The 144179-nt window shown below is 38.6% G+C and overlaps 2 protein-coding genes across 5 annotated transcripts; one reads left to right on the top strand and one right to left on the bottom strand.

The window, feature by feature from the left end:
- Positions 1 to 76276: 76276 nt before the first annotated feature.
- LOC127423391 (nucleoside diphosphate kinase A-like) lies at positions 76277 to 79396 on the top strand. The gene is made up of 5 exons (XM_051667647.1): positions 76277 to 76377; positions 77078 to 77210; positions 78373 to 78474; positions 78625 to 78737; positions 79128 to 79396. Exons 2-5 carry the CDS (start codon positions 77082 to 77084, stop codon positions 79243 to 79245), a joined length of 462 nt encoding a protein of 153 aa, XP_051523607.1. The 5' UTR covers positions 76277 to 76377; positions 77078 to 77081; the 3' UTR covers positions 79246 to 79396.
- A 97-nt stretch (positions 79397 to 79493) lies between these two features.
- Positions 79494 to 141102, bottom strand: LOC127423390 (caskin-2-like). Of its 4 annotated transcripts, none has more exons than XM_051667643.1 (22): positions 140982 to 141102; positions 139900 to 140272; positions 128284 to 128335; positions 120535 to 120632; positions 119193 to 119338; positions 116940 to 117035; positions 114689 to 114801; positions 110945 to 111053; positions 110636 to 110744; positions 109726 to 109820; positions 100754 to 100871; positions 99249 to 99419; positions 96355 to 96444; positions 95308 to 95423; positions 94762 to 94840; positions 91324 to 91406; positions 90201 to 90311; positions 89924 to 90025; positions 89578 to 89716; positions 85881 to 87554; positions 82433 to 82673; positions 79494 to 81697 (listed from the first exon to the last, which is right to left on the bottom strand). In XM_051667643.1, exons 2-22 carry the CDS (start codon positions 139991 to 139993, stop codon positions 81601 to 81603), a joined length of 3933 nt encoding a protein of 1310 aa, XP_051523603.1. In that variant the 5' UTR covers positions 139994 to 140272; positions 140982 to 141102; the 3' UTR covers positions 79494 to 81600. The 4 variants fall into 4 exon arrangements, with proteins under 4 accessions (XP_051523603.1, XP_051523604.1, XP_051523606.1 ...); XM_051667644.1 differs by having other exon boundaries at positions 139903 to 140272; XM_051667646.1 differs by lacking the exon at positions 96355 to 96444.
- Positions 141103 to 144179: the final 3077 nt, after the last annotated feature.

Genomic DNA, 144179 nt, shown 5'->3' with positions numbered 1-144179 from the left:
GCCACACAACTAAGCATCCCACAACACCACAACTGTGGTGTGTTATATTGCTTTGGCTCAGTGCATCTCCTAGGCAGCGCAAATGTACTGTCTAGGTGCCGCAACTGTGGCATGTCTTTTGGGCCATGCTTCTAAGTGTCCAACAACACCGCAAATGCGATTTATAAAGAAAGCATTAATTTCCCTTTACATGGTAAAACCCCATCATGGGTCTCAAACACAAAATGTGTTTTATGTGAAAAGGTATTGCACAGACAATGTTGCCCTCATCAGGGCTCAAATGCAAACTACTTTTGTCCTCCTGCAGGGATATTACACAAACCACATAGCACCTATCGTGGTGCTTAAATGTAAACAGCGTTTGTCCTTTTGCAGGAGTATTGCTCAGAAGACATCTCTCTTATCAAGGGCTCAAGTACAAAACAATGTTTTGCATTTTTTTGCAGGGGTACTGCACAACTAAAGTATGCCCACCTTTTAGTAAGGACTCAATCACAAGCATTGTTTACCCCTCTGCAAAGCTATTTCACAACAAGGCTCACCCATCTGCAAGGGCTCTACAATTCTAATAAGCTTGCCTACCCTTCTGCAGGGTCTAGCACAATAGTAGCATGTCGCACAGTCATTCAGGCTTATGTTTGCATTATTCATTGATATTTCCTCTTCTTTCAGATTTGTCTCTCACCTTCTGAAGACCTGGGTGTTGTCCTGAGTCTAATTATTTGGTTTTGTATTTTCTTTTGGGGGCATAGGTTAAATTAGGCTCTTATTCCTTTTGGGGTAAGCTCCACTCCCCTGCGTTCAGCGCCTCTGCCAGGATCTGATAATTCAAGCAAGTATCTGAGCCAAATATCATATGTTTCTCTACATAATAAATAATTCCAATCATCCAGAGTCTTTTCTGATAGAAATGGAAGCGTAAGCGGTACAGTAGTTCTAGCAGGAAGACTCTGGAACCTTACGCTTTCATTCAGTCAGGCATCTCATCCAATCACAATACAGCCTCCACTTTATAAGCCTGCACACCTTTCACTATTGTTCGCTTCCATTGTTTTCACCCCCTCCACCCCATGTCCACCAGTTTAGGTCTCGTCTTGTGTCTCCTGTGACCACATGTGTTCAAATTTTGAGGGGAGATTCTCTCTTTCATGACACATCAATCACTATGTTAATGTGTTACTGCATGATAATAAAGTGCAACAAAGTCAAAGAATTATGTGATTAAAATTTAATCTAAGCACAAATGCAGCATGTCAAGCAGAATTAACCATTATTTTAGTGTATTACCTGTATTAAAGGAGCTTCAGGTGTTTGTGCTTGTCATCTGTGTTGATATCAGACACACTAAAGAAGATCCGTGAAGCTCTCATGATTTTGTATGTATTCACTTTTTTAAATTTTACAGATTGGCTGGTTATTTCCTTTTAAAGCCAGCAAAGTTTAAACACTTGTTTTAGTGCAGCAGTTAATTGACAGGTGAGGGGTGGCACTTCATTGCTGCTGGGACACATACAGGACAGATTAGTGTTTACACCTCAAATGCAATGTGGTCATATGCATTTTTGACCAAATTCGTATGTGGTTTTTGTGATCCGATCATAAAACGTTTTAGACCCCATTTAGACCTGTATTTAGGGCTGACCACATGTGATCTGATCACCTGAAACGTATCTTAATATCAGTTGGAAACAGGGTCTGACAGTACTGCTAAACTGTCAAATGACCAATGAGAAAATGGGGGTAGGCTGGCTTTCCCAGGAATCCAAAATGTGCAGTGGTGTGGGTCCCCATTTATGGAACTGAAAATCAATGGCCTAATGCACAGATTGATGAGAATGCAAGTTCCTTAACACAATGATCACTACCACAGTCACAGTGGTAAAAGTGCATTTGGTATATTTTATGAGTGTACAAGACCAGGAAATTTCAATATTTCCACAGCCTCCCCATCATGCTCTATCGAACAACTACTCACCACATTATGTCACAATATTTGAGAGAGAGATGCAATTGAAGGAATATTGACCAGCAGGAAGAATCTGATAAAGTGAAAATTATGCGTGAACTCTAAAAGATGGGAATTGATTTATATGTAGAGACAGCACCCTACTGTCTTGCAGCCCAAAAACCTTACGTGGAGTGCCAGCAATCTTCTGGATCACTGACGGTGAGCAGAATGAAGGATTCTGCCAAGTACAGAGAAGCAGGGAGAGTTCTCCCTCTTGCTACAAATATTGTCTGATGGCAAATAGATGACACCATTTCTATTCTGAATGTGTTCTCTCAGTTTCTTAATGAAGACTTCTGGGATAGTGGGGTGGAAGAAAGAAAAAGCATCTAAAAAATAAGAGCCTTGAACTTAATTGGTATAGATTTTAAAGTGGATTGGAGTGGGATAGAAGCAGCTTGCTTCTCTGGGCCATTTGAATCTGTGCCTGTGCTGTCAAGACTATGAAATATTAATTGGTTGTGGGTGAGCGGGAGAAAATGGCAGCACTGAAGGCGGGTACCAGCGTAAGGGAAAATCACATGCTTGAAAAGATACACCATCCTGCACTGCAGACATGATCATGGACTGGTCAGCTTCATATGGACCGTAATCCACCCAGTGATTCGAATGTACAGCGAGGTGTTACTGTGAAGCAGACAGTACATTTCCGCTCATCTGAATGGTTTGCCCATTCAGTAATTTCAATAATACTGTTCTACATTAGGCTCCTGGCATAATTTAAACAGGACAAGGGGAGTGTAACAAAACTTTATACAACTGTAAAAATATATTTCTGAATAAATGAAGTGAACTGCTTTGATTGCATACATAAAAATGTAAGTGCTTTATTTACATTGAAGGCTGGTGTTGCCCTATATAACACACAGGTCAAGAGAATAAAAGTAAATGTAAATATGACATGGCCTCACTATGGAAGAGATAAACAAGGACAATTCATATCAGTGTTTAACCTCAGCATCTGTCTGAACAATGTTAATCCACAGTGTTTGAAAAAAATCCCAAGGGTCAAAATACTGCTGTCGGCATGTTGTGGCATTATTAGGCTTATACAAACCAAGACTTCAATAACACTTCACCTTCCTAAAATCCCTTTGTGTGTTTTTATGCATGCAGAAATGAATCCTCTAATCTCAGCATACATTTTTATTCTGCCTGTCACTTCTGCCAAACCACATCAAAGACTTCTTTCCATTAGTCTAAACAGTAGCCTTTCTTCATGGTACAGAAGTTAAAAGTAATGGTTCATGCAGGGCAATGAAAGTGATGAATTCATTATTTGAAAAACTTAGGAAAACAACACAAGACATTTGTGTTATTTGCTCATTATGGTAATGAGCAAATTGAAAAATTGACTTCCTCTGTGTTTTCATTTGAAATGGCATGCAAACACACATGCGCACGTGCACACACACAATTAAACTGCAGAACAGAAAGGACTACAATGGGTTACTCTATAATTGTTTGCGCTTATCTAGAAAGCATTATATAAAGTTTGTAATTCTCGTTTTATTATTTTATTTATTCATTTTATTTTGAACATTAACAAATTACTGCAGCACCAACAACGCAATCTAAGCAGTCACATTGCTTTATTGACCCTTGCTTTGCATAAATACGTTAATACTGTACCTCAAAGGCAGTACTAAAAGCAAATCTCTCGAGAAATGTAACCACGTTATCTTCAGTACATGAAAGATGTCTGTTCTTTTGAGTATATCTGAATATAATTAATCATTAAAGTAATATTCTGTGGATTAGTGGAATTTAAGGTCAGTCGACAGCATTTGTGGCATAACATTGATTACCACAAAAAATTATTTCGACTCGTCTCTCCATTTCTTAAAAAAAAAAAAAACTAAAAAAACATCTCAATTAAAATCTCAATGGAATTGAATGGGGCCAATTTTTGGAGTGGTCTGAAAGCAGAAATGTGAAGCTTATAATTTAGTAAAAACACACATTAATTCTTGTTAAAAGTTGTGTAATATTTGAGCTATAAAGTTTAAATCGTTGTTTTACGATCATTTTAGGGTTCTTTGGTTTACAGTGTTATGACGTAATGGCAACGAAGTTGTAAAACTGGATATAACTTTACACAGAAAAGATTAGTAAGTGATTTTATCATACGGGTATAAAAGGAGCTGGCTCACAACCACTCATTCAGGTTTTGTGCTGAGGAGCCGAGACAGGGTCCCGGCCATTTCAGTGGGTAGTACAGCGTTGTGGCAGGGGGGACACAAAGTCTCGTTCCCTCCATCATGGAACGGAGGTTATGACAGTAACCGAGACGTTCCCCTTCTGTCACTCACTCGACGTTGTGTCGATGTAGTGACACTAGGGGTCCCTATACGAAACACCACAACTAGCTGAACCATGTTACGTGGACTGCCGGTGCAGGTGCAAGCAAGCTGCTGCGTGTGTAGTCCAGCCGCGGCTTTTTCTCTCTATATTTTCTCTCCACAGAGTATTCAGTTATTCGGCTGGGGCCATTTTAATGCTCAATATATGTGCCGGGGAAGGTGCTCTTTTCCTATCCTATACTTTCAGTGGGAAAAAACCCTGCAGAGACCACATACTCCCCGGAGGGTAGATAACATGTGGCAAGCATGTCATGTGGGCTCAGAGCCGCACATGGAAGAGGCGCGGTGGTAGGTCGAAGGGAGACGCAGGTCTGCCGACAGGGAGACCGTACTGCGGAAAATACATCACAGGGGGTTACCGGAGTAACCGGCACCTGTGGAGCACCTACCTCAGTAAGGGCATATTAGAACACGTACTGGTTCCGGCTGTAAATTCCTCCACTGAATTCACGAGCCACAGGGCTAGGGAGGAAGGACATCCAGGGTTCACGGGTTCGTGAACTCGCATGGGAAAAGAAGCGCATATCTTTGCCTCTTTGGAGGGGAAAGGCGCTATACGCAAGCGATACACCCAGCCAGCTGTCCATATTCCTGAACTTACCTGTTCATACCTGACAGAACACGGGACAAAACCAGCTCAACCCAGAGATTGTAAAATCTCTCAAAGGTATTGGGTGTAGCCCAGCCCGCTGCCCTGCAGATGTCTGCTAGAGAGGTGCCATGGGCCAGTGCCCACGAGGATGCCAGACTCCTTGTGGATTGTGCTCGTATTCCCGAAGGGGCGGGCACGGCCTGGGCCTGGTATGCCATAGCGATGGCATCCACGATCCAGTGGGCAAGCCTCTGTTTGGAGACAGCTTTCCCTTTCTGCTCTCCGCCAAAGCAGACAAAGAGCTGCTCAGAGCGGCTAAAGCTCTCTGTGCGATCCAAGTAGATGCACAAAGTACGCACCGGACACAGCAATGACAGGGCTGAGTCTGCCTCCTCCTGGGGCAGCTCTTGCAGGTTCACCACCTGATCCCTGAAGGGGGTTGTGGGAACTTTGGGCACATAGCCTGGCCTGGGTCTCAGGATTACGTGAGAGTCACCCAGACCGAACTCCAGGCAGGTATCACTGACAGAGAACGCTTGCAGGTCCTCGACCCTCTTGATGGAGGTGAGTGCAATCAGGAGGGCCATCTTCAAGGAGAGGGCTTTCAACTCGACTGACTCTAGTGGCTCAAAGGGGGCTCCGCAAAGGCGAAGACAGCACGTCCGCTGTGGCATTGAGGTTGCCCGGGATGTGAGTGGCCTGCAGCGACCTTAGTCGCCGCTGACTTCTTAGGAGGAGACGGCAGGCGAGTTGCGACATGCGACATGAGCGTAAGCAGCGTTGGCATTTTATATACACTACTGTCGCTGTGTTGTCCGTCCGGACCAACACACACTTGCCCCAGATCAACGGCAAAAGCCTCCTCAGGGCGAGCAATACTGCCAGCAACTCAAGGCAGTTGATGTGCCAACACAGTCGCGGTCCTGTCCAGGAGCCAGCGGCTCTGTGCCCGTTGCACACGGCGCACCAGCCTGGAGGCGTATGTCGTAATGACGACGCGCCTGGAAACTTGCTGTAGGGGAACTCCTGCCCATAGAACTGCAAGGTCTGTCCAAGGGCTGTACAAGTGGCAGCAGATCGGCATGGTGGCCACGCGATGTGTGCCGCGGCGCCATGCCCATCTCAGGACTCGAGTCTGAAGCCAGTGCTGAAACAGTCTCATATGCATCAACCTTAGTGGCGTGACCAGCGCCGAGGATGACATATGCCCCAGGAGCCTCTGAAAGTGTTTCAGTGGAACCGCTGTTCTCTGCTTGAACGACTTCAGGCAGTTCAATACCGACTGTGCGCGCTCGCTCGTGAGGCGTGCTATCATCAAGACTGAGTCTAACTCCATGCCTAGAAAAGAGATGCTCTGAACCGGGGAGAGCTTGCTCTTTTCCCAGTTGACCCGAAGCCCTAGCCGGCTGAGGTGCCTGAGCACGAGGTCCCTGTGTGCGCATAGCAACTCTCGAGAGTGAGCTAGAATCAGCCAGTCGTTGAGGTAGTTGAGTATGCGGACACCCACTTCCCTAAACAGGGCAAGAGCAGCCTCTGCGACTTTCGTGAAGACACGAGGGGACAGGGACTGGCCAAAGGGGAGGACCTTGTACTGATATGCCCGGCCATCCAAAGCAAACCGTAGGAAGGGTCTGTGTCGAGGTAAAACTGAGACGTGAAAGTACGTGTCCTTCAGGTCTACCGGCGCGAACCAATCTTGATGCCGGACACATGCCAAAATGTGCTTTGGTGTCAGCATCTTGAACGGGAGTCTGTGCAAGGCCCGGTTCAGAACTCGCAGGTCCAAGATTGGCCGCATGTGCAAATTTCACTCGCCAATTCTCATTGGCCTTTTCTCAAAGATCTGAGGTGTTTGGGGCTCCCAAGGGTGACCCCTAGTGTCACTACATCGACACAACGTCAAGTGAGTGACAGAAGGGGAACTGAAAGTTCATTTAGGCCTATAAGTAGTACAATGGTAAAAGTTGATTATTTCAAATTTATTTTGTTTCAAATACAGCTGTAATGGGATTTTAAAATATCCTACAGCCTACTCTGTGAGATTATGAGATATAGCCCTGTGAGCGTTCTGTTGATCTGCTACAATTAACATTAGCATACCACAGCTAACATACAATTAACGCTCCCACTCTCAGGTCATGAGTGACTGCCATCTATGAGGCTAAATGCAGGTTCTAATAAAGTCAGCAAGCTATGATATCAAGAAATCCAGCCCACACACACATAAACCTATTTGCTACATCAGTTTTGCCCATCCATAAACACATTTCTGTCTCCTACCCTTGGCACAAATCTTCATTCAGATCTATTCACGATTTTGGATTCCGATCTCAGGGCTGGCAGGATGAGGGTGAGGCCACAGCCTTTATCAATATTACATTTGGGCAGGAGATTGCACTTCATTCAGTGAGAGAATAGATCTAAAAAGTCAATATAGCGAGCAACAGCTAACCACCTCTCCAAGTGACTCACAATACAGTGCCTAGTCAAGCGCTTCACTGCATTCTGCTGATGTTATATACGCTGGCTGTTAAAATATAAACAATATGCTAGACTGAGCTCATGTTGCTCTTCTGCTATCGGTAGCTTGTGTGTCTGTGTGTATGAGGTGCATTAGCCTAAATTTCTCCAGAGCTATATGGGCCAAATATACTGTAATTTCACAATGTGGCCCTTCAATAAGCAATTAGGATCCACAGTGTTCTGATAAAATTATACCTCAGGCTCCAAAAGTTAACTGCTGTCACGTTGCTAATGCACAAATCAATGCAGCTGCTTCTGTATCGAGTCGGCAGCACTTTGAAAGTTTGAGGGTAGCCCCGTCTATCAAAATTGTCTGTTTCATCACTTGAGCAATAGTTGACCACCACATTTAAAATGGATGAGAGACTCTTGTTACCGCCAGAAAAATGTTAATCTAAAATATGGTTGCATTTTGCTGTTTTGCCAAACCCCTGCAGTTTTGATTTAGACCTGACTCACACTATAAACAAATCCTGCAAATTGAAGTACTGAAAGTGAAAAATCTCCATCTACATATGTCAAGATGCAGCCCAAAGTATACTCTGGTCAGACACGAAAGGTAGGTGTCTGCATACAGAACGCGTTATGAAAATTTTGTCATCCGCAAAGTGTTCAAGTACTGTACGTGTGGCCCTGATTTTTCTAACCACCCGTACTCTGAATGTGCAGTATACAGGGGTGGGTTTACGATTTCTGGGGCCCCAAACAAAAGACCAATCTGGGGCCCCATTCTGAACATTTTTGCTTAAAAAAAAATAACATAAAATTGATTTTAAATCATCATTTTAAATTCATCCTATCAGCCATTGTAGCAAAGTACATTAAAAATGTTTACTGAAACAAAAATCTAGTTAAAGATAATTAATGCATGTTTTCCAGTTTTCCACAATCCAGTGATAAAAAAAAAAAAAAAAACGATATTTACTTACATATCTTCTTCTTTTGGCTGCTACCGTTGGGGGTCACCACAGCAGACAATTCGTGATACACATATTTGACTCGGCACAGGTTTTACACAATATGCCCTTCCTGACGCAACACCCAGTGGCTGGGGGACTCTCAGTATTTACCTACAGTACATATATTTTTAAAAACACTCTGGAATAATGTTAAACATTGTAACAGTCACCTCTTTGCAACCTAAACTTGTTCAGAACATTAAATCTTTATGACACCTGCACTAAAAACAATCTAGATGCAGCGCAATCTAGATGCTGCGCAACGAATGAAACAGAATGCAGGTGTCTCGACATGCATTTTTGAGACCTGAAGTTCTTTTTAGCTTGACACTGTGTCTAAAAATGTGCCGGTCCGAAACAGTGAAACGCGGTGCAGCAGGTATGGACATTCGTCCAGTGCATGTTTACAAAGGAAAACAATGGAAAAATAGAGCAGACGTGGTCAAAAACTCATCCGTTCACGCTTATCTGTTTTTTTCATGAATTGCAAACCTGAACAGAACAACATGTCACCCCTCAAGCGTTTTTTGCTGAGTTTTCCTACCAGAGAGGGGCCCCCCAGACATCCAGGGTCCCACGCAATTGCGTGGTTTGCGTGATGGTTAAAACCACTACTGGCAGTATACACATTCACCTGGAATTATTTGCACTAATTAGTGGCTCTACAAAGTGGCAACACTCACAGCTGAGTGAAAAAGGGCTAGAAGAACAAATCAAATCAAAATCAAATCCCTTTATTGTCACTCAACCATATACACAAGTGCAACAGTGGGCGAAAATCTTGGGTGCGGTTCCAAGCAACATAGCAGTATGACAATAAACATCTGATTTACACATAACACAGTTAACACATCTTGTTAAACAACACAATATACAATATACACTTAATAATATACAATATACAGTATACACAATATAAGAAGACTGTATACAAAAAAATTAAATAATATACAATATACAGTATACACAAAATAAGAAGACTGTATACAATTAAAATCAGTGAAAATAAATATGAAGTGTTGTGTTGACATTCAGCTGTCTGTTGATAGTCAGTTTGGAGCTATGTGTTGCCACACAGTCATGTGTGTACAGGGAATACAGGAGTGGGCTGAGAACACAGCCCTGTGGGGCTCCAGTGTTGAGGGACAGTGATGAGGAGATGTTGCAGCCCATTCTAACCACCTGGCGTCTGCTTGACAGGAAGTCCAGGATCCAGCTGCACAGCGAGCTGTTTAAGCCCAGAGCCCGGAGTTTCACATCAAGCTTGGAGGGCACTATGGTGAGCTGTAGTCTACAAACAGCATTCTCACATATGTGTTCCTTTTTTCCAGGTGGGAGAGAGCAGTGTGTAGTGTAGATGCAATGGCATCATCAGTGGAGCGGTTGTTGTGGTATGCAAAGTGCAGTGAGTCCAGTGAGACAGGCAGCACAGAGCAGATGTAATCTCTGATTAGTCTCTCAAAGCATTTGCTGATGATGGGGTCAGAGCAACAGGATGCCAGTCATTTAAGCAAGTGATTTTGGATTTGGATTTTGATTTTAAAGCATGTGGGGACCACAGACAAGGAGAGGGAAAGGTTGAAAATATCAGTAAAATCACCAGCCAGTTGGTTCACGCACGCACTGATGCTGCGGCCCGGAATGCCGTCTGGACCAGCAGCTTTATGGATATTCACCCGTCAGAAGGATCGGGTTACATCCGCTACAGAGACGGAGAGTGAACTAACCTCTGTAGTTCTACTGTGCGCAGACGGTAAGCGTTTGCGTCAAAACCGAAGTATTCTTTGGACTTTAATCTCAACTGAGGTGTGGAAAATTGCAAATATCTGCAGTGGAGGCATCTCAGATTTCACATGCAAGGGTGAGTTATACTAACTATATTAAGAAAACACAATAAATGCAGGCTAATATGTTTGTTTGTTTTTTGCAACATATTTTGCACTGCCTATAATCTGCTTTCTGTATATTTGTGAATATGGCCTAAAATATGGGCTATATGAGTTCAATTAAATGTATTAATTACAGTTTCATGTTATGATTATTATATAACATTTATAATAATAATTTGAATACTGTACAAAACAGCAGTGAGGTGTGGTGGACTTTTGAAATGAGGAGGCAGATTGCCATCTTAGGGTTTGTTTTTATTTATTTATTTATGTATTTATTTATTTTCTTATATATATATATATATATATATATATATATATATATATATATATATATATATATATATATATATATATATTCCTTTGTTTTTCAAAAAACATATTTCAGTTCCATTTGACAATTGCATTGCTTTCACGTTAAACCCATACAGAAACCTGATATATCACAATATATGATATAAAAAGTAGGCCTAGATAACAAATTGTAAGGTTTTGCCTATACTGTTATACAGTTTAAAATAAACAGATCTTATTTTTCATTATGCTGAGAAGAAATTCAGTTGAAAATGAACCTGTATCTCATTACATATCGTATCATGGCCTCTGTGTGGTGATTTCATATCATGAAGTTTTTAGTGATACAAAGCCCTAAGCTGGACCAATTATTATTTTTTATTATTTATTTTTTTTTACCAATATTTACACTTTTATAATTAATTGGTTATTTGTTCTTCAATATCAGGGGACATTTGAGGCTCTCAGAAAAATAGCACCTAACAATTCCATTATACCACTGTGGTATGTTCAACAGACCAAAACAATATTCACAGGTAAAGTAACTAACTTATGTAATGTATTGTTTGCATAGATAACTCAACTTTGTTCGTAACATCCTCAATTTTAAATGTGAGAAAAGCTTAACAGATTTGCATAAACTTTTAAATAAAACAAATTGCATAAAATGCGTAAATGTAATATCATAAATAATATAAATCATCATCATTATTATTAATTATTATTATTGATAAAATATTAATGCATATTTTTATTGTTGGAGTCTAATTATTATTTATCCATTACTTTGTCAAAAAGCAGAAATAAAACAATAATTAAAAATCAGTTCAGCGTACTGGTTATCAGACATTTACAGATAAAAATAATCAGTATCAGCTGTAAAAAAATAAAATAAAGAAATAAAAAAATAAATACATTTTTCAGTCTCTGCCCTAAATGCCCTTATACACCCTTCCTGTGGGGAAGAGCTGTGAAAGCAGAATTCAGACCCACTAATATGGAATAACTGGGGTATATATGTTCAACACGGACTCTGCCTGCCTGAGGTAAACTTATTTTCTCAAGAGTTCTTCTGAAACTACCTTTTATAAGAAGCACTCTCTTTTAATATATGTGCAAAAAAAATACGATCCATCCACAATTACACTGATCAAAGTCAAATAGTAAATATCATCTCAAAGAGCTGTGCTATAGGTCGGTGCGCTACTCTCTTACCCAGAATATATTTTTTCATGGGACTCATTCATCATCAAACTCTTTGAAGATCAGCAGGTGAGGAGGCTGCCAGGCTATTTAAAATGCAGCACATGCCTCCGGTTTGTCTGCGTGTCTGACGTCCTGTTTTCTTTTAACTCTGGCGTCAGCCTGAGGACGAAGTGTATACCTTCACATTTAAGAGAAATAATCCAATAAGATCAGCTTCACCAACACTAAAAATAGAGCCATGAGTATATCAATTTTCACACAGCCTGTTTATCTGTGTTTTACTTTTTAATGGCCATTTTTGTAGGACCTGGGGTCATTACATCATTTATAAAAATTTTAAAAATCAATAAAACATCTCAAAACAACTATTAAAAGCTTTGGTACACTGTCTAAACCTCAGGTTGTGGCAATGTTGTTACTAGAATGCCATCCTATGGTATCACACACCTTCCCTAATCTAGCAGAATGACACACGCAGCATACTAAATTGTCAGCTAACCTAGGCATGCACAAACCTGCTAGTAAAAGATGGAGATGGATCGTATGCATTCAGAAGACTTGAAATATGAAACACAAACTACATGGACAACTTTTAGGATACTTTTGGGCTCGTTTTCAGCTTAAAAGTGAGTCAGTGTCAAATGCCATTGTATTGAAAAGATGCACTGGGTTATTAATAAAAAAATTCTCCTTTGTGTTCTACATAAAGGTGCAGTCACATTCACACAGCAAAATTTAGCGGGCGAAATACAGTCATCTCAACTTGAATCTGCACAAACAAGTGTAGTGAATTTTGACAGGGGAATTTGCCACGTTGACCAATAGGAAGTTGCTTGGTTTGGCGGTGACCTCTGTGTGGGTGGTGCTTTGTACACAGCTACACTGAATAGTCACAATGGACAAAGATATTATTTTATTAACAAGAGTACAAAGTGCAGGATTAAAAAGAGGTTGCTTGGCAATTAGTTTTTTGCTGGTTTCACACATGCTCAACATTCGCCCATGCCTTCTATTCCCGTGGATTTTCGAAGTGTAAAAGTGAATGTGACCATGCTTTAAGAAAGAAAGTCATATGGGTTTGGAGTGATATCAAGGTGAGTACATTATGACAGAAGTTTAATTATTGGGTGAGCTATTTCTTTAAGGTTGCTAATCATGTGTCTATGTGCAACTTTTTAAACAGTCAATAATTGGTTGAAAAATGCAGAAGCCAGTTTAAGCAAAAAACTTTAATTTTACTGATTTGAAAAAACAAAATAAAAAAACATTACAAGCTATTCTGTGATGGAGAGCCTGTGAGTCGGTCTCCATCACAGGGTTTTAATGTGTCTAAAGGATTTATTTCTTGTTTTACTCACCATTTTTCAATATTTATTGGGGTTTCATTTTGGAATTGTTTTTATCCATCCTATTTATTGTATTTATTGGTTTTGTTCATAACTCACTTAGAATGGGGATGTGAGGGTTAATTTTATTTAAAAGGGTCATGACATGAGGAATCAAATTTCCTTGATCTTTTGACAGATAAGAGGTCATTGTACTATAAAAACATATAGTAAGTTCCCTATCTGTCACTCACTCGACGTTGGTGTCGATGTAGTGACACTAGGGGTCACTCTTGGGAGCCCGAGACACCTCTGGTCTTTGAAAAAAGGCCAATGAAAATTGGCGAGTGGTATTTGCATGCCACTCCCCCGAACATACGGGTATAAAAGGAGCTGGTATGCAACCACTCATTCAGATTTTCTCTTCGGAGCCGAACGGTCATGCTCGCTGAGCTGAATACTACTGTTCATTCACCTGCTGGATCTGATGGCGCATTTCAGCGGCTTCTCCCTCCTCTGCACTGGTGCACTGCAGAGAACGCCCCTGGGTGCTTCGGCAGAAAAACTAGAGAGTATATTTTCTGAAAGAGCATTTTTCCCCTCTAAAAGAGTATATATTTCTCTAAAAGAGCGCACACACAGAACGTCTTTTTAAAGACGCGTCTTTTTAAAGATGCTTTTCCGATTGTGTGTTATTCCTGGTTGTGCTCGTTATCTCTCGCCTTCTAACGGTCACGATCACTGTCTTTCGTGTCTGGGCACTGCTCACGTGGAAACAGCGTTCGTGGATGGTCACGTTCTCATTGCGAGAATATGTCCATGGCAACGTTGCGGTCGCGGCTCGCCTTTGTAAGAAAGCGAGCCACCACAGAGGCTCCCGCCTCGGTCCTTTTACCCACGGGTTTGAGGCCAGCGCGGCTAGCACTGGGGGCGATTTGGGGACCCCAATGGGACCGCCTCCGCCAGGTATCCCCCCTGCGGACCTCCCATTCCCCAGCACACTCGTCTGCCCCGATCGGGCTTCCGGGTGAGTCTGCCGGCTCGTCTCACGGCGAGTTCGACCTCTTATTCGGAGCCCGCGAAAGTGATGAGCTCTCAAGCGCAGCATCGGAGAGCGGGCTCGTCCAGTCGGAAGCCTCAGCTGGGCTCCTCCCTTTGAGGTCGATCACCCAGTCACAGGCTGACGCGGAGATGACGACATGCTTTCCCGGACAGCCGCGAGCGTCGGTTAGAGTGGATTTCACCGCTCTTCCCTGCACCCTCGCGGCTCTGTGATTGGTTCCTGGGCTCGCGGCGCCGCTCAAAGCCACGCCCCGCCCCGTTCCTTTCTTCCCGGAAGTGCATGAAGAGCTGACAAGGTCGCGGGAGGCACCTTTTACTGCCTGGTCCCGATCTTTTCAGCTTCCCCGCTCTCACTACCCTCGATGGTGGGGCGGCCAAGGGTTATTCAGCAATCCCCCAGTGGATAAAGGCGCTCGCGGTGCACCTATGCCTGCAGAGCGCCGCCACCTGGAGTGGGTGCCCAAAGCCCCCGTCCAAGGCCTGTAGGTTTACGTCGTCTCTGATGGTCAAAGCCTACGGCTCTGCTGGACAAGCCGCCTCCGCCCTGCACGCCATGGCTCTCCTGCAAGTCCGCCAAGGCGCTAAAGGAACTGCATGAGGGTAGTTCAGCCCCGGGATTGATGCAGGAACTGCGCTCGGCGACCGACCTCGCTCTCCGAGCGACGGAGGTCACGGCGTGGTCTCTCGGGCGGACGATGGCCACACTAGTGGTCCAGGAGCGCCACCTTTGGCTCAACCTGGTCGAGATGGTGAGGCCGACAGGACACGATTCCTTGCTGCCCCCATTTCCCAGGCGGGCCTATTCGGCGACACCGTCGAGGACTTTGCCCAGCAGTTCTCGACGGTAGAGCAGTAGATGGATGCTAGCCGGCTTATCCTGCCCCGGCGTGGCTCAAGATCCCACACCCCATCTACTCATCGCCGAGGGCGTCCCCCTGCGGTGACTGCACCGGCTCCGCCGCAGCCCGCCTCTCCGGCCCGGCCCCAGCGTGGAGCCCACCGCAGGAAGCCGACGCCACCCGTCTCAAAGCCGGCACCGAAGAACCCACGGAGGTCTTCGAAGCGCCCCTGAGACGGGCGACCCAGGGACAACGAAACCCGCTGCTCTGGAGCTGGTAAGCAGATCTTCATCTTTTGTTACTTTTTGCATTTAATTGCGCTGCATGCCTAAGTGGCTGCAGTACTCAAGAGCTCCGCAAGAGTGGTTTCCTTGTTCCCTGGGTCACAGATCCGGTGTGTACGGCTGGCATCACGACCACCGTCCACCACTCCATTTGGCAGGTTGGCGCTCCAGCGGCGGTCACCCGCCCTGAGCGCCCAGCTGTGGCACAAATCTGCCCCGATGTGACAGTCTCCATGGGTCATGAGGACAGGCCTCTTCCTCCCCCGTCCCAGGCTGTTCCGGGGGTGGTCACAAGGACTCAGCACGGCCACGATGTGGTGTGGCCCTGTCGTTGCTGTGTCCGGTGCGCGCTTTACGCATCTATTTGGATCGCACGCAGAGCTTTAGAATCTCTGAGCAGCTCTTTGTCTGCTTTGGTGCACAGTGGAAAGGAAGCGCTGTCTCCAAGCAGAGGATCGCCCACTGGCTCATTGACGCCATAACTATGGCATGTCTCGCCCAAAACATGCCGCCCCCGGTAGGGCTACGAGCCCATTCTACCCGTGGTGTAGCGGCTTCTTGGGCCCTGGCCAGAGGTGCCTCTCTAACAGACATTTGTAGAGCAGCGGGCTGGGCAACACCCAACACCTTTGCAAGGTTCTACAACCTCCGGGTGGAACCGGTTTCGTCCCAGGTAGTGGCACGCAACACAAGCGGATAAGCCCGGGATAGCCGGCCGGGTGTATCGCATGCACCTCCTTTTGAGCTGAAGACGTGCGCTGTTAATTCCCAGTAGTGTTCACAAAAGTTGTTCCCTGGTTGACTTCCTCCGAGCCCTGTGGCAGTCGAGTTTTCAGAGAGACTCGCTGCCAGCCCAGTACACGCGCTAACTAAGAGCCCGGTTCTGGGGTAGGTGCTCCGCATGTGGCGGTTCCCTGTAAGGCTAACCCCATGCGATCTATATCTTCCGCTAGTTCGTTTCCCTACTGGCAAACTGCGTCTTCCTTGGGCAGAGCCCCTCAGTCTCCATGTTGTAGTAACTCCTCCCCCATTGGGCAGGATCTACCTTGAAGGCTCTCCACATGGTTGGAAAGACCATGTGATGTATTCTTCCACTTAAATATCCCCCCCTCTCTTGGGGCGAGGTGTGGTCTCCGCGGTGTCCTCCCCTTGGGAAGGACACCCCCCGACTAGACCTGGCGGCCCAGTCAGATAATCCCCCTTCTTTTTTAGGGAGTGGAAAAAGAGAAGGGGAAAGAGGCCACGACTGCGTTAAGCCTGTCTCTATCTCTGGGTAGTCGACTTGTCCCCAAAAAGGGCCGTTCGACACTCATAACTGTGTTGGGGGAGGTTACGTGTTGACCTGGTGCACTGGCTATGAGGCACACAGCAAGTCTGCCCACCACACACCGCCAGTTCACGTAACACAGTTCAGCCTTGTGGCGTTTTGTATAGGGACCCCTAGTGTCACTACATCGACACCAACGTCGAGTGAGTGACAGATAGGGAACGTCATGGTTACTGGTGTAACCTCCGTTCCCTGATGGAGGGAATGAGACATTGGTCCCTCCTGCCACAACGCTGAACTACCCGCTGAAATGGCCGGACCTTATATTGGCTCCTCAGCGTAAAACCTGAATGAGTGGTTGCATACCAGCTCCTTTTATACCCGTATGTTCGGGGGAGTGGCATGCAAATACCACTCGCCAATTTTCATTGGCCTTTTATCAAAGACCAGAGGTGTCTCGGGCTCCCAAGAGTGACCTCTAGTGTCACTACATCGACACCAACGTCTCGTTCCCTCCATCAGGGAACGGAGGTTACACCAGTAACCATGATGTTTCAGAACTGAAAACTTCCTCCTTAATATAAAAAGAGCATTTATTTATGCCAAGCTGCAAAACGACTCATTTGGAATTTGTGGAACTTGTGATGTCACAAGGACCAAATGCATCTGCATATGTCTGCCTCTTCAGCAAGACATCAATGCCTATTTTTTCGTCATTGCACCCTTGGCCCGGCCCACTGGTGCTCAGTAAGTCACACAGGTGAAGAGAAGAGAAATGGGCCTGTCATGGGAGATTCATCCAAAGTCAACTTACACAGGACACCTTCATGTGCCTATCTAGATTTAAATGTTATTCTACATAAACGTGCATGGCTTTGACTGTTATGTACTGTCATACATCTCACGCCGCTTTTAAAATAAGCAACGTCAAGTTATAACTCTAAAAAGGACACCCACATTGTATTTCATTAAGCTGCGCTGTTGTGCTGTTTTGAAGGCGTCCTGGACTGTTTTTACAGCCATCTGTGATATTTATAAATGTTGGTTTTTTGTAAACATGACCTACACGACGTATTTGATCGTTTTGATGCATTTCTGGCAATGTGTGCCACATTCTAAGAGCGGTACAAGCTTTGCAAAGGAACTGTTATTGAAATATGGGGCAGTTAAAATTGGACTATTGGACGAAAAACCATAAGTAACCAGTTTCAATCATGAATATTTCATATGTCATGACTGTTTGATATTTTATGCTGTGCTTGAGTGAACAGGTTGATACATTCAGATGAAATGTGTCGGGGGTACATTATGTGATAACCCTGAAATGTAGTTTTATAATATTGTGTGAAGTTTGTTCATTTTCTTCGGATTGCATTTCAAAAATAGCTGTGTTGGAAGGCATGTATGATGTTAGCCAATCACAACAGTGGGCGATTACAGTGAAGTCTTAAAGGGCCAGACAAGTCAAGTCAAGTCAAAGCAGCTTTACAGAAGATCAGGCATTAACAGAAGATAAAACTGTAATATCTATAATGTCATAGAGTCATCATTGTGTAATTTGATAAAATACGATTGTGAATTGTTTAAAAATAAGTAAATAAATAATAATTGTATTTATAACCCTTGTGAGCAAGCCGAAGGCGACTGTGGCAGTTTAAAACTGAACGTTTCAGACAAGAGGGTCAGAGGCAGGATGGAAAATTATTATTTATGACTAAATTATGACTGTTTGGTGCAACAACAAAAAAAACTTTACTAAAATTTTAAGTGGACTTCAGGGAAAAAAATCAAAGGATAAAATAAGAGCATATCATGACCCCTTATAAATAATGGTATGTTCCAATTTGCAAAGGTGGGAAAATTTTGTATAAAAGCCAGCCACCACCAGGGGATGGGGAACAAGATGGAGGACCAGTGTTTGGAGCAAATGGGCAATGTTGTTAGCACTGCTCAAGCGCGAAGGAAACTCTGGCCTCCATTGTTCAGGGAGGGGAGTGGGTACTGCTCTAGTATTATAAACAGGTCTAGATTTTAGACAGTTTTTAGATGACCTTGATTTGTTTGCTCTTAAATCACTTAATTTGCACATTTTGCACTTTTCCAACAAAATAAACATCTTTTTGGAATGCCATTCCTTCTCTCCTGTGTAATTCCATATATTCCAAAGTTAAATTATGTCCCTCATGAGGAAGAAAGCACTCAAATCTATAAACAAAGTAAAAGAGAGAAAAGGTACTGCTAGTGGTGTACAAATTATGACATGCATTTGAGGGTTGCTGGTTGAGGGTCAAATTCTTTGAGGACTCCAATCTGCCAGGTCTCAATTCAGGCGGAACCAGTGTCCCTGCTGCAGAATTACCCTCCAGACCTGGGCTGCCAGCCACAGTACACTCAATTAATTCTAAACCATATGGAACCTCATTACAGCAGTGTGTTTTGGGAAGAACCTGAAGCCCTTCAGTGTACAGTACCACAAATGTCACTTACCTTTCTAAGGGATGTCAAATGAGTAAAAGTTGCAGGTGACATCTGTAATGTCCAATAATGCTGATAATGCCTACCTCAGATTCACTCAGATAATTGTTGGTACATATTTTCAGTTCTTGAGAGTTTCTGTGAAAGCCTCAGGAATCAATATAGCTTGTCTTTGTTTATTCACCACTGCAGTAAGTAAGTGTTCATTGAACACAATCTGTTTAAATTTTTTCCTTTTGAATTCTTTTTAGTGAGCAGTCTGGTGAGCAGGATTTGCTGATTCTGTACATAAAATAATAATAATAATAATAATTTGATGAAGAGATCAAGATTCATTTACTGTTTTTCTATTTCTTTCTTTCTTACATTTTTTTCTCTTCTCTCTGTATAACATGTTTGCTACTGTCATGGCCTTCAAAACATTTTGGTCACAGACAGTTGCCATGAAAAACAAATACGAAGACTAGAATTTAGTGATTTATACATTTTTACGAACTAACTTGTAAGGGAACATAAAGTTTATTTCACAGCATTGAAAATTAGGTGTAGAAATAATCTAATGAATACAGAAAGACTATAACAGCCTACACTAAAGTTAGACTGAAAATTCATGAAGACTGTATGCAGTGAAATAGTTCAAATCTGCCCAAAAGAATGACAATTACAGTACATTTCATAAAGTAGATTGTGAAGGACACAAACAGAAGAGAAGGAGGACACAGGGAAGTGGGTTTTTCCAGACTCAGGTAAGGCTTTTAATTGGCCACTTCAATGCTTTACAGCTTCACAAATTCAACAGTCTCAGAGGCACATAGGCACTCAAACTCATTAGCTTCACGAATGTAAACCCATTAGCTTCACAAATATAAACACATCAGCTTCCGCGAGCACTGTAGGCTCCCTTGTGCCAGACTCTCTCCGCCTCTCTGCTGGTGGCGTGGCCATTTATATGCCGCTCTCCCCATGCTCACTGGAATTAGAGACAGGTGTTAGACATAATCTAGCTCAGGTGTAAGCGCCCTTACCGCTTTCTCTCTCTCCGGACGAACGCTCGACCAAGCCCCCGCTGCCACATATCCCCACCACCCCAGAAGGTAGTAGCGGAGAGTGAGGACCGCCCACTTGATGGCCAGACACTCCTTTTCCATGGTGCTGTACTTTGTTTCCCTTAAGGAGAGCTTGCTCCTCCCCCTCCACCACCTGTGAGATTACGGCCCCCAGCCCTCTGTCTGAAGCGTCCGTCTGCAATACGAAAGGGAGAGAGAAATTAGGTGCATGTAAAAGCAGCCCCCCGCAAAGTACGGCTTTAATCTGCGTAAATGCCTGTTGGCACTGCTCCGTCCACTGGACCGGGTCTGGAGCCCCCTTTTTAGTGAGATCAGTCAGCAGGCTGGTGACGTCTGAATAATTAGGAACAAACCTCCTGTAATAGCCAGCCAGCCCCCAGGAACTGTCTCACCCCCTTTTTGGTCTTGTGTTTCGGGCAGGCCACAATCACCGCAGTCTTGTCAATTTGGGGACGCACCTGGTCGTGGCCCAAGTGGAACCCCAGATACCATACCACCACCCGCCCAACCACGCACTTCTTGAGGCAGCAACCTCAGAACCACCCTCAGATGCTGCATATGCCGCTGCCAGTCATTACTATAAATGATGATGTCATCTAAATAGTCAGCGGCGTAAGCCGAATGTGGTCTGAGGATTCAGTCCAAGATGCGCTGAAGTGTGGCTGGAGCCCCAAACAAACTGAACGGAAGCGTCACGAATTGATGTAATCCAAACGGCGTGGAGAAGGCTGTTTTTTCACGGGAAATTGGTGTCAAGGGGATCTGCCAAAAACCCTTTGTCAAATCCAATATTGAATAAAATCGAGCAGTGCCTAACCGATCAAGCAACTCATCAATGCGAGGCATTGGGTATCAAATTTAGATGCTGCGTTGACTTTTCTATAATCCACACAAAACCATACAGACCTGTCGCTCTTAGGAACTAGAACAACTGGGCTGGACCAATCGCTGTGGGATTCCTCTATTACCCCCATATCGAGCACTGCATGCAATTCTTCCCGAACTATTTTCTTTTTGTGCTCAGGTAAACGGAAGGGATGGCTACATATCACCACCCCTGGCTCGGTCTCGATGTGGTGCTGGATGAGGTTCGTACGACCCGGTAGAGGGGAAAACATGTCTGCAAATTCCTGTTGCAACTTGGCAACCTCTGCGACTTGATACGGTGAGAGGTGGTCTCCGCAAGTGACCGGGGTGATATGATTAGGTTTTGCATTCACCTCCGGCCCAAGCTCAGCCCTCTCCGGAACTACCGTAGCTAACGTCACAGGGACCGCCTCCCTCCACAATTTCAGGAGGTTGAGGTGATATATTTGACGTGCACCCCCTCTATCGGTTCGCTTTACCTCATAATTGGGATCCCCCACTCGTCATGTGACCTCAAAGGGTCCTTGCCACTTAGCGAGTAATTTGGAGCTCGATGTGGGGAGTAATACGAGTACCTTATCTCCCGGTGCAAATTCCCGCAGCGAGTTCCCCTGGTATACAGTCAGCAATGTCGTTCTTGAGCTTGGAGCAAATTCTCCTGTGTTAGTTGCCCCAAGGTGTGGAGTTTTGCTCCTAGATAAAGAATGTATTGAATTTCATTCTTACCGGCTGAAGGTCCCTCCTCCCAAGCTTCACGTATGATATCAAGCATGCCACATGGGTGCCGGCCATACAGAAGCTTGAATGGGGAAAACCCAATAGAGGCTTGTGGGACCTCTCGTACTGTGAATAACAGGGGATCGAGCCATTTGTCCCAATTTCTAGCATCCTCGTGCACGAACTTACGAATCATGTTCTTGAGGGTTTTATTAAATCGCTCCACCAGGCCATCTGTTTGTGGATGGTAAACGCTGGTGCGAATTGACTTAATGCCCAATAATTCGTAAAGCTCGCTTTGTGTCCGTGACATAAAGGTTGTGCCCTGATCGGTGAGGATTTCTTTCGAAATCCCCACCCGAGAGATTATTTTGAAGAGTGCCTCCGCAACATTACATGCCGAGATGCTGCGTAGAGGCACTGCTTCTGGATATTGCTCTGCATAGTCCACACGGACTAAAACAAAGCGATGTCCGCATACTGACCGCACTAATGGCCCGACGAGGTCCATGCCAATTCTCTCGAAGGGGACCTCGATCAGTGGAAGGGGGCGCAATGGCGCTTTTGGAGTGGCCAGTGGATTCATCAGCTGACATTCACGGCATGCTGCACACCACCTGCGAACATCGCCGCCAATGCCTGGCCAATAAAAATGGGCTATTAGTTGGTTCAGTGTTTTCCTCTCCCCTAAGTGACCCGCCATCGGATTATAATGAGCCGCCTGGAACACCATTTCCCGGTAGCTCCACGGTATTAAGAGCTGGGTTGTATCTTCCTTTGTTTGAGTGTCTTGCGTCACTCTATACAACCGCTAGTTTATAACTACGAAATAGGGATATGAAAGTGCGACACCCGGCTGGAGCTTTTGAACATCGATCACTCTCACTTGGTCGAAGGTGTGCTTGAGGGTTTTGTCTCATGACTGCTCCAAAGGGAAATTCCCTTAAGGAAATCCTCTGAGGTTGGGAGGGGCCACAGCCTCTCCTCCCCTTACATCATCCTGATGTGTAGCTGACGAAGATGGCCCCGGCTCCACCTCCCCTGCCAGAGCATCGCTCATTTCACATCTCGTTGCTTTCGTGCAGGACCCATCCGTGCATATTCCCTTTAATACATTTCTAAAATCATTGGTGAGGCAGGAACTAACCGCGGCCTCAACTCTATGTTTTGTTCCCTGGAATTTAATCACAAGGGTCACCACAGGGTAGTTGTGAATATCCCCATGCACACACTTCACCCTCACCGTTTTAGCTGTGCCCAAAGCCTCGTGTTGAACCAAGCGTTGGTGGATAGTGTTTTGATTACAACCCGTGTCCACCAATGCTTGGTGAGTACCCCCCTTGACACTTACTGGTATCCGGTATGCTCCAGATCGGTCGGGGGCAGCCTGCAGAGTGTCAGGGATCCGGACCACCGTCCCCAGCTCCATCAGAGGGGCATTGATCCCAGATGTGTCCCGGATCCCCGCAACTCCAGCAGGCTGGCCCAGGCACCATGCCCGGGGAACTGGCCTCGGTAGTGGGGCTCCTCACCTCCGCAGGGCAGGAACAGGGCTCTGGAGAGAGAGTGAGAGGGAAGAGGGGAGGGGGAAGAGAATAGGGAACACACAGGGGGAGGGGAGAGAGAGGAGGAGGGCTCTTCCACCCTCAGGTATACCGCCATATGGTCCTCTGCCAGGTGTAGGTGTAGGTCGGACTGGTGTAGGCCAGCGAGGGACTGGAGGATCTCTGCCAACTGTGAGGACTCCATGGGGCATACTTTCTCCAACTTCAAACCCGGGTTTTGGCACCAGTGTGAAGGACTCCACAAACAGAAGGGAAGGAGGACACAGGGAAGTGGGTTTTTCCAGACTCAGGTAAGGCTTTTAATCGACCACTACACTACATGACTCCAACTCGTCTCCTTTGATGCTTTGAGTTGGCGACTGATCTGTGATGAGAAGTTTCAGTTGTGTGCACACTCCTGTGAAAGGCCAAGACTTGTCCCAAATGCAACGACAGTTTTCAAAACAACTTGATATCTAGACATCTTGTCGTCAGGTGTGGGCATTGTTCTGACGAGTGAGAGACCAGACAATGAGCCACAGCCAATGAAATATAGAGAGAGCGCAAGAGGAAGAGAAGTTATTTGGAAGCAGAAGACAAAAAAATAATCCGGAAAAAAATAAAACTTTACCCACATCTCCCTACCTGCTGTCTTTATTAGTTTCAGCTGTCTTTTTTTTCCCTTTGTAAATATGTGCAAAAATGGAAATAAGCGTACGATAAGAAAATGTTATAAAGCAAATGCATGAACATGCACAATAGGGAGATATGACCAGCACACACATTAGAAGCTCAGTTACATATACTGCACTAAAATAACTCAATGTAAGTATAATTAATAAAACTGTGTGCCAGTTTTTAGTAAAACACAGACGTAATGATTGATGTAAGTCCTCATGAAATTGGAGACTCTCCCCTCGAAATCCGAACAAAAGTGGTCAAAAGATACAACCAGGTGTAATGGTGTCTCGCTTGTATATTTATAATCGGATCACCCAAAATCTCATCTTAATACCCGTGTACACAAGGCCTCAGTCTGGGACGAATGGTTGTGTAGTTGATACACTATAGTCCTGTAGTGTTTGCACCAGAACGACAAAAATCAAGATTGTGAGTTGCAGGGAGCCAACTGCAAGTCATGTAATGTACACTTGCCTTTACATGAAATTTGAATCACTGCCCCACAGTGGCCGAAGCTGAAAGTGTTGTTAAACCTGTGTACATGTGTGAGGAAAGCATATTTTATTAGCTCTACTGTGAAGAGGAGGAGGGCATGGCAGGGCCGTGATGGAGCACGGCCGGCACCGAATATAAGTGCGAGATAAGTGGCAGCTGGAGATGCCGGTTGGAGAGAGAGAGACGCACGTGTGTCTGTGTCCTTATGTTTTATGTTGTTTTCAATTAATTTATGCATTAAAAATTTATCTTTATTGTTCAGCTGGTTCCGGCATCTACATACTAACCTAAACCCCATTCCTAAACCTAATCGTTTGTGGAGTAAATCTGTAATTTAAGAGAAAAACTGCAACCTCTGAAAGTTTGTGAATGTGATTACTTCCTGATTCCCATAGGACGAGAACCCATGTTTCTGAGGTTGCTCGTGCAACACACTATCACAAGCGCTAGAGGGAAAGGTAACCAGTATTGGGTTTGATTTCAGGGTTTATAAACGTTCAGTAACAACTTGTTGATTTCCTCTGTGATCACATTGCTGGTTAATGGGATCTCAATATAGTCTAGGATCATCCTTGGTTTATTCTCTCAAATTCTGTAGGGGCCACAATTTTTACTTAGTGAAAAACATTTAGTCAGGGATCTGACTTAGATCTTGGCAACAGTTATCATGGAAAATGTGTGATATTTGAGACTCTGATTATGAAAAAAACCCAAGGGTTTTCAAAAAATATTTAATAAGGTTTGTTAAAAATCAAAACCTCATCTGCCTGAGACACAATGAATCTCACCGGCTGCATTCATATGCCAGCATAAAAGCCTTTTAAGTGCATCTCACCATTACAATATCAGATTTCCTGTAGTAATTTCTTAGATGCTTCTTGTGAAGCCACTATCTTTATATATTCAATTTATGGGTAACACTTCATTATAACAGTACATGAATAATCATGAATTAATACTTGAATTAATAGTTACTTCTGCATAAATTAATGATGAGTTAAGGAATGGACTAATCAGGAACTAATGAAGAGCTAACATTAACTACAACATGACTCATATGAATTCATGCTTTAATAACATCCACCTTAATTACATGTTAGTACATGTTTGATAGTTAATGCATTAATTAACATTAGAAAATAAACTAAATCAAACAGCCTTCATAAGAAAGAATGTGAAGTACTTCAACCTTGAATTAAACATTCATATTTAATATTGTCATAATTAAAATATGTTATACTTTTAGCTGTCTGCAGTTTCGCCACAATGGTCATTGAATGATGCAGCATCTGCACGGGCCTTAAAATGAAACCCGAAACCGACCCATACCCAAGACCGTGTGGCCTGACCCTACCAGGTCCGAAAGATACCATCCGATTTTAAGCCCGAACCTGACCTGAACTGGAAATTGCTTACGATCTAATTTCTTCTTCTTGCAAGTACTGTTGCAATAGGCTATATTTTATGTAAGCATATAGGCAACATTTGTAACAGTCCTGAAACAGTAAACATACACAGTTTTAGCAAGGCACGGCAGCCACTTAGTACACTAGAGCAGAAGAGAAAAAAGCATTGCCTTACTGTTTATGTGTTGAAACTTCACTTGGTGCAGAACAATATGGAATAACATGAAACAATGCAACAGTCGCCTCTATGCAGCCTGAACTTGTTTAGAATGTTGAATCTTTGTGACAACTGGCCTGAAAACAATCTAGACGCAGCGCAAAGAATGAAACAGTGCAGGTGTCTCTTCTTTTTAACTTGACATGGTGTTTAAAATATGCCGGTCCTGCGCAAGATGCTGAAGAAAAAGCGAGACGCGGTGCAAATGTCCAAGACATTCATCCAGCATGTGTTTAAACAATGGTAAAACAGAACAGATGCACGCAAAAACACATTCGGTGTGAACGGCCCCTAACTCGTCTGTTCGCAGTATGAAATAAAAGAGAAGGAGAATAACGTAAAATGGGTTGAGATCAAATTATTGTTGATCATTATTATTTTTGTGTTTTTCTTGTTTGAAAAACTGACCCGAACCTGGCCTGAAACCTGTTGGGATCTGGGGTCCCGTTGGGCCCAGGTCGGGTTGTAGACCTCTAACGCAGCATAATTCCGGCATTTTTTAAATGGACTTAAAAAAACAAGAAAAACACAAAAATAATAATGATCAACAATAATTTGATCTCAACCCATTTTACATTATTCTCCTTATCTTTTATTTCATACTCACCCTACAGATCTGCACGGGCCTTAAAATGAAAACCGAACCCGACACTACCCGGCCTGAACAATACCGTCAGATTTTAAGCCCGAACCCGACCCTAACTCGAAATTGCTTACGATCTGATTTCTTCTCCTAGCAAGCACTGTTGCAATAGGCTATATTTTATGTTAGCATATAGGCAACATTCGTAAGAGTACTGAAACATTAAATATGTACAGTTTTAACAAGGCACAGCAGCCCGTTAGTACACTAGAGCAGAAGAGCAAAAAAGCATTGCCTTACCGTCTATGCGCTGAAATTTCACTTCTGGAACAATATGCAACAGTCCCATCTATGTAGCCTGAACTTGTTTAGAATGTTGAATCTTTGTGACAACTGCCCTGAAAACAATCTAGACTCAGCACAAAGAATGTGTTTTTTTGTTTGTTTTTTTTTTGGCCTTTTTAATGACAGAATTAGTGGAGAGGGGACAGAAAATGACAGGGGAGAAGAGTGGGAATGGGACCAGGAAAGGACCTCATGAGCCAGGACTTGAACTTGGGTCACCGCATGCATCAGCACCACATGGCATGAGTGCAGCCTGCTAGGCTATGGCTTTGACTCAACATGTGTTTTTGACAATTTTAAGTTCTTTTTAACTTGACATGGTGTTTAAAATATGCTAGTTCTGCACGAGACACTGAAGAAAAAGCGAGACGCAGTGCAAATGTCAAAGACATTCGTCCAGCATGTGTTTAAACAATAGGAAAACAGAACAGACGTGCACAAAAATACATTAGGTGTGAACTGCCCCTAACTCGTCTGTTCGCACATGTCTGTGAGTGAGAGCGCATGTGCGAAACAAGTTCGGTAAGCCTGTTTATTTTTTCATTAATTCCAAACCCGATCTGAACCCGAAGTCTTACTTGAAAAACTGACCCGAACACAGCCCGAAACCCATCAGGTTCTTGGGTCCCATTGGGCACGGGTCGGGTTGCAGACCTCTAACTCACCCTTCCACTCAATCCGCTCGTCATCCGGACCATAGAAATAGGAAAGGTTGTCTTTATGTAGCAGGATCAATATTTGTTTTTGTATGTATATTTCTCAATATTTTTCTTGGTTACTTTATGAGTTTTATCAGAACTCATAATCAAAATTCAAAATGATGATAATGATTGGATCATAATCTTCTTCATCATCATTGTTGTTAATAATAATAATTAATTTTGTTCATTTTTTTTTTTTGTGGACATTTGTACATGTAAACATTCAATCATTTCTTGTGTGAACTTCATCCATTTCAAGTGCAGATAGTTCACTACATTTCTGCCCGGAACTACAGTGTGGAGTTTGTTTCTGATGGGGCACTTATAAGTGGTGCTCTCTTGGTGTTGGCAAGCTGCTTGCATCTATTTAAATCATGGAGCTATAAATTACCTGGAGAGAGCTTTCCTTTAGCATCCCCATTCATCTCTATGACTGTGCTCAGCTAGCGCAGGATTCCCAGGAAGCTAGCGAAATGGAGGCTGCCATCTTTGCTCATGGTCGCTTAGTTCCAGGATCGAGCGTCACGTGACTGATCACTCGTCAATGTGAATCGATAGAGAAAAGAGCCAATCAAAAACAATTAGTCAACGGATGACGATGTGCTATATTATTATTTATTATTTAAATGTAAATGTTTCTTGGAAAAAAAAAATTATTTCTTCATAAAACATGGCTACTTTTGAATGGCTGTCTATGGAGATACATGCTTTTTGCCATCAGGTATGTAGTTCCAGCATCTACCAGCAGGGTCTAACAGGGACCTGCTAACCAGCAAATTCCTGACCCCCTGATTTAAATGCTGACATTTTTAATCTAAAATTATTGTTTGCTTTGTTTGACTGAATTAGGATTGAAATCAGTGTTCATAATATCAATTTTGACGATGTTATTTGCAGTATTTGAATTAATTTTGTTATTTGAATTGAATGTATTAAGTGCTAACATTAGCATTTTTAGCATCTCAGATTTGACATCAGGAGATATAGAGAGAGACGAAACAACTTATAAATCATTTAAAAGTGTCTTGTTTGTCTTAACAGATATGTTTGGAATTTCTATATATCTATATATAGAGTCTATATATGTTTCAAAAGAGATTTCATTCATTTAAAGCAACTTGGTGGAAGATTGACACTTGACTTCCAGTATTGTTTTTTTTTTTTTTGTTTTTTTTTACATTAAAGGTGTTTTCCCCTTTAAATGTTGTGTTTTTTAAAGGAATAGTTCACCCAAAAATGAAAATTTGCTGATAATTTACTCACCCTCAGGCCATCCCAGATGTATCTGAGTTTCTTTCTTCATTAAAACAGAATTTAAGACTTTTAGGATTTCATTTCAGGCCTCCTCCCCTAAACAATGCAAGTGAATGTATTCCATTTTTTGATGGTCCAAAATGCATATTTAGGGTGCATCAAAATAATCCACACGACTCCAGTCAACAAATAAATTTCTTCTGAACCCAAACGATTTATTATTTTTAGAAACAAAACAATACTTATATACTTTTTAACTACAAATGTTCGCTTCCGTACATCTCTGTGACGAATGCTCATGAGAGGGATGACATAATCTCGTGGAGAAGTCAGGAAGCGCGTCATTGTTTACAATGTTATTTTTTATTATTATTATTTGGAAATGATTTTTTTATTTTATACTGTTTTAAAATTGTTTTGGACTGTTTTGGTTTATGAATGGGGCTTGGTCTGTGCTCTGTGCAAGTTTTTTTTTTTTTTTTTTTTTTTAATGCTTTATTTAGTAACAAATCACATAATAATCAAATACAAAATAACAATAACAATAATTGCAAGAAATTCAGTAAAAATAAAATAATAAAAATAAAAAAATAAAAATAAACATAAAATAATACAAAAATTAAGAACTATATACACAGGGGTAGCTCTGTGCAAGTTTCTATTGTAAACAATGACGCGCTTCCTGCCTCCTCCTCCTCCACGTGATGCAAGACCTTACCAACGAGCTTATGTCATCCTTCTCATGAGCGCGCGTCACAGAGATGTACGGAAGCGAACATTTGTAGTTAAAAAGTATACAAGTATTGTTTGTTTCTAAAAATAATCAATCGTTTGGGTTCAGAAGTACTTTATTTGTCGACTGGAGTCTTATGGATTATTTTGATGCACCCTAAATATGCATTTTGGACCATCAAAAAATGTAGTACATTCACTTGCATTGTTTAGAGGAGGAGGCCTGAAATGAAATCCTAAAAATCTTAAATTCTGTTTTAATGAAGAAAGAAACTCAGATACATCTTGGATGGCCTGAGGGTGAGTAAATTATCAGCAAAGTTTCATTTTTGGGTGAACTATTCCTTTAATGTCATATATGCTGGTGGATTTGTATTTTCAAATAAGCAGATCTTTAAAAAAAATCTTGGTCTTTATTTCACTGGTGCAAAAGGGTAAGGATCTCCTTAGTGCATGTGTATCATTACTAACTCATTATTAACTACCCATGACCCATGACTTGTTAATACATCATCATGTCATGACTATACTTGGAGGGGCACAAAAATCATCCCAGTTAAATAACATATTGTTTAGCATCATTTGGTTTGACTTCAGGTAAAAGCTGAGATGCGGACATGGCCTGCGTATGGATGACGAGTGAACTGAGTGGTTGGACTGACAGTGGTAGGGTGAGTATGAAGGAAAAGAATGGAGAATCAGAACACAGAACAGGTTGAGGTCAATTATTATTATTAAGAATAATTATTGGTGGCAATCATTAAAGGAAACGTTAACCCAAAATTTAAAATTCTCTCATCATTTACTCACCCTCATGCCATTCCAGATGTGTATGACTCTTTTCTTCTGCAGAACACAAACAAAGATTTTTAGAAGAATATCTCAGCTCTGTAAGTCCATTGAATGGTGACCAAAAGTTTTAAGCTCCAAAAATCACATATATGCAGCATAAAAGTAATCCATATGACTTCAGTGATTTCATCCATGTCTTTAAAGTTGTCCAACTGATGTTTGGTGAGATCAGACCAAAATATAACTCCTTTTTCACAATAAATTTCCTTGGCCATCATGATTTCAAACTCGATTACACTTCCTTGCACCATCTAGCACTCTGTGCATGCATCAAGCACTATAAAGTGTAATTGAGCTTGAAATCATGATTGTGTCTAGAGATTGCAATGGCAAGATGTACAGTTAAACATTGGTTACATTTTGGTTTATTCTCAACCAAAACCGATAGCATTACTTAAAAAGACATGTATTAAACCACTTGAGTCAAACAGATTACTTTTATGCTGTTTTATGTGCTTTTTGGAACTTCAAAAATGTGGTCCCCATTCATTTGCATCATGCATTGTATGGGCCTACAGAGCTGAGATGTTCTTCTAAAAATCTTCATTTGTGTTCTGCAGACAAAACAAAGTCGTACACATCTGGAATGGTGTGAGGGTGAGTAAAAGATGAGATAACTATTCCATTAATGTGTTCAACATTGATAAGGATAATCCATGTAAATTATGCAGAATAATCCTGCGTCATTCAGTGATGTTTGTGATGAACCTGAAGACATTTTAAAAGTTATAATTTTTTTTTTAATTATGACCATATTAAATTATGTAAAGACTAAAAGACATAAAGACTCTACAAGACCCCTGAAGGTGTCCTATGGTATCTGGCACCAAGACATTAGCAGCAGATCCTTCAAGTCCTGTAAGTTGCAAGGTGTCGCCACCATGGATCGGACTTGTTGGTCCAGCACATCCCTCAGATGCTCAATTGGATTGAGATCTGGGGAATTTGGAGGCCAGGGCAACACCTTGAACTCTTCATCATGTTCCTCAAACTATTCCCGGTGTGGCAGGGTGCATTATCCTGCTGAAAGAGGCCACTGCCATCAGGGAATACCATTGCCATGAAGGGTGTGCCTGGTCTGAAACGATGTTTAATTAGGTGGCACGTGTCAAATTGACCTCCACATGCATGGCTGAACCCAGGGTTTCCCAACAGAACATTGCCCAAAGCATCAGGTAAACAGTGCACACGTACACGGCCGCCCATGTGATGTAAAAGAAAATGGGATTCATTGGACTAGGCGACCTTCTTACACTGCTCCAAGGTCCAGTTCCGACACTCATGTGCCCATTGTCAGCGCTTTTGATGGTGGACAGGGGTCATCATGGGCAATCTGATCGGTCTGCAGCTACGCAGCCTCATACACAGCAGGGTGCGATGCACTATGTGTTGTAACACATTCCTCCCATAACCATCATTAACATTTTCTGTGACTTGTGCCACAGTAGACTTTCTATTGGTTCAGACCAGATGGGATAGCATTTGTTGCCCTTGTGCATCGATGGGCATTGGGCGCCTAACACCCTGTCGCCAGTTTGTGGTTTGTCCCTCCTCAGACCACTGTCAGTAGGTAGTCACCACTGCTGACCGGGAGCACCCCTCAAGCCTTGCCATTTCAGAGATGCTCTGAGCCAGGTGTAGGTGTCTACAATATCTTGAATTACCTTGTCAAGAATAAAAATCATTCCATTAAGGCTAATTACAGTCATATTATTAATTGGCTCTTCATAATCTTTTCTCAAAGACTGTTTCATTCTGTTGGTGCTGTTCCTTTCCATAATTTATGATGCTTTTAGTCTTATAAAAAAACACTAAAGACACTACAATTCATTTTAATATAAGTGGGGAGAGATACTGAAGTAAGCCCAAGCCCTAATAGAGACAAGAAGGTGTTTTATTTAAGAAATTCAGTGATACAAGAAGCTTTCTTCTAGCTTCTCCATCTCTGACACTTGCAATAGAGAGTCAGCTGTTATACATGTTTTTGTTTGCCTCTGCCCCCATTCCAACAAGATCAGAGTCCCAAGTAATGAGACGGATATCCCGTCCTACAGAGTTGACTTCAATTCAGCAGGGTGGGAACACCCCATAAGGTCTCTACAAACAACTCACTTCAATCTCCAGCAGCCATTTCCAACTTATCAGCAGTCATTACCTTCCTGGTACATTGAAGGGTCAAGGACAAGCAAAGGAACATTGCTTGTTTATTCTATAAGGACAACCAATGAAGCAGAGTTGAGTCAAGCTGTCCTCAAAGCTTGAGAAGCGAAAACCTGATGAAAATGCTTACTTTTTTTAAAGATTTAATTGTTTTGATAAGGACAATTGCCTGAAATTCCCACTTTTTTACTTATATAAAAATTGAGGATTTGACCATGTGTCCAGTAAAATTTAGCCAATTTCATGAAATGATCAAAAGAACACTTCTGTTGTCATGTCTAAGGAATGTAACTACCATGTTAGATATGTGTGTATTTTTAGGGGTATTTCAGTAAATAAAATTCCTGTTCTTTTTTAAATGGTCTAGAAACCACTGTTTATATACATACTGTATGTCACTACCAGATATTACGTTTTAATTCCAATTATCTTTTATGTAAATTTTTATATTCAGCCGATTTATGGAAAATTCTACCACCTGTGACATTTGGCAAGACACTTGAAAACTGGTGTCTCCAACACTTCAGACATTTGCAACAAGAATGTTGACATATCATCTACTAACATGGTTCAGCAAAGTTCTCCAAAAATTACCAAAGAAACACAAAAACTTTTTGAACACCAGAACTGTTTTGATGAGCAAAATTGTCTTGCAAGACAATCTGTCAGGCTCAAGGTTGTTGAACCAAATGTGAAAAAACCTTCAGAGATTTCAGTAGCATCCGAACACCTGCAAGCTAAGCAAAATAGAGTTCTACTCCTGTCTGCATGGGTTTCAGAAAATGCACATTAAGCTTCAAACACCAACACTAATGTAGGAATTATACTATATCAAGGACTTGTAAACGGACAAGTGGGTGAACAGGCATTTTAATCACATTAACTTACATGTAATAAGGATTCTGAATTACCCAAATGCACTATAAAGTCTGTACTAACAAGGTTTTATACTGTACAATAAACATGTGACTTGTAAATATTTTATTTAAATTGCTAAAACAGGGATTATGATTTATTTGTGAGAAGATGCTGTCCTTTTATTTATTCTTACCACCATCTTCTACAGCCTGAATTTGTTGACATGCCCTTTCTCAAGTTTTGTTTGCTTTTCATTGTGCCGCAGTAGCAGTGAATTCTCCTCCCAATATCCAGAGTGGCCGAGAGAAAGAGAGAGAGCAGTAGCTTTATGAAGGAGATGCCTGAGGGCTTTTCAGAGAAGTCCTCCAAACTTCAAAGTCTCTTTGCTTCCATAAAGGCCATTGGGGAGTTGGCATCAATTTTAAATGATAAAGAGAGAGGTTAGAGAGGGTAGTGAGCGAAAGCATAGCAGAATAAAAAGCAGGACTCTTGTCAGGATTAACATTAGTTGTATTTGTACTGAGAGCAAAAGACATGGGATGTGAAGGTTGTGTTAGTTCCTCTGCTCAAGCACAGCTGACCCCTTTGACGAGTACTTCAGTGCGTCAAGTAAGAAACATTAGGAATGCAATATTTTGCACATTGGTGTACTTGCAACCAGAGGTGGGTAGAGTAGCCAAAAACTGTACTCAAATAAAAGTAAAATTACTCAAGTAGAAGTAAAAGTTCTAACATAAATAATTACTAAGAGTAAGAGTAAGAAAGTATCCAATTAAAAGAGTACTCAAGTAGTGAGTAACTCGTTACTTTCACAAATGACATAATGGATGTTAACTCCCCTATATTCCATTACATAATACACATTTAATATGTATTACATAATTATTATTAATATTATTATTAATGGAAATTCTGTTATCATTCACCATCATGTTGTTCCAAACCCGTATGACTTTCTTTCTTCCATGCAACACAATTAGGAGATATTAGACAGAATGTTTGCCTGAGTCACTATTTACTTTCAGTGAATGTGTTATATATATATATATATATATATTGAAAGTGAATGGTGACTGAGACTGTCAGTCCCTAACATTCTTTCTAACATATTTTGTGTTCCACATAATACAAAGCGTCACACTGGTTTGGAACAACATAAGGGTAGAGACATGATGACAGAATATTAAATTATGGCTGAGCTATCACTTTAAAGAGATAGTTTACCCAAAAATGAAAATTCTTTCATCATTTACTCACCCTCATGCCATCCCAGATGTGTATGACTTCCTTTCTTCTGCAGAACACAAATTAATATTTTTAAAAGAATATTTTAGCTCTGTAGGCCAAAATGTTGATGCTCCAAAAGCACATAAAGGCAGCATAAAAGTAATCCACAAGACTCCAGTGGTTAAATCCATGTATTCAGAAGTGATATGATAGGTGTGGGTGAGAAACAGATCAATATTTGTCATTTTTTTGCTAGACAGCAGGGGGCGATGTATGCAGAGAAGAATGTGAATCACCAAAAACACAAGAAGAAGAATGTGAAAGTGATTTGTTTCTCTGTTTCTCATCCACACCTATCACATCGCTTCTGAAGATACTGATTTAACCACTGGAGTCATATGGATTACTTTTATGTTGACTTATGTTTGTTTGTTTAGCTTTAAAATGTTGCCAACCATTCACTTGCATTGTATGGACCTACAGAGCTGAGAAATTCTTCTAAAAATCTTCATTTGAGTTCAGCAGATGAAAGAAAGTCATACACATCTGGGATGGCAAGAGGGTGAGTAAATAATGTGAATTGTAATTTTTGGGTGAACTATCCCTTTAACCCTCTGGGGTCTGAGGGTGTTTTGGGCCCTGGAGAAGTTTTGACATGCCTTGACATTTGTGCTTTTTTCAGTTGCTTAAAAACCTATTAATGGCTAAAGTCTGATAACACTGTATTCAGCACAAACTGGGCTACAATAATATGTGAGCAACATGTATGTTCATGTTTGTGTTTTTGAGAAAATAACGTTTATGCATGGTTTTTGAAAAAAAAAAAATTTTTTAAGTCAATGAAATAAGGCCATATATCACATACTAAACATTTGTTCACAAGACTTTTGAGAACTGGATCTTGTAGCCTAGAGTTTTTGATGTACACTCGATAATGGTTAATTGCCCACAATCCACCACGGGGAAGATGGACAAGCTGGGAGTTTACTGCTTCCTTCACTCCTGCAATATTTTATTTCATGCTGAATGCAGTAAATTACTTTTTGACAAATCATTACTTGATTAAAATAACATAATAACATAAAGAGAGGCGGCAAAACATACAGATTCGTTTTAAAATGTACTCTTTATTTGGTAAAATGTGCTTACTCTTTATATTAACACACAGTATATATTAAAAATGACAAACAGAATGAAGATTTATTGTATAAATATATTATTTAACAAGAATAACAAGTAAGGCCCAAGTATTTTAAAATTTCATGTGACGTAATCGTAAAAGTCCCATTCAATTATCTCTCAATAAATTACACATTCATTCAAATTAAATCCAGTAATGTAACGAAAGTAACGCCACCCAATGTAAAGAAGTAAAAGTAAAAAAATTTCATTAGAAATTTACTTGAGTGAGAGTAAAAAGTACCCACTTTTAAACCTACTCTAAATTTTTTCCCGAAAAGTTACTCAAGTAAATGTAAGGAGTAAATGTAGTACGTTACTACCCACCTCTGCTTGCAACCCAAATAATGCCAGACACAAAGGAACTAAGTGTAAAAATACTGATTCAGTAGACATTCACAGCAGCAGAATCTTTGATTTTTGATGGAAATAAAAATGAGACTGAGGTAAAGACTTACTGTCCCCTCAGTGAAATGCACTGTATAAATAGGATGACCAGACGTCCCTGTTTTCTGGGGACAGTCCCGGTTTTTGATGGTCTGTCCCCGACTGGAGCTGTCCCCGGAAATGTCCCTGTTTTTATTGTGCCTTCAAAACAGTCCGCTAAGTGAAAATACATGGCAAGAAAGCCCATATTGAAGCCTACCAGCAACAAGGTTAATCATGTGCCGTTTATTTTGAAACATGGGGGGCTGCTCGCTATAGCAGCTTTAAGTCATTCATCGTCCTTTACCGATTACTTGTTTGCGCCAGTTTTGCCATTAAGAACTGGACCAGGGAGCAGAATCATCATCATTTTTATCAGCTTCGAGGTGAGGCACATACTAGTTATGAAGTTATATTGTTATGTATTATATCAAATTTATGCATTTAAAAATAAGAATACAACATTAATAACATGGAAAAATAAATGACATTTATAATAAAGTATCTGCAAAGAACAACAATAAATGTAAGTCAGCACATTACAGCATAGATTACATTGTGCCTTGCTGGGAAACAAGTGACTGAAAAGAAGCATCATAATGCATAAGAGTTGATCAAAATAAAAGGTATAATTAAAAAAAAAAAACAGGTCCATAAGATACCATATGAGATAACTGATGAACTCACCACGCGCCCCACCGAGAACGAACCACATTATAGTGACCACGAGGAGGTTACCCCATGTGACTCTACCCACCCTAGCAACTGGGCCAATTTGGTTGCTTAGGAGACCTGGCTGGAGTCACTCAGCACACCCTGGGATTCAAACTAGTGAACTAGCAAACTCCAGGGGTGGTAGCCAGCGTCTTTTACCACTGAGCTACCCAGGCCCCTATATATGTTTTTTTTTTTTAGTGTCTATGAGGTGATTGGGGCGTGGTCGTGTGTCAGGAGAGGAGGAGTGGTGTGGCTCGTCAAGCTGGTTGACATGATTTCTAACAGCTGTTTTGCATTACAGTGATAGCAGAGAGAGCCCTTAAAAACAGCTGAGCACGCCAGAGAAGGGAGAGAGAGAGAACGAGTGTACAGCAGTGGCATGTGTTCTACGGAGTGTTCAGATCTAATGAGTGTTTTCTAAGTCATTTATGTTTATGTTGAAAGTGAATTATTTAAAGTGAAAAGCAACAAAAAGTACCTACGCTGTACACAAAAGAGAAAGCAAGAGAATAAAAACCTGAACTGAAGCATATCACTGCTCCCTGTCTCCTAATTTCCACACCCAAACCCTGACGTTGTGTCACAGTCATCTACTGTATACAGTTTAGAAAAGAATGAACTTATGTAAGAGAAGACAATAAAAAATTATCAACTTTACCTCCGTATCGAAATTTCATAGAGACATATTCAACAGAGTATGATATACCATAGTTCCTCACATTACTACATTCACCATTGTCAAAATCAGGGACTAAAAACTAAATGTTTTTCATTTCGGTTCATTCTGAGCAAAAACAGTATTTTTTCGTTCCGGTTCAGAAGTTTTGCAGCCTCCTTTCCTAATGGTTACCGGTTAGAACAAAATAAAATAACGGTTAGTAGCATTCTTTTTAAAGTGACAGTACTGTGCGCTAAGGGGTGGGTGAAATACCAATTGCAGTGTTGCCATATCTCGCAAGAGAAACAAGCAACATGGTCTGGAAAAACAAACCCAAAATAAGCTACTTACTTCACCAAAATAAGCTAAAGTAAGCAATTAGATTTTTGTGTGTGGTGGATTTATCGGCTTAAAAATCATAACAAGCAGCTAATTAACAGTTAAGTATAATTTTGTTTACAGATCTGTGTCTTAGTCAAAACACAACAGCATAAAATCTGTATTAATGTTTAACAATAATTCAGTGAAGACTTGGAAACAACTGAGAAATGTACTTTTACCTCTAATAATGTTTTCCTTGTATCTACATGTATATGTAGTATTTATACATAGTTGTTAAAAAGGTCTTCATTCACAGAATGCAACATCCACAACGGGCAATTAGGAAAGGAATGTGTGATGAAGCAGTTTCTTTCAGGATCAAAGCACATGTTTAATTTTTTCAGGAAACATGAAGTGGTGTAGTTCCAAAAAGTTAATTATGATAAACCCTTTGGCCTTTAGTTTCATGAAAAAATTATCGGAAACAAAATTAACTGGTTATAACCGGTTATCAGCATTTAAAATAACATTTAACTCCGGAACGACTGAAAATCACTTTGTTCCAGTTTTCGGTTACGTTCTGCTAAAAACTGAGTTTGCTTTCAGTTTTCGTTTTCGTCCCTTAAACCGTTTTTAGTCCCTGGTCAAAATACATAACATCCGAATTGTCCCCCTTTTTTAAATCATAGATAAGTAATGTGAAATTTCAATGACATATTTACCACTGAACTTGAAATGTCCCCTTTTTTCATTTCAGAAATCTGGTCACCTTATGTATAAAGCTATCAAAAAGCTCCTAGATCACATAAAATTTTTCACATTTCATGTTGTATGGAATTGTTCATCATGAAATTTCCTAGAAAGATATTTTTCAATGTTTCGTCGGCAGAACTATCTAAAAACACTTTAAACAACAGTACAACCCATTGAACAGACTGTATGTCTACCCCTCACAACCTCTTTGACATTCCTGTCAAAACTCAAAGATGCTGTTGCTGTGAAAAAGGTCTATAATACTGTCTATAGCAGACATTTTTAAGGATCATTCATTTGTTAACAGAAAAACTATGAAGAACTGACCAGAAAGCCTTAGTATTAAGAAAGTTTCAAGACAAAATCCAAGACAGTTTGCTGTAAAATAACGTTTAGTCTTTAAGGCATTGTAAACATATTGTAAATCATGACATCCTTTTATGTGCAGTATCTCGCCCCATTACACCATGTACTAATCAGCCGCATCATGATAAAATAACAAATTATAACAATCTGTGTTTTGTCTAAATTTCTACTAGCACAGGACATTTTATAGATTACTTGGTTTCTATTTCCGCGGCGTAATGCTGGATAGCCCAACACAACGTGAAAACTCATTTGTCCAAAATCCACCTCCACACAGTTTACATTAAACATCAAATATTGTCTGATTGGCTAAGATTGTGTCACATCTCACAGCATATTCACCTTCACTATTCCAGGTTCAATACAAGTTAAGCTCAATCGAAAGCATTTGTGGCATAATTTTGATTAACCCCTTCTTTCTTTAAAAAAAAAAAATAAAAAAAAATAAATAAAAAGAACAGTAAGGCACTTACAATGGAAGTGAATGGGGCCCATTTCTGAAGGTTTTAAAGGTAGAAATGTGAAGCTTATAATTTTATGAAAGCACATACATTATTTCTTCTGTTTTGGGGTTTAAGGGTTTATAGCAAGGTTGGATTGGTAATCTGGCGTACCGGGAATTTTCCCGGTATGCCGACACACTTTGGGGCTGATCAGGGGCGGACTGGCCATCGGGAGAACCGGGCGGGCCGGTGGGCTGGCCACGAAACGGGCCGAATGGTCCGCGATAAGCTGAAATGAACCGCCGCATTATGCAGAACGGGCCACAAAACAGTGCTGCAATATGCTGAAGGGGGCAGCAACATGCAGAAAAGGACATCTTTTTCCATCCTACTGGCAGAATCTAAAATCAGCTAAACCTGTAGTTAAGATTGTAAAGAGATGGACCAATGAAGCAGAGCTGGAACTACAAGCCTGTTTTGACTGCACTGATTGGAGTGTTTTTGAAGCTGCAGCCACCGACCTGGACAAGCTCACAGTGACAATATTTATCAATTTCTGTGAGGACATGTGCATTCCTACTAGGACCTATTTAACATACAGCAATGACAAACCATGGTTTACAGCAAAATTCAGGCAGCTTCGTCAGGCTAAAGAGGATGCTTACAGAATTAGGGATAATATCTTGTATAATCAGGCCAAAAACACACTGACAAAGGAGATTAGAGCGACTAAAAGAAGCTACTCTGAAAAGCTGGAAAACAAGTTTTCAGCTAACGACCCTGCATCAGTGTGGGGTGGCCTGAAAGACATTACCAACTAAAAGACATCATCCCCCAACACTGTAGGGAATCAACAACTGGCTGACGACCTGATTGTGTTTTACTGTAGATTTGAAAAGCCCAGTCTCACACCCCACACCCGACACATACATCTAGACAGACCAGGGAACTTATGCAAGGATCCTATTTGTGGACTTCAGTTTGGTTTCAACGCCATCATCCCTGCTCTCCTATGGAATAAATTAACCTATCTCTCAGTTCCCACCTCTATCTGTCAGTGGATCAACAGCTTTCCAACAGATGGGCAGCAGTTAGTGAGACTGGGGAAATTCACTTCCAGCACATGTACAATCAGTACTGGTGCCCCCCAGGGATGTGTGCTCTCCCCACTACACTTCTCGCTGTACACAAATGACTGCACTGCCAAGGATCCCTCTGTCAAGCTCCTAAAGTTTGCAGACGACACTATAGTCATCGGCCTCATCCAAGATGCTTACAGAAGGGAGTTTGAATGGCTGGCTCGCTGGTGCAGTCAAAACAACCTGGAGCTAAACACGCTCAAAACAGTGGAGATGAATGTGGACATAAGGAGGAACACCCCAACATTGACCCTGCTCACCATTCTGAACAGCAGTGGAGTCATTCAGGTTCTTGGGCACTACCATCTCACAGGACCTGAAGTGGGAGACCCACATTGACTCCAGTGTGAAAAAGGCCCAGCAGAGGCTGTACTTCCTTCACCAGCTGAGGAAGTTCAACCTGCCACAGGTGCTGCTGATCCAGTTCTACTCAGCAGTCATTGAGTCTGTCCTCTGCACTTCTATAACTGTCTGGTTTGGTTCAGTTACCAAGTCAGACATCAGAAGACTTCAAAGGATAGTCTGGACTGCTGAACGGATTATTGGTTCTCATCTTCCCACCCTCCAAGAACTGTACACCTCCAGAGTGAGGAAAAGGGCTGGAAAAATCACTTTGGAGCCCATTCACCCAGCACACTACCTTTTTGAACTATTGCCCTCTGGCCGGCATTACAGAGCACTGAGCACCAGAACAGTCAGGCACAAGAACAGTTTCTTCCCTCAGACCATTCACCTTATGAACAGTTAAAACGTCCCCCAATACTCTCAATTGTGGCAAAACAATCATGTGCATATTTACATTTACATTTAGTCATTTAGCAGATGCTTTTATCCAAAGCGACTTACAAATGAGACACATAGCAAACAATTTGTCATACAAAGTTTAAAAACATCTGCAATATAAGACTGCCAAGTTCTCACAGTGGCTGGAGTAGTAAACAAAGATGCTAGCACAGAAGAAATAGACAGACAAAAGAAATTCTGAACATTAAGTGTGATTAAGTGCAGTGGTAGGTGCAATTAGTGTGGGTTGGTTAAGTGGTCGCGGAACAGGTGTGTTTTCAGCTGGCTCTTGAATGTTGAGAAGGTAACAGCAGATCGTGTGGAGGTTGGAAGTTCATTCCACCACAGAGGAGTGGAGAAAGTGAACGATTATGAAATAGACTTTGAGCCTGTTTGTGATGGGACCACCAGGCGTCGCATGTTCATAGACCACAGAGAGCGAGTTGGAGCATAGACCTGAGGAAGTGAATTGATGTAAGAGGGTGCAGTTCCATTGGCTGTCCTGAAAGCCAGAGTCAAAGCCTTGAATTTGATGCGGGCAGCTACAGGTAGCCAGTGGAGTGAAATCAAGAGTGGGGTGACATGAACCCTTTTTTACTGATTGAAGACCAGACACGCTGCTGCATTTTGTATCATCTGCATTATCTGCATAATTGTGTTAGCTGGAAGACCAGCCAATAGAGCATTGCAGTAGTCCAGTCTTGAAATGAACAGAGCTTGGACCAGGAGCTGTGTAGCATATTCAGACAGGAAAGGTCTGATTTTCCTGATGTTGTAAAGCGCAAATCTGCAAGACCAGGCAGTTGATGTGATGTGTGCAGTGAAATTAAGCTGGTCATCTACCACCAGGAGACCTTGAACAATCTGCCAGTGAGATATGACTCAAACCATCCAAGCGCAGTTCCTGTGATGCCCAGGTCAAAGAGGGTGGACAGGAGAATCTTGTGGTTCACTGTGCCAAAGGCAGCAGAAAAGTCAAGAAGGATGAGGAAGGATGATTTGGAGTTAGCCCTCGACAGTCGCAGGGTTTCAGCTACTGACAAGAGGGCAGTCTCTGTTGAGTGTCCTTTTTTGAAGCCAGACTGATGTCTGTTGAGTAGGTTGTTCTGTGAGAGAAAAGCAGACAACTGGTTGAATACAACCCTTTCAAGAGTTTTAGACAGGAAGGGTAGGAGAGAGACTTGTCTGTAGTTGTAGTTGTCGACTACTGTGGGGTTATGTGTTGGTTTTTTAAGCAGTGGGGTTACCTGAGCCTGCTTGAATCTATTGGGAAAGTTTCCAGTTGTGAGAGATACGTTGATAATGTGTGTGAGTGTGGGTAAGATCGATGGAGAGGCAGCTTGCGTAAGGGGATAGGGTCAGGTGGACAGGTGGTTGGATGCATTTTCATATTATATTCCATTTATATTTATTTGACATATCCTACCTCTTCTGCACAATACATTAAATCACCGTGCACATAACTTTATATCTGTATATAACATATGTGAACAACATTATTGCCCTACTGTACTTTCCTCTATATATTTATCTGTTGTATCTTATTTTTATTCTTAATTCACTGTTTACGTATATATGTTTATATGTATAGTTCAAATGTTTGTATGTATATGCTGTATATGTATATTTTTTGTATTCTCTTTACACTGGAAGCTTCTGTCACCATGACAAATTCCTTGTGTGTGTAAGCATACTTGGCAATAAAGCTCATTCTGATTCTGATCTCTGGACATCATCATTTCAGAGTGGCAGTCCCAAGTAGGGTTGTCAGCTGTCCCGTAAAATATGGGATTGTCCCGTATTAAAATTGTATTTAAAGATGAAATGATGTGTCCCGTATTTAAGCTGGTCTGATGGCGTCACCACAAAATCAAATGGAACCGTATTGTAAAGTGTTACCCCATATATTTGTTTCCAAACAATCAAAGTGAATGGTGATCAAGGCTTGGAACACAGGTTTGGAACAACATGAGGGTGAGTGAATGATGACAGAATGTTCATTTTTGGGTGAACTACCCATTCAGTACGAACAACCTGAAACTATGCCCAAGGAAAACATATCCAGGATAGGTATACCTGCAGCACAAGAGATCATCTACCTCCACCTTTTAGACATGCCAGTTAATCTTTCCCTTTCTTGGCTAACACAGCTCAAGGGGAACTCAGAAAGGCAGGACGTTGAGTTGATTGCTACAGTGTAACCACTGGTCATTCAGAAAGTTCAGAGCTCATTTAAAAGAGCTGGAGACCTTTTCACCTCACACAGTGCACTGGGCTCAGGATGACAAATGAGCTCCTTAAACCATAATGTTCTGCTGCTACAACAGTCCCACCCCCACACTTCAACTTTGGCCATTTATCATTCATGTCACTGCCTCACCAACACCGCCTATAGTTCATAATTCATATTCCACCACCAGCAGAATATTTCCAATTTTGAGAAATTTTTATTGACTTATTTTAGAAATAGTCAATAAATGACATCTGGAATTGAGCACTATCCTAAACAGGTGATAATGGCACAGCTGAGTGGAATTTAACATTTATTTTGATGCTTTTTTTTTTTTTTTTTTTGAGCTGAGAATAATGATGCAATGAGCAACAAATCCATTTTTTCATGTCTTTGTTTATTTGATCAAAACTGATTGGACTGGAGAAATGAATCCGGCTGTAGCTCTGAAAACAAGGCAAAATAATTGAGCTATTCTCCAGAGTTTCATGAATGTTTTGAAATCATTTAACTCCAAGATGCATGCCCAAAGGATATTCGCTTGTTTAATCATAATGTTTGTGTAGTGTTGACAGATGAAGCCTATCAAGTGGATGAAGTATTCCAACACAATGTCAAATAATTACAAACCTGCATGTTCCTGTGATAGATGTATCTTTACCCTCAGTTGTCTCCACAGCAACAGATTACATGTCAAAACTTTAAACTCCTTCTCGGTGGTGAAAACTAATGAGGGTGATTACAGAAGAAGGTGGGCAAAAAAATGAAATGATTACTTGTCTGAAATGCACAACAGAATTCATTTACAGAAATGTAGCTTGCTTTGAAGATGTTAAATGCACCATATTTGAAAAAGCCATCTCATGCTCAGTTCCTCTCAAGTTTCATTTCTGCATCTATTTCCATTGCATGTAGTCTTTTGCAAGAGCCTGCAACCAGTTATACCAAGATAAAAGTATATGAAATTTATAAGGGTTGTCGATTCATTGTGTTAATTTAGTACAATTAAGTATATATGTTATACATTTAATCATGCCCCCTGGCCCTTACATTAATTCCATAATAAAATTTCCCATCAGAGCAATTCAGGCTTGAAGTACCATCTATATTCGTAGCACACTGAATTTTTTATTTTTTATTTTGTGTTGAAGTAAATATAGCAGAAAAGATTAAGTACTTTCTACATTGAATAAGTTAGTTTAAGCTTGAACTTGAAAATATTAAGTAAATACTACTATTTGTTTTTCATTCAAACATGTAATGCTTTACCATGTAATTATGCTTTAGCTTATAAGTATATATTATTTATGATTATTAGTTTTTTTACGTGTAAAACCTTGTCATATGCATTCGCTAATTTAAGTAAATTTCAGTGATAAATAAAATAAGTACATTTTACATAACTTTTTGAAACTGTTGTTCCCAGCATGCACTAGGCTTGAATAATTAATGGACTTGCATAATTTCACTGTTTGCAAATTTATTTACACCATTTTTATTGTTGATTTTGTTGTTTCATTTAGTAACTTCTTGTTTTGTGAAGTCTGAAGTTGATTTCCTACTCAAAATTACCCATTCCTGATCAACAAAAATTTTGAGGTCTGCGTGCGCAACTCCATATTGTGATCCCATTGCCAGTAATGCAAGGTGATGTTGTCTAATAGACTGTTTAAATTAAAATGTTTGAGTTAAATTTACTCTCTCAATTCAGCCATTATTATGCCATTAAATTAAGTAGATTTTAATTAATTTTATACCATTAAAATATACTTCGAAAAACTGTGTACAAAAAAAATGCAAAACGTGTCTATTTAGAAAACTGATAATATTGTTACTGGAAAAGATGCAATCTAGTAAGTGTAAGGGAAATGGTGGGCTTGACTTGTAAAACATTATATATGTACATATAATACTTTACTTTGAGTATAAGCCATGCCTCTCTCTAGGATGTGATGTTTCATGTACTTGCTTTTTGCTTCCTTAAGTCAGTGTTTGTGGTTGTTTAGGGATGCAAAAGAATCACCTAAGCAATTTGTTGTGGGATTGGAACAGTCTAATGAATAGACCCTGAGTCAATTAGACAGAGGCTGTTTTTCTTTGTTTTGCTTATTGGCCTTGGCACTTTGAATGTAGATCTTGTCATGCAATATTATTAAGCAAAAACAACTAGGGACAAATAAAACATAAACAAGCATACAAGAAATCACTGACACCACACTCTATTATTCTTTCTCCTCAGCAGAGCTATCATTTCCTCCTGCTTAGTTGTAATTAATGTTAATCTAGCCTCTTGCTAGATATAGCACTCAGCATCTAGCTGTGGAGATCACAAAAAATCTTATAAGGAAACGTCACTCTACCGACCATTATCCATGCACCCCAAAACATCTCTCTTGTGTCACTATCAACATGTTTCGAAAACGTGACTCTTGTGACTCGTTTCAGAGGTTTGAAGAATATGTTCTCTCAAAAATAAAAACTCTGTCATCATTTACTCACCCTTATGTCATTCAAAACCCCTGAATTTCTTCAGTAGAGCACAGAATGTGATAGAAGCCATTCAACAAAAATGGCACCATAAAAGTAGTCTATGACTCATCCACTATATTCCAAGACTTATGAAGCACTAAGATCTCATATATTCAAACTTGGTGCATCACAAATAGTCACAAGACATGCAACAACTATTGTCATCAAAACTTAGTGTGACACATCTTGAGACAGCAAGTTTCAGTATATGCAAAGGCAAATGACATTTGAGAGCTATGGCGGAGGGAAATATTATCAGTGAATAATGACTTAATTATTGGTCTGTTCTTCATACAAATCTATTACATAGTTTCTTGAAGAGAAAGGCACAGTGAACAATACATGGATCTGGTACACTGAGTGTTTTTGCTCAGGTGGCCGAAGAGTCTGCCCAATAGGAACAGATTTTGCAGGTCAGGAGCTTCAGTTAATGTTCATATCAACCATCAGAATGGGGAAAAATTTGATCTCAGTGATTTCGACCATTACACGATTGTTGGAGCCAGATGGGCTGGTTTGATTATTTCTGTAACTGCTGATCTCCTGGGATTTTCACACACAACAGTCTCTAGAGTTTACTCAGAATGATGGCAAAAACAAAAAAACATCCAGTGAGCGGTCGAAAAAGCCTTGTTGATGAGGGAGATCAACAGAGAATGGCCAGACTGATTTGAGCTGACAGAAAGGCTACTGTAACTCAGATAACCACTCTGTACAACTGTAGTGAGCAGAATAGCATCTCAGAATGTACAACACGTCATACCTTGAGACGAATGTTCTACAACAGCAGAAGACCACATCAGTATATATATATATATATATATATATATATATATATATATATATATATATATATATATATATGTTTGTCTATCTATCTATCTATCTATGATTCCTAAATGACTTTGACAAGTAAAATTAAAAAATATATATATTAACAAAAGCCAAACTCAGTAATTAAGTATTAAACAGAAAAAGTTATTTTGAAGGAAAGCATTAAACAACTTGAAGTATTTTTCTGTGGATTTTGTAGTTACATCATTTTCATACTATGTTTTCTCTGAAATTCAGCATATGAGCCAAACTCATTTGTCACAGAACAAATCTCTAAGACAGCTGATTTCAGTCATAACTCAGTTTTGTGTTTTGCCGTTATTGGCCAACGTACATCTCTGTGATGTGCGCTCATGAGAGGGACGACGTAAGCTCATTGGTAAGGTTATGCGTCACGTGGAGGAGGAGTCAGGAAGTACATCAGTGTTTTGTACAGGGAAACTTGCACAGAGCAAGCGCCATTCACAAACCAAAACAGTCCAAAACAATTTCAAAACAATATAAAATAAAATAAAAAATCATTTCCAAATAATAATAATAATAATAAAAAAACAATGTAAACAATGACGGGCTTCCTGACTCCTCCTCCAGGTGACGCATGACCTTACCAACGAGCTTACGTCATCCCTCTCATGAGCGCACGTCACAGAGATGTACGGAAGCGAACAAATGTTAGTTACGAAGTATATAAGTATTGTTTTGTTTCTAAAAATAATCAATCGTTTGGGTTCAGAAGAACTTTATTTGTCAACTGGAGTCATGTGAATTATTTTGATGCACCCTAAATATGCATTTTGGACCGTCAAAAAATGGAGTACATTCACTTGCATTGTTTAGAGGAGGAGGCCTGAAATTCTGTTTTGATGAAGAAAGAAACTCAGATACATCTTGGATGGCCTGAGGGTGAGTAAATTATCAGCAAATTTTCATTTTTGGGTGAACTATTCCTTTAACCAATTAATCACAAATGTAAAAGAGAAATAATCATCTTCTTTTAATATTAGCCTATATAATTTGTTCCCATCTGTGTTAAAATTTTAGGTTCTTAATAATATATGTCCACCTACAACATCTTCCAGCCCACCCTAACATAGCTGCTAGAGCCGGGTCTGGGGTCTTTTACTCTGGGTAAAAGAGCAGGCAGATAAAACTCTACAAGCGCAGTGTCACTAATGCTAATCACCAGCCATTTAAATAGACTTTCTGAGGTGAGAACATCGCCCAAGTGATGAGCTAATTAAAGGTTATAGAACAGACTCCTGCTGGTTCTAATCACACAATATGACATTACTGCAAAGAAACTGTGTACCTCCAAATGACCTTTAGAAAGTCTTGAAATGAGTAGCAGCTGAGGTTTATTGAAGGCAATAAAAAGATGAGTGACAAGTGCCTATACTGCAAGAATATTTCTTCCTTCACTGGAATATATCTACAATTCAATAAGGCACTGCACCGTTTGGTGCAAACTAATGAATGATACTCACAATGAGTGACAATAACCCACTTGGAAATCTGTTTTGGAAACAATGAGCCAAAATGAGGGAATAATACAGGGATGAAAAAAAAACAAATAATACCGGTGACTGCTGTATTGGTGGGGCATATTGAAAATGTCAATGACGCTGTGGAGGAGAGAAAAATCATTCTCTGTTTCCCTCTGGGGTCTTTGCACATTCTCATGCATGAGTGAAAGAGAGAGAGTGGAGTGAATGGTTGATGATTACCATCAGGTAGGTCTGTGACTCTGACTGATACAACCACCTGCAAGGGAAATATTGCCCCAGTTCTACACTCAGAGATAAGCCTACACATTGTGAAGATTTGCACGTCATTTTCATTATATGATTGAGTCTCGGAAACTTCGCCAGAGGGGAGTTCTATATAATATAAATAGGTAAATTGAACTCCAACCATCAGTGTTTGGTTTGTGGAGGACTGATTGCTTCACAGTCTTTCGGAAATAAGTGTTTCAGCAACCATAGAGAGGTGAAAGGGAGATGGCAAATCTTAAAGGAATGTTCCGGGTTCTAAACAAGTTGCATTTGCAACATAATTTTGACTACAGCAAAAAATAATTTTGACTTGTCCTTCATTTATTTAAAAAAAAAACATGGTTACTGTAAGGCACTTTCAATGGAAGTGAATGATCCATAAATGATAAATACACATCTTATAGTCACAAGATGTAAACATTTACTGTACATGTTAACATGAATTTAGTGAGATATAATTACTTAATCATTACAGAAAAGTAATAATATTGGATAAAACTTTACACAGATTAGGTAAGTGTTTTTATTATATAAAAATCACATTAACACGTAAATGTTTCTTTACTTTCCGACATTGTGTATTTAGCATTTATAGACTGACACCATTCTTCCATTATAAGTGCCTTACAATAACCATATTTGTTTCTTTTGAATAAATTAAACGAGTGGCAAGTTGAAATTATTTAGTGTGGCAATCAAAATTATGCCATAAATGATGTTGATTGAGCTTAACTTGTTTAGAACCCGGAACATTTCTTTAAAGTGAATTATAGAGGATTAAGTTAAAATAAAATAAAATACATTTGACCTTCTTACACAACAAGATATTTATATTCTTATGATAATGTTTTTTATTATTTGGATCAAACTCATATGTAGGCTAAAAATGTAACAGCTATTTAATGAACTTATTCTTACACTCTGGGGTTTACTGATTCATGTAGATATATTTTAACCTTCAGTATCTTTTTAAATTCACATTGTGTTTGTAAATCATGCATTTCAGACAATAGATTGAGTTAAATGTAAAATTATTTTGATTACATCCAAAATGGATAAAATGAAATTGCAATGCACTACCTGTAATTCATATTTATAATACGTTTGCTGGATTTTGAATAATGCATGTTGACATTTATTGGCCCTCATTTAGACAGCAGAATATTGAATGCAAAAGTAAATTTTGCTTTGCTCACAATCAGTTCAGAGCGATAATGAGGATCATAGTTTTTACAGGCAATATACATTACAGACCATTTGCAGTTGGCATCACAATATGGCATGTTGATGCAGAAAATTGATCAGTATCCTTTGATAATGTATTGCAGACTTTTAAAAACAAATATGCTAGGAATTTTAATCTCCTCACAACTCCTAAACCATGTTTGTGTCTTGTTGCCATGCATTGCAAGAACAGAGCATGTTGGGACAAGGTGATATACGTCACAGCACCATCTGAAGGAAAGCTTTCAACCCCATGAGGTGCAAAATGGGCAATATCTTCAAACCGACAGATGCAATAAATCATTTAGTGCTATGGTTTGACACTATTGATGATCATTCTCTCACACAGTAATGATTAGCTGGGGTGACTGAAACAAAAATACTTACAGCATAGACTCAAGGGTCCTACAGTTAAATAAGAATGGAGCAAAAATACAGTGAGCCACAGTGCTTGCAAACCAGCTGAGCACCAGCTTAGCCAAACTGGGAGACCATCTTAAACCAGCAAACAATCTTAGACTGGTTTAAGATGTTTTTTTGTTTGTTTGTTTGTTTGTTTGTTTGTTTGTTTGTTTGTTTGTTTTTGTTTTTTGTAAACAGGGAGAATTACATTCATAATATAACCCAAATAAATGCGCACTGACTTTTGCACAGCACATATGCAAGATTCATTATTTAATGTGGCTACAGCAGTGTTTTTACACCCTAAACTGGTAATGATTTCGCAACAGATTAACACCATTACCTCACCCCTTCTTAATTAGATCAAAATGATTTCAAGCTTAATTGAATTTCAGATTATTCTTGCATGAAAGCAGCTGTTTGAGGACAGGAAGCGGAACAGGCGATGCACTTAGGAGTGATTGTCCAATCTCAGCCCTCTAGGATTAGTTTATCATATATGGAGAGGAGTGTTTTCACTGTTGTTTGCTAATGAATGGCTATGAATGCACGGTCATAGAGTGAATCTGCACTGCAGCTAATTGAAAAGTAATCTCTGTTCTTTATCTTTATACACTCACGCTCTGTTCCAAAACTTTGTGAGCTGCCTACGGAGGCAGCATTTTAAGGCAAAGGTGTCTTAATTATGCTGCCTCCTAAGATACTTCATTTTGGCAAAATTTTGAAGCTGAAGTTTGTAAATTTTGCAACATATTCTCATGACAGTTCATTCTTATTCTTACGATATAGGGAAATCGTACAACTTTTAGTCCAATCACATGCTTCCCTCATCCCTTCTCAACCCTTATATTTCCTTTCATCCATTTTACACAAAACATATTTTCAAATTAAAAACATGGTTAGGGGTTCCACTTAATGGTCTCACAATCAAGTGTCCACAACATGTATGTTTCTCTTCCTTTTGTGGTACAAAACAAGTTAGGATGTATTTAGATACTTTTAGTGTAACATGGAAGAAAGTAAATATAGGTGATTAAATGACACGGTGGAATCATATGTGATTGGTTGGTGTAAAAGTCTAAAGTTATCTTAGCAACAAGCTAACGTCAAACTCTATTGAAATCAATTTTCCATTTGTTGAGTCTCACAATTTCTTTGTCTCTTGAGGGCTGTTGAAGTTGCTACCTATGTAGAGTCAAGTCAAGTCACTTTTATGTGTATAGTGCCTTTCACAACACACATCGTTTCAAAGCAGCTTTACAAAAGATCAAGCATTAACAGAAGATAAAACTGTAATATCTATAATGTCTTAGAATCATCATTGTGTAGTTTGACAAAATACGATTGTGAATTGTGTTAAAAATAAGTAATTAAATCAATTGTGGCAAGGAGCACAAAACTCCATAAGATGTTGGTTAATGGAGAAAAATAACCTTGGGTGAAACCAGACTCAATGTGGGGGCCAGTTCACATCATGAATATAATACCAATATTACTTATGTATAGTGCAAGTCATGGTAGTGTATTCCAACTTGGTCACTAATGAGGTTCAATGCTTTAGTAGGCAGCTGGCATCAGTAGGCAATGAGGCAGCTTACCAAGTTTTGGAAGAGAGCTTCAGTCATTCAAAGGAGGATATTATTTTCAATATTCTCAGCTGGGCTGCAGCTAAAGACAGCATTCACTCTAAGAAAAAGAACAACAGTAAATGCGATTCAGGCCAGTATCCTTGACTTGACACTTTTGAGATAAAATTATAATGATTGTGTCATCTGTAGACTCTTCATCACAGCAGATGTTGGCTAATAGATGTCTGCCTTTCTAACGTATCAATTTCCTGTTGTTGTAGAGCAACTATATCAAAGTCCCCATAGGCTTAGAGTCAGTTTTGGTTCAGCTGCTTCAACAATTAGACCTCCAGTGGTTTCGTGTAGTCTCTGTCCACAGATGTCTCAGTTTTTTACCTGTCCTCTAAATCAATCCCAATCTAACCCCAATCCCAATCCAATTAGCCTGCAGCCCCACACCTCGAAATAATAATAATAATAGTAATAAAAAAAACTAAAAAAAAAAACTTTGCAGGCAGTAGGGGCCTGACCTGATTTACTGTTAATGCATTTTAATACAGGCAAGTCCCTGGTCTCCTGCTGAGTCGTCTCTGGGAGGAGGAAAAAAGGTTCTGCTGCTATGTATTATCATTTCATCATTTATTCATGCTGGTCTATAAACAGAGTAAGAGAGGCAGGCTGAAGCACTTGGCAGCTTCAACCTGAAAGAGACACCCATTAATGTGGGTGACATGCAGAGACCCAGATGATGACGCTTTACCTTGACATTAAATTGATGATTAGGATTTATTTCAAAAGTGGAGTTCAACTGTGAGACTTTATTTCAGGCTGAACAGAGGGCTGCAGTAGGCCACAATCTGGCAGAGCTAAAGAGCACTGCAGCCATATTTCTGCCCTAACATGAATAAGTACCTAGCTATAGCATGAGTCCTGGGATTCATACAGCGCATGCCCTAAAACCCTTCTCTTGATTTATAAACATCAACAAGTGGAAAGCATTTCAAATTTACAATGTGATTTTGAGCCGAGGGCTTGAGGTTTAATTCATGAAACTGCATATGATGGAATGTTTTTGCTACTTGGTTTACACCTCAGAGGTCTATAATATCTGGAGAAAGATATCCGTTAGCATCCCCATTCATCTCAATGGCGGTTGCTTGGCTGGCGCAAGACCCCCCCAGAAATACATGACCTGCTTGCTGTCATCATTGCAGATGGGCACTCAGTTCTGAGATGTTTTTTTGAGTCAATCACCTAAATCATAAATGCCATGTGACGTGTTACTCTGGAGCTGCAGTAAAATAACATCCTAACAATACTGATTGGCTGATGCACACAGTTTCAAGCCCTTGATTAGTGACCATCCTGCCATGAACGAGCTGTGTCGTCAAAAGTAGAAGAAAGGGGGGGAAACTGGCAATGGTAAAACATTTATTTGAATATAATTCAATATTTGCACTTTATGTTTTGTCAGAATGCACAGCAACTTCGGACCACTGCCCCCAGTGGCTAAAGCTGAAAGTGTTGTTGAACGCATGGGCATGTGTGAGCTCCAGTGGTACCCAAAGCAATTCTTAGTAGAGCTGTCAGAATTAACGCGTTAATGTATGGAATTAATTTAAAAAGTTGAATGCGTTAATTATTTGTAATCACGATTAACGCATTTACCATTAATACAGCAGAAACCAGCATAGACACTTGTTGGGTGGGCGGAACCTTTGTGGTGTGTCCACCCGGAGTCATTACACTGACCCACACACCACAAACACACACATCAGCACTTCCCTGTCAGGGATAAAATTATGGAGAAATGACCTCTTAGCACTATTTGATGAATAAAACAAGCCCATATGGGACCTAGGTAAGGCACATTTTAATTACCACAGAAGCGCGGCAAGTCTTAACTATCACCAAAAACGCAGAATGAGACATTATGGTCTGCAAGCATGGAGTCTGACACCGGCATAGACGCTCTGATGCGAATCATGAACACAGCTTCACGATTGCTGTAGGAAAGCAGATGGCCGGTCTACCCGCAGATTAATATTGTGAAGCATAAGTGTTTAAGAGATTTAATGCCCATTGCAATGAATATGCAACCTATGGGGAGACTAGTTCTTTCAACTAGTCAAACTCCCACTTAGACTTTGGGAAACATTTAATGTTATTTGAATTGGTGCTTTTTTAGTGCATTTCTATCTTTATACTGTGGAAAGCTTTGTTTGGGAAATGTTAATAAAGCATTATGTTGTTACATATTGTTTTGTTTTCTTTCCTAAGATGGAAAAAAATGCATTTTGACAGGAAAATAAGTATATGTGGTGTTATATTGTCAAAATCTGTGATTAATCGGGATTAACTACAAAAATGTATGCATTTAATCGCGATTAAAAAATTTATTCGACTGACAGCACTAATTTTTAGTTGTAAATGATGTATACAGTCAAAAGGAATGCATATTTTATTAACTCTATACCCTACCCAAACCCTAAACCTAACCATCAGTGCAGTAAAAAATAAATTTAAAGGAAAATGCAATCTCTCAATCACGCTCACTACAGTATGTGAACACGAGTACTTCCTGGTTTCCATGGGACCAGAACCGAGGGAATAATTATTACGTATGCTTTTACAGTACGCTAGCACTTTTGTAGTGCACCCGGGTTTGTTTGACATCAAAGTTTGGTTAGTTTGAATGATGTGAACGCTGTTTTCCGAACTTGGGTCCGCATATGCAATTGTTAATCATGCAAGTGAACTGCTGTTGATGCCATATAATTTGTGCCTTTGCATGTACCCGATCTCAATTATTATATTGGTATAATGCATTTCTCAAACCTACTTGTCTGTCAAATAAATCACCTTAATAGAACACCCCATATTCTTCAGATAGATTTGCATTCATTGCATCTGCGGCAGACAAACGCAAGTGTCTTTCTGTGCATGTAAAGTTTTGTTTGTAACTTTCAAGACACAAACTTCAATGCTTCACTTAACACAGTGAAGCTAACATCTTTTCAAGTTACCTAGTTACAGTGGTAAACAACTGCTGCTTGTACTCACGTTGATGATGCAATTGGAACGTGGTTCGAACCCAAATAATACGATGTTGCCAGCGAGGGCAGGGGAGAGAAAACAAACCCAGGTTCGGACCAAGCAATCAAACCAAGTGTGAAAGCACCCTACGTTTGAACTGATGCAAAAATGTCTTTTGATTGATGGTGCTTGTCAGTAATTTGGCAGAATGGGATTAATTACAAGAACTTTTAAGAAACAACATGTCGATTTCCCTTGTGATCATGCTGGCGGAGCAGCCAAACCTTGAAACCCTTGGTTTCAACAACAGTCTAAATGGAGAGTATGATGAAGGTGTAATGAGAGAGGAAAGTATCCATTTGTAACGATGGCTGGCACTGGCAATGACAAAGACGATGATGATGATGGAGTGAAGAACCCAAGTGCAATTTTATTAACAAAAGTGAGATCAAAACTCTAACTCTAAACATGATCAAAACATAAACTTGACTTAACTAAACTTGACATGACTTGGTAGACTATAAAACAAAATATAAACATGACTTGACTTGACTTGACTTTAGAACCAAACAACGATACATTCGCAAACAATACCTGACAATGGACAATGGCAAACATGAGGGTTAAATACTTGGACATGGGAGAACACATGACAGAGATAACCAATGACAAGACTGAACTAATAATAAGACAATGAAACATGAACCAGTGACATAATAGAACTGATAACAAGATAACTAGAAAATGAACCAATGAAAACAAGACAAATGAACATGGAGGGAAACATGAAATCACATGACCAGGGGACCACATGACATGAAACACATGAACAAACACATTAAACATTACACCTCCTTAACTCTCCTTAACAAATATAAATGCTCAATTGCTCAAGCTAAAAGTCTGCTTTAAAACCTATAATGTAAACTTAAAAGATCATTCTTTATTTAGCATCTCTCAACAACATCCACTGAACTGATGTTTTTGTTTTTTAAAATAATAGGGACTAATTATTATGCGATTTAGATGAACATTTTGTATGTAATATGTATATTACATATAAAACAAAAAGCAATTCACCACTAAATCTAAATTTACATGTTGGGTACAGGGATACTGGGTAGACCTCTCTTTATGCCTCTGAGACCCTGCAGTCCAAAAGATTTGGGCATGTAGAAATTTGAAGAAACAGGGCAACTGACTGTCAAGGTTTAGTCCAAACAAATGGTATATGACTGAAAAACCAAGGATGTCATCTTCATTACAAAAGTGGTTTCATGCAAGCAGCATTTCTTTCCTAATAAATTCAGGTCTTATCTTTCAGACCCTTAAATGGGACAAAAATGAATTACATGGTCTCAGGAGGCATAGACCACAGAAAGCCTTCAGTCACAGTGAATTAACAAAGTGATCAACAGTAGTCGCTAGCGGAATGAATCAGATAATGGATCAGTCTACAAAGTGACAATAACATGAAGACATTTAGGATGGAAGCAATTTTGTGGATTTCATGAAAACACAGTTTTCTTTTTGAAAAATGATTCATTGGTTGAATACAGTGGCAAAAGCTTTTTTTTAAATGGGTCTTGTTAAATTTTTCTATGAAATGATATAGCTGCTCTTCACTATGCATTTATAAGAGGTTGTTCAGACCAACATCTATGCAAAGAACAGCACAAATAGAAATGCCTAATAAATGAAAGACCAAATGGGCCCAACACTAACATTCTCACAGTTACCTGATGACTGAATTGAGCTTTGAATCAAACAACCTTGCACCAGATTCCACAACAAAACTGATCAAGAGGGCTGTCTGTAATAAAAAGAAGATACTGCCCTCTGCTGTTTCAAACAAGCATCTGTTTGCTGTTCACCCAAAAAAAAAAAAAGAATAAATAAATAAATAAAAAAAGTGTTGTAACCATAGAACTTTCATTATTTGATAAGGTATCTCACAAGTCTGGACTGACAGCCTTACTTTGAAGGATACACAAAAGCATGTCATGTTAAGTCACCTCTTGCATATGGCTATTTATATATTACCAGTTTTGTTCAAATAAATAAGAAGCATGCATTAAAGGGAGAGTGCACCCAAAAATGTTGTCCTCATTTACTCACCCTCATGTTGTCTTATATGACTTTTTATCTTCATTGGAACCCAAAGGAGATGTTAGGCAGAATGACAGGAACTAACAGGCTCAGACACTATTCACTTTTATTGTATGGATAAAAGTGCAAAGAAAGTAAATGGTAACTGTATCTGTCCTTTTGCCTAACATCTCCTTTTGTGTTCCATGGAAGAACGAAAATTGGGTTTGGAACAACATGAGTGTAATGCCAAGCCCTGTGGTCAAAGTCGAAATTCATTGCATCACTCACATGCTACATCAATATTACTTCATTACCTCCTTTAAACACACATAACAGATGGAGCTTCAAAATTCATTGTGTCTGTTCTGACAGCTCTGGCAATGGCAGGTACAAACAGTGTTTGCTCAGTCGAACCACTGCACTGTCACAAAATGCAACTATTGATACGCTATGGCTTGGGAATATAAACAGTTAGAGAAAAATGAATTACAAGCAGCTCATTTAGGAGTTTTTGAAGACCAGTGCTGTATTTTAAATAAGGCCAAAGTTCCACTGCCACAAGGAATGTTCAGTTCAGTGCAGTTCACACAAACATGAAAATTCTGTTATCATTTACTTACTCTCATGTTGTCCCAAACCCCTGTGGCTTTCTTTCCTCTTTGTGACACAAATTAAAGGGATAGTTCACTCAAAAAGGAAAATTCTCTCTTCATTTACTCAACCTCATGCCATCCCAGATGTGTATGACTTTCTTTTCTTCAGCAGAACACAAACAAAGATTTTTAGAAAAATATATTAGGTATATGTAGGTCCTCACAATGAGTGAATGGGTATTAATATTTTGAAGCTCCAAAAAGCATATAAAGTCAGTGTAAAAGTAATCCATACAACTCCAGTGGTTAAATCTATATCTTCAGAAGTGATATGAAAGGTGGGTGTGAGAAACAAATCAATTTTAAGACCATTTTTGTTTACCATAAATTCACCTCCTTGCCCAGTAGGTGAACAAAAGAAGAGGAATGTGAAAGTGGGGATTGATCGTAAAAAAAATACTTAAATATTGATCTGTTTTACACCCTTAATTATCATATTGCTTCTGACAAAGACAAAGATTTAACCACTGGAGTCATATGGATTACTTTTTGCTGCCTTTATGTGCTTTTTGGTGCTTCAAAATTTTGGTACCCATTCATTTGCATTGTGAGGACCTACAGAGCTGAAATATTCTTCTAAAAATCTTTGTTTGTGTACTGCAGAAGAAAGAAAGTCATACACATCTGGGATGGCATGAGTGTGAGTAAATCATGAGAGAATTAAAATTTTTGGGTGAACTATCTCTTTAAGGCAGACTGCTGGCCTCAGTCACCATTCACTTTCAAGCAATAGGGGGGAAAAAGATGCAATGGAAGTGAATGTTGATTAAGGCTTACATTCTTCCCAACATCTCCTTTTCTGTTCTTTTTATGAACGAAAGTCAAATTTTGAACAACTTGAGGGTTTGTGAAGAATTTTCATGTTTGGAACTATTCCTTTAAGCAATACTCAGGCTTTATGAAATGTAAGATTGCGCTAGATGATCTTTGTGGAGCACCTCTGAGCTCTGCCACAGACGCTGTCGATGCCATTCTAAAAGAGTCTATCTCTTCCCAATCCCCTCTCATAGTCAGCCTATTTTGCGCAATTGGTATAGGAAGAATTTGTCAATAAGCATGCCACTTTTACCATCCAAATTGCCTCACTTGCAGGTTACCAGGGGAACAAAGATTCCACAGTCTGTTTCTGTGGATAGCAAACACAAACCTCAAGGTTACCGACATTAAGAAGTCTCATTCATGTGGAGAGGCTTAGAATTTCTGACAGTTTTACTGAGCCTTCTATCTCAACCCAGTCTGCTGTCTTTTTCATCCCTGTACAATCCATACCCAGAATGACATGAGAGGTGAACAACAGTGATGGCTGAGTTCCCATTGCTCCTCTGTGATGACAAGGCACAACAAATCCCACACCTGAATATAGCAGATCTGATCCTGTGAAACTATCTGCTCAGATACAAAGTAAGGATTCAGAAAATATCTGTATTCAGCGGATTTCTCCACTTTTTCTGTTTCCAATAAAAATGTTCCCCATTTTACCAACAGAAAAAAAGGTATTTTCATAGACAGAAAGACAGAATAAGGTCTTCATGAGGAATGTGATGCTCCGGGTCTGTTAACAGGCACTCTGAGCTATTGAAAGAACACGTCATGGCATCTAATGAAGACAAAAGCGGAGGTTTGAGGAAGGAAGATGTGGGTGACAGAAGGTTAATGTTAAATTAATGGAGACCTTCACTGTCCTTGACAAATTATTTGGCCCCCATAACCCTTTCCCAGACTTTAACATTATGATAGAAAGGCTAATGCATTCTTAACGTATTTTATTTCACTCTCATGTAGTGCATTTTTAGAAAGACGTGGTGTCTGAGTGTCAGCTGGTTTTATTACTTTGTGCCTTCACACTGTATAATTCAGATATTTAGCAATTCAGCAGGGACTCTGTGCTTGAATTTGGGATTCACACCAACATGAACAGTGTTTGCAGCAAGATCCTAATACAGTCCCATGTTCAGAGTGTTTTGCAGTCAAAGTTCCAAGATAGACAGGGACTTGTGATTTTTATTGCTTTGCAGGTTAGGACAAAGCTGAGAATTAGGTTTCTATAATCAGTTTCACCTTTGGATTTCATGTTTCCAAACTGTAAAAGAAACTTCTTAAGAGAGAAAAGCTTGTAACGCAAATCCAAAGGATGTGGTGTTTATGCGAGCTCCCGAGAGCCTTTTACTGAATCCCGTCTGGCTAAGCGGGAACGTGATCGTGGTCGAGCGAAAACTAGATTGAACATCGGCAGGGCATTTGATTCCTCGAGGGACCTTTGTTCGGTTTTGGGGATCAAAACCGACCCTGAATTGCCGTTCTTCTTATTGGACAGGTAAGCTTACATAACTGCAAAGCATGTGAAATATAGTGCCATAAGGATTGATCTGTGTAATTTTAGCTAACTTGATCTTGCCTGCTAATCCTGACGAATTGCAAGGTACCTTGCTTCGTAACTTTCAAATAATTTCAACGATCTTCTCTTTATAATAAAAGTCAGGTATACAGGATAAATTTAAGCAAATACGCTGGTTTCTTGATCGTAGTACAACATATGACATACAAAACATACAATGGTGCAACATAACAGTGCAGTGCAACAGTAAACTGTCTGGTATAGTTCGGTAGTATGTAGCTGTATGTGTGTATCATTATACTATGTTAGCTAATAAGTAGTTTTAGTTTAGTCTCTAAGTTTGTAGTAAAACAGTCATAACTGTGTAATTTTAATTATGTTACCTCATCTGTCAGCATGATGCCAGTGAATCACGTTCAGTCTCTTTGTACGTTATGTCATTGTTTTGGCCGATGAGGTGTATAGTAATGAAGTTCAAATACTTTGTTACTGTACTTATGTACAGTGTTGGGGAGTAACGGGATACATGTAACGTGATTACGTATTTAAAATACAAAATATAAGTAACTGTATTCCACTACAGTTACAATTTAAATCATTGGTAATTAGAATACAGTTACATTCAAAAAGTATTTTGATTACTGAAGAGATTACTTTGCATTTTATTGTCATTTGTTTCATTTAATATTTAGTCCTTTCAGATGGAAAACATTTATACATATAAATGATGCAATCCAAAGTGCATTTGAACAGCAGTGAAACACTTTCTTATGATGTGTTACATTCATACGAGCAGACAGAGAAGTAAGTTTGAAGTAAGTTTGGAGCAGAAGAAATAGAAATAAACCTTGTGTAAATTGTCAGCTTTATGCTAAGCTAAAATGCTATTTCTATCCGTTTTACATGCTTACCAGGCACGATCATATTTTTTATCAAGAAAATTCACATTGGATCATAATTTCTTTTTTTCTAATAAGACCTTTGATATTAGAGCAAAAATCATATTCTTGATAATAATTTTTGTATTGTTTTCCTGTAAAAATATCTAAAAATCCTTAAAACAAGATCAATTTGATTTATCTTGTTTTAGAAACAACAGTAATCCAAAGTATTTAGAATACATTAATGACCTTGAGTAATCTAACGGAATACATTACAAATGACATTTTACAGCATGTATTCTGTAATCTGTAGTGGAATACATTTAAAAAGTAACCCTCCCAACCCTGCTTAAGTACAGTTTTTTAATATTTGTACTTTACTTTTTACTTTCACTTCACTACATTTTGAAGAGAAAATTTATACTTTTACTCTGATAATTTCTCCAGACACTTTCGTTACTTTTGCAACTGAACACCGAAAAAAAATAACAGCTGTATGTGCAAAAATGCATGCAGATCGGAGATAGTGATGTGTGATTCGTTGAAAGAATAATATAAGTCGAATCTTTTAAATTTGATTCATTTGAACTGAACAAAAAGATTCAAAAAGCGGTCTGAATGATTCGTTTTGTGAATCACGAATCTGAATCAAAATCACAAGCCAAGCACGTGCCAGATTACGTGTTTCGTCGTCTGTCTCCACTGGGGAAGACAAGAAACTGCTCATGTGAGTACATTTCTTTTTTTTTTTTTTTTTGAGTAATTTGACAAGTTTAGGGTTAAACATCATGAAAACTGTTAAATAATGAAGTTATATGCGATCAGTCTCCTGCCTTTCCAGGAGACCTGTTCATATGCTGCCTTCATGTGCTATCGGAATTATCTTACTTCCCAATTCTGAAGTGGTAATTACGAGTATGTCATGTTCACATGCTTTGTTGTCAGAAAGAAAGGGAAACATGGAGGTTGGCAGGTTCATTCATACATATTTCTTGAGGAACCTTTATTCTGACACTATAATATATATCACTCAGTTAGCTTGCTGACAATAATGGAATTTTGGTCAAATACAAGCTATTTTCATGGTGTAAAAATGTACAACATGCATAGAATGGTTGCTTATATACATAAATGAATTTGACCAAAACGGCAAGCGCATACAATTAGCTGTATTTAGAAAAATGAACAAAACCTGTTATTCACTTCAGAAACTGTACTCTCCTCTGCCATGTTGAAAGTTTAGAACTCCTCTCATCTCGGAAACTCAGGTATCACAATTATCTCAAGAGTTTCACAGTCGTAATTGCAACTTTAGGGGTCTTTCATGTGCAACTTCCAAGTGGGAAACTCGTATTTACAATAATTCTGATAGCACGTGAAGGCTCATGAAAATGTCCAACAATATTTATTTGTATATTTTATGAAGATGTGAATGGTCTTTGCCTAAGCAAAACTAGTTTTCTAGTGGTTGTTAAAGTGTTATATTTGCTTTATGCTACAGTATGTGGTAACTAGGGTTTTCTGGATGGTTGCTAGGGCATGCTATGCAGTCGTCAAGGTGATCTCTGCTGTGTTTTGGCGCATCGCTACAGTATGTGGTTGCCAGGTTGTTACTATACTGTTGCTAAGTTGTTTTCTGTGTTTTTTGGACATTGCTCTGCAGTTGACAGGGTGTTCTAGGTGGTTGTCAGGTTGTTGCTATGCTGTTGTTAAGTTGTTTTAACTGTTTTTCAGCACATTGCTATGCAGTTGCCAGGGTATTCTGGGTGGTTGCTGGGTGGTTGCTTATTGGCCCAAATGAAAAGAGCCCACCCCAACAAGTCTCTGTTCTGGCCACTAATATGACTCAACTCCCTCCTGCAATGTTCCAATTTATATGGGCTGTGGTGTTCATTTACACTCATCCCATAAATATGATAATTCTGATGTGAATTGAATACACCATTAAAGGGATAGTTCATTTAAAAATGAAAATTATGATTATATAATAAAAAAATAGACCAAAACCTTTTTTGACTATAAATCTTGACATTAGCAGTCTCCTTGGCGATCAGGATTTCAAGCTCGATTACACTTCCTATAGTGCCACCTAGGGCTCTGCCTATGCATCAAGCACTCGTGTAAAGGTCACCCTGTTACAGGTTGAGTAATTTCTCTTCCCGACCACTAGAGGTCACTTGTAAAGGGGAGATGCCTATATAAAGCTTCCGTGAGCATAGAGGAAGAAAAGGGAAAGCATGGGCTGTGTCTCGTTTGGAAGGATGCATCCTTCGGAGGTCGCATTTGTCGGCCGCATACGTCATCGAGGCTGTCTCATTTTAGAAATGCAAGTAGGACACTTCGAATGCAGCCTTCGAATGCGACCTTCTTTCATGGAAATTCGGAGGATGCATGAGGTGTATCCTTTGTGGGCACTCACAACCCACAGTTCTTTGCTTCAACAGAAATGCCTAAACAAAATGACGCCAATTTGCCTGTAAATATGATGTTCAAACGCAAATAATGTTAATTCCCAAGTTGAAGTACCTCAGTAGATGGGTGCAGAGTATATAATATGTATTATTATATTAATATATAATTAAAATAAAGTAGTTGACTAAAAGTACACCTGTAAAATCTATTTTCTTTTCTCTTTACATCTTTATAACTCTCCTAAAATTTACCTCATACATTCCCTTCCAGAGGGACTTTGTTACCTTCTCACTCTAAGCGCTCGTGCTTGTTAAAGAGTGACGTGCTATCATAGCAACCATGTTACGTTCCGTTTCCGTTTGTCCTTGGAAGGCCGTCTCGTTTAAATGAGATTTGTTTAAAGGAGGACGCTCAGTAAACTGCAGCCTTCAAAGGACGCGTCCTACCTAGCACGCAGCCTTCGAAACGAGACACAGCCACAGTCAGAGCGGTTTGACTGTTTTGCTAAGCTTATGCTGTAGCCTCCACACACCATCTGAGAGTGAAGTGAATGTTTTCTTCAAATGCTTAACTGTGACAGAATGTTTTTTTATGTGTCTCTGAATATGTGTTAATTTATATTTGTTTGGAGTTTGTAGACAGCCCACAAAGGACTGGGTTGTAAAAAGCAAGGACTGTTAAGCACTTTAAAGGACTGAGAGTGTGTTGAAAGGAGTTTCCCACTAGTCTTACCTGATTGGATTACTTTTTTGAATTTTCATCACATCATCACCATCTGGGACATTTCAAAGACTGCTCCTTTCCTCATCAAATGTACAGATAAGTAATTTGCTTTATGGACTGTGTATATATTGCTTTCTCTCCATACTGAACAGTTGGCCTATATTTCATTCCCTTTTTGCATACTGTTATTTATTGTGTTACAGTGTTTCATTTACCAGTTCATTGGGTGTCTCAATCAAACAAACGTTTCATGTTTCAATGCTTTATTTCATGGTTATGAGTTATGTTTATTGTGACTGTAATTTATTTAGCTGATTTATGTATTTTGCTGATTTGATTTACAAGGGTGCTTTATGCTTCATGAATGTGCTCATTGGTTTGTGTTACAATTCATGTTTTCAATACAAATAATTTATGTTTTGCACTTTCAAATGAAGACTCTTATGTGTAATACTTCAGCCTTATGCAGTTAGAATCCCCCTTTAATTTATGTAGCCTGCTGCCTGTGGAAATAGGTGAAACGGTTATCCTAGAAAGTGAAATCAAGCTTGAAATCATGATTTTGCCTAGAGATTGCATTGGCAAGATATACAGTGAAAATGAGTTACAATTTGGTTTGTTCTCACCCAAAATCAACTGAATCGCTTCAGAGGACATGGATACATGGATAATACACTGTAGTAGTATGGATAACTTTATGCTCGCTTAATGTGCTTTTTGTAGCTTAATGTCTGGCCACAATTCACTTACATTGAATTGACCTATAGAGCTGAAATATTCTTCTAAACATCTTTGTGTTCTGCAGATGAAAGAAAGTCATACACATCTGGGATGGCATGAGGGTGAGTAAATGATGTGCACCACCAGTCAAATAAGTTGCCATGGGTTTAATGAACTGTTCTGTAATTTATGCAATTTACTTGGACTTTTGATACTTAAGTAAATTTAATATCAGTTACTTCAATACTTTGAATACGTTTTCTCATGAGCTACTTTCATTTTTGCTTGAGTCAATTTCCATGAAGGTATCTTTACTTTATTCAAGTATGACAAATGGATACTTTAAACAACACTGGTATTAATGCATCATATCTAACAATAATTCAGTGAAGACTTGGAAACAACTGAGAAATTAACTTTTTACCTCTTATAATGTTTTACTTGTATCTGGATTAGATGTGCATGTATACTGTATGTAGTATTTATAAATAGTTGTTAAAAAAGTCTAAATTTACAGAATGCGACATCCACAATGTGCAATTAGGCAAAGAAATGTGTAATGCAGCAGTTTCCTTCGGGATCAAAGCAAGTTTTGACATCATGATGGTGCCGCGGATGGCCGCCTCAGTGTGGAGCGCTTCTATTGTTTTGTGGTTTTTGTTTGTTTGTCCTGTGTTTAGTAATCTTTTTCCAGTCAGTTTTACCAGAGACAAACTGCTGAACATTCTACAGCATATACCAGTCAATCTTTTCCCGGATTTTGAATATTCAGACGTTTTGTTTGACATTTTAGTCAGAGGCGCGGCTGTGTTGTTTAAACGCGCTATGAGACGCAGGCGAGGGAGATGAGCAGGCACGCTGGTCAAACTCCGTTGGCGGGGCTTTCAAACAACACTGCTGACCATTCATCTAGCAAATCTCTGCTCTCTCCCTAACAAAACGGACGTACTTCATCTCCTCACCCGCATAAACAAGGACTTTTAAACCTCTGCTGCCTTGTGCTTCACAGAAACCTGGCTGAGTGAAGCCATTCCAGACAGCGCGTTACATCTGCCAGGCTTTCAGCTCTCCCTAACAAAACGGACGGACTACATCTCCTCACCCGCACATACAAGGTCTTTTCAACCTCTGCTGCCTTGTGCTTCACAGAAACCTGGCTGAGTGAAGCCATTCCAGACAGCGCATTACATCTGCCAGGCTTTCAGCTCTCCCTAACAAAACGGACGGACTACATCTCCTCACCCGCACATACAAGGACTTTTCAACCTCTGCTGCCTTGTGCTTTACAGAAACCTGGCTGAGTGAAGCCATTCCGGACAGCGCGTAACATCTGCCGGGCTTTCAACTGTTCAGAGCGGATCGCGTTAATGGGGAAAATGAGAGGTGGTGGAACATGCTTTTACATCAATGAAAATTGGTGTACAGATGTAACAACGTTAAAGAAGATGTGCTGTCCTAATTTGGAAGCGCTCTTTATTAACTGTAAGCCTTTCTACTCGCCGCAGGAGTTTTCCTCGCTTATTCTGGTGAGTGTGTATATTGCGCCAAACGCGTGTGTGAACACAGCACTGCAACAGCTGGCTGATCAAATCACAGACACAGAACAACAATACCCAGACTCAGTTATTATTATTCTTGAGGATTTTAACAAAGCAAACCTCACACGTGAACTGCCCAAATACAAACAGCACATTAAATGCCCAACCAGAGACAGAAATATACTGGATCACTGCTACACAACAATAAAGGATGCATATCGCTCTGTCCCTTGAGCAGCTTTGGGACTATCTGATCACTGTCTGGTTCATCTTCTTCCAACCTACAGACAGAAATTAAAATCTGCTAAGCCTGTAGTAAGGACTGTAAAGATATGGACCAACGAAGCAGAGCTGGAACTACAAGCCTGCAGATTGGAGTGTTTTTGAGGCTGCAGCCACAGACCTGGACGAGCTCACAGATACTGTTACATCTATATCAGTTTCTGTTAGGATATGTGCATTCCTACTAGGACTTATTTAACATTTAACAACGACAAACCATGGTTTACAGCGGAACTCAGGCAGCTTCGTCAGGTCAAAGAGGATGCTTACAGAATTGAGGATAAAGTCTTGTACAATCAGGCCAGGAACACACTGAATAAGGGAATCAGAGTGGCTAAATGAAGATACTCTGCGAAGCTGAAAAACAAGTTTTCAGCTAACGACCCTGCATCAGTGTGGAGTGGCATGAAACAACTTACGAATTACAGGACTCCTACCCCCAACCCTGTGGTGGACCAACAACTGGCTAACGACCTGAATGTGTTCTACTGTAGATTTGAAATGCCCAATCTCACACCCCACACCCACTCTGATCTTCACATCACACAAACACCAACACCTCCTGCAATCCCCCTCCTCCCCCTCCTGCTACTCAACCTGCACTTAAGATCTGTGAAGATGATGTGAGCCACGTCTTTCAAAAACAAAGGATAAGGAAAGCACAGGGCCCAGATTGCTTTTCACCTGCATGTCTTAGGTCCTGGGCTAACCAGCTGGCCCCCATCTTCACACAGATCTTCAATAGATCAATGGAGCAGTGTGAAGTCCCATGCTGCTTCAAACATTCCACTATCATCCCCATCACAAAGAAACCAAAAATCACAGGACTTAATGACTACAGACCTGTCGCCCTGACGTTTGTGGTCATGAAGTCATTTGAGAGACTGGTGTTGGCCCACCTGAAGGACATCACTGTACCCTTTCTAGATCCCCTTCAATTTGCTTATCGAGCAAACAGGTCTGTGGATGATGCAGTCAACATGGGATTGCATCATATCCTGCAACATCTGGACAGACCAGGGACATATGCAAGGATCCTTTATGTGGACTTCAGTTCGGCTTTCAACACCATCATCCCAGCTATACTCAGGACTAAATTACACCAACTCTCTGTTCCCAAGTCTATCTGTCAGTGGATTACCAGCTTTCTGACAGACAGGCAGCAGCTTGTGAGACAGGGGAAATTCACTTCCAACACCTGTACAATCAGCACTGGTGCCCCCCACGGATGTGTGTTCTCCCCACTACTCTTCTCCCTCTACACCGTCGACTGAATCGCCAAGGACCCCTCTGTCAAGCTCCTGAAGTTTGCAGATGACACCACTGTCATCGGCCTCATCCGAGATGATGATGAGTCTGCATACAGAAGGGAGGTTAAACAGCTGGCTGTCTGGTGCAGTCAAAACAACCTTGAGCTGAACACGCTCAAAACGGTGGAAATGATTGTGGACTTTAGGAGGAACCTCCCAACACTGTCCCCCCTCACCATTCTAAACAGCACTGTGGCAGCAGTGGAGTCATTCAGGTTCCTGGGCACTACCATCTCACAGGACCTGAAGTAGGAGACCCACATTGACCCAGCTGAGAAAGTTCAACCTGCCACAGGCGCTGCTGATACAGTTCTACTCAGCGGTCATTGAGTCTGTCCTCTGCTCTTCAGTAACTGTCTGGTTTGGTTCAGCTACGAAATCAGACATCAGAAGACTACAAAGGACAGTTCGGACTGCTGAGAAGATTACTGGTTGCCCCCTGCCCCCCCTTCAAGAACTATACACTTCCAGATTGAGGAAAAAGGTTGGAAAAATCACTCTGGACTCCACTCACCCTGTCCACTACCTTTTTGAACTGTTGCCTTCTGGCGGATGCTTCAAAGCTCTGAGCACCAGAACCATCAGGCACAGGAACAATTCTTTCACCCAGGCTATCAATCTCATGAACAGTTAAAACTGCCCCTTTGAGCAATAATTAATGTGCAATACACAGCTTAGTCTTTTTATATTATCCAACACATCCTACCTCTTCTGCCATTACATTCCCTTGCACTGTACATAACCTAATTGTATTTAGATTTGCACTACATATGTGTATGTGTGTGTGTGTGTGTGTGTATGTATGTATGTATATGTATGTATATATATTTATATATGTGTATATATGTGTATATGTATGTATATGTATGTGTGTATGTATGTATGTATGTATGTATATATGTATGTGTGTGTGTGTGTATATATATATATATATATATGTATTGTCTATTGTGTATTCTATATATACTTTTTTCTTTTCAATATTTATCTTTTTTTTATTCAATTTTAATTATTTTTTTTAAAAGTCTTGTTGCTGTTTTTTTGTATAGTTGTGTACTGGAAGCTCCTGTCACAAAGACAAATTCCTTGTATGTGTAAGCATACTTGGCAATAATGCCCATTCTGATTCTGATGTTTAATTTTTACAGGCAACATGAAGTGGTGTAGTTCTAAACATTTACTGTGATAAACCCTTTGGCCTTTAGTTTCATGAAGAAATTATTGGAACAAAATTAACCGGTTAAAACCAGTTACCAGAATTTAAAATAACGTTTTCACTCTGGAACAATTGAAAATCACTTTGTTCTGGTTTTCGGTTACATTCTGCTAAAAATTCTGTTCTTTTTCATTTTCGTTCCTTGAACTGTTTTTTGTCCTTGTCCTCAACACCTGCTCTCTCTCTTTTTCTCCATCTCACTCTTTCAATCCAATTTTTGCACCACCTGACTGTGTGTGATGAAGAACCCAGTCCATTAAGCTTCATTGATAACTTTCGGCTGGCATGACAACTGTGTCACAAGTGATATCTTAGTGTTGCTGCTGTTCGGCATTTGTGCCACATCAGTCACCCTCATCTCAGCTGTGTTATACAAAAATATAATCTTGTTTCCTCCCATCAGTCCATGAGTAAAGTAGGCCACTATGATAGAAATTAAGCTGTTGACTTGGCTGCTCACCTTCTCCAATTCTAAAAATATCTGGAATACACCAGCAAATTCATATAGACACAGTTCTTATGGATTGTTTAAACAATATAAAAGTTAAAACAGCAAAACTAGTTTAATAATAATCCACAAATGCAAAGTTATTTGCACTCTGCATTAAAAAAATGTGTATACGCTTTTGATTTTGTTACATTTTTATATTGTTGTTCCATGATTCAAATACACATACTGTAAGTGGGCTTCATGGCTGTATGTGACTGGTTGTATTTTTGTAAATTTGATAATTTAATGCAACAGGATAAGTTTTGGATTTCATTCATATCTGGTTGGGACTAAGCACACAAACCTGCAAGCACCACATTATTTTTTTTTGGGATAGTCCACCCAAAAATGAAAATTCTCTCATAATTGACTCACCCTCATGCCATCCCGTAGAAATACTTATATCATTTGGCGTAAGCCCCATCCTACATTTCAGCACTCTGATACTTGCTTGAACTGTCGGATACTGCCGGAAGCAATGACGGCAGGGGAGCAGAGCTTACACCCACCCAGGACGTCACCTAAACTGTTGATGATGGGGTGGAGGGGGGTGAAAACAATGGAAGTAAGCAATAATGAGAAACACCTGAGTGGCCTTAAAGAGGAGGCTGTGTTGTGATTGGATAAGATGCCTGATAGAATTAATCCAGAGATCTTCCAGCTAGAACTACGCTTATGCTTACATTGATATGTGTGGGTGAGAAACATATCTTTTTTATATATTTAAACATATATTTAAGTCCTTTTTACTATAAATCTCCACTTTCACTTTCAAAATGTGAAACAATGTGAAAATGGAGAAGTCTTCTAAAAACCTTCATTTGTGTTGTGTGGAAGAAAGAAAGTCATACACATCTGGGATGGCAGAAGGGTGAGGAAATGATGAGAGATTTTTTATTTTGGGGGTGAACTATCCCTTTAACTTGAACCAAAGTACCGTACAGACAAGTGAACCAAAACGAGAGCCAGCAAAGCCAGCTGTGAAAGTGCGAACAGATAAGAGTTCTATCTCAATTTATATGTAAATCACATGAATTGCCCACCATATGACATTCCTCTTTTACAGTTGTACTGAATCCATAAATCCAGTAGGGCATCTGAACGAGGACCCATCATCAATCTGATTACTCTAGGCTGAAAATGGGCTTGTTGGCCTCAAGAAGCAAATGAAGCCAAGTGTGGTGCCTGTACACCGCCCTCTTGCGACCATAGTGGGGAATCATGTTTTTTTTTGTTTTGTTTTGTTTTTTTCTCTCTCTCTCTCTCTCTCTCTCTCTCTCTCTCTCTCTCTCTCTCTCTCTCTCTCTCTCTCTCTCTCTCTCTCCCATTCATGGTTACTTGTAAAACCATTGAGAAAATGACTGTTTAAAATTACAGGTTCTCTGAGACTGAAAATGTATTATTTGTTGCTTAATGGAATGCATGTTTACTGATATCAGCAAGTCTGAAAGTAAAAGTGACACTGAAGGTTTTACTGAACTGAATATTTACTGTTTTCTGTTTTCTAACTTTGAAGGAAGCCTGAGTAGCCTACTTTAATAATTTAATGTAGTCTCTAATCATTGGAAACAAACACTAAGAATACCCACTTCTTATTGCTTCTGTAGACTCTGCTTGATACAACTCTGCAATAAATGCAGCAAAGTAGATTGCAAAAAGGTGACCTGAATAAATCTGAAGTACATATGTGATTATAAGCAAATGGAATAGATAGCAAAGGGGAAAAAATAATTTTACAGTATACCTTTTACTTGCTGATATATTTCCTCCTAGAGCTGTTTGGCTGCAAAGAACATTGCATAATGCATTTGTGCTGACTGACTCACACTCTGCCACATGATTAAATTGGTGGCTGTGAATAAGCATTAATCAGATGTTGGCAAAAAAAATAAAATAATAATAATAAAATAAAAAATAAAAACATTCCTTACAAATGAAGGGGTTTGACATCATGTCTGCAAGAAATGTAAGGAACACTTATCTAGAACCAGAAAGATGTACTGAAACTGATAAGAGGCTAAACTTATGTTGAAAGAGAAAGAACAAGATCTAAAAGTCAATTTACAGTTACTATGAATGAAGCTGTACTTCACACTACACTTGGCTGCTACAGAACCTCTTTTAATCCTTACTTTAAGCCCTGGTAAAAATAGAGCATGGATTACCAAACATCTACATTGCTGTTGGGGAGTTTAGGAGAGGATTATTTACCCATTTAGTCAGATCAGTACATTTTCTGTTTGAAGGAAGGATGTGGAGATAAGTGCCCTGACTGTTATGTCCATTTATTGTTAAAATGAAAAAAAAAAAGTGTATTCCTTTCTTGTCATACACTATATTGCCAAAAGTATTCGCTCACCCATCCAAATAATTGAATTCAGGAGTTCCAATCACTTCCATGGCCACAGGTGTATAAAATGAAGCACCTAGGCATGCAGACTGCTTCTACAAACATTTGTGAAAGAATGGGCCGCTCTCAGGAGCTCAGTGAATTCCAGCGTGGTACTGTGATAGGATGCCACCTGTGCAACAAGTCCAGTCGTGAAATTTCCTCGCTACTAAATATTCCACAGTCAACTGTCAGTGGTATTATAACAAAGTGGAAGCGATTGGGAATGACAGCAACTCAGCCACGAAGTGGTAGGCCACGTAAAATGACAGAGCGGGGTCAGCGGATGCTGAGGCGCATAGTGCGCAGAGGTCGCCAACTTTCTGCAGAGTCAATCGCTACAGACCTCCAAAGTTCATGTGGCCTTCAGATTAGCTCAAGAACAGTGCAGTAGAGAGCTTCATGGAATGGGTTTCCATGGCCGAGCAGCTGCATCCAAGCCATACATCACCAAGTGCAATGCAAAGCGTCGGATGCAGTGGTGTAAAGCACGCCGCCACTGGACTCTAGAGCAGTGGAGACGCGTTCTCTGGAGTGACGAATCACGCTTCTCCATCTGGCAATCTGATGGACGAGTCTGGGTTTGGCGGTTGCCAGGAGAACGGTACTTGTCTGACTGCATTGTGCCAACTGTGAAGTTTGGTGGAGGGGGATTATGGTGTGGGGTTGTTTTTCAGGAGCTGGGCTTGGCCCCTTAGTTCCAGTGAAAGGAACTCTGAATGCTTCAGCATACCAAGAGATTTTGGACAATTCCATGCTCCCAACTTTGTGGGAACAGTTTGGGGATGGCCCCTTCCTGTTCCAACATGACTGCGCACCAGTGCACAAAGCAAGGTCCATAAAGACATGGATGAGCGAGTTTGGTATGGAAGAACTTGACTGGCCTGCACAGAGTCCTGACCTCAACCCGATAGAGCACCTTTGGGATGAATTAGAGTGAAGACTGCGAGCCAGGCCTTCTCGTCCAACATCAGTGTCTGACCTCACAAATGCACTTCTGGAAGAATGGTCAAAAATTCCCATAAACACACTCCTAAACCTTGTGGAAAGCCTTCCCAGAAGAGTTGAAGCTGTTATAGCGGCAAAGGGTGGGCCGACATCATATTAAACCCTATGGATTAAGAATGGGATGTCACTTAAGTTCATATGTGTCTAAAGGCAGATGAGCGAATACTTTTGGCAATATAGTGTATATGCTCATACAGTCACAGACTGTGTAGTACATAATCTTAGAGGTATGCATAATTATTTGATTAAATAACTATATAAATTGACAAGATCAACTATAATCCGGAATATTTAAATGTTAAAAATGTATCCATGGGAAATCGGTGATTTGATTTCTTAAAATGTCCATTTCATCATACAGTATGGTTTCAGAGGAAGTACAATGAACTGGAAGACTGCAGGTTCAAGTCCCGGTTAAAGCACTTACAATTGCACCTGTCAGGTCCTCTTGCATGTCTCCTCTAGGCAGTGCTGGGGGTAACATGATAAAAGTAACACGTGTTACGTAATCAGATTACTTTTTTCAAGTAACGAGTAAAGTAAAGCAATATTTTTAATTTTAGACCATAATATCTGAGTTACCTTTTAAATAAAGACTCTGGATCAGTGGCTTCATCGATTGTGTACGCAGAGAAAATGTCTCGGTTTCTAAAAATATTCTATTTCTTTTTTTTTTTTTTTTTTTGAATTAATTTAAGAAAGTAGTTTGATTCCTGAAACAAACTGTTTTTATGACATTTTGGTAGCATTAAAAACTATTCCATTCAAGTTATCAAAATGCACCTTTGAAGTTGTGGCATCTGTACGCACCATGGATCAACTCAAAACAAGCGTGTACTAAGATGACAAGTGAAAAATATTCATTTTCACTTATTCCTTGAATATGTTAGGCTGGCATTCCCCACTGAATTTTATCCTGACTTCTGAAAAACATCTCTGTTGACTCTGACAAGGGCACAGCACATGATGACATATATGATGCAGGTTCAAGTGTTGGACTTTGCTGCTTTAGGTGAGACAGTGGTTATTTTTCATTATTCATATTGGCTGCCATGTTGATGGAAAACCAAATCATGCATATTCATGTTATTGATTATTATAAATATGATGTGAAGACCTACTTTCTAAATATCTGTTTGTTTATTATGTTGTTTTGACATGAGTGTTGCACAGTAGCTAGCATGACCTGTAATGTCTCTTGTGTGCAATGCATGGCTTATTTGTATGGAATGCATAGCATTGCAGAAAAGAAAGTGTCTGTGAGAAAAAAGTAACGCATAAGTAAAGTAATGCTTTGCTTTCCATAAAAAATAACTTTTAATTAAGTTACTTTAAGGAGTAACACAATATTCTAACAAGTTACTTTTAAAAGTAACGTTACCCAACACTGCCTCTAGGGACATGCAGCATACAGAGGATTGAAGTTTCCGATATGTTTCATTACCAAGCAAAGGCATTCCATTTAGATGCAATCACATGGTATCAATCCCATCACTGAACTGTGGTGTTCATGTGAGTAAGAGAAAAATGCTGACTGGTGCACTGATGGAGTGCTCAGTAAACAAAATAAAAATCTATATTTCCTGTTAATTATGACACTGAAGGCACGAACACGCGCAAAATAAATGAAAAAGTTATAAAATGAAAACACAATAATCACCATCATTTTGGAATTCTCTGCATTTCAATGGTTTCTGTCATACACACATTTTATAGATCTCATCACATGTGGACCTGATCATTTACATACAAATCTCAATGATGGTGAAAACTAAAAACAATATATTAAGTATAAAATAAGCTCTGAATAATCAAGAAAAGACAAATAACTGAAAGTTACAACAAATAAAATAACAGCAGGATATCTAAAATCGGCAAAATGTGAAGTTAAGCAGTACACACTATCTGCATAATTTATTCATAACGCAAAGCATTGCTAGGAACTGGAGCACGGCTCCTTATCACTGTATTATTAGACACGGATCGCACACCTTGCTAAAAAATGCTCACGTCTGACAGAAACACAGGAAATAAGTTATGAAAAATATTGCTTTGTGGCTGTTTGAATCTTTGAGGCCTATGTTGTGCAAAGGATAGCAGAAACAGCGCTTGACACCATTAGGAATTTTCACGTTTTCTCAAGAATTATCTGCTGGGGAAGGAATTTTCATGATTTCGCCAAGGGCCCCACAAACCCACGGGCCAGCCCTGGGGTTGAACTATCCCTTTAAACACTGAACTGACTGTTTTCTGCACAAACAAGTTCAAATAGCTTAAAACATTTGATGTGTTTGTAGAAAAGGGGATGCTTGCACATTACAGTGTAATTACAGTGTAATGTGTGTAACTGACATGGCTGTTATGCAATAACTATTACTGTTATGCAATAATTCTCTAAGGATGAACTCGGTATATGCTGCAGAATATGAGCAGAGGTTTTTATGCTGTCTTTGGTGCATATCACTTAACTGTACGGCCAGGGAAATGTGTTGTACAGATGAAGATAATGGCCAGAATGTATGTAATGGTTGGCTTATCTGGAGCCAAGATCAATCCCCATTGACCTTGTGCTGTTAGGTTAGAGCCCATTGGTTAAGTTGCTTTGGGTGCACTTAACGAATTAGATGTTCTGATTGTCTAATGATGTTATCACTGCATAATGACTGTTGATATGCAGTTACATGTTAGAAGTAATTTATACTTAAAACATATACTTAAAACAGCATATAGTGTTCTGTAATAAAAAGGAGGCTGACAAGAGACAAAATGTGCACAACATTAAATTATACCAAGCAGTATACATTCATAGTATGAGTGTTGATACCACCTAATATTGAAGACACGCTTAAACGGCTTGTCATTCATTTAATGTCAAGTGAATGAGTTCTGCTGTTCAGAAATCAAGATGCATTGCAGAGACTAAGTACAACAGAGACACTCACTGGGTCACAGTTTATCCTTCAAGGAGTGTCATCCAGAGGTAAATCTCAAAGCTGAAGCCAATTCTTTGCAGTTAGGCACAAAAAACAAAAACAAAAAGTACTGGAAACAGTCTCCGCCCACCGCTATAAAACACTTAATGTGGTTGATCATGGATTAGTGAATACGCGCGCATGTGAGGAATAAACTTCAGACTCGAGGACAGTTGTCAAAGAAGGTAAGAAAGTGTACATTCATGTGTTATTATTATTATTATTATTATTTTACCATGTTTTCTTATTTTATTACTGTCGATCTAACAATCTTACATATTAAAATATGGCATTGTCGAAGTAAATTCCAAGCAGTTAATAGACGTGTGATCTTTGTAAACATTACTGAAATTTAGCGCGTGAATTGTTAAACCAACATGAACAATAATTGACCAGATAACGTTTAATCGACGAGTGTATAATAGACAAGTGTTCGTTTAAATCTACGATTTTATGGAAATTATGATGTGAAATGTGATTTAAGATTTAACTTTTTTTTTTTTTTTAATAACTATTTAAACTTGACAGTTGTAATAAGTCATGTTGTGAGAGACATTTAGCTAAATTAAGAGCGTTAAAACGTTCTAAACGTGATTAGATAACCTGCTGTTAATACGCGGAACGGATGCTACGAGGACAGTGATCAGATCATCAGTCATGGTTTAAGCAGCCGGTCTACATTTAGCTGTCAAATGCAGGTGATCTTTCACTGTCACTTAAAATGTAATTAGTGATGGGGTCAGGGCTTGTAGCACCCAGGCTCCCTTTTACACCTCAAGCCCAGTGTGCCAAATGTGTTACGGGGTAAGTTTATATATATATATATATATGCAATGTTTTTCTTGTTTATTCTTCACCGGCCTTCATTTGGGCTCTTTCCTCCAGCCCAATGTCTGCAAACGAGGAGCGCACCTTTATTGCCATCAAGCCGGATGGCGTGCAGAGGGGACTCGTCGGAGAGATCATCAAGCGTTTTGAACAGAAAGGTTTCAGATTAGTTGCTATGAAGTTAATCCAGGTAACATTTTTACATACTGTTAAAAAGATTTTATGTAGGACAATTATTTTTTTTCTTTTCTTTCTCGTTAGTACTCTAGTGCGCTTCTATGTGCGCAGGCGTGGCCCTGTGCTCAACAACATACAGTTTCTGTTAGTTTATGGCGTATGGTAGTCTTCACTACAATACAGGAATATCGCGGGTTCAATACAAGATAAGCTAAATCGACAGTATATTTGACATAATGTTGATTACCACAAAAATTAATTTCTTTAAAAAAAAAAAAAATCTGTTACAGTGAGGCACTTAATGGAAGTGAATGGGGCCAATCCCATTCCCCAAACTTTAAAATACTCACTGTTTCAAAAGTATTGGCGTAAAATGTAAACAATGTTCGTGTTAACATGATTTTAGTGTGATAAAATAACTTACTAACCTTTTCTGTGTAAAGTTATATCCAATTTTACAACTTCGTTGCCATGACATTACTCTGTAAAAACTAACCAAAAAATGACTACTTAAACAACTTTACAGCTCAAATAATAACAGAAGAATTAATGTATGTGCTTTTATAAAATTACAAGCTTCACATTTCTGCCTTTAAACTCTCCAAAAATTGGCCCCATTCACTTCCATTGTAAGTGACTCAAAGTAACAAACATGTTTGCTTTTTTAAAGAAAAAGACGAATGAGTCAAAATAATTTTTTGTGGTAGTCAATATTATGCCACAAATGCTGTCAACTGAGCTTAACTTGTACTGAACCGGGAATATTCCTTTAAGAGTTTATAAACATTAATCTGTTAAATAATATTTGATTTATGCCTCATCTATGATTGTGGAAAGCTCTATTCTTGGCCTGAGGGGACTTAAACACTTACACATGGGTCTTCTAGGGGTTAAACCAATTACTAATTTTAATTGTTGTCCTTTGTGGTCTGTCAGGTTGTGCCACGCTATACAGTATATATTCCCATGTGACCATCTAGTTATTATAAACATCTCAAAATCAAGATTTACTGTAATCACATAAAAAAAATAAAAAATAATAATGTTTTGTAACTGTATAGACATTACACTCAAAAGGGTGTGAGATTAAAGGGCAATTTATTTGTTTTTCCAAAGTTTATATCCAGCAGTCTTCTTTTGCTTATGTTTTGTATCTTTGTTTGTCTTTAATGCAGGCCAGTGAAGATCTTCTAAGGCAGCACTACAGTGACTTGATGGATCGGCCTTTCTTTCCTGGGCTTGTCAGTTACATGTCCTCTGGCCCTGTGGTTGCTATGGTAAACCTGTTATAATACTTTACTGCCCCCAGAGTCTGACTCTAGGATGCTTTGAATTCAGTAATGTTTCACCTTCATTGCTAATTAGTTGTATTCACAGATTACATGAAGGTTATTGTGATAATTCTCTTTTTTGTGATATATTTTTAGGTGTGGGAGGGTTTTAATGTTATAAAAACCGGCCGAGTGATGCTTGGCGAGACTAATCCCACTGACTCAAAGCCTGGGACTATCCGAGGCGACTTTTGCGTTCAAGTTGGTCGGTAAGATCTTATGCCATGTTCTAAAATAACTTTGACACCCTTGTGTCAGAGTCTATAAGAAAGCTTGATTAATGAAGAAATTTCTGGTGTAAATGTAAAGCGAAACCTGAAATATAAAAAAAAGTTAATTGTTTGAACATTAAATGTATTTTTAGAATTAAATCAGCATACAAATCACGTTTTCTTTTATTAGAAAAAATAGATGTCTATGCAAAAGTTGTTAAATTTCAGCAGTGTACTTTTCAATTGTACAGTGCAATTAATGTTTGGCGATGCAGCTCTTTTGCACTATATTTTTCTTTTGGAATCTATAGTGTCGCTGATCTATGTCCATTTGTCTGTCACCTTTGTCACAAGTATTTAGCTAATGTTAGATTGCTTTTTCTTCAGGAACATCATCCATGGCAGTGATTCTGTCGATAGTGCCAACACTGAGATCAGCCTATGGTTCTCACCAGAAGAGCTCTGTGATTATTTCAAATGTCAGCATAGCTGGATCTATAGCTGAACACATTCTTCTTTCCCTCTTTGGTGTTTCTGCATTGATTCATATTATTTTCCCATTGTTCTTGGTGGTTGTCTTTACAATAAATCCAAAAATCCATGTATAATATGATTGCATATGTTTAGTGTGAAAAGTAATAGAAGGTGTGTGTTTACTAAATTACAATATCTATTCTATGAGTTCGGTGGACAGTGTAGGTACCCTATAATAAAACCAAATACTAGAGACATGATGACATGAGACATCTGATCTGAAGATTGAGCTCTCGAAGATCTTGTTTTATTTAATGTTTTCAAATACTTTGTTAAATAAGAAGCCTATTTATACTGATGGTACTCATGGGTCTTCCTAGCACCACACAGCAAAGCAATTATCAATGACATTGCAATGCCACACAACGCATTGCAATACGGAATGAACTTTGGGACATAAAGTACACAGTGTGCATTTAAATGATACTGTAGCACCAACAGTGCTGTTTTTTTTTTTTTTTTTTCTGAAGTCCATCAAAATATTAATATGCTATATAATACAAAACCTATAATTTCAGATTGTTACTTAAAAAATCATGCAAGAACAGGATGCTCTGGTCTTCTTGCAGCCACAAGTTATAACATGTAAGTTTCTTTTGAACAATGTAGGTTACATCAAACAGTTAGAGAAAGGTCTCTTTCAGTCAGGTACTGGTTATCTAACCAGTGTACAGTACATGCAGAATAGACAAGAACTGGTAAACGAAAATATAAATGCATACAATAAAAGATACATATAGTGCATACACTACATAAATGTGGAAAAAGTGCACAAGAGTCACAGGAGTTGCCATTCAAGCAATTAATGCTCAATTTAAACATTTACTACACTTGTCCTGAATATCCTACCACATCATAGTAATTTACTATAATTTGGCAATGTTTTTTGTGTGTTTTAACCACATGTGCCCTAATCTATTAATATTAAAGTCAGTTACACAAGCCTCAGTTATTTTTTTGGTCAACTGTGTCTAAAAAAATTATTTCTTTCCAAAAGCATTTCTGTTGTTCCTGTGGTTCATACAAATCTATTTTGCCTGCAAATTTCATCCAGTTACAGCGTTCACCCAGAGGGACTGTCCCTTTCTAACCAGACAAATCGAATAAATTATCATTCTTATAAAATATATATATATATAATAGATGCGATTCATCCAATGTATTAGCATTTCCATAAAACACAATGGTTGTCAAAATAGATTACTGCTATATTCAAATGTTAAGAAAAGTTTTTTTTTCACCCAAAAATCATTTATACACCATCATGTTGTTTCAGATCTGTACAACTTTCTATTTTTCAAAGGAACACAAAAAGGAGATGTTATACAGTATGTTATACAGTATGCTAACATTTAGCCTAACATCCCCTTTTGTGTTCCACAAAAGAAAAAGTCATAAGTGTTTTGAAAAAAACATAAGGATGAGTGAATGATGATCTATCCCTTTAAAATCTAGTTAAATTATTATGCAAAGGTTCGAACATTATACAATGTACAGTGCAAATTAGGGTATACTGTACAAAACATCAAGTTCAGCAGATGATCACTGAATCTGTTGGCAAGAAATGGACCCTTCAGTACTGCCCTTGTACCTTTGTCAACTGATTAGGTTACAATAATATTACAGTCAAACATACTTGGTCCATGAGGTTTGTGTCAACAAATGATGAACTCAGCACTGACAACAGTTGTTTTGGTTGATTATCTTTTTAACTCCATTCCATTATATGGATAGGTTGTTTTCTCTTAAAGATTAACTGTATTATTACTTATGTTTGAACAGAGAATAGTGGATCGTTCAGTCTAAATACAAGAAATCTAAAAGTGATACTGCATGTCAGAGAATTTCAAACAGATTTCAGATTGTATCTCACTTAGATTTTACACTGTATACCCATTGCTAGAGGTCAACTGTGTCTTGATCGGAGCACCACAGGAAATTAAAGTGTCTCTGCTTGAAGAGCTTTACATGCAAGTGCTTATGATAGAGACACACATTGTCCCGTTGAGTGTAAAATGCAGAAAACAAAAGTTTGATATGAGATATGTGAGAGCATCATGTCTCATGTTGTGTGCCTAATCTTTGAGACTCTTCAAGTCTTCTTAAGTAAATAACGACAGAATTTCATTTTTAGGCGAACTATCCCTTTAAATGTAGATAATTTAATTCAATTGTTAAAGCCAGTACTTGTAAGCAGGCCCGCTGAATCACAGTGCATTGTAAACAAAGTGTTAGAAGTCAGATTATTTCCAAACCGAACACTGCATCTCTAAACCTTCTAGAAGTGTCCATATGAAGGCCCCATGCAAAGGTTGTAGGAATCAGGTCAATCCAACATGGCTTCCAGCTGGTCAGCAAGATCATCAAACATGTTCCCTATATCGTCAAGAATGTTCCCAGCTGACTTCACTGTGTTAATGCCACTGAGAGAAAAAAAAAGAGTAAGAACAAGGTTGAGGAGTTTAATAAGGATGTGTGGTGAGTGTATATCTGTCTCAATAAGCCACATGTGTTGCATTTAGATACACAGTGTCCATGTATGTAAAAAACTGACAGGGGTTTTTCTCTTAGATTACCATATGCTAGTATGTAATGAGCTAAATCTGTTCAAAATTCAAAGTTAGGTCCATTGGCAGACAGAATGACAGTGGATTTGTTGTTACAAAATAGGAGGGCAATCAAGGGAAAGTGCACATTGTTGAGACACCATCTGTCTCTGTCCCTGAGATAAGGACATCAACAATTTGTCTTCATCTCAGCCAAAAACTTTCAGAGTCAAAAGGAAGACACTAGTGGTCGGGAGATCAGTTTATTGCAAGATTTCCCAATGGACTTGTGATAAGCGGTCATTCAGTCATTATAGTACCATCTGCAGGTCTGTCTCATCTAAATACAGAATGTTTTTCCTCTATTGCACGTAAAACCCCCTGATAATTATTTAAATCTGTTTAATGCTCCTTTAACTATGGCTGGAGGATATAGCTAAAAATATTTAGATATTTTTCAGCATTCTGAAAATATTCAAATATATATTGATATTTATGTTATTATTTGCACTTAAATGGGTTAAAAAATGTCTTCAATCAGAAAAACCATCATTTCAACCAAACAGCCATTGCGGTCAAGTAGATTCAAAATATATAATGCAAGTGTATTACCTGTTTCTTGGATCCTCCTGAGCCAACTTCCTCTCCACTACTTTAAGTGCTGCCTCTAAAGATGTGCTCGTTTGCTCTAGTCGTTTATGTACCAGCACGTCCTGGCCTTCTGTCACATCTTGTGGCTTTCCTGACAGCACAAACTGACCTTGAGGCACTTTGTTTGGGGGACATCGAGCCAGAGGACTGCATGGTGGTGAAACAGCAAAGGCCACACTCTGAATGGCATTGACTGTCACTCCTGAAAAAATAAATATTGATGACAGCCAACAAGGTGGAGATGTAACATATCACATTGATTAGTAAAAGCATAAAACATCAGTTTACTACTTATTTTTTCCTAAAATGCACAAGATAATAATAAAACCATTTCCAAACTTTTGTGAGCATACCAAGGTTAGATTTTTTTATGATTTAATAGAAGCATTATATGAAACAAATTCAACAAAGTATTTAATTGTCACTTACTTGAAAGTAATACAAATGTTATAAGAGTGTGTTTGCTGTATGATCATTTACGAATATATTGCAGTGAATGTTAACTAAGGAAATTATTTATTAAAAATAAACACTGTTGTATTAAAGTTAACATGAAATCAAATTGAACCCCTTTTACTTTTTTAACACACATTCCTGGTCTTGTCTCCTGGTCCAATTAAAAAAAATTTGTATTCATAATCTTTTATCAAAATGCAAATGAGGTGCACGTTTTACAATTCAATCAATTTCAGGTGGATAAAATCAAGTACTGCCCTATATTTTTTCTCCTTACAGAAGTAAAATGAGTTACGCCATTTAACATTGACTTCAAACATGCAAACGAGTAATACCAGATGCTGATTCAAGGGATAGTTCACCCAAAAATGAAAATTCTGTCATCATTTACTCACACTAATATCGTTCCAAACACATATTCCTTTTTTCCTGTGGAACACAAAAGGAGATGTGAGGTAGAAGTAAGCCTCAGTCATCATACACTTTTGTTGCATCTTTTTCCATACAGTGAAAGTGAATAATGACTGTGGCTAACCTTCTACCAAGCATCTTTTGCGTTCTACAGTGGGATTATTCAACTTCATCAACATGTGGGTCAAATGGAAAAACTCTGAGGGGCATGTGGGCCAAGCCAGAATATTATATATATATATATATATAGCAGGAAATAATAATAATTTAAAAAAAATACAGTTAAAGGAATATTCCGGGTTCAATACAAGTTGAGCTCAATAGACAGCATTTGTGCCATATTGTTGAGTTCCACAAAAAAAAAAAATTCTACTCATCCCTCCTTTTCTTTAAAAAATCAGTGAGGTTACAGTGAGGCACTTACAATGGAAGTGAATTGGGGCAATTTCTTGAGGGTTTAAAGGCAAATATGTGAAGCTTTTAATTTTGTAAAAGCACATATATTAATTCTTCTGTTAAAACGTATGTATTATTTGAGCTGTAAAAAAATGTAAATAATCGTTTTTCCGGTCATTTTAGGGTTTACGCCGTTATGTCGTCATGGCAACGAAGTTGTAAAATTGGCTATAACTTTACACAGAAGAGGTAAGTAAGCAATTTATCATATCAAAATCATGTTAACATATATATTCAGGGTTCCCACTCTTTTCAATGCACAATTTTCAAGGACATTTTATATGCCCAATGGGTTTAATATTCAAGAAAAAACAGACAAGAGGTCATGATGTATAGTATATTGTGGTTATCGGATGGTTATTTTTTCTTTATTCCATATCTGACAGTTTAATTACATTTTATTATCAAAATGGTGTCTAATCAAATGAATTATTTAAAACTTCAATCAAATGAAAATAGAATTACTTAAATTTAATTTTTCAACATAACATTGCAATATTTTTAAGTGCTTTTATACAAAATCCGCACAGCACAATCCGAAACAACACTGGAGATATTATTGTCAAATGAAGTGCTGCACAACAGAACAGATATTGCTTTAATACATTATTATTTATTATTATTTTAAATTACTGTAAACATTACATTACCATACAGTAGTACTATAATTTTTGCTCTTTTTTTCTCCATTTCATGCATCCATTAAAAAAATGCTTTTATTTTAAAATTTCTGTGTGTTTTTGATGTTAGTTTTTTACCTCCAGATAAGCAGTTCGCTACATGGTCCAGTGTAATGATTATTAAAAAGCGAATTTAATTAAATAAACATATAGTCCATTTGTCCTTCAGAGCTCTCTGTCATCTACTACATAGGCACAGAGCAAGCAGATAATCATGATCCAGTGTTTTCAGGGTTTGAGTGCCCAGCTTCACACATTCATTTTGAAGGACGCAGCACATGCAGATTATAAATTATATTTATTTCATTAAATCGTAGCCTTTTGCAGTTTAATAATGACACCAGGACAAACAACTATTTTCCAGGACATTTAGGTATTTTTATAATTTTCTGTGACTTTTCCATGACTGGAAAACTGCATTGCAAAATTCCAGGTTTTCCAGGATGCGTGGAAACCCTGATATTGTTTATGTCTTGTGGCAATACTTTTGAAATAGTCAATATTTTGACGTTTATGGATTGGCCCCATTCACTTCACTAAGTACTTCACTGTAACCCAGATTTTTGCTTTCCTTTCAAGAAAAGGTTGAAATTATTTTTTATGGTAATCAACATTATGCCACAAATGTTGTCGATTGAGCTTAACTTGTATTGAACCCAGAATACTTGTTTAAATTGAGACAAAAACATACATAATCACCTAAAATACATTGACAGATAGTGCCTCTTCACATACACAATTTGGAAGAGAACTTGTTTACTGTAGCGTTTACAGTTTCCGTAACCAACATTTTCACATTTGAATTTCAAGAAGATTGATGGCTAATGCAAAATGCCTGCAATCATTTTGACCACTGGAACAATCGTGTATGTGGTCTGTTTCTTTACTTATAGGCATTTATCTACTTTTGAAACCTTCCCACTGTTAAACAATCTGGATTAGTGGAAAGAAAAGGTATGAAATACAGAATGGGAGAGAGATGTTAGTTAAGATTTGAGGAGAGAAACGAGAGATGCAAAGTGTTGTCCACTGGAATAATTAATGGAATATTATTCAATAATTGGGTGACAATTCAATTTCAAATCTGCTCTCGCAAGGTTATGAGATGATGTTGTGATCACAACATCATCACATAACTTTGCGAAAGAAGAATGAAAAGAAATAAAGGAGAACCCGCGACGCAATGCTTGGTATGCAAAAGTTCTTGCAATATATGTCACGTTAAAACACGAAGCAGTATAATAACCAAATTAATAAATAGAACTTATCTGTTTAAGTTTAAAATACAAATATCAATGTGAAGATTTGCATGCAGATATTTAACATAAAAAATTAATTAAAAAAAGTTATTGCCTACTTTTCTTACTTTTGAGAATTGTTTTAACAAGGTTAAAACATTGCAGTACCTGTGGTTGCTGCAGTAGAATGGCATGTGGACTTTGAAGGGGTGGGAGGTTTAGGTTGAGAGCCTGGTTTCAGAGAGGTTGTAGGTTTATAAGGATTTTTTGTCAATCCTCCATTCTGCATTTGTTGCGAGACCATCTCAGTCTCTGTGGCCCTTTCATTTCCTATGTGCGTGCTTGTGTCCTGATCTTTGGTCTGCAGTTCTTTTGGTTTATGTCTCCTCTTGACAGTGTCTGATTCTTTTAAGTTAAACTCTGGCTCCTCTATGGCTAATTTGATTGATTTCACCGGCTTCCGAATTTCAACATTGGCCTCAGACTCCGTCTTAGTGCTTGCTATTTTGGTCCTTTGTTTGATAGTAACTTTGCCCTCTTCAGCGAAAGGTATGCTCTCTTGTGAGCTCCCTCGTGCGGGTGAACATGCATACTGCTGATTCCTCAGAGGACTCTTGTTTTCCTCCACAGGTTTTTCTCCGCTGTGCTCTGCTGCATACATTGAAGATTCACTGGTGGTTCTCCTACGGTTTTCCATGTTTTTTGGTGGGGTGGCTGGTGAGATGGCTCTAAAACAAGGGCTGTTGCATGTCTTACTTGGGCTTCCTGCATTGCTCTCCAGTTTAGCTGCAATGCTTCTTACACTTCCTGCACTCTCTGTTTCAACCCCACTTGAATTCACTCCACTTGGGGCAGAGCTTAGCCGCTTTGGAGGGGGTGGAGGAGGACCCTTACTCTTGGCACGTATGGCAAAGGAATGACTGCGGCCCAGCTGGCGCTCACAGGGACCGTAAGATGGCTGACTGCGACCAGGCTTGCGAGTTAGCGTGGCATATGTAACCAGGTTGGCTGAAGTTGTAGGTGGCGATTTGTCGTCTTCTTCATTCTCTCCATCCGACAGAGCGTAGCGTGAAAGACTTTGAGTGCGCTTTTTGGACTGGGATGCCTTTCCATTTTCCTGCTGTGCCCTGATTGGAGCTGGACTTCCCAATCTGGAGTTACTGTTTTGATGTTGCAAGTAGCTGAAACCTCTCTGAACAGGTGATCCATGTGGTGAGCAGTATTGGGGCTGGGTGGGAGAGGCTGCTGGTCTGGGCTTGGTCTGAACAGTTGAGTATGCAAAGTGTGCTATCTTACTGGTCATTATGGGTGGTGTCCGTGCCGACATTGGACTACCAGATAAAGAGTGATGGTGCTGTGATACCATTTGGATAGGTGATATTTGGCTTCTTTCCTGAGACTCTACAACTGCATGATGCTCCTTGCTGGGGCTACTGTCCAGAATGCCCAGGCTCTCCTGTAAGCGACTGTGGGGGGTGACTGATGCCATCGGGCGTTCCTGTGACCGCCCAGATCCCCCTGATTGTGTGCCAATGCTCTCTTGACTAAGATGCATGGCTGCTCCGCTCATGCTGCCAAGACCCTCTTGGCCTCCAGTGTACCCGCTCCGAGCCATGGCATTTTGGAGCTCTGTGCTTAGCTCGCTATCCTGGAAAGTGAGCATCTTTGGTGATAGAGGAGAGGAGGGGCAGTCGGAGCTCTCGTGGTGCTCAATTGCCACCAGCTCCAGGGCAGGAGGAGCTCTCCTACGCTGTAGCAGTGCCTGGCCCTCTGCTTGGCTCTTACGAGCCTTCTGCACATCACTGAGCTTCTTCACAGCAAGCATCAACTTCTTCTGATGGCCTGGAGGTAAATATATCAATCCAAAAAATACTTAGAAAATGATCTTCCATCCCTTCCTTTGGGTGGATGGATGGATGAACCTGTACCTAAATATCTATCCAACCATATATTCATCCATCCATCCATCCATTCACCTACCCATTTATCTAAACATATAATTTTTCATCCATCCATCCATCCATCCATCCACCTACCAACCTACTTACCTAACCACATACAGTGCTGTGAAAAAGTATTCCTGATTTCTTCTGTTTTTGTGTATCTCTAATACAAAATTGTTTCAAAAATTCAAACAAAATCTAACATAAAACAAAGGCAATCTGAGTAAACACAAAATACAGCTTTTAAATGATAATGTTATTTTTTGAAGCAAAAAAGTTATCCAATAACAACTGGGCCTGTGTGAATAATTATTTGCCCCCTTAGTTACTAAATCCCCAAATCTATGAAACTGCATTCATAATGAGGTTCAGCTGGACTAGACACACCCAGGCCTGATTACTGCAAGCCCTGTTTAATCAGATCAACACCTAAATAGAAATTTTTCAGCATCATGAAGTTGGCTAAAAGTTCTCACCCAGTAGCACACTATGCCAAGGTCGAAAGAAATTCCAGAAATGATGAGGAAAAAGGTGATTGAAATATATCAGTCTGGGAAGGGTTACAAGGCTATTTCAAAGGTTTTGGGACTCCAAAGAACCACAGTGAGAGCCATTATCTCCAAATGGAGCAAACTTGGCACAGTATTGAACCTTCCCAGAAGTGGGCGACCTTCCAAAATTCCTCCAAGTGCACAGCGACGAACTCATCCAGGTATTCACAAAAAAGCCAAGGACAACATCCAAGGAACTGCAGGTGTCTCTCTCATCAATAAAGGTCACTGTTCATGACTCCACTATCAGAAAGAAAGGGCAAAAATGCCATTCACGGAAGAGTGGTGAGGTGAAAACCACTGTTAACCAAGAAGAACATTAAGGCTCGTCTGAATTTTGCCAAAACACACCTTGATGATCCTCAAACCTTTTGGGGGAATGTTCTGTGGACTGATGAGTCGAAAGTGGAACCGTTTGGAAGACAGGGGTCCCATTACATCTGGTGTAAATCAAACAGAATTCCACAAAAAGAACATCATACCTATGGTCAAGCATGGTGGTGGTAGTGTGATGGTGTGGGGATGCTTTGCTGCTTCAGGGTCAGGGCGACTTGCAATAATTGAGGGAAACATGAATTCTGCTCTCTACCAGAAAATCCTAAAGGAGAACGTCCGGTCATCAGTCCGTGAGTTGAAGTTCAGTCGCAACTGGATTATGCAACAAGACAATGATCCAAAGCATAGGAGTAAGTCCACCTCTAAATGGCTCAAAAGAAGCAAAATGAAAGTTTTGGAGTGGCCAAGTCAAAGTCCTGACTTGAACCCGATTGAGATGGCAGGACCTTAAATGGTCAGTTCATGCTCGAAAACCCTCCAATGTGGCTGAACTAAAGCAGTTCTGCAAAGAAGAGTGGGCCAAAATTCCACCACAGTGTTGTGTAAGACTGATCTCCAGTTATCAGAAGTATTTGGTTGCAGTTGTTGCTGCTAAAGGTGGCACAACCAGCTACTACATTTAAGGCAGTTCGTTTTTGACATGGGTGATATGGGTGTTGGGTAACTTTTTGGCTTAAAATGTTTTTATATATATATATATATATATATATATATATATATATTGAAATATTTTTATAATATATTTTGTGTTTACTCAGGTTCCCTTTGTTTTATGTTATATCTAATTTGAAGATCTAAAACAATTTAGTATGTAAAAAAAAAAATAAAAAAAATCAGGAAGGGGGCAAATACTTTTTCTAAGCACTGTATTTATCTATCTACCTACCTACCGAATGATATATACATCTATCAATCTACCTACAGTACCTTCCAATCTATCTAACCATCCATTCATCTATCCATCTATCCTTCCATCCATACATTCATCCACCTAGATCAATTCTCTTTCTATGTAGTAAGGATATGTCCACTTACCCAGCATAGTGATGCCAATTTCCTGCAGATCCTCCCAAGTGATGTCCTGCACTATACTGATGGAGTCATACCCATTCTCTGCTAGCTTTTTCTGGTACTGTGGCAGCCCAATAGCACTGAGCCATTTGCCAATATCAGACTGAAAAAAACAGACAAGTGCTGTGTACTTATTACATGATTTGATCATTCTTCCGTGTCTCTCTAAGAAATCATCTTTTATTTTACAGCTAAAGCCCTCCTTAAGCGTCATGGCTGTCATTGAACATGTACATGTAAGCATGTATACTGCACATGTATAATGCATATTGAAACTTTCATCTGAAAAGATAAAATAGCAATTAATTACTGGAATGTAATCTGGCAACCACTCAGGGATATTCAAGTTGCTGATCTCCATGGAGATCTTCTTGCGATGGCCAGGCTTTGTCACACCAATAGCAGTGAGATCCTGAAACCACAAAAAGAGAAAAATTAATCTAAAAAAATTGATGACTGTGTTGCCTGTCCTTCACCTCTGAATCTGTAGGATGCAGAAGTGAATGGCAATTTGTTGTATAGGAGCAGCAGGAAGAAAACGCAAGCTTTTGTATATCTGAATACTGCTATACAAAGAGATAGCTCACCTCAGGGGTCATTCTGCTGATAGTGGGCACATCATAGCCAGCCGTGAGGAAATTAGATGTGTACTGCTCAAGCTGAAACTCACTGAGCCAGTGGTAAATAGCCTCAGCATCCTTGAGAGATCATTGAGAGTTATGCCACAGAAATTTACATCAAGAACAGTTGCAGAAATAAAGAGCACAAGGGGTGAGTCATAGGGCCACAGGTCATTTGGTTCTGGTTCTTTACTATATGAAAAAGCTAATAGGCATACTACAGAAAACTGAAAACTACAGAAAACTGAAAACTGAAAAAAATATATATATATTTTTTTAATAATAATAATAAAGTGGATTTGGATGGTTGCATTTAGTTATGTTCAGAATGGAATACTAGCTTACTACTTATTGCATGCTGCACATTATACACTGTATACTGCCTAATTACTATTTAAAAAAACAGTAGGTTAAACAGTAGGCATTATTCCAAGATAAACACTTTTAACTGTAGTATGCTGCAATGTTAATGATCTCACTACATTTGCCACATGACCTCACAAGTTGCATGTTTAATTCAGTGAGTGGCGTCTTTGGGATTGTTCACCCAAAAATGTATTAAAAAAATTGTCATAATTTTATCACCCTCATATTGTTCCAAACCTGTATGACTTTATTTCCTCCATGGAACACAAAAGGAGATGTTTAGAAGAATGTTAGGGTAATAGCCTTAGACCCCATTTACTTAAACTGTATGGAAAAAAGAGCAGCGTCAACATTCTTCGAAATAAAATAAATAAATAAAAAAACATGAGGGTGAGTAAATTACTACATCGTTTTAATTTTTTGGTGAAATAACCCTTTATTATCTTTAGAAAAAAAAAAGTTTTTCATTTCTAATCCAATTTTGTGTAAAAATGTCATTTGGCAGTCTTAAAAAAAAAAAATAGAGAAAGAGATATTAAAAATTTTTGCAGCAATTATTTCTGGTTCATCCATCACAGTGGAAATGGAAAGTCAAAGTGAGCACATGCATTGTGGTATACATTCTATTCTGCACATACAGAACATTTGCATACTGTGCACAGTATACACTGCAGCAATAGTTATAGTAATATCTATAGTAATATAAGGGATGTCTTGGACTCACCCTGCCAACTAGAAGTTGCTGTGGATGGACATGTTGCTCTCCAGTTCTAGAGATGTTCAGAGGCACCCTACGTCCAAGAGCACCTACAGCACACACACACACACGCACACATTTTCTGTTGGTCAAAGCTATTGCTTTTGGCTGTGGAGAGTTGAATCTAATAGCAGTAAACAGCGCAGGGTCTCAGTGCAGTCTTTCATACATGTTATTGTACCTACATGTTTAATTGACTACATGTTTCAGCAGACTGAAAAAGAATGTTCTCTTGTTTCCCCAGGCACTGTTTTTCATCATCATCAACAAGTCATACCAGAAAAGCACAATCCCTGACATTTAGAGAAGAGGACTTCAGTCTTAAGGCAGATTTGATGAGTGATTCTGCAAGTTTCCATATACACTATATTGCCAAAAGTATTCGCTCACCCATCCAAATAATTGAATTCAGGTGTTCCAATCACTTCCATGGCCACAGGTGTATAAAATGAAGCACCTAGGCATGCAGACTGCTTCTACAAACATTTGTGAAAGAATGGGCCGCTCTCAGGAGCTCAGTGAATTCCAGCGTGGTACTGTGATAGGATGCCACCTGTGCAACAAGTCCAGTCGTGAAATTTCCTCGCTACTAAATATTCCACAGTCAACTGTCAGTGGTATTATAACAAAGTGGAAGCGATTGGGAATGACAGCAACTCAGCCACGAAGTGGTAGGCCACGTAAAATGACAGAGCGGGGTCAGCGGATGCTGAGGCGCATAGAGCGGGGTCAGCGGATGCTGAGGCGCATAGTGCGCAGAGGTCGTCAACTTTCTGCAGAGTCAATCGCTACAGACCTCCAAAGTTCATATGGCCTTCAGATTAGCTCAAGAACAGTGCGTAGAGAGCTTCATGGAATGGGTTTCCATGGCCGAGCAGCTGCATCCAAGCCATACATCACCAAGTGCAATGCAAAGCGTCGGATACAGTGGTGTAAAGCACACCGCCACTGGACTCTAGAGCAGCGGAGATGCGTTCTCTGGAGTGACGAATCACGCTTCTCCATCTGGCAATCTGATGGACGAGTCTGGGTTTGGTGGTTGCCAGGAGAACGGTACTTGTCTGACTGCATTGTGCCAACTGTGAAGTTTGGTGGAGGGGGGATTATGGTGTGGGGTTGTTTTTCAGAAGCTGGGCTTGGTCCCTTAGTTCCAGTGAAAGGAACTCTGAATGCTTCAGCATACCAAGAGATTTTGGACAATTCCATGCTCCCAACTTTGTGGGAACAGTTTGGGGATGGCCCCTTCCTGTTCCAACATGACTGCGCACCAGTGCACAAAGCAAGGTCCATAAAGACATGGATGAGCAAGTTTGGTGTGGAAGAACTTGATCGGCCAGGCCTTCTCGTCCAACATCAGTGTCTGACCTCACAAATGCGCTTCTGGAAGAATGGTCAAAAATTCCCATAAACACACTCCTAAACCTTGTGGAAAATCTTCCCAGAACAGTTGAAGCTGTTATAGCTGCAAAGGGTGGGCCGACGTCATATTAAACCCTATGGATTAAGAATGGGATGTCACTTAAGTTCATATGTGTCTAAAGGCAGATGAGCGAATACTTTTGGCAATATAGTGTATAAGAGACAGAGAGGAAAGGTATAATGTCTGATCCATGTCTGATGACAAAATGTTATTGGCACGAACAACAAATTCCAAAGTTCTAATAAGACTCTATACTGTATAAAGACAGCCATTAAACTTGTAACAAAGAATAAAGCTACACTTAGCTGTATTGGTTCTTAAGTAAAAATGAGCATATATTCAAAGCCTCTTCACTCATGTCTTAATTGCGGTGTTGGAGAGGAACTGTTTCTTAATTTTAAAACTAATATTTTTTAGATAAAATGTAATAGGCATAAATGGCTTAAAAACTTTCAGATGTTAAAAAAAAAGGAATAAATATAGAGGGCTGGAATTGACATCTTTGCATTACACCATTCTCAGAATATGTATTTTTGTGGGCAAGATACAACATTTGGCATACTTAAGAACCTCACAAATTATAAGGGTAAGCAAGAGAATAGTGTAAATGTACTTTTACATTTTGCGCATCAAATTTTCAATAAGTGTGTTCAAACTTATATTAATATTATTATCTAAATGAGCAAACGCTTTATACACTGTGGCCCAAAATAGCGGACCAATTCAGGACACTCAATTTACAGTACATTTTATAATATAGCCTACCTGCATCTACAAACAAACGATGCTCTGAGCAAACTTCACTTTTCTTTTGCCATTTTTGCAACTTCTATAAAACAACAGATCCCAAGGTGATTTATAGGGTGCTTTCACACTACCAATTTTAGTGTGCACCCAGGTTCGAATGACGTCAGCGTTCGTTCGTTTGTATTATGTGAACACTGTTTTCCAAACTCAAGTGCACATCCGCATCCGCGAACCCCACCAGAGTCCGCTTGAAAAGTTGGTCTGGGGTACGATGTGAATTCCAGTATAGTTCGCTGCTGATATGAATGCAATAGAAAAAAATTGCGGAAGTGAACCGCAATTCATGGCGTATAATTTGTGACTTTTCAGGCTCCCAATCGCAATTATAATGGCATATTGCATTTCTCATACCTGCTTGTGTCCAGATAAATCCCCTTCAGAGAGCAGCTCACATTCTTCACATCTTGCATCCAAGGGCTCGTGGCAGACATTAACATTCTTTACATCATTGCACATTCAATGCATCCATGGCAGACAAACATATGTGTCGTTCTGTGCATGGAAAGTTTTGGTGGTAAATCCAAAGGGATAAACTTTAATACTTCACTTAACACAGTGAAGCTGATGTCTTCTTGAGTTGTTACCTTGCAGTGGTAAACTGCTGCGGCTTGTACTCACGTTGATGATGCAATCGGACCGCAGTTCAGACCCAAATAATATAATGTGAACAGAGACCAGCAGGGGCCGGGGGAGGGGGGAGGAAACAAACTCGGGTTTGGTCCAAACAATCGAACCAAGTGTGAAAGCACCCTGAAGTTCACAAAGGTGTCCAAGCAGAGAAACCACAGTTTATTTACAACAAAGCACATGGTGTCCTAAAGTGTCCAAATACTTTTTGTCTAATTTTGAATAATATATTGATTCATTTATAAAATATTTCTTTTCGTGAAATATTTTGCTTTAAAAGTGTGCTTGTGCTATCTTTCTTTCGAATAAAGTCACTTGGTTTAATACTTTATTATATGCTGTAATGGAATGAGAAGTTTATGCATTTTTAAGAGTGGCTTAAGTGGCCACATCTTTTAGGGGCCTTTACATTAGTATTCTCAAATTCTTAAAACACTCTATCACTATGCCAAAAACCTTTTCAGAAGCCTTTTTTAACCTTGTTTTTTATCTTTTGATTCGTTTTGATTAAGCAGTTCGGTAGTAACAGCAGAGGTGAAGATCGTGCTAACCTGAATGAGGGTCTATCTGTTTGGTTGATTCAGGGATTTGACAGCACTGTTCCACCAATTCTCCAGCAGAGGGAGGCAGCTGCACAGAGAAAAAAAAGAAGAAAAAAAAACAGTCTCATATTCAACTCAACAGCTGTCTGGCAGAATGAGCTCACAGAGTGTGAAAGATTTCACAGAGAGGCTCTAAATCATAATAATCTGTGTGATCTTAGAAGAAAAGAAAGAAGAATAACTCTTCTTCAGAGTAAGAAAGTCTGTTGTGGTGTAATGACAATATTACAGACAGGGGGTAAATCACCTTTGAGATAAACATAAGTTATTGTATGGTAGCAGAGGTATTTGCAGAAGTTTCAAAAGTGGCACAGTCAGACAACCAAAAGATGTGGCTGGTTAGGACAAAAACTCTGATTAACATGGAAGATTATTCCTTTTGTTACTGCCTTACAATCACAGTAATAAATGCAAAGCTGCATTTAAACTGCAGTGTTTATTATGTTGTGTAATTAATGGCAATGAGACTGTAAAGGCGATGTGAGCAGGACTAACAGAAGCAGGTGACTGATGGGGTCCGTTGTGGAGAAAGTTTCCCTCAGTGCTCTGTCCACTGCCAGCACTGCGACTGCTGCCCATGCTGCCTGCACTGCCCACACTGTTCCTGTCTCCTAGTGAGACAAAGACAAACAAAGACAGAGAGAAAGAGATCATTGCGATATTTCACCTAATAATACTACAGTATATTGATATTCTAATGGCAATGATCAGTATTTGTACTTACATTTTCAAATTACTATTTTCAGAAAAAGACCAGAGCACAACTCAGATCAAGTGTGTGAGAAAATAAAATGTACTGCAGCATAAGGTCAATGAACACTCAATTGTTTATATTCAATCAAAATGAAAACTCAGAATGAACTAAGAATGTAAGTCTATAAATTGTATCACTTCTATGGATCTCTGAACAGATCCTCCATACAGACTGCAAGGTTATCTGTGTAATGATAAAGACAATGGAAACAAGATGTGCTATTCCCTCACATGTTTTTTTATTTACTGGCACTGGTCTATTTCCCTTCTATTGCTCTATAATGAAGTAAAGAATGACGTTTACCACTAGTTGCACGAAGCACAGAAGTCCAATGAAGATGAATGAAAAACAAGTGAGTAAAAACTCGCAATGTATCACAGTTTTGAGTTGCAATACACTAAGTACACTACATTATTGTGTCATAACCAAGATATCAATATAATACTGTACTGCCAGGTGCCTGCTGATTCCCACCCCTTGTAATAAATCAAGAGGGATAGATTCTAAATGGTAACAAATATGAGGAGCTAGTAGGAGCACAAAGGAACACTGAGGAGGACTAGTGTGAATTAATTAACACACAATGGCAAGCTGATGGTAGGCTGGCAAACAAACAATGGACAAATATAGCCTAAGGAAACAGGGACTGTGTGAAACAGCTCGGTGAAAACCTCAATTTCAGACTTGGTGTGCAGGATTTTGGAACAACAGACAGTCGTGGGGATGAGAAAAATGGCTGAGGAAATGCTGAGGACAAACAGGGGCCTGGGGAAACGGGCAACTCTTACCATCAAGAGAGGTCCTGAGGACCCAAATATCCTCTGGCTCTTTGGGACTAGCTGGCTTACATGGGGCACTGGGACTGTCGGGAAGTGGACCTAGCAAACACAAACACTTTAAAGGGCCAGAGGGGGAAACTGAGGTTTCTGAATCTCATACCAGAGATCACATGAGTTTGGACTGGTTAGTTTTAAAATTGGAGAATAAAAAAATAAAATAAAAAAACTGGGGTCTACAGTGGCCCTAAAAAGTATTTAGACACTTAAATTTCCTCACCTTCATTTCATCCCAGATGTGTATGACTTTCTTTCTTCTGCTGAACACAAACAAAGATGTTTAGGAGAATATCTCAGCTCTGTAGTTGGAGGACTAAGAAAGTGAATGGGTACTAACATTTTGAAGCTCCAAAATGCACAAATGCAATATGATAAATGTGGGTGTGAAACAGATCAATTTTTAAGTCTGTTTTTACCATATATTCTCCTCCCTGCCCAGTAGAGGAGTGTGAAAGTGAAAGGGGAGATTGATAGAAAAGAAGAACTTAATTATTGATCTATCACTTATAAGCATACAGATTTAACCACTGGAGTCATATGGATTACTTTTATGCTTCCTTTATGTGCATTTTGGAGCTTCAAAATGTTGGTACCCATTTGCTTTGTATGGACTTACAGAGCTGAGATATTCTTCTAAAAATCTTTGTTTGTGTTCTGCTGAAGAAAGAAAGTCATACACGTCTGGGATGGCATGAGGGTAATTAAATGATGAGAGATTTTTCATTTTTGGGTGAACTATATATTAAATGTAAGTCACACTTACAAAAGTGCCTGAATGTCATGGCATTAAATAACAAAATATCAAATCAAATGTTATCTGCTAACAAATGATACTAGAGCTTCAATATTTTGACCCATTTATCAATAACTGGCCACAAAGTGATATTATATTCGCACAGGAGTTTGAGCAGAATAACCACAAAGGAACTTCATCACATTAACAGAAGACATGTAAAATGTAACAATACTTTTGTCAGCATTTTGAACAATATAGGCCTATCTATTGTTTTATAATTTGAAGCCAGCTAACTCTGGTTTTTTAGATGTCTTGTTTGAAAAGTTTGCTTGTGCTATTTTTCTTTAAATATACATTTTTAAATATTTCTTTATCTTTCTCTAAAATAAATTTGGTTTGATATTTTGATATATAATGCAAAGACATTTATACAACTTTTAGTGTTGCTAAGGTGTCCAACACAGGGGATCACCTATTATCACTTATTAACAATGGATAGTTACAATGGATAAAACTGTAGTTTCTGTTGTACAACACTAAGGGTGAATGGTCTGGGAGGCAGAAAGTCTGTAATCTCAATTTATCCTAAGCTTCACCTGACCCTTTTCCTCACAACTCCCGCAACTGATATATCATGTGTGTGTTTGTTTTTTATGCTCTAATACAGGGGTCGGCAACCTATGGCACACATGCCAGCATTGGCACGCAGAGGGGTAATCACTGGCAAGCCAGCAATGACGAGAGAGGAGTAGACTATTTTATTTATATCAATTCGAACCTGCATTCCAATCTACATCTTGATGTAATCCTTCCTCATGATCACGCAGTGTGTTTTCATGAGCTGAATGAGAGACTAAACAAAAATGTAAAATGTGGTGAGTCTGCAGTATACCCAACAGACTTGTGCAGCGCGTGCAAGCCATTCGCACATCATGAGCCAGCAGAGCTTCACTTTCGGTTAATCGCGAGAGTAAACATGCTGCTTTGCTTCAGTCAGGCTGTGCGGATAACAGCCTATATTCCGTGTTTCATTTGCTTTTTTTTTGCTTTCAGAATAACACGTGATGTAATAAGGAAAACACCACTGTTAATTCTTGAGATTTCCAACCCAGCATGCAGGTACAGCCCCCTTAAACCATGGTCACACTCAGAATTACATTAAATGATAAAAGAGAAAACATAACCCCACAACGTGGGGTTCAAAAATCTTTTCAAGTCTATTAAAAATATAAATTAATCCTGGAAAAAAAGTTTTAGGATTTTGCAGGTGCGATTCACCGAAAAGGGCTAAATAGTTGATCGGCTTGTGATGTGTGAATGGCTTGCACACACAGCGTGAGACTTATCACACTTTAATAGTATTTATCCTCCCATTCAGCTCATGAAAACACACTGCGTGATCATGAGGAAGGATTACATCAAGATTTAAATTGGAATGCAGGTGCGAAAACTTTATATAAATAAAATAGCCTGCTATTCTCTCACTGTTGCTTGTGTGAAATGATTACCCCTCTGTGTGATTTTGAAAAATATACATTCATAATATAAGAAATATTTAAGATTCCACACAATTTCATGATCAGTAATCAAATAAGAAAATTTGTGACATTACATACAGACTGCAAAGTTATCTGTGTAATGATAAAGACACTGGAAACAAGCTGTGCTAATCCCTCACATTTTTTTATTTACTGGCACTGGTCTATTTCCCTTCAATTGCTCTATAATGAAGTAAAGAATGATGTTTACCACTAGTTGCACAAAAAACAGAAGTCCAATGAAGATGAATGATAAACAAGTGAGTAAAAATTCGCAATGTATCACAGTTTTCACTTAAACTGTTATGCTGATAATATCATTTGGAATGAAAATGATTAAATTAGAAAAATGCAAAATAGACATTGCCATTGATCAGGAAAACAAAAAATGGCACTCCATGTCAAAAAGGTTGCCGACCCCTGCTCTAATAGATTTAAGTTTGAATGCCGTCTTGAGATGAGATTGTGTGTGTGTGTGTGTGTGTGTGTGTGTGTATGTGTGTGTGTATGTGTGTGTGTGTGTGTGTATGTGTGTATAATTTGATTCATGCCTATGAGTCTTTTCACGCTACCTGGGTGCTGATCCAGCCCGTTCTGTTGAGTCAGGACAGGACGGGTGGATGAGTATAGGGTGTAGGAGTCATCTGTGTGAGAGGTGGGATTAGAACTGTGTGGGGGCAGGACCCTGGATAGAATGTGATGTTTCTGGATAGGCAGTGAGGCCTGCCGGGAGAGAACACCCCCTATAGACACAACACGGAAACACAAATGAGGCACTATGGAAATACAAATTAATTATGAAAGATGATACAAGAAATGAAATGAGACTTTCTCTGAAATGCCTCAATCATGTAACATTTAAATTAGAGGTCCTCAACTAGTGGGTTGCAACCCAAAAATGGGTCAGTTCTGATAGGGTCACAATGCTGAAACAATGCTGAATGCAAATAAAATGGAACTAACCACATATTCATGCATAGTTACAGTATGATGGAAAAATAAATATGCATATCATCTTTTTAAAGGGTGGAGAAAACACTTCCCATATCTTTTGTTGTTGACGTCAAAGTTCTGATCAAACTCAGTATTACAATATTTTGGTGCACTTGATGGCAAGTAAAATGTACAGTATTTTGCCCAGTGTATTTTCCATGCATTAAAGTAAATCACACTTTTGTTTATGCATTTACAAAAATTGGAATATTAGGTCTATGCAGTCCATATATTATTAATAAATGTTATGATTTATGATTGTATGAATTTAAGGACGTTTTTGTTTACTTTTTTACAATAAACAATTTTGATACTGTGTTGGGTCGCCATTTGATGTCTAATGTAAAATCTGGGTCCTGAACCAAAACCAGTTTATAATTTCTGATCTAAATAAATAAAAAATAATAATAATAATAAATAAAAAACACTGAAAAACAATAAAAGTAACAATTAAAAAGACAAGGATGTTTACAAAAAAAATTATAAACTGGATGGAAGAATAGCTGCCCAGCACGATGATGGTTGGGTCTTGATCCGAAGGGACTGGCTGTTTTGCCTTCATCATCTCCTCTCCAGCAGTATTGAGGCTAATTTCGTGTGAGCAGCAGGATGTTAAAGCAATGACATGGCAGAGTGCTGAGTCCGCCACTGTGCTCACTCTCTCACACAGGAAAAACCCCAGTATCATTTCAGGAAAAGATTTTCTATTTAGGCACTAGCAATCTAAGGCCTGCTTCCCCTTTCATGGAGACACAGGGCTATAAAGCTGATCCGACTGCCTCCAATTTGTTCCTGTTAATCCCATTAGAGTGTGTGTCTGTGTGTGCCTTTATCAATGGACTACATGTCCACAATTCTAAAGGAATTTATGAGAACTGCACTTCTTGAGTATGCACAATTTAAATATGTGCAGTGAGGTTTAAAAGTATTGAGTCCACATTGAAAATCTTGGATTAAAAATCTGATTTCAATCTGGAAATAAACAGATTTTTCAATCCTATAACATTCTGTAAAACATGTTTTAATTGTGTAAAAATTAAGATTCTGCAGTTTGAGTAATAAAACACACATATATACAAAATACCTGATCTGCGACTAATGACCTCTATGATGGAGGGAGGGAAGTATCCCACACGATCAGTACCTCTCTGACTGTCGTGGATGTGCCCTTTCCAACGTCCATCCATGTGCTGCTCTAAGACCTGAAACAGACCAATAAGATGACAGGATTTCCAGGGCACACTGCTCTTTCAAAATAAAGTTACTTTCAGTGATTTGAGTGACCTTCTTAAACCCTTTTTAAGAACTCAATAGTTAATGGGACATCATTTATTTTTAGATAAGGGATTATAAATAATTTCACAGCCTTTAATTTAATTATAGCCTGCTTTGCACCCTATACAATTCAAAGCCAAGTGATCTGTGTGTCATCCAGTTTTAAATAAGTCTTTAAACCTTTTTCCCTAACCTCATGGCCAAGCCTGTGATCCTTTCCTTATATGACTCACCAATGTGATGAATAAAGTCAGTTGGCATTCCACACATAACAGAGAGAACATGTATAGCAATGAAAGACACATGGTCAATCTCGCTGACAGAGAATTGTATTTAGTATAAAACCTTGTGTGTGGCTCGTGCTAAGAAGAGCATAAATATGAGATAATGAACAATGTTTATCATAACGCAGTACTGACCACAAAATGTGTCAAAATGATCCCTTCCCAGATGTAAACTATAATTGCAGTAAGCTTGAATCACATTACAGAGGAAATCAGCAATCAGTGATCTATCTGAATCCTCATTGTAAACGAGCGATGAGGGTTTGTGCTTCTTCAAATAACATCTATTGTATATAATTGAATATGTAACCTCCGTAACACAGTATTAAGGTTATTTAGAGATATGATGCATCATGCATCAGATCAACGCATGGTGAATAGACCTATGCTGACTATGCCATCTGTTGTTCAAACTTTTTGTTGGTCAAAATTGAGAGAAATTGATAAATCTAACTCTATATGTTATATCGCGATTCATTTTTCAAATCCACAATAAAAAAAAGCATCACATTTTTGTATCGTGGCACGATATATCATTACACCCCTACTAGAAAACTGCCATTTCCACCAGCATAACATAACCAAAAAACTTCTCTCACCCTCATGTTAATCCAAACCCGTATGACTTTCTTTCTTATGTAAACACAAAAGGAAACGATTTAAAAAATATATCTGTCTGCTCAGTACATTGGCCGTGTATAGTTCCTTATTTTTAAGGGTGAAAAGTACCCAAAGTATCATAAAAGTAGTTCATACAACTCATATTCCAAGTCTTCTTAAGGCATATGATTGGTTTTAGTGAGGAAACAATCCAAAATTGAAGCCATTTTTTAGTTAAATTTCGACAAACGCTGCTCACGAGTGCTGTGAGAGGAGCTCATTTCACAGTGGGACATGTGTTCACACAAAAACCTGTGATGTTTTTAGCGCTAAACAATGCATGTTCTAGTGTGAGCACAAGAAAGAAAGTCATACGGGTTTGAAACAACATGATGGTATGGAATGATTTGAATAGGAGTTCATATTTATCTTCTCATGGTATTAGTCATTGAGTTTTGTGTTAATTAGGTTCTAGGAAGGGAAATAAGAAGTTGCAGAAAATATCTGCTAGCTTTTAAAAACATTTTACCCAAAAGACATCTCTCTGTAGATATAGCCTGCTGTATGTTTCTGTAATGTCCCAATGTTCACAAAAGCACAGTTGTGTTTTATGCTAGCAGAAATTGCAGCCTACAGCTATCCAGACAGACCGAGTGTGAACAATGACCTTGCATACATGTGGCACTGCACCTCAGGCTTCACACTACAGAACAGACACTGAACATAAACAAGCCTTTGAGTGGGGGTAGAAGCACACTATATTGAAAATAGAATGAATCAACACTACTACAGCACAAACAACTCAAGCTACACTTCATTCACTTGAGTGAGACATCAAAAGCTGATTGACAAGGATCTGTTGCAGCATGCTGGACTGCAGCTAAATTGTTCTCTGTGGGAACACCAAATTACCATCCTCACTAATTTACTCAACTGCTAATTTTTATGTTCAGAACATGATTGTATCAGTTAGAGATATTTTATATGAAACTGTGTTTTGTCTTCAATCTTAATGAATATTAAAAGCTCTAAAACAGCTACCTCTATCTGTACTGTTTTTCCATACGCCTACACAAGTGTTTCTAAACCTTTTTGTCTTCCGTACCCCATAGCTCCATCAATAAGGCTGAAGTACCCATTCATTGACACCAAACCATAAATGTGTTCCTTTTAACTTACACATAAAAGGATATTAATTAAAATTATTAAAATTACCATTCTTACAATGGTTCACTTTGCAGCTAGAACCTCTTTGATACATATGAAAGGCTAAGTCCATAAAATGTGGGTAAAGTTATTAAATTATTACAATATTGAAGATTTGCAATTAGTTCAGTATCTGTTTTTCCCATAGGCTGGATATGAATGACATCTGCACAAATAGACAAATTTGTTTTCTTCCCTTTAAAAGACTTTCACTGCAAAATGACTCAAATTTCAAGTTGTTTCTCACTGAAACTTATCATATGTCTCCAGAAGACTTGAAATGTGACGCATGAAATGTCCTATTTAGTTCAGTTAGGAAGCTCTAAATGGCGCAGGCCAATAGGTCCAGTTCCCGACACACCTCTCTAAGTAACCCAATAAGGTATTTACACCCATCTGTCAAAATATTAAACTAGTCATCAGCTTCAACTACAGGTCCAGCAGTGCAGTCTTGCATTGCATTCAGTGCAGTCTTGTGTAGAATTCACATGCTGACTTCCTCTGTCTTCACTGATTTCATCTCCTTTTTGCATTTCTCCTTTGAGGAGAAATGTCTCACCTCAAATTTTCAAGCCAGAAGAGGCTATGTTCTGGTCAATTCAGGGGGTTAACAAGATATCTGCAATGAGATCAAGGAATCCCTACCCGCAGACACGAAGGGAAAAGTCAATCTTTCGGATAAAACACAGCTGAGTGATCACCTCGCCCCAAAAGCGTGTTTCCATAGCGGACTGGCCAATTACCAGAATCCTGGAGGATTTATTTACCAGGAAAATATCTCCATCAACCAGTTTGTCCCACGAAGTATTGTTAGAATTATTTTTGTCCTCTCAAGAAACTCCAGCTCCGACTACAACTCAGCCAATGCATGCCCATACCAAAGCCAAGGCAAAGCGCAAACACCTCAGTGCTGGTATGTACCATGACATGTATCTATTCCTCCAGCTAAAAAGTGAAAACCTGACACACCTTCAAATCAGTGGTTCTCAAACAGTGTGCCGGTGTGCCATGGAATTTGCAGAGCTCCAGCATTTGCCAGTGAAAATTAATGCGTGCGAATTTGGACACTTATTTGGCTGCACCGGTGCGAGTAACAGCTGATCTTACACCCAAAGTTATGAACTTATTATTGCAACCTACAATCAGAATAAAAACTCCCTGATGCATCTTGCATCATATACCAAGTACATTTAAAAAAGGCACGTTAGTTAGTTATGCATTCAAAGCGCCGTTTTCTCAGTCTCACATGGCTGTGAGCGCTCTCCTCTTCTCACTTTCACGTGCACGCATCAACCGAGAAATGACGGACAGCGTTTTGAATAATTAATTATTAATGGATGATGTCTTAACCTCGCACTCAAACGCAAGTTTCTGAGAAAAATAGCGAGTCAAATAAAAATGCATGAATCCATTAAATGCGCGATACCAGTAAACAGCATGTCAGTGTCCTTGTCTAACTCAAAGTGATAAGCAAAATCGCAAACATAAAAAAATAACCATGAAATGTCACTCTAACAATAAGAACCTCTTTGCACAACTGCGAGAGGTATTCTGCTTCTAACGGAGGTGCGCATTATAACATTGTAACCATGCACTGCCAGAGAGCAAAAACCTATTAAAACTGCATATCCTGTTGAAATGTTCACACTTTATAATGAGACTACCAAGATGCTGCATGGCATTGCGCTTATGCAAATTCCAGGTCAATGCAAGTTCCAAAAAATAAACAAACATTGTTTTATAATCATCATATTATTTTTATCCATAATTATTCTTTTGCATTTTTTCCTAAATAAAAATGTTTGTGTAGAGCCCTGATTTGTCCTTACAACCTAAATAACCTTTTTCAAATATTCCATGAAATTTGTGTAGTACATTTTTTTATATATATTTTTTTTAAGTGTTTAACTGTTTAAAACAGTTTATTTATCATTTATGATGCATCATTGTATTTTGAGGAAAAAACAGTGTGCCTTGGAAATGTAATATTTACAAAGATGTGCCTTGGTACAAAAATGTTTGAGAACCACTGCTTCAAATCATGATCCAGTCATCGCAACAATAATGGCAATGAAAGAATCCATAGACAATCTGGATTGTAATGCTCGAAAATCCCCACACGCAGCCTTCCTCGGCTTGCCACGTTGCCACTCCTGCTTTCCCAATAGATCCCTCGTAATGTCAAAAATGACCTCACTCAGCGTTTTGCTTTGGCTTCAGTTATCCTGGCTTCTGTCTACAGTTAACCATTCATCCCTTCTGCACCAGCAATACTGCATACCCTTTGCCAGATATTAGCAGGAAACAACATTAATTTAATACAAAATTTACTGTACTCTTCTAGATTTATAGATAGGTGCAAAGTGGATTGTGGCGATGTCTCTGTCGCTCTGAAAGAGTGTGACCCCAGGCTTTCTAAAAGTCTCACCTTAGCAGAATGTAATGTTTCCTTTGGAGTGTACAGTATAGGGATACAATCTGTAAAATGTTTCCTGAGAGGCGTGTTGAACTGGACACCTACCATACAATCATATCAGATTATGCCCTCACATACCACAAAACACTAGAGTACCAAAAGTCCTTTTCAACTAAGCTGCCCTTTACATTCAATGTTTTAATTTGAGGCTTGACTGGGCCATGGTTGATCTGGAATTCATAAGTAGGCACTTCACAGTTCACCAAGCTATCTCCTGTCCTATCTGCGGTTCCTTCGCGAATTTTGCAAAACTGTGCCCTAGAACAGTGTTTCAAACAGCACAGGATCAACTTGCATTGTCTTCTATTCCTGAGCCCAGAACCAAGCCTTTCTCTCTTTACATTCAAGAGGGTCTTAATGTTCCTGTACAAAACCGGACCATGAAAATTAATAAATATCCTTCCAATCCAATCAATGTGCAAGAACTCTCAAAAAAATGTATCTAGGCATCCTAATCAATGTTTCATTAACTTTCAAATTTCTGGTCTCTTACAAGGTTCTCTAGCTGGTCTTTGCTTCATCCCCTCCTCCTGTCACATATAAAAAAATCAGCACTTGAGCCCAATGTAGTTTTGTAGATAGGCCTAGGCCTAGTACACAGGTAGACAGACCTAATTCAAAAGGAGGTGGAGAAGGGCTACTTAACTGGCTCCTTATTTACTAATTCTCCATTCTCTGCATTCTCCATTTAATAATCAATCCCTTAGGTCTTGCTACGAGGAAATATATCTGGTAAAAAATGCCTCATTATACATCTATCTGCTCCCCACAATAGTTCAGTTCCTAGCATTAACAGTCTCATTCCCTCTGGCATTTTCTTCTTGTCCTATGCTTCAGTAATCCATGCCATTAAATTTATTAAAACAGGTGGCAAAGGTGCTTGGATAGGGAAAGCCAACATCACAGATGCCTTGAAAACCATGCCTCTCCATCCATCCTAATGGCATTTTTTGGAGTCAAGTGTCGGTCAAAATTATACTTTGCCATCCGGCTAGCTTTTGGTTGCATAATATTCTACAGTTCTTCGGCACTCTATCAGAAGCGCTTTGCTGGATCCTCCTCAATTAACATAAATAACTCTTGTTTTACACCTGTTAGACGATTTTTTTGTGGTCGATTTTCCGAGATCCCCGCCAGACTGAGGTATTTCTACTTTAAGGTCTGTTTTCCTTATACTTGGCGTGCCCCTCTCTGAAGAAAAAACAATCGGTCCTACCACTTCATTAGAGTTCCTAAGAATTAACCTTGACAGTGGCTGTGCCTCGTTTGGAAGGCTGCATGCTAGGTAGGATGCGTCCTTTGAAGGCTGCAGTATACCCAGTGTCCTCCTTTAAAAAAGCCTCATTTAAACGAGACGGCCTTCGTAGGACAAACGAAAACGGAACGTAACATGGTTGCTATGACAGCACGCCACTCTTTAATAAGCACAAGCGCTTTGAGTGAGAAGGGAACAAAGTCCCTCTGGAAGGAAATGTATGAGGTACATTTTAGGAGAGTTATAATGATGTAAAGAGAAAAGAAAATAGATTTTACAGGTGTACTTTTAGTCTAATACTTTATTTTAATTATATATTAATATAATAATACATATTATATATTCTGCACCCATCTACAGAGGTACTTTAACATTCCTTGCGTTTGAACATCATATTTACAGGCAAATTGGCGTCATTTTTTTTAGACATTTCCATTGAAGCAAAGAATTGTGGGTTATGAGTGCCCACAAAGGATACACCTCATGCATCCTCCGAATTCCCGTGAAAGAAGGTCGCATTCGAAGGCTGAATTCGAAGTGTCGAATGAAAGTGTCTGAAACGAGACAGCCTCGATGATGTTTGCGGCCGACAAATGCAACCTCCAGAGGACGCATCCTTCCAAACGAGACACAGCCAGTGTATGGTAGCCTCTCTTCCTCTTGCCCGCATTAGTCAATGCATGTCCTCTTTTGTTTCCGCAAAATCTTTATCTAAGCACAACTTACTTTCTCTGTTACGGCACCTACATTTTGCCACGCAAATTATTCCTCACTGGCGCGCTTTTATCTACAGACTTCTCAAGCTGTTTACATCTGTTCCAAACCTTCAAGACCCCGTAATTCTTGATCAAGGCTGCCAGTCCTTTAAATGATTGAACAGTTTATCTTTTTTCTACAATGACTACTTAGAAACTTCAAACTCCCTCCAAATTTACACAGACACAGCTCCCTCAATAAGCTTCGGTGGAATATTCGAAAAGAAATAGTTTGCAGAAACTTGGCCAACCGAAATCCTTTCTCTTTCCCATGAGTCTAAATCTCAAAAGAACTCACCCCGTAATAATCGAGTGCCTTTTGTGGGGTAAGGAATGGCAAGGTAAATGGATCACTTTCTTATGAGACAAAAAAACTGTGGTCAATTTTATAAATAATGGTCGATCTTTTATTCCCTCTCTCAATCACTTAGTTTGTCTACTCAGATGAACTTGCATAATTAAAAACTTCATTCTAAATGCTGCCTACATTCCAGGTTTAAATAATAAGATTGCTGACACCCTTTCCCATTTTTAATTCTAGAAATGTCATGCTCTATGCCCAGAAGCCCTGCCTACTGGCTTAAGATGCCCACCTTTCCGTCAAGTCGTGTAAGGTTCTAGTTTAAACAAGAATTACTAGAATTACTTTCTTCATACGTGACTATCCGCGCCAAATATACAGGTCGGGATGTTTAAATCCACACTCAAATCTTACGACTCTGCCTGGGCTTATTTCCTATCTTTCTGTGCTGGGTTTTCTGTTCCCATTTTTCCAATAAACCTGTTCATCATACTGTATGTGCCTTCATAGTACATTGTTTTAACTCTCTTAAATTGCAACTCGACTCTATCAAAGCCACCCTAGCAAGCATTCAATTTCATCTGCAACTGAAGGATCCTAACATCATTAGACTTCTTGGCCATCCATCCATTCGGTTGCTCTTGAATGGACTTAAGAAAGAATCCCCCTTCAACGATTAACACTTGCCTCTCACATTATTGTTACTTCATAAGAAGCTGCAATGTTTAAGGGCTGGGTTTTGACGATTACACAGTCAGCCTTCTGGAATGTGTTTTCCTCAAAGCTTTTTATTGGTTTTTAAGGTCTGGAGAATTCACATGTAAAACTCTCATTCAATCCTTCACTAGACCTCACCATTTCAGATGTTTCTCTTGACAACCACCAATTCACTATCTTCCTTTTAGCATTCAAAAACTGACAAGCTCAGCAAAGGTACATCAATTGTCAACTGTGCTCTCTCTGCCCTGTCCCGCTACCTGCAAACCTGGAACTCCACATTCCCCTTGCATCCTCTCTTCCTTTCGGCCGATGAGAATCTTATGACGAGTTTGTGGTTCACCTCTAAGATGAAACAGCTCTGAGTACTCAGTGGACTCAATCCACACACATACACAAGCCACTAATTATGGATCGATTCCGGACCAAGTTCACAGGTTCTGCCAATTCTGCATGTTTTATTTGAACCCAGGATCTCAGCAGGGCTCTAGATTCGCTTTAGGTTAGTGGTAGCTGCATTTGCGCTATTCTGCACATAGATAGCTTGTGTTTTTCGCAATGTTGGGGGGTGGGGGTGGGGTTTAACTGATGTTATATGGTAGTAGCAGCATGTCTCTCTCATCTTAGATGCAGAACGTTTCCAAAAACAGCAGCAGCATATTGACTAATGTCAAGCAGCAGCAGCGTGCATAAAGTAAATATGGTTTGCCAAGACCAAACCTAATCCGATATCATTTACAATAAAACATTTTTATAAACTATTTTTAAGTGCTTTTTTAAGCTTTAAAGGGAGGCACTATCCACTGCTATTGTACTAAAAAGATGGATTGTGATCTTCAATAAAACATCTTTTGTGTTCCACAAAATAAAGAAAGTCATATGGGTTTAAAACAACAAGTTACATTTCTGCTTTACAGGTTTTACAAAGCAAAACCCCACTGGGTTATGTAGAATCACTGCCCTAAACAACTTTTTTGTTTTTTATGTTTCTGTGATTCATTAAAACACGGTTTAGTAATTCAGTAAGCCTGCAAGCCTGCCAATCCTCAAACACTTATATGCCTATTATCTAGGCCTAATACATAACACACACATTATACACCAGTATAATTATCATATCAGTATCAAATTAGGACACCTCTTGTGAGAAACAGAGGGGAGTTTGCATGGAAAATAATCAAGCCTACCATGATTACATCTCCTGCCCGGATGTTGAGTGCAGTGGGGTCGTGGAGATTCCAGTAGTCCTTCAATGCTCTCACTTGCAATGCTCCACTGGCATCTAATGTCACATGACACAGGGCAATATAAGGAAGAAATAGTGAGAATAAGAGAAAAAGAGAGACAGATGCCATGAAAATATTCATCAATCCTCAACAGGCTTTACCTGCAAACTCAATATCGCTCCCTGGCGGTGTAACTAATGTGATCTTAAACAATTTGTGAGGTCTTCCTTCCCAGGATACACAAAATTACTACCTGAGAACCTAAGGATTTTATACCTCAAATGAAGAGACATTGTGGGTTGAAATAAAGAAGTGTAATGAAGAGAACTTAAAGAGCAGTAATGCAGTGTTTAAATACTCTGAAGCACTGAGCACATCTCCTGAATATTTAATGGGAAGTGAAGCTCAGAACAGGGAGTCTAAACACCTCTCATCTTCAAACACAGCTCCTTATGCCATAAGTATTAGTATTAGTGCTCATATCAAAGCGCATACTTCAAATACAACAAGTTACTGGATTACAGGAGACATAGTAGAACAGTACAGTTTTAATTTCACACATACAGACAGCACGCAAGCCTGTTGAACCAGACACACACACACAATCAAAACTTTTAGTTGAATCTCCAGGTATGGTTGCTATTGTTATTCCCCGGAGCAGTAATGTTATGCAACTCTATAACATGGAAACAAACAGGTTCTATTATATCTGTACACACCCACAACAGAAATGAAAACACAAAACTGAACACACCTCAAACAATTTATTGTCTACATCTAGGCAAAAAGATAACAATGAATGAAGGCTGATAGCCTGACATAAATGAAGTATGAAGTATAGCAGAATGAGGAAAGAAAGAAAGAAAGAAACCTCTTAGAAGTTGTTTGATTTCTTTGCTGGCATGTGAAGTGGTGAACTGGTTCACAATGTCCAGGGCTGTTTGGTTGTAGGTGTTGCGGATGTTCACATCAATTCCAGCCTAAGTGGTATAGAGTGAAGCATTGGATTGAAACGGACAGAAACACACAATCATACATCACAAAAGTAATATGTCATTGTGCTCTAATATAACTGGAAAATGGTGGACAACCTTCCTAGTAGCTGCTATCACAGTTGTGTACACTGCTGTGTAACTATAGTATTCACAACACTGTTCTATGTTTTTTCTAATTCACTTACATCAAGCAACAGTTTTACTACTTCTGTTTTCCCATAGAGGGCAGCCTCGTGCAGAGCTGTACCAGCTTTAGTAGTTCTGTTGATGTCAATCCCAGCTTTCAGCAGCAGTCTAAATATGAATGATAGCACAGACACATAAGCCATCCAGTCCACAAGATACAAACAAAATAATTTATGTCTTTAATAAACTACGTAAGGGATAATGCCCAGCTGGTCACTATCACAAAATAAACCCTGAAAAGATAATCAGCATCTTGTTTCACCCTGAATGGGTTTATTTATTTTTTTTGTTTGTTTTTTTTTTTTTTTTTTGCTCTAATGACCGTTAGCTTATTACATGGTTTCTTATTAAATAAATAAATGGATATTAAATATTTATCTTGGCTGAAATCATGTTGTTTGAGAAGAAAGGAAACCCAGAGTGATACGAGAGGCATGAAACTAGCACAGCTGTGAAGAAAATGGTTTCTCTGGAACTTGCAGTTTGTAGTTATGCAGTTTCATGGTCATTAAACAAAAATATTTGACCACAGAATGCTGTTATTGACCAATCAGAATCAAGCATGGGTGACTTTTATTGAAAATCTACCTAATACAGGGAAGATCTTGTCTTCTTTCAAGATTTCAAGATTTGTGAAATTGATTGGCACTTTACACAACTTCATCTTTAAATTCACTAATACATAATTAACAGAACATTAGGCAAGCACAGCAGTATTTGCAAAACAAAGTTAAGATGAGAATTTTTGCTGTTATGCCTCCAGCAAAAGAACTACAAACCAAAATCAACACTTAAAACTGCACAGTGAGTGGGGAACCCTGAAACAACATGACAAAGTTCCATCAGCAAGGGGTCAAATGTCATGGCAATTTAAACTCCCTGAGCAACAAAAACAGCCCCTAGATCATCAATAATTTCTTATAAAGAGAGTGTCACTTCTGGGTTCAGTATCTAAAGCAGCAGTGCAGGTTCCATTTTACAAACATTATTTATAAAAAAATTAAAAAAAGAACAACTGTTATTGATTTATTAAACTAACTGAAAAGATTAAAGGCCTTCTTTTCTCTTAAAGGGCTAGTTCACCCAAAAATTAAAATTCTGCTAATTTACTAAACCCCCTCATGTCACTCCAAGCCCATATGACTTTCTTCTGTGAAACACAAATTTCAGATTCTTTCCATTTGAGAGCTTCAGCAGAGAAAAAGATTATCAATACATAACACCTTACATTTTGGTCTGTTCCTCACACAAACCTATTGTATGGCTTCAGAAGATTTGGAATATAGGGTACAAGTCATATGGACTACTTTTATGGTGCTTTTTTGTCATTTTGGAGCCTGACAGCCCCAATCCCATTTCACATTCTTTATATGGAAAAAAAAAAGCATCCAGCACATTATTCCAAATTTCTCCTTTTGTGTACCACTGAGGAAAGAAAGTAAAACAAGTTTGTACAACATGAGGGTGAGTAAATGATGATAGAATTTTTATTTTTGGGTAAACTATTCCAGTCACCATGACAATAATTACACCTCAACAAAATGCTGATAATCGAGTTAATTGATTCCTTGTTTAAACATCACAAAGTATCTACTTCCTGCTAAAATCTGTTTGTTAATTATAGTCATTATGTTTATAAGGAGACTAAGCAATTGAATGATTTATACTCCTAAGCTCAATGCGGCCTCCTGTTACCTATGTCCATCTTTTCCTTGTTTACAAGATGCATTCCAGGAAGGCTTTGGAGAGGAGAGAGCTGCAGCGTGAACTTTCATATATGGTTACTGCTAGAAGAGCATGTCAGAGCAGCTGACTGGCTGGTGTAACCCTATTTGGCCTCATTCCGATGCATGTTAACATCACAGTGCTCTCACAGGCCTCTAACTACACACACACAGAGAGGAGGGCAGCTCGGGTCAACACATGCCCACACCTCCAAATGCACGCACAATTTATCTACTACTCATCTATCTACTCTCCACTCTATCTGTCCACACGCTCATTCCACACCCCCGTCTCTTCACCTCACTTGTTCGACAAACATGTCAACAAAGCTGCCTGCCAAAGCCTGCCTGACCACCTGCTTGACACCACACTACGTCGCAAAAAAGACAGACACCCTCCCCCTGGTATTCATGCGTACAAACACACACATATTCTCTCACTCTCTTTTTGCACCTCTGCAAGCAAGTACCTAAAAAAACACAGCACCTCTCCTCTTGATCTACAACATCAGTTTGAAGAAATAAGCAGATAGGTCTAGAACACTCCTGTAACTTTTCTGGTAGAGCATGGCACTAGCAATGCCAAGGTTCGATTCCATGTAATACATAAAAGGATAAAATGTATACCTACAGTTTTTATAAGGTATCTTTAACTACTATGTACTTAAGCATTTGATACAATATACTTATTATGTACATATCATATGTGTTGTTGCATTGTACTTACATTTAAAGTACCTGCATTTAATTACATCTGTAGATTACACTGTTAACCTTACCCCCTAAACCTAACCTTACCCCAACCCTAACCCCTAACCCTTACCTCACCCATACTCCTAAACCTACCTGTATCTCAATCTCAGTAGCAGCCAATCTGAATCTTGTGAGAATTTTGCAGAACAACATGTAGTTACACAATAACACATTGTATTGTGTGTATTTTAACGTAAGTACATAGTAGTTAAAGACACGTAATATAAAGTGGGACCATACCTTGAATGCAGTATACTGTAAACTGTTTTGGATTAAAAAAAAACCTTCCAGTTTGCCAGATGCATAAATGCATTACAATTAAAACTAGTAGAGCATGGCACTAGCAATAACAAGGTTGTGGGTTTGAGTCCCAGTAAGGGAACATGTAAATGTATCAAATATATACCTTGAATGCACTGCAATTAGCATTAGATAAAAACTTGCAGAGATGCATTACAGTTATAACTGTTAGACCATGGCACTAGCAATACCAAGGTCAAGGGTTTGATTCCCAGGGAACACATAAATGGATAAAATATATACCTTGAATGCACTGTAATTCACACTGGATAAAAACATCTGCCAGATGCATAAATGTATTACAGTTACAACTGGTAGACAATGGTGCTAGCAATACCAAGGTCATGGGTTCGATTCCCAGGGAAAACATATAAACTGATAAAATATATACCATGAATGTACTGTAAGTTGCTTTGGATAAAAAATTATGCCAAATGAATAAATGCATTACAGTTACAATTGACAGAGCATGGCACTAGCTACACCAAGGTTATGGGTTCGATTCCCAGGGAGGGAACACATAAACTGATTAAATATATTCCTAGAATGCACTGTAAATCACATTGGATAGAAAAGCCTCCCAAATGTATGAATGCATTACAGTTACAACTGGTAGACCATGGCGATAACAAAACAAGGGTCAAGGGTTTGATTTCCAGACTAATAAAAAATATAATGTACTGTATATTGAATGCACTGTAATTTGCATTGGATAAAAACGTCTGCCATATGCAAAAAAGCATTAAATTTAAAACTGGTAGACCATGGCACTGAAAAAAGTTATGGGTTATATTCCCAGAAAACACTTCAACTGATAAAATATATACTTTGAAAGCACTTGACTTTAAGACGCTTTGGATAAAAGTGTCTGCTAAAAATACATAAAAGTAGATGTAAACTGAGAGGGAGATAAGATATAGGAAAACATAATAGAATTAACATTTTATTAGCCAGTGAAAAGCAAACCTGATGATGTCCTTATGGCCATTGCGAGCAGCAAGGTGTAGGGGGGTATTATCTCGCCCATTCCCCTCTAAGAGAGCTACCACCATGTTACTGCTCAACAACAGCTGGGTCACCTGAGGGAAAGTAAAATGGAAGTGTGTTTACCTGTCAGGCAGACACTACTCCAGTGTTATCTACTTTTGTTCACACCAACGTTTTACAACAGGGGTCCGCAGTGGTACTGCAGGGGGTTCGGCAATAATTATTTGATCTCAAATATTTTTTGTGAGATTTTTTTTTAAATATACGTTAAAGAAATACAATAACATGTTAACTTAAACTAAAGATGTCACATTAAAATGCTTTCACTAAAATTTATATATAATGTACAAGTGTATAACTATGTACATTTATTATCAATATGGTACTATACAAATGTTATTACAGGCTTGGCTTAAAATGTAACACTCAGTTTTATTCAATAAGTAACAGAGGTCCTTGGACTGAAAAAGGTTGTAGACTCATGTTCTAAACAAGTTGCCAGTGCCAATTTACAATGCAGGAAACTAACCAGAAAGAGTTGTCAACCCAGGCATATGACTACGTACTATCTGGCATTGAGAATGTGTCAAATGGAATTCAGTTTCCAACCGGGGCAGAATCCTCCTGCAGCCCAGCAACTGACTCGCTGGTGCGCTGCTAAATTAGACTCATTCCATCAGCCTGCCTCTCTGCAGCATTTGCATTCTATAATTCCAAATGACTTGGGCAAAAGATTAAATAGAAACAGTTCACCCTTGCAAATCTAGTTTAAGGTGAATTAAAGATCTCTCAACAGGACTTCTTCAGAAAACTGTCAGAAAAGCCATTTTCCCAAGCCTTTTATCCTGATTTCCCCAGTTTGTGCAGGGTGCCACTGTAAGCAGTTTGTATGTGCCTAGTGATATTCTTTGCCACTGAATGCATATGTAATACTGTCTTCACAAAAATAATCAAGACCTCATTCAAGCTCTGTTATGTCATAAACTCCTGCTTATAATTATCTTCGAGAATGCAGTGTGGAAATATCTTCAGTGCTATGAGCATGTTTTTAGAGTTGGATAACTCAGATAGATGTTGAAAAGGGCACAGTTATTTAAAATTAGATTAAACGCTCACTCTATTGATGCAGAAAATACCAAAATATTAGCTGAATGATTCCCCTGCACATTCACGGCACCATTTCATCTCGTGTTAATGAACTGAAAAATTTGCTGAACAATGCAGCTTTACCCTTTGGTAAAATCTAAATATTTGTACCTCAAATTGTTAAATGAAATAAAATCAAGCCTTACGGACTAGGGTTATTGACAACGGTTTGAGTACTTTCCTAAACACCCAAACTAATGGACAGTTGAGTTAATTTTAATCATCCATAACTTTCTGAAACTATTTTATTAACAAGTCAGTCTATTCAACTTTTACCTAGTCAAACACATTCAGGTGTGTCAAGATCATTTGTGACCCACAGGCTTATATACATTTTATTGTAATGAAAATGTATTTTATGCCTTGGTTTTAGAAAGGGCTAATGTATGTCAACTCCCTCTAACAGTTATCAAGAAGATGCGATAATAAGCCTATAACTCTTAAACAAATGTTAATTCTGTTTACTACTGTTTGTCACCATTGTGTGGGTAGGTTGCAAGGTTTTTATTAGCTGTATAACTTTCTATTTTTTTGTCATGTCACTTTACATTGGCACCTCTAGTCACCATTAAAGGTATAGTTCACCCAAAATGAAAATTCTGTCATCATTTACTTGTGCCATCCCAGATGTGTATGACTTTCTTTCTTCTGCTGAACACAAACAAAGATTTTTAGAAGACTATCTCTGCTCTGTAGGTCCATACAATGCAAGTGAATGGCGGCCAGAACTTTAAAGGTTAGCAAAGCACATAAAGGCAGCATAAAAGTAATCCATACAACTCCAGTGGTTAAATCCATATCTTCAGAAGCTATATGATTGGTGTAGATGAGAAACAGATCAATATTTAAGACTTTAATGTTTGTGTTCAGCAGAAGAAAGAAAGTCGTACGCTTCTGGGATGGCATGAGTGTGAGTAAATGATGAGAGAATTTTCATTTTTGGGTGAACTATCCCTTTAACATGATATTTTGTGAAATTTTAATTGAAGAGCACAAATCAAAGATATATTTATCCCCCTGAAGTGTAGGGGCAGGCCAGGTTACAACAGATGTAGTGACATCACAAAATCTCCTCTTCACTTACCTTGAGTCTGCCAAACTCACAGGCTAGGTCCAGAGGGGTCTTCTTTACTTTGTTGACAGCGCAAGGGTTGGACTGGTGTTGCAGTAGCATTTCAGACTGAGTAGACACACACAAACACAGACATATAGTGAAAGGGCAGAGGAGCCGTGTCTGGATACATAAGGCTTCTGGAATTACACAATGACACAATAGAAGGACAATGTCACAAGCCATATTGATTTTAGTCTACTCGCATATGAAAAGCTGAAATGACATCCAGGAAGGTCAAGGAATTCGAGGGAAAGGGCATAGAAATGCTTTGAATTCTTTGTTAAAATATATTATGTTATCTAGCACAAAGCATATCCTGTGACATGATTTGTGAGAAAGATATGACTTCTGGAAAGGGAATACTCTGCATTTTGAGCCAAACCATTGGCCACTCTAACCTGGTTCTGAGAGGTGTCAAATACACAGCAAGACTAACTGAAAAAACACATTGTTTTAAAACAAAGCCCTGGACCTGCAGAGTAATGCTATCTATGTTGGGGACCACTGTTTTGCCTTGAGCATGCAACGACAAGTCTTGCATTTTCCAGGGCTTCCATTTTCTTTACAAAACATTAAATGCCACATATCCTCTTCATCTAGCAGCTCTGTAAACAGCCTCAAAAGCAAATATTTTGGTTTGATCCACAGCATATTCCTGAGTCACTATCAAAGAAATCCTACATTCAGCCTTTTTGCCCATTTATTTTGAATAACGAGTGCGAAGACAGAGATGAAAGCATTTAGTGAAAACCTTTTGACAATATGGAAGATGAACATTAATATTTATGCATGTATGCATTTAGCAGACACCTTTATCCAAAGTGACTTACAGTGCATTCAGTGTACATCTTTTATCAAAATGTCTGTGCCCGTGGGGGCCTGGGTAGCTCAGCGAGTAAAGATGCTGACTACCACCCCTGGAGTCACGAGTTCAAATCCAGAGCGTGCTGAGTGACTCCAGCCAGGTCTCCTAAGCAACCAAATTGGCCGGTTGCTAGGGATGGTAGAGTCACATGGGGCAACCTCCTCTTGGTCGCTATAATGTGGTTCTCACTCTCAGTGGGGCGCGTTGTGAGTTGTGTGTGGATGCCGTGGAGAATAGCATGAAGCCTCCACACACGCTATGTCTCCACAGTAATGTGCTCAACAAGCCACATGATAAGATGCACAGAAGCTACAGCGATAAAACCTCAACACCTACTTTTACATCATCGCACCCTTGGCCCCGCCCACTGGCACTCCATTCATACTCAGAGAGAGAGAGCAGGACAAACAGGCCTAGTATGGCCTAACTATTCCTGAATATCAAAGGGGACCCATCTGGACTATTTTGAATTGATAGGGATGGATATTAGCATGGACTACACAGATGTCTTTGACTCCTATCATGTATCTCGTGCCACTTTTAAAAGTTACAACTCTGAAAAGGAGATCTCATTCTGTTTCATTACCTGCTCTGCATGTTTTGAGCACTTCTTGCACCCATCTTTGATCACTGCGGAGATTGCAGTTTTTATAAAGTCAGATCAGATAACTTGCGCCAAAAGTGGAAGGGGCTCTGTGACACATAAAACAAAGAAGCGATGCAGCGCTAAAAGTGGCAGAGAGAAAGACTTGCATTATTGGCATTACTTTCGTGGCTGGAACAGTACATTAAACACAGTGACATCACCCTCAACAAACTAATTTTAAAATGATGCCATATAACAGACAGCTTCAGTATAAATGACAGCTTCGTTCAACTAGGGTGCTTTAGTTCGTCCAAGAGAAAAAAGTTCAGCTTGTTTCATAGTATAAATTAGGCTTTAAGAGATGGTTCTTTTAAATCTACAGCATGGTCAGTGTAATGCAGCTGCCGAATGAATAACTCGGAACCGGAAACATTAAATTCCCTACAGTTTCTATCCCTGGACAGAAGGTTACCAAACCACCTGCTCTAAAAGTGTTTTTCATGAGCCACCCAAACTGAACCAGGTTTTGCTGAGTTGGTGATGGTTATACAATGTGTTTTGACACACTGTTCACTCACTCAAAGCTGCCCAGGCTATATCAGTTCATCAGTACATCAACGCCATCAGTACATATCATACCAGTCAACCACACCCACTTTAGTAAAATGGACTTTCATGCAAGTGGCAGTCTAAACCCAACGTGACTCTTGACATTGTCCTCCTTATGTAATTACAAACAGGTACAAAACTGGAGGAAAAGTGAGCTACATACCACTTCATAGTGTCCGTATTGTGCGGCCAGGTGGAGAGGGATCTGTCCATCTTGTGAAGCCCCATTCACAGAAGCTCCAGCTCTCAGCAGCATTAGTACAGAGTCAGCCTTCCCCTGCCAGGCAGCATAGTGCAACGGACGCATACCTAGAACAGTGGGTAAAAGCAGAAAATCATTATTTTTACAGCTTCAAGTCCCACTACATAGAAAAAGACTGTGCCTTCCTTGGTAGGGGCCTCTATTTTTCTATTAAAAGTTTTTCTATGCTCAGTCCATGTCCACAGTAATCCATGTATGTTTCTAGACTCCTTGGAGTCTTTTGTATTTTAGGGTTATGAAATTATGAATATGGGTTAGGAATTGTATGAAAAGTTTATAAGCTTTTTGTCTGTAGTATAGTTGAAAAAGAGGCTCTGTGAATGCAAGTGTTGTGAAAACCACTGGCAAAATAAAGTTGACTATTGGGTAGTTTTTTTTTACTAAAACTATTTTAAACAGTATTTTGATCATTCTTTGATCATTACATTTGTCACATCATAGGACCATTAAAAATGAACTAATGAAAGCAAATACAGTAGCTGATTAAAGCAACGGTCACTTTAGGGTTTGCCTTTGAGTATGCAAAATTATTGCGGACACCACATCGGACAGGAAATTATATCATGCTGAATAAATGCTGTATTAAATATAAATGGTGTGCAATTAAAGCCATATCCAGAGATAAATTATATATCAAACATACAGTATATTAAAAGTGGAAGAGCTTTATTATAAGATTATTATTCATCAAATCTGCCATGCTGTCATATTAAATATGTTAAAATACAGTGTCTACTTACTGTCTTGCAACAATAAAAACATGCAGCTTTGAAATATGTATTCTTTGTAATGAGCCAAAAGGTCAGCGAGTGACCTTTCGATCTTCTATTGGTCACATGTCTTCTTATCATACAAATTTGCAGGAGACAGTTCAACAAACTGGAAGTTTCATCTGCATCGGAATACGAAATTTCTTTGCATGAGCTTGCGTTTTGGTCTCCTGCATTTGGACGTGTTTGAATGGGAGTGAATGGAGTGCAAATTGTAATGTGAACACAGCTTAAAAATAATGACCAGTTACAGTACCCAATATATACAGTACACTTTCCCATATATATCAACTTGAAATCTTGAATGTCGACAAACACGATATACAAGTCAACTACCCTTGTATTGACTGTCTTATTCAATCTGTTTTGATGCAACATTAAACTGATACAAAGCAATGCAAAGTAAGGACATGCGCACTAAACTGACTGACTGATCTGTAGCAGTATAAGGCAAAAATGGCACAGCGTTTCACCATTACTGTCTTTTATGTCCACGGTAGCCTGTGCCTCCAACAGCAGAGACAGCAGGTCAGTAGTGCCAGTGAGAGCTGCATGGTGAAGTGCTGAAAACCTGTGAAAGAGAGGGAGAAAAATGTAAAAGTCCTGAAAAGCATGAAAAAATGCCCTGAAAAATTTCTCTAAACTTGTCTGTTTATTGGTTAAATAAGGTTCAAAGTGACATGTAATTTCTGTGCATCTAGCGGCACCGTACATAATTGCAAAAACAATGACTGCTTTCAAAAATGTTTCCCGAACACGCTCCCTGTCTGTCATTGGTCGTCCAAAGAGAAAGCCAAACTCAAATCACTGGTTGAGCAAAGTTGCTGTGTCGGGCTGGAGGAGACACTCAAAAAACAGAGCAATGTTTTGATAGAGCCAGTGTTTACACTTTAGTGTAAACAAATATTGTGAAGTTTTATGCTCTGATTAGCCAAAATATGAGAAGAAACATTCATTCACTTCAGATTTACAAATAAATCATTTTGAAGAACAATAACCCATCTGGTGTTGAAGAATGTAATACTGGCAAGTCTGGCACTGTTTCTATCAGTCTTGACAGCTAGTGTGCACTGCCCCAATTAGCAATTTTTGAAGGAAATAGATGACTGAAGTCCATTTTTTTTGTTTTTTTGTTTGTTCTTTACATCCCTTAAAATGATTGAGCACCAGCATTATAGATTAATAAATCCAGAATATCTTATCCATATGCATATGACTCATGGATTGAATAAATGCTGTATTAAATATAAATGGTGTGCCATTAAATCCATATCCAGAGATAAATTATATATCAAACATACAGTATATTAAAAGTGGAAGAGCTTAATTATAAGATTATTATTCTTCAAATCTGCCAAGCCAAGTGCACTTGGGATTTACAAATCGCTTTGTGTCAATGGAATAATAGATGTGCATGTAGCTCACTACCATTTTAACATCCTCACACTGAGTTCTAAGAATAAAATGTGTCAGTACAGCTAATAAGTGTATAATTAGCTCTCTAGATTAAGCAGACTTTGCCTTGTAGACTTGAGATTGTTTCTGGGGTTAAGGAACTGAATTTGGAGGAATAGCACTAATCCGAACAAAGCCTTCCTGACTGAGACAAATAAATATATCATTTGCATTAAAAAATGTATCACAGGAACAGAAAACCAAGATTTCTTTGGAATTACTTGTGCCCGAGTGAAAAAGATCTTTTTCACACTAGCTTTGATGTTGCATCTTCTGTAAAAGAATGTAAGTGCATACAGGTTCTATGATGAAGTTGCTCAGTTTTTATTGAAAAGATGTATTAAGGATCAGTTTAGAGACACTCCTTTCTAACCCATATGTGTAACTCAATGTCACAATAATATCAGAACGCAACAGAATGGAACAGAACAAGGTTCTTGAGAAGTGGTTTTAAAAGTGCAAACTGTCTAACAGGTAATGCACAGAATACTCTCAGCGCAGTAATGAAAGAAAAACTATATGCAACTATACATTGTTCTTATGTGGCAAAGGGTAGGGTTTCCTAAAGCCCTTTCATACATCTTCCTGTCTTCTCTCACTTTGCACTGACAGAGAGTTCCTACATGCCCTTTCATCCAGAGATGAATCACAGGTATGAGTACAACTACTCATAACTTCAGTCAAGACTTACTGTAGATAAAATCATGAGTGCACACTTATTTTTTTGAAACTAATAGATAAAAAAGGAAAAAGCACTATGCAGCCTTTGTTCTGCAGCCACAGAAGTTGAGAGCGAGTAACACTGAGACGATTAATATTACACATATCTAAAGCATGCTGTGTTTGGCTTATGGTGCGGCATTCACTATCTGATCCAGATTTCTGAGCTTTTGACTGAGAGCATTCTTAAACCCATTCACAAGGGACACTTCTTACACATCAGTATGTTGTCCGTCGATAATTACTGTACATGTTAAAAATATCCTGTCGGGTAAATTATTATGTACTATTATTATGTATAGTGTGAATAACAGAACATGACTAGAAAAAACACACAAAAAGACTGATTTAACAAATAAAAGAAACAGAAAGAAAGAAAGAAAGAAAGAAAGAAAGAGAAAGAAAGCAGGGTGCTGGAGTGAACAGCGCCAGTAGCACTGATGAATAATGAAATGTTTTCCCTCCACCTCAGCTGCGGGTCCCTCAGGAGTCTGTTTCTCAGTTCTTCTCCTGCTGCTCATGAAAGCACAAATTAGCACTCATGCTTCAACTTCATCAGGATACACTTTCAACTTTCTGCTACTTTCATCTCTCTAGGCTAATGGGACACCCAGATACAACATCCGCCATGTTTTTATGTATACACTGCGTGCCCAGTTATTAGGCAAATTGTATTCCTCAGGATTAATTTTATTGTTGAACAAACACAATGCTCTCAGTCAATCCAAAATGTTATTGAACCTAAAACCTGAATGTTTAACAAAGAAAAGGTGAGTTTTGTCTTTCTCAAGGGAATGTATAAGTGTGCACAATTATTAGGCAACTATTAGTGTGCACAATTATTAGGCAACTAAATTACAAAAATAATTTCTCCTAACTCAATTTCTCTTATTCTCAATTTTTAGAGTAGGTGCAACAAATAAGTAACACAAAATGACAATTAAATAACATTTTTGGCCTTTAAAAAATATTCAGTGACCACTATAGCCACCCTTCATTTCAATAACTGCCATGAGCCTTCCATCCATGGAGTCTGTCAGTTTCTTGATCTGTTCACGATCAACTTTCGCTGAAGCAGCAACCACAGCCTCCCAAATGCTGTTCAAAGAGGTGTATTGTCTTCCCTCACAGTAAATCTCACATTTGAGAAGGGCCCACAAGTTCTCAGTTGGATTTAAATCAGGTGAGGAAAAGGGCCATGTCATTATTTGGGCATCTTTGAGGCCCTTGCTGGTTAGCCAAGCAGTGGAGTACTTGGATGCATGTGATGGAGCATTGACCTGCATAAAGATCACGGCCTTTTTGAACCACTGCTTGAAGAAAGTACTTTCCAGAAACTGGCAGTAGGTTTGATAGTTGAGTTTCAGTCCATCTTCAACTCGAAAAGGTCCAACTACCTCATTCTTAATGATAGCAACCCATACCAGTACCCCTCCGCCACCTTGCTGGCACCTGACTTGAAGTGGTGCCCTGTGTCCATTAGTGATCCAGCCACGGGCCCATCCATCTGGTCCATCAAGAGTCACTCTCATTTCATCTGTCCATAAAACCTTTGAAAAATCTGTCTTCATGCATTTCTTTGCCCAATCTTGACACTTCAACTTGTGAATCTTATTCAGTGGTGGTCGTGTTTCAGCCTTCTTGACCTTGGCCATGTCTCTGAGCACTTCGCACCTTGTACTTCTGGACACTCCAGGTAGGTTGCCGTTCTGGAATATGGTAGCATTGGAGGATAATGGGTTCCTGGTATCTTCACGTTTAATTCTTCTCAAGTCTTTTGCAGTTAATTTGCGCCTTTTCTTCTCCATGCGTTTTTTGCGCACCCCAGTTGACTATTCGCAACAAAACGTTTGATTGTCCGGTGGTCACGCCTCAATAGTTTAGCTATTTCAAGAGTGTTGCATCTGTCTGAAAGGCATTTTACAATATTTGACTTTTCAGTGTCAGTTAAATCTCTTTTTTTGGCCCATTTTACCTGAGGTAATGAAGCTGCCTAATAATTATGCACAACTTGATGTAAGGTGTTAGTCACTTTTGCCACACCCTCCCTCATTACACAAATACATACCACCTGAAAATGATTAAATCCAATAAGCATTCAAGTTTATATGGTTTGGAGTTGGAAAATGTGCATGAAAATAATGATAAGATCAGAATACTCACTTGCCAAATAATTGGGCACGCAGTGTATGCCTACACAATGTCACATCATTTTTGAGCTACTTACAAAAAGGCATCTAGCTGCACAGATACCAGATGACCATTTTACTCTGACTGAACTGGCATATAACTTTAGTCAACAAAATAACATTTTAGTTGACAATAATGTGCAAAATGACAAAAATGCGTGTCACACTGTAACAACCCAAAACTTTCACGAAATTGAAAATTGTATAAACATTTTATTTAATTATTCTAATAGACATTCTATTAAATTAAAAATGTAAGGGACAACAGGGCTAAAGACCATCTGGGGTAAAAGAAACTATTGATTTTTTTTTTTTTCTCTGAAAACACTAAACACCAACCAAAACTTACTACAGTACTTTCCTAAACACCTGTTTCTAACTATTCACTACAAAATATTCCTGATCCATGAGATCATTGCATGCCATGTCTAAAGTTAGATTTTGAGGTAATTTGATCTAATATTTAATAATTTTCAAAATGTTGCTAATTTATTTAGTTAGTAAAAATCCCTGAAATTATCACATTTATTTTTAGACAAAATACTTATTTATTATTTTCAGTTTTGTTCAAGTGATTAAATCAAACTTTTTTTTATACCTGTCCAATAAGTGAAAGGATTGTATTTGGGGTAAAAAGCCCCCCTGTTGCAGGGGCTAAAGACCCCCATAAAACACATTGTTTTTCTCAAGGAGGACGACTACATTTGATATTAAAAATTTGCCTAAGTTGACCAATTTTGCCCTATAAATATTGTCTCTATATTTACACTATATCACTATAAACAAACACAAGCCATGGCATGGAGGAGTACTAGTCTTCAATATGTAGCTGCATGGCATATAGTGTAAAGTAAAATAGGCATTTACTGCATTCACTGGGACATCCAATATAATCCATGTAATGGAAGTCCTGGAAATTCTACACAATTCACTTTTAGTTTTGGTTCATGTATGAAATCTCCTGTTAAATTATTAATTAGAATGGTCATTATTACTTTCCCTCTTAATAAAGAATATAGTTTGTTGTTTAGTGGACAGATTTGTTTTATCAAGTACAAAATCATGACTGATGCAACCAGGGTATGAAATTCACTTTTTTGCCCACCAGCCACAGTGGCTGTTGAATGCCCAATTTTACCAGCTACTTACATTTTTTTAGACATATACTATGTGTGTGTGTGTGTGTTTGCGTGTGTGTGTGTATATCTTATATATATATATATATATATATATCAAAAGTTTGGAATAATGTACAGATTTTGCTCTTATGGAAAGAAATTGGTACTTTTATTCACCAAAGTGGCATTCAACTGATCACAATGTATAGTCAGGACATTAATAACATGAAAAATTACTATTACAATTTGAAAAAAAAAAATCAGAACTTCTTAAACTACTTCAAAGTGTTCTCATCAAAAAATCCTCGATGTGCAGCAATGACAGCTTTGCAGATCCTTGGCATTCTAGCTGTCAGTTTGTCCAGATACTCAGGTGACATTTCACCCCACACTTCCTGTAGCACTTGTCTTGTCGGGTACTTCTCACACACCTTACAGTCTAGCTGATCCCACAAAAGCTCAATGGGGTTAAGATCCATAACACTCTTTTCTAATTATCTGTTGTCCAATGTCTGTGTTTCTTTGCCCACTCTAAACTTTTCTTTTTGTTTTTCTGTTTCAAAAGTGGCTTTTTCTTTGCAATTCATCCCATAAGACCTGCACCTCTGAGTCTCCTCTTTACTGTTGTACATGAAACCTGTGTTGAGCGGGTAGAATTCAATGAAACTGTCAGCTGAGGACATGTGAGGCGTCTATTTCTCAAACTAGAGACTCTGATGTACTTATCCTCTTGTTTAGTTGTACATCTGGCCTTCCACATCTCTTTCTGTCCTTGTTAGAGCCAGTTGTCCTTTCTCTTTGAAGACTGTAGTGTACACCTTTGTATGAAATCTTCTGTTTTTTGGCAATTTCAAGCATTGTATAGCCTTCATTCCTCAAAACAATGACAGACTGACGAGTTTCTAGAGAAAGCTGTTTCTTTTTTTGCCATTTTTGACCTAATATTGACCTTAAGACATGCCAGGCTATTGCATACTGTGGCAACTCAAAAACAAACACAAAGACAATGTTAAGCTTCATTTAATGAACCAAATAGCTTTCAGCAGTGTTTGATATAACGACAAGTGATTTTCTAGTACCAAATTAGAAATTTAGCATGATTACTCAAGGATAAGATGTTGGAGTGATGGCTGCTGGAAATGGGGCCTGTCTAGATTAGATCAAAAATTACTTTTTTCAAATAGTGATGGTGCTGTTTTTTTCATCAGTAATGTCCTGACTATACTTTGTGATCAGCTGAATGCCACTTTGGTGAATTAAAGCACCAATTTCCTTCCATAACAGCAAAATCTGTACATTATTCAAACTTTTGGCTGCCAGTGTGTATATATATATATATATATATATATATATATATATATATATATATATATATATATATAATTTTTAATGTTATTTTATTTTATAAAATATAATTGGGCCTACAATTTTATTATTATTACCATAATGATAATTTTGTGACATAAAAATGGAAGCTAAAAAGTAGACAAGCACAGAATAAATAAACTTCTTGTTCAAGCACCATTTCTGAGGCTGTACTGAATTATGAATACTACAGATGACAATTCACCTAATGTCGTTGCATGTCATTTGCTATGTATGGTAACGTATACAGCCACAAAGATTTGGAATAAAGCAATATCAAAATAAAGTAAACCTGCAGAGTTTCGTTCCATGGAAAGTGAGCCAAACTCAGAGCACCTCCTGAGATGGTCTGAGGTCATTTGCAGCATTCTCATAGATGACACTATTCTTGCAAACTGTTAGCAGATGACTGAAACAGAGAAGAACGAGTGGGAACTTTTTGCATGCATGTGTTCCATCAGATGCGCTTGTGCTGTGCTCATGGGCGGCAGAGCACCACTAAACACACGGCGAATCAGACACACTTCAACGGCTTTTCTTTCGTCTGTTCTTCAAAATATAATCAAGTGTGTTTATTAAAATGCACTTCTTTGTGTCTAATGGCATTTCTGAAATATGTCACTCTGAGACGTCTTACCCGCCACAGTGCCAGGTAGATAAGCAGAAGTACCCACCACTGTGTATGTGGCGAGTTGGTGGGTGTTAATTTCAAACCCTGGCTGTAACAAGTTAAATGTCTTATTTTCAATTCTTTAGATTTGTGAATTGTGAGAAAATGATAAAAGTGAGTGGAGTCTTCCAGTAAGGAAATGGGACAGGAATGGTCACCACAAATTTCTAAAGAATTCTAATGAAAGTGTTGTTCAACCAAACAAAAAGATATCCAGTTCACCATGTTTTTGTGACAATTCCGTTTCAACAAGATTGTTAATGGATTTGAATTGAATAAAGGTACTTCATGGTATCAGAAAGCATAGCCTTCTAGTGAAGATGATGGATGCCAACATGACTGAAAAGCACATTTTCATAGTGTATTTAAACAGGTGAAAAACACATGATCACATGATCAATCAAAGTTGCGTATAATCATGTACAAGGGTGTTTTAAACCGAGCAGTCAATGTTTGGTATAGTTACAGTATTTCTGAAGTGCTCTGTTTGATTCCAATCTGCTCCTTAGCAGTTATAAACAGGGCAACTTCACAACTGAGAATTTGAATTTGAAGTTTACAGAGATTACTATGTGGATATCCAACTGTCATGGGGGTAGGCTTGGAAAACTGCACAAAACATCAGCTAATCACCAAAAAACAGAACTGTGAACAATTAGGGAAAACTTCTCCATAACATGTGAGAACTAAAATTAGAGAACTTACCCATCTTGGTCTTGGTAGTTCACATTCAGCCTCTTTGCGGAGCCCAGTAACTCTGGAAAAACAGATAGAAATAAAAGTCAAGACATGATGTAATATTTTCAACATATCAGTCAGCTGCTGATCCCTCCATTAGAGAGGTATGAGGCATGATGCTCTTATGGCAAGAGAGCGCTTTTTCAAACTTTCAGCAGGCAGTTTGTGCTCACAAACACAGAAAAGACTGATGGCTGTGTGATATTTTGTACCAGACTTAAAAAGCATTTTTATGTCTACATTGTCATTTGAATTACTAACCATATTTATACTACCGGTCAAAAGTTTTGAAACACTTACTCATTCTTTATTATAATTTTTTTCACATTTTAGAATAATAGTAAAGTCATCAAAACCATGGAATAACATAAATGGAGCTATGGGAATATAATGGAATTATGTTGTGACTAAACAAAATCCAAAATAAATCAAAACTGTGTTATATTTTAGCATCTTCAAAGTAGTCACCCTTTGCCTAGAATTTGCAGACATGTACTCTTGACATTTTCTCAACCAACTTCTTGAAATATCACCCTGGGATGCTTTTTAAACAGTATTGAAGGAGTTCCCATCTATGTTGGGCACTTACTGGTTGCTTTTCTTTATTATTTGGTCCAAGTCATCAATTTAAAAACTTTTTTTTTTTAATTACATTTTAGTTTTATAATAAAATAAATTAATATGATGGCACAATAATAATTTTGTCTACAAAACTAAATTTCAAACATTTAAGCATATGCCTTCAGATCAAAAGATTTTTAAGATCATGAGAAACATTTGAATCAAGTGTTTCAAAACTTTTGACCGGTAGTGTATATGTAAATACACAATGTTTGACTGTAACAAGGATTACTTTTTCAGCATGTGAACTGATCAAAAAGTCAGTTACTTATTGCTCTGTTTAAATTTGTCTTAAAGGAATAGTTTACCCAAAAATATAGTTTTTTAGTATAGTCATTATTTACTCACTTGCATGCCATTCAAACATGTATGCTGTTTTTTGTTTTGTTTTGTTTTTTCAAAAAAAGAAGAATTTTTTAATCTTCACGCAGGTCTTTTCAACACAACACAAATTTATGGTAGCATGGCCATCAAACTCCAAAAAAATAACATAAAAGAACCTTTTTGTTCTTAAAGTTTGATATGGTCACTATGAACTCTTTTATGGAAAAGAGCTTCATAAATATTCTGCAATAATGGAAAAACTAAGAGCATGCCAGTTTGAAACATCCTGTGGTTTAATAGTGATAGAATTTTCATTTTGGAGTGAACTGTTCCTTTAACTGAAGCTCCTTCAAAGAGATCAGCCAGTGCCTACAGATGGTTTCATTATTAAATCCTTCAAAATATCACTGCCTTAGCAGCCAAGCAAACTCCTAACAATCCAAATTAGGAATGTCTTCTTTGGATAAATTTCTCTATGTATATGGCTTGTGTCCTGAGTTTTATGTAGTCATCTTGGGACAGACATGTGTACAGTATTCATACCCAGACAGTGACCACCAAACATTTCAAGAAGGTAATATCAGAATTTGCAAGTCAGCAAAAGAATAGTGTTAAAAGTTTAGGTAAAATGATAATAAAGTTGTCAACCCAAATATATATAAGAAAAAGAGAGATATAGTTATATGCAAAATAAATGGATAAAAAGATGTAAGATAGATTAACACAAATCAATATGCACCTAAATGCAGGAAAGAAGATTTGCAGGAGTGTGCATAAGTATCAGTATCAAAATATTACAATGTTGCCATTACTGTTGGTTAGATTTTGTATGGTTAACATCCAAGCAACATCCAAGTTAGAATGTTCTAACAATGTGGAGAAGAAAATAAATACAAAATGTTTGAGAAATATCAGTTCAGAACTGTCTTGCAAGCACTGCAAATGTCAAAATATATGAGACTCTGAAATACTGTATGCTCCACCTGTCACTAAAGGGAAAATGTGATCTAGGTCACTATGTGAAGAATGATGAACGCAGAACAAGGCTGTGTCCAAACTGTCAGTGACTGAAGACAAGTCTGTCCCCTAAACAACACAGAGCTGTGTCATCATTAAAAAGGCATTCTGAGCTACACAGCCTCCCCTGACCTCTCTCCTCCTCTTTTAAGAATAAAACAAAGGATGCAGAAAAGAATCATCAATGGAAAAACCATAAATGTAAACAGTTTTAACTTACCTGTCAGTACACACATCGCCACCTGTCCCATGTTGTCTATAATAATGTCACCCACCTAAATGTCTATCTGTATCCTCATATTCCCAACTACCCAATCATTCACTTGCTCACAGACCTTCATATTCAACCCATATCAAAGCTAAGCACCATCACCCGCACTAAAAGATCCTCTCTCCTGCTTGATTTCAAATCAGAGGAACACTGCATGAAACTGGATCTATAACTATTTGTTCCCTCCAGTATGGTGGGAATGCAATGAATTCCTTCACCCACGTATTTTGGATTAAAACCAATCAGGAAAAAAAAATGCAATTCATTGTTTCCTGCAAACTGTGATCTGTTACTTTTTGATTGCAGACAGTGACCTCCTTTACTTGGAGACCAGAAAGCTGCTTAAGACTTGAAAACGGCGTATGCGTTTACATGCAATGTGTTTTATGCTTTCTCTTTACTCCCGTATACATGCGGTTCGGTCAGCAAGCAGCTTTTTCCACACCAAAGTAATTTCTCCGCAACACTTGAATAAATAACAAACAAGGTATGCGGTGAAGGCTTTGCTATTTTATTATCTGTTGCTTCGCTTTATTTCCAAATATTTGTCCATCACGACCTGCAGCGGAATTACGCTGCAATAGTGGGGTTTCCCTTTTACATCGGATTTACTTGAATGCATATATGCGGACAGTAGTCGATATTATAAAAACTGGTGTGTAAAAATGGGTATATTTTATAATGTATGTGCTTCTACCACTGTACTCCCAGAAATGTTTAATTCAGTGAATTATTGAGTCATAATGCGTTTTTATGCCATGTTGTTCATAAGACTATTTTGCAGCTTTTGTTTTTAACAACTATTTCTGCACGATGTCGGTCTCAATAAAGCGCATTTTGGTATCTTTGGAGTTCGGGGTTTTGGAAAGAGAGGGCGTGGCTAATCCAACGGCTCTGTCTCGTGGAAGTAGAACGGCTGAAATTGCTTACAGCACCTTTAAGTCCATGTAAACATGGTCAGTGAAGGTGATTATCAATGCCATCTAAAATTTGGCAGCACTTAAACTATAAAATTTCACTCATCATGTTGAAATAAAGCACTTTATGCTTGCTTTCCATGGTCATGGTCAACTTTAAAATAAATCAAATATAAAAAGCGCAACTGAATGTCTTAAGGCACTACAAAAAAATATGTTTTTAATGGAAATCAATCATTTTTACTGGTAATCAAGTATTTTTGTCTTGATTTCCAGTAAAAGATAAACATCTTAAAGTTAGCTAAATTCACCACAAGCAAAACTACATAAGAAACTAAATTAAATGTATAATTCACCCAAAAATTAGAATTCTCTCATCATTTACTCACCCTCATGCCATCCCAGATGTGTATGACTTTCTTTCTTCTGCTGAACACAAACAAAGATTTTTAGAAGAATATCTCTGTAGGTCCTTTTAATGCAAGTGAATGGTGGCCAGAAATCTGAAGGTTCAAAAAACAGATAAAAGCAGCAAAAAAGTATTCCATAAAAATCTAGTGGTTAAATCCATATCTTCAAAAGTGATATGATAAGTGTGGGTGAGAACCAGATCAATATTTAAGTCCTTTTTTACTATAAATCTCCACTTTCACTTTTATTTACCGATGTGAAAGTGAAACTACACAGGCGCCACGTGTGACTTTTAGATGTGAAAGTGGAAATTTATGGTAAAAAAAGACTTAAATATTGATCTGTTTCTCACCGCCCAATCATATCTCTTCTGAAGATATGGATTTAACAACTGAGTCTTATGGATTACTTTCATGTTGCCTTTATGTGCTTTTTGGACCTACAGATTTCTGGTCACCATTCACTTGCACTGTATGGACCAACAGAGCTAAGATATTCTTCTAAAAATCTTTGTTTGTGTTCAGTAGAAGAAACAAAGTCATACACATCTGGGATGTTATAAAGGTGACTAAATGATGTTCTTTTTGGATGAACTATCCCTTTAAGACTTGCTTTCAGATAATATTTTGTATTGTATGTGTACTTAGATAAAATGGCAGATTTTCCTCATTGGCAAATTAAGCATAAACAAGTGTAAACAAGTAAAACAAAATATGCCAGAGCCATAAGTTATATATTCAGTCGTGTTTATTATGTATATTTATCTTGTCTTAAGGATTCTTAGGTATGGAAAACAAGACAAAGGTAGTAGTTGAGAATAAAATTTTTGCAGCATAGCCATTTCAAACATAATTTTATAAAAACAAATTGTGTGAAATAAGTAGGGGCGTTTGCTTGTAGAGCAGTAGCAACACTGGCACTGCAAGAAGGGGTACACAAATCAATGTGGATTCTATCTGTCAACATTTACTATGGTCAATCCAAGTAGTTTTACAGTGTATACTTATCACATTGCAGCTACTGATTTCCTGTGGATCTAAGAGGAATTAAGTCATGCCTTTAGCTCAATCCTGATCATTTAGGCATAATCATATGCGCTGTTGTGCTCCAACAGAGCCACTGCATAGAGGACTACATTCCATGGCTAGCGGGCAGAGGGAACGATGCCAGTAAAGCTATATGAACTTTACATATTGCTGCAAGGGAGGGAAAAAGACAGCTAAATTAATGTTATGGGCCTTTCAAGAGGAGTTCAAGTTTCAACATGAGACAACATTCCAGACATGGCTTACCCACCCAATCTCTCTATTTCTATCTATGCCCCTCTCTCCTGCCCTCGCTCCCAGTATCCACACAAAAGTGTGCATGCAAACACAAACACTCTTTGTGTCTGTCAACAGTGGTCTTTTCACACTGAATGGAAGCGCTGCTTCTAATGTGGGCATCTCTCAAATGAAATGAGCCACAGTAACCACACATGGTTCAACCACTCCCAAAACCCACACACAATACACATAATGAACCAATGTAAAGGACACCTAGTATCAAACAATTAATTGTCAATGGGCCTGTTAATTTTTAACACTTGAAAGCATATTTCCATATATTTTTATGAACAGAAAATGCCCCTCAAAAACATTTGAAAATACAACAGCAAACAGGTTAAGTGTGAAATCAAAGAAAGTGAGCATGTAAGTGAGAGAGAGAGAGAGAGAGAGAGAGAGAGAGAGAGAGAGAGAGAGAGAGAGAGAGACAGAGATAACAAAAGCCTTATACTGTTTTTTCACAGAGTTGTTCGAGGAATTTGACATGCTCAAGTTAATGATAAAATCAGTGAAAATGCATCTGTGAAAACGCCAACAAGTCCTTAACCTTTTGAATCCAGCTCTTTGATTATTTTTATTATTGCAAAGTCATTACCAATTATAACTTCTGAGATATACTGTAGGTATATTATATTTGCTAATTTGTTACAAAATCTCTTATTAATGTACATATCTAAATAGGCCTATAATGGTAAGTTATGGCAGCACTGAGGTAAACACAGTTAATATAAATAACCAGAAGCTATGTTTTCATTCTGACGCTGTCATGCTTGCTCTTCTTGACTTACTGTAGCACCAAAGTATTGAAATTTTGAAACAATTCCCACCTGCAAATTTGTTGCAACGTGTTTTGCATTCATGGTTACAAATCCTTCTTTTCCATCTAAATACATGTTTCCAAAGTGGAACATGCCACAGTTTCATTAATGTCTGAAGACCAGACTGGTGTAACATGTACGCAATGCTTCAAGATATCACTCTACAAAAGCAGTTATATTTGTTTGGTTAAAATGACTGTAATGGTGTTAGTTAGTGAATTCCTAATAAATCTACCTAGTATAGGGAACAAACCTACCGTTACCTAATAGCATTAATTATTTTTCAGTTTCTCTTCTTTTTCTACTCAAGTTCTGTACTTCACAATTGGACTTATTAATTTTCTCAACATTAGCTAGCTCTTTTCCTGAACATACAAGTCAACACGTTTAAAAAATACTTTTAAGGAATTTTCAGGAATACAAGCAGGTGTTGGAGGTTAAGCTCTCAATCAATTAGTTAATTACATTAAATTAGATGGACCACAATTGAATTGGTTGTGCTTACCTCAGTCAATTTGTGGTAATAGAGTTCAATGACCTTCCTATGTGTTTCAATGCTTAGAACCTCTCTTATTCAAGCTATTAAGGAATTAAAGGGATAGTTCAACCAAGAATAAAAATTCAGTCATAATTTACTAACGCTCACGTTGTTCTGAACCCATTTGACTTACTTTCTTCCTGTATTACTTTCTATGTTCCACAAAAAAAAAAGAGAAACTCTTATGGGACAGAATTTTTGGGTGAACTATCACTTTAATGCCTTAAGCTGTAAAACAGTATGTAAAATGTGCATACCATTTTATTTTTAGGACTGTAAATGAAGACTTTAAATAGGAGAATACTGCCAATTCTAGCATAAACTGACAACAAAAGAGGACCAACCAATAAATTCCTTGGAGAACGTGTGATGAAGGGAGGGTGCACTGAATGGTGAGGGAATGAGCATTTAGACAACTTTACTATACCCTTTAACCCACATGAATTTCAACTACTTCTGTGTGGCGCACTAGACCTAGCAGTCACAATACTGCTAACCCATGAGCCTTATGACAGTGTGCTCAAAAGGAATTACCATAACAAAAATAGGAAAAGAGATTTACTTTAATACCCTTCCAAAACATTGCATCTCAGCTCATTTTCCACACAGTGTTCTTCCACATGATGAAAGCTTCCCAGAACAAAACAAATGGAAAATTGTCAAGGTGTCTAAGCTCACTGTCTGTGGATGAGCTGAGATAAATGAGACACACAGTTACATAACATAGGCTACATCATGTGACTGCACACAAGTCTGACTTATATTGGCTGAACATACAGGTATATTTAAATTAACCTGAACACAATCTACCAGAAGAAGCAAACCTAGGAAATGCAATGAAAAAGACTTTTGACACAAATAGTTTCACAAATAAATTCTAATATCACAAAATAGCACGATTATGACAAAACTTATAATTGTCAATAATTCTTCTTGATATGATAATCATGATTTTTAATCAGAATTTACATTAAAATACATGTTTTGCATGGGCATATGCAAGCCAAATTCTTTGCTACACTCCAAAGACAAGCTGAGAATTATGTTCTTCAATTTCATACTTGCTGATATATTAAAGGGATAGTTCACCCAAAACTGAAAATTCTTTCATCATTTACTCACTCTCATGCCATCCTAGATGTGTATGACTTTCTATCTTCTACAGAACACAAACAAAGATTTTTAGATGAATACATCAGCTCTGTAGGTCCATACAATGCAAGTGAATGGTGGCCAGAATTCTGAAGGTCCAAAAATCACATAAAGCATAAAAAATAATCAATAAGACTCCAGTGGTTAAATCCATATCTCCTGAAGCAATATGATAGGTGTTGGTGAGAAACAGATCAATATTTAAGTCCTTTTTTTTACTTTAAATCTTCACATTTACCCGTCCCAACCAGTAGGTGGCGATATGCAAGAAGAATGAGAATCACCAAAATAAAAGAAGAATGTGAAAGTGAAAGTGGAGATTGATAGTAAAAATGACTTAAATATTGATCTGATTCTCACCCACACATATCATATCGCTTCTGAAGACTTGGATTTAACCAATGGACTTAAAAATGTTGGTACCTATTCACTTGCAAAAGTTAATTATTTCATATTGTGGGCACCTGTACAAAATAACTAAAATAACATGTCCTGTAATCATTTTTATTTTATTTTTAAACTTACATTGACACGTGTTTTTATTTTTTCTTGAACCCATCTTTTTCTTTTGCCAAAAATTATGAAAGAAGCGAGGAAGAAGCTATTTAATACGTACTGAAGAAAGATAAAATCATTAAAATGAAAGCAGATATGGGCCTTTGAGTTCAGACAGGGTTCATATCTCGTGCATAGTTTGGTTTCGTCGTCTGCCTTTGTATGATCGTTTTGGCGCTGATGACTGTAAACAATTCTAGTGTGAACCAGTCCGATCAAATAAACCTTAAATTCACCTGGTAAGCCTGCAGAGATGTAAGAAGACTTTTCTAGAAGCAAGACATTTCTATAATGAATGCTAAATTTCAAACATTTGTGTGCCAGTAATTTTTCCTTAAACAAATATGTTCTGAATGAGCTGAAGCTTAGTGATTAAAGACCACCAACAGCCAATACCAAAGATTATGGCAAGTGTCTCTATGTAGTCAATGTTCAGCTTTAAAATATAAACTCCTAAGGTGGCTGAGGTAAAAAATGTATCCGGGGTATTGTACAATTATTTTAGAAAACTGGCTTCCAAAAAAAGGGCATGTCTATTTAAGCACAATATAATTATTTTTTTTAAATGCTGGATATCACTTTTTGCACAGAAATAATGACTGACTATTGTCTCTATTTATTATTCAAAGTGCTGTTTGCTCATTGCTAAATCTCTTCTTGCAATATTAACACTGTAGTAGGAAATTACACATGCACTATATACAGTGTAACAAGTCAGTAAAAATGTGAAGCGTGTTATGTTTTTTTGAAACCCGTACAGGTTCACTATCAATTGCATCAACAATGAAACCAGAAATGAGGCAGAGAAGATAAGAAAGTACAAAGCTGAAAAGTAGAGTAAATGAAAAAGAAACCATGCTCATATTTATTAGTTACAACCACTTTTTCCTCTGAACCTATTTTTTACATTATAAAACCAAGGTAGTAGAAAGCTGATTTACATGCAGTCATATCCAGTGAGAGTAATAAGTGTTCTTGCAGCCTGCTGCACTCTATTTGTATATTCTACAGTAGCCCTGTATTTTGTACGCTAATTAAGCCAAAAATAGCAAATGTATGCATGCTCTCAGATATTGCTATACTGTCCATCCTTTAATTATCTCTAGTTTTGATGAATATTTAAAAGCTGATGTTTAGACGCAGGGCCTGTCTGCTCAGTTCAAGGAAATGCATGCTTAGTTTGTACTAGATCTAGCGATGACTGACAACATCGCTCATGGATTAACCCATTGAGCAGATTCCAAAACAGGCCTGAGTAGCCTGACCCATCTGTCATGAACAAGACTATTAAAACCTGTGTATGCTTGTGTCAAACATACAGTCATAAGACAATACTTTACACACTAAACTAACTGGCTTTGAGCCAACTCATGTGTTGCAGAGTTGATCTTTTTATTGTAGTAAATTGTACAATACATTTATGGGGAATCAAGAGACAAAGAAGCAATAACAAAGTAAAAAGGATTAACTACAATGGCTTAGTGACATTGTTAAAGTACAGTGAAGTGTGTGTTGAAATCCAGCTCTCTGTTAAGTGAATCTGTCAGTTTGCCATATCGGTTATCCCTGATTTGTAACAGGACATGTGTGGGCAGGGATGAGCACATACCAGATTTTGGCAAATTGGAAGGAGGTTGTTAAATGTCAGTGCACCAATACAATTAATATATCAGAAACATACAGAGAGAGGATTTCATCAATTATCTGGGCACCAAAATTAAGTGCCATCCAACTAAAATGTGAATACGATGAATTTGTCATAAAGAGTTATTGATAAATTCTTGGTTTTGCCTCGTTTTGTAAAGCCAAAGCCAGCAGACACTAAGAGAGCAAAGGTCTTTGCATCATCATAGACAATGATAAGCTTAAAATGACAGTAGTATTAAGAGTATTTAGAACATAAAAGCAATGGAACATGGAAATAAACCATGGGACAAATGTCTATAATGGTGAATGGGAGACCACAGCAAATATTATTTTTGAGTTCCTATTTGCTCCAACAGCAAAGGAAAAAGTCCACTATTACGTTTTCGCAACTTTCCAAAAAGGGGTAAAACAGAGAGCAGTGGACTACTCCCTCAGCAGCAGTATTAGAAACACTATCATGGCAGTTATCTTTTTTTTTTCATTAATGCCAGAGTAAAAAGGATATACATTATTATCAAATAATTAAAAAGATAAACCCTGCTAAATTAAGGTGGAAAAAATCAGTTGGTCAAACACAAAGATCATTAAAGGAATATTCCAGGTGCAATACAAGTTAAGCTCAATCGACAGCATTTGCTAAATAATATTGAGTACCACAAAAATTAATTTTATCTTGCTCCTCCTTTTCTTTAAAAAAAGCAAAAATCGAAGTTCCAGTAAGGCTCTTACAATGAAAGTGAATGGGGGCCAATCCATTAACGTTAAAATACTCACTATTTCAAAAGTATAGCCACAAGACATTAACAACATGCATGTTAACATGATTTTAGTGTGATTTAATCAATTACTAACCTTTTCTGTGTAAAGTTATAGATAATTTTACAACTTCGTTGTCATGACGATGTAACGTCAACAAACTCTAAAACCCTAAAATGACTGTAAAAATTACGATTTAAACAACATTACAGCTCAAATAATGCATGCATCTTAACAGCAGAATTAAAGTGCTTTATTAAATTATAAGCTTCTCATTTCGGTCTTTAAACCCTCCAAAAATTGGCCCCATTCACTTCCATTGTAAGGGCCTCACTGTAACCTCAATTTTTGCTTTTTTTTTTTAAAGAAAAAGACAGACTAATTATTTTTTATGGTAATCAACATTATGCCACAAATGCTGTCGATTGACCTTAACTTGTATTGAACCCTGAATGTTCCTTTAAGATCAATATGACATTTTGACTAACCAGGAACACATTCAATATTAATTAATAACATGATGTTTACAAGCTGTAAACAAGATTTCACACAAGGATTGATGTCCTGAAGCAGAATATGACCATAAACAGGACTTACTATCACAGGGGAGTTCATTGACTGTCTGCCCCTCATAGAGCTCACCCAGTTTGGCCTCCAGTCAGTGCAGTTTCCATCTGCTTAGGGAAGACTTACCAACCATCCTGAGAGCATCCTCTGGAGGTGCACTGCACAAACGTGGTCTGTAACTGACCTGTGAACTATTTGTTCTGTCCAGTAAGAAATAGACTACTAATTTAAACAGAGTTTATGTCTCAGATACACTATTTATATCCAGTGTTTAAAGTAGTTTAGTGTACACATGACTGGAATGGTCATGAAATGTGGATTTAATTTTAAGTTTGGATGCGGCTGTCGCTTGGTGTCACACAGGGAGTCTTGGCACTGTTAATTAGCCTAGTGCAATTACCACTGTTGATATATATATAGCTCATATGTTCAAAATGTTGAGTCAGCAAGGGTAAAAATTGTTTTTGAAATGACTATTCTAACATCTTGGGAAAATTAAATCAATTCCTTGTGCGCTCAAAAACTAATTATCTTATTAATTTGATGATGAGTTTGATTGCCACATTTGAGTGTCTAAAAATGCACATTTGCAAACTACTCACCAATGCACAATTACCAGCTTGTATATAAAGAACTATTATAAAACAGCCCCAAGGCTACTTACTACTTCGGTTGGTCTTGGTCTTGGCCAGAAGTTTATGAGCTAAGGGAAGGTCTCCATTCTTCACAGCCAGAAGAAGGTCCTGCTCCTTGCCCATGACTCTTGTCCAGCTCCCGGGAAAAGTTCAAGGCTCACAATGTCATGATCCTCTCTGTTCACAAAACCGTGGATGTGGCTTTTGGCTTACCACATCATTCTCTCAAATGTAGTTCATGTTAAGCTTTTTATTCCTCTTTGACAGAACAGGGGGATTGTATAGATGGAAAAACCTTTGAGATTAAGGTTTTATTCTATAGAAAGTAGATATTTGTTCTTGAAGAGTGAGTATGCACTGAGTGTAAGCCATCCTTTGAGCCAGAAACATCACAGAGGAAACCTAGGGGAAGAACAGATATGCTGTATTATCACAATAACTCTGTTGACTAATATTGTGCACTGTACATTGTATATGCTCTCTATACTGATAATGCACTTTAAGGTAAAAGTTGTACATGAAAAAAAAAAAAAAACTTTGACAAGTTATTGAAGAACATTGTACATATATACACACCTTGGTCATCTGTGGTCAATGGCATTCAATTCCTTCCAGAATTTCCTTGCTAGATTTACTATATATTTGCTATAAATCATTCTCTGCGTGAACTTAAACATCATTCTTAAATTCAACTAGTCAAACACAAATGACATAATCTGCTGTACAGCCAGATCTTGAACTACTTAACTATTATAGACATTCATAATAATAATAATAATAATAATAATGAAAAGTTTTTTGTGATCAATAGCCAGGAAACCTTTCATGAGGGTGTTAAGACAACAAATCACTTCATAAATCTAAATTACGAGAGCTTGCGTTATCATTTGCGGTATAAATGTTGTCCAAGACAACGTAGGACGTTAAAGTAACGTAAGACGGATAATAAGTCGTTAAAAAATAATATTACACATTCCTGAAAACTTTCCTGTCCGGTAGCCTGTCTGGATATTTTAACCTATAGTGCTAGGAGATTCACATGCGTCTTTAATCTTAAAATGCATCATTTGCATTTTTGCAGCACGTCTCATCAGTCGGAAAAGGTACTCACCGATACAAACATAGGTCGATAAACGGCAATATTCACAGATTCCATGAATTTCAACAAGTACAATCCTCTCTGAAGTTTCTATTCGTGGAAGCGCAAAAGCGCATTGCCATACTTGTGAACGTGTTTAACACAAGCGAGCCCTGCGTGAACGCGCGCGCGTCTCTCACGCGCATCCCCGTGTTATTCTCTTCCTGAAAAGTGCGCTATAAATTCTTCCAACATATTCCTGATGAAGATTCTACAAATGCAGGATATTTCCAGTAAGTCATCTTTACGTTCAGATGTTTACATTGCTGTATCTAATGTCCCACATTCTTCTATATAATTGCATTTTATAATTTACGCCAGTATTAATAGGTATTAATCGTGACTAGCCTAAACAATATTCTACATATGTTATGATGGTGATTTAGGTAATATTGTAAATCGTTCATCTTTATTTGAAATCACTGTCCAGGGTTTCTAAAGGTTAGAGCGACATCTACTGGCCGAACGCTACAATGTCCCCGAGAGTCACTGGAGTTCACCTGTAGTTGCACTTCAAGCACGCATCAGTCCTTTAAAAAGACTGGATCCTCTCAAGTTGGATGACAGGATGTAAGAAAACCACAGACCTGACCTAATGTGGTATTTTTACAGTTTATTAATTTATATATTTCAGAATACAAAATACACTCAATAGAAAAACAATGCAAAAAGCTGTAAACAGATTTCAAACCCCACGCTGGCAGCAAATTTTCACATTGTGAAATAGCACAGACTCAGACTCTACTTTTTTTTCTTTGTTTAGTTATTATTTGGGTCAATTTAAGGAAGCTTAGGTTCTTGCAAGAAACTGCAATTCCCACTTAGACCTCAGATTTTCTTAAATACAACCAGATCAATATGTCATCATGAAATTCCTTCCAGGTCTGTATTTCCAAACGGTAATCATGATTATGAAAAAAAAAAAACCCCACTACTTCACTTTGTTTGGTGTCATAATAGTAGTTTGGATATTTCCAAATAGTCAGCTGTGCTGTAACTATAGACTCTCACCTACAGTAGGAGCAAAAAAAACAGATAATTATTAAATGGAAAGCTCATGGGTTAGTTCAGCTGATTAAAAAAAAAAATAAAAATTCAATGTGGATAACTGAGTAGATGGACTTTATTTTAAAGGGAAACTGTTGCATTTGTACAAGAAGCTAGCAAAAATGGAACACTACTATTTTGCCTTCCAGAAGTATGTAGACCCTTAAAGGGATAGTTCAAACAAAAATGAAAATTCTTTCATCATTTACTCACCCTCATGCCATCCCAGATGCATATGTCTTTATTTATTCTGCTGAACCCAAAAAAAGATTTTTAGAAGAATATTTCAGCTCTGTAGGTCCATACAATGCAAGTGAAAGGATACCAACAAGCATATGAAGGCAGTATAAAAATAATCCATAAGTCTCCAGTGGTTAAATCCATATCTGCAGAACTGCTATGATAGGTGTGGGTGAGAAACAGATATATATTTAAGTCTTTTTTTTTTTTTTTTGCTATCCTCCCTGCCCAGTAGGTGGCGATATGCATGAAGAATGTGAATTGCCAAAAGTCAAGTCATTTTTATTTGTATAGCGCTTTTCACAACACACATTATTTCAAAGCAGCTTTACAGAAAAGTATGCTTTAAAAGAAAAAGAAGCTCTAATATAGTAATGTCTTCGAGTCATAATAGTGCCATTAAAAAAATAAAAAAAAAACATGATTGTAAATTGTCCCTTAAAATAAAAAGTTAATTATATTTGTATTTAGACCACTAGTGAGCAAGCTAATGGCAACTGTGCAAGGAACACAAAACTCCATAAGATATTGGTTAATGGATAAAAATAACCTTGGGGGAAACCAGGCTCACTGTGGGGCCAGTTCCCTTCTGGCTAAACAGCATGAATATAATACCAAAATTAGTTATTTATGTGTAGTACAAGTCATGATTTGAAATTAGTAAACTATGTAAGTGGTAGGTGCCAATGTTTAAACAAAAAGATTTTGTATGAACTAAAATTAATGACTAAAATCTTATAAGTCCATCCTGAATTAACTGTGGAAGCGAACACAGATGCATTGTCCTTTGTTATTTGGCTGATGAGTGCTTAAGTTGGTAATTAATTTATTATCTATGTATTTCATTTTAAGAGAGTAGTCCATCCTTTGACCAAGGTGATGCCGGCAGAGGTCAATGAGGTGCATTGCATTTCCACTGGCTTGTGGCAGATTCATTTCCGATGGAGTCCATCTTAAGTCCAATGTTCAGGCAGTGTCCAGTGAAGTGTCCCATGTCTGACGGTTGGTGCTGGCATCAGTTCATCCTCTGTGAAGTCCATCATAGTAGACTGAAGTGATATTAGGCTGGCACAAGCTGCAGTTAGTCTTCATCACTCAGCAACACGTAGTAGTGGGAGTCGGACATCAGGCAGGCATAAAATCAAGAAGAAGAATGTGAAAGTGAAAGTAAAAGTGGAGTCAGAGGGTAAAAAAGAACTTAAACATTGTTTCATAAATTTTTTCTCACACCCGCCTATCAAATCGCTTCTGAAGAAATTGATTTAACCACTGGAGTCCATAAAGATTGTCTGTGGCAGAAATCTTTATTCACCCGTCACCACCGGCTGCCTCAGATCATGCTCACAGGGAAGGTCAAGCACAAAGAAAAAGTGCTGTGTAATGATAATAAAAACAAATTAATTGCATCAACAACAGTTCAGTTAACGTTTGCCAATGATGTCTGATCTATGTAGAACAGTCAGTGGTTTTTTTCATAGTCTAATATAGATTACAGCTATGTCTATGTTTTTGTATCTATGAAAAAACTTTTGAAAGAAAACAGCGAGAGGCGGAGCAACGGTCAAAGACGTCTGTCCACGGATATATATATCAGTGTGTTCATCTAGCATGGTTACATAGGAAAACAATTTAAAACAGTGCGGATGGTCACAGACTATAAAAGGTGTGGTGTAAAAATGTAACAAGTTAAAAATAAGATGTATAATTTGTGACCATCTTTGCTTTTAAAGCACAACTTTCACTGTAAAATGCTTCAAAAATAAGCATTAGACTAAAAGTTTAAATGAAAATGGCAGAGAAAATCTAATTTGGCCATTATTGACTGAGTACATAAACAACCAGTGTTCAAAACAATGTCCTTACTTTACCCCAATTCTCTATGGT

Source organism: Myxocyprinus asiaticus, chromosome 32, assembly GCF_019703515.2.
Source record: "Myxocyprinus asiaticus isolate MX2 ecotype Aquarium Trade chromosome 32, UBuf_Myxa_2, whole genome shotgun sequence".
In the NCBI taxonomy this organism is placed as follows: Eukaryota; Metazoa; Chordata; class Actinopteri; order Cypriniformes; family Catostomidae; genus Myxocyprinus; species Myxocyprinus asiaticus.
Note: the sequence above shows the minus strand (reverse complement) of the source record. Positions and strands in the feature narration are given on the sequence as shown.

Bases quoted from the DNA above. Each gene is read 5' to 3' on its own strand.
- LOC127423391 (XM_051667647.1), top strand. From the start codon at position 77,082: ATGTCTGCAAACGAGGAGCGCACCTTTATTGCCATCAAGCCGGATGGC. The intron at 77,211-78,372 runs GTAACATTTTTA...TCTTTAATGCAG, and splicing joins TTGCTATGAAGTTAATCCAG to GCCAGTGAAGATCTTCTAAG. The intron at 78,738-79,127 runs GTAAGATCTTAT...CTTTTTCTTCAG, and splicing joins TTTTGCGTTCAAGTTGGTCG to GAACATCATCCATGGCAGTG.
- LOC127423390 (XM_051667643.1), bottom strand. From the start codon at position 139,993: ATGGGCAAGGAGCAGGACCTTCTTCTGGCTGTGAAGAATGGAGACCTT. The intron at 111,054-114,688 runs GTTTGCTTTTCA...ATTCATATTTAG, and splicing joins GGCCATAAGGACATCATCAG to ACTGCTGCTGAAAGCTGGGA. The intron at 110,745-110,944 runs GTAAGTGAATTA...TATACCACTTAG, and splicing joins TAGTAAAACTGTTGCTTGAT to GCTGGAATTGATGTGAACAT.